The sequence below is a fragment of the Brienomyrus brachyistius genome, chromosome 14 (genome assembly GCF_023856365.1).
Source record: "Brienomyrus brachyistius isolate T26 chromosome 14, BBRACH_0.4, whole genome shotgun sequence".
In the NCBI taxonomy this organism is placed as follows: Eukaryota; Metazoa; Chordata; class Actinopteri; order Osteoglossiformes; family Mormyridae; genus Brienomyrus; species Brienomyrus brachyistius.
Window position 1 is genome coordinate 8,823,695 of NC_064546.1, and position 121,896 is coordinate 8,945,590.

At 43.0% G+C, this 121,896-nt stretch overlaps 1 protein-coding gene and 1 long non-coding RNA gene across 12 annotated transcripts; both read right to left on the reverse strand.

Annotated features, from left to right (window-relative positions):
* Positions 1–21,796: 21,796 nt before the first annotated feature.
* Positions 21,797–98,504, reverse strand: frmd6 (FERM domain containing 6). 6 transcript variants are annotated; one of them, XM_048974943.1, is made up of 17 exons: positions 98,177–98,504; positions 61,238–61,483; positions 60,877–60,978; positions 59,803–59,854; positions 57,664–57,910; positions 57,476–57,566; positions 55,990–56,069; positions 55,830–55,906; positions 55,254–55,440; positions 28,916–29,071; positions 28,502–28,567; positions 28,280–28,348; positions 27,550–27,724; positions 25,555–25,863; positions 24,632–24,751; positions 24,313–24,434; positions 21,797–24,125 (listed from the first exon to the last, which is right to left on the reverse strand). In XM_048974943.1, exons 5-17 carry the CDS (start codon positions 57,760–57,762, stop codon positions 23,844–23,846), a joined length of 1,833 nt encoding a protein of 610 aa, XP_048830900.1. In that variant the 5' UTR covers positions 57,763–57,910; positions 59,803–59,854; positions 60,877–60,978; positions 61,238–61,483; positions 98,177–98,504; the 3' UTR covers positions 21,797–23,843. The 6 variants fall into 6 exon arrangements, with proteins under 6 accessions (XP_048830900.1, XP_048830902.1, XP_048830901.1 ...); XM_048974945.1 differs by lacking the exon at positions 61,238–61,483; XM_048974944.1 differs by lacking the exons at positions 60,877–60,978; positions 61,238–61,483.
* A 13,950-nt stretch (positions 98,505–112,454) lies between these two features.
* Positions 112,455–120,777, reverse strand: LOC125707687 (uncharacterized). Of its 6 annotated transcripts, XR_007382333.1 has the most exons (9): positions 120,230–120,777; positions 119,912–120,061; positions 119,567–119,610; positions 117,284–117,347; positions 117,063–117,154; positions 116,103–116,329; positions 115,390–115,452; positions 115,238–115,297; positions 112,455–112,727 (listed from the first exon to the last, which is right to left on the reverse strand). It is a non-coding gene; the product is annotated as an uncharacterized LOC125707687 (long non-coding RNA). The 6 variants fall into 6 exon arrangements; XR_007382335.1 differs by lacking the exon at positions 119,912–120,061 and having other exon boundaries at positions 116,268–116,329; positions 120,106–120,777; XR_007382337.1 differs by lacking the exon at positions 119,912–120,061 and having other exon boundaries at positions 112,455–112,740; positions 116,268–116,329; positions 120,106–120,777.
* Positions 120,778–121,896: the final 1,119 nt, after the last annotated feature.

Here is a 121,896-nt window from a genome sequence, read left to right on the forward strand (position 1 = left end):
GGATGGATGGATGGATGGATGAACAATGACCAACTGGATAGATGGACAGATGGATGGATGCTGCAGGGATACTGACTATTGAAAGCTTGCTATGACTTGAACCTTGGCAGTTACTTTTCTGTGAAATAAGATGTTTGTTGTAATTGTTCTGGCAAACTGCTGTATACTTATAGTAAACCACTTTATTCTCCTATTCTCCTATTCTTTCCCTTTCCCAGTTGGGTCATACATTTGACCTCAGGCTAATTCATACACCAAGCAACAGTTGCCAACTGATCAAATTATAGTACTAAAAACATCCCAACAGTCTAATGGATAATTTGTAATGGATAATTTGTACCACATCAAACCAAAAAATAAGCTCCCAAATACAAGCAGCTAATCAACAATCCATAAATAATAGAGGAAATGATGGACCATTGCTTTATCCCACTTAAGCATCAACTGCCAAAGTGTCACGCCCAGCTTGTCTGATCCTCGTGTGTGCCACGCCCCCTGATTATCCACGTGTGCTTCCCTAATCTTACCCAGCTGTACCTCGTTATTGCACCATGTCTTCTGTCTATTTCAGTCCATGTCTTGCCTTGGTTTTCGTCTGTCATTGATGTTAGTTGTTCTTCGAGTTGTTGTTCTGTCCTGCCCGTCCCAATCCTCTAATAAATCCCCAGTTTTCCTCGACTTGCAGCTCCTTGCCTGCTTCCTGCTCGCTTGCCTGCCCGTGCGCCTTACCCGTGAAACCAGACGAAATCTGACAGAACGACGGACCCAGTAAAGAGGAGAAAGCGGAGAGGAACCCCAGAGGTGCCGACGATCCACCTGGGAGCCTGCTCTCTCGCCGAGGTTTGGCTCCCGACAGATTGAGGAGAAACCCCTCCTGCTCCGGGAACCGGTGCGCTTCACCGCGGAGCTACCGCCGCCCCTCGAGCGGTATTTTTACTGGTCAGTGCGACTGGCGAACAAGGGGGCCAGCGCGGTGAGAGACTCCATCCCGTGGGTGCCCCAGACTCTTAAAGGGGCCACGCCCATCTTGCCCTGCGCGGGTTCTGCTAGTCCCGCCGCCTGCGGCCACTACGTCCGAGGCGCTGCCTCCTGCAGCCGCTGCGCCCCAGCTGGAGGTCCCGGCCACGCCTGCAGCCATCGCCGATCAATTCTTCACCCTCCAGGGACTTTACTGGAGGCTGATGGAGGAACCGGCCACACAGGGCTCCCCGGAGGGGGACCAGCTGGCCGCGCAGTTGTGGAGTGACTTTGCCGCATTCTCTCCCGCCTCTTCTCGGGGCAACTTAGAGAGATTAGCGGAGGACCTAAGGAGGCTTCTCCTATTATGGAGAGCCCCGGCTCCTGCTACACCGCCTGAGCTGGAGGTCCCGGCACCCGCACCCGAGCAGCCGCCTCCACCTGCGGCACCTGTGCCCGAGCAGCCGCCTCCTCTGCCTGCAGCTCCTGCGCCCGAGCAGCCGCCTCCTCTGCCTGCAGCTCCTGCGCCCGAGCAGCCGCCTCCTCTGCCTGCATGTCCGCGGCCCGAGCAGCCATCTCTGCCTGCAGCTGCGCCCGAGGCGCTCCCTCTGCCTGCGCCTGCAGCTGCACCCGAGGCGCTCCCTCAGCCTGCGCCTATGACTGTAACCCCTGTGACTGTTATCCCTCCAGCTCCTGTGCCTCCTGCCCCAGTCCCCGAGGAGGTCCCAAACAATCCGACCATTGCTCCTCCCTCCTTGGAGGTGGAGGAGCTTGAATGGGACCTCTCGGGGACCCTTCTGGTGACTCCGCTTCCCTCGCTCCGGCGAGCTCGACCCCGGCCAAAGCCCCATATGTCTGTGTCCCGGAAGGGGAGAGGACACAGACGCAGGGCTGGGGTCCCACCCGCCCTGCCCCCTGGCTCGCCCTCGCTCGCCTTGGCTGGGGCTCGGGGGGCACCTGCGGGTCCTAGAGCTCCAGTCCAGCCGTCACCTTCGTGTCCCCCTCCGAAGCCTCGTCACCCTACCTCACTCCGCCTCCGACTCGTCGTCGGTCGCCTGCGGGTTCCCCTGCTGCGGCTCCGTCACCTGCGGGTCCCCCCACTCCAGCACGTCGGGGGACGTCGCCTTGGCCAGCTGTGGCCTTGCTGTCGCTTGCTGCGGCTCCCCTTCCCTCCTTGCCTTTGCCGATGTCCCCTCCGGCTGCCTCAGTGCCTTCCCTGGTGCCCCCTCCGACTTCCTCCTCGTCCCCTCCATCTGTCCCTCGCCCTGCCTCCTCAGCCCCTCAGAGGTCCCCTCCTGCTCCGGCCTCCCGGTCGCCCGCTGGGGCTCCCTCGGGCTCCCCTTTATTCCCCCTCCTTCTCTCCCTGGTCTCCTGTCTCTGTCCCTCCTCCCTTTGTTCCTTGTCCCTTTGTTCCTCCCATCTCTGCCCCTCATTCCCCAGTGTCTCCTCCGTTCACTCCTGGCCCTTTCGTCCCGCCTGTTCCCTCCGTGTCCCCTTTCCTCATCTGTCTTTCTGCCTTCCCTGTCCTATGTCAGGTCCTATCGTGGCTTTTGCCCCTGTGCCAGTTTTGTCTTTCTGTTCTGTTCCCTGTGCCTCATTGATGGTTTTTCTTCTTGTTTTCCAGGTCCCGTATCCCTTGTCTCGTCCGTCGCCTCCCCTGAGGTGTGCCCGGAGAGCGCGCCTTTGGGGGGGGGGGGGGGTTCTGTCACGCCCGGCTCATCCAATCCTCGTGTGTGCCACACCCCCTGATTATCCACGTGTGCTACCCCAGTCGTACCCAGCTGTACCTCGTTATTTCGCCATGTCTTCTGTCTATTTCCATGTCCATGTCTTGCCTTGGTTTTCGTCCGTCATTGATGTTAGTTGGTCTTCGAACTGTTGTTCTGTCCTGCCCATCATACTTCATGGTTTACCTGGGGTGCCCAACTCCAGTCCTGGAGGGCCAGAGCCCTGCATATTTTTGGGTTTCCCCTCATTTAACACACCTGATTCAACTCCTTGTGCTAATTACCACACAGCTCTTGAGCTGCATCATATATGGTGGACCAGCGAAAGAACTAAGCTACACAGGGCTCCGGCCCTCCAGGACCGGAATTGGGCACCCCTGGTTCACACCATTACATGATCATCGTATAGAACTCATGGCCATGATTTACATGTAAAAAAAAAAAAAAAAAAAAGATTCAACGTTGGATGCTTTTGTGACAAAGCTGTAGAGTCAGTCTGCCCCAAGCCAGATAACACAGTTTAGGATTGTGCTGAATAAATTCAGATTCTCAGTTGCTTTTACCCTTTTTTTAATTATAGTGTATAAGTTTTGTGGATTTTGTTATTACAATCATTTTGTTGTTGTTAATATTTTTTGGGAGATGTTCTGTTTTGAGGGGGGATGCTTTCTCCAGTTAAATGTCTAAAACACATTTGTGCGTGAACTTTTCCAAGCATACACAAAACTATGCAGAAACATAAGCAGAACAAATGAAAATTTCAATGGCACAAACATGGAACAATATCAGTATGTCTGATCTCCAGAGATAACTTAGTGTAACAGAGGTAAAAGAACATATGAATATTCACCAAAATCACAGTAAAAATGTTCATTTAAAATGTAGTATAGTGTTTATAAATGCACTACCTTTTTGAACTTTTTTTATTTTCATTTTGTTTTACATGAATAGGAGAGCTAAGCAGCTAAAGTAAATTAGTTTAATAAAGAGTTAAGATACTGTCATGTCCGGGGCAGGCAGGACTTCAGGGGAAGGACGAGGCAGGTAGGCAAGAATGCGGGATACGAGGGTTTATTAGGAGACACAGGGCAGACAGCGATGAACATTAATGACGGATGTGGGGATACTAACTTGGATGCAGACTAAATACACAAGACAAGCCTAAATAACAGGAAACAGGTGATCACAATCGGGGAAGTACAAGTGGATGATCGGGGGCGTAGCACACACAAGGACTGGACGCGCAGGTCATAACAGATATGAAGTAGTCAACATACATTGAGAATTTTTATTGTAATGCGTATAACTGTTCGGTATTGAATTCCCTTGGTTGTAAGTTATATAAATGAGTGTGTTTCATCAAAAGAAATTATTGCTGCAGACAGTTTGCCAGTTTAGTTCACTCACTGATATAGTACAGTCAAAGCATATAGCATCACTTAAAACACATTTTTCTTGGTTTATTGGGACTTACACGGAGCCGAGTACCTGTAATGCTGATTGTATGTGTATTTTATGTGAATTATTTTACATAATGTTCATGGATCTATTTTTTATGTAGTTCGTGTCCATCCATCCATCATCTCCCGCTTAATGCGGAGTCGGGTCGCGGGGGCAGCAGCCTCAGCAGGGAGACCCAGACTTCCCTCTCCCCGGCCACTTCGTCCAGCTCCTCTGGGGGGATCCCGAGGCGTTCCCAGGCCAGCCGAGAGACATAGTCTCTCCAGCGTGTCCTGGGTCTTCCCCGGGGTCTCCTCCCAGTGGGACATGCCCGGAATACCTCCCCAGGGAGGCGTCCCGGAGGCATCCTGATCAGATGCCCGAGCCACCTCATCTGGCTCCTCTCGATGCGGAGGAGCAGCGGCTCTACTCCCGAATGACTGAGCTCCTCACCCTATCTCTAAGGGAGAGCCCAGCCACCCTGCGGAGGAAACTCATTTCGGCCGCTTGTACCCGCGATCTCGTTCTTTCGGTCACTACCCAAAGCTCATGACCATAGGTGAGGGTAGGAACGTAGATCGACTGGTAAATCGAGAGCTTCGCCTTTTGGCTCAGCTCTCTCTTCACCATGACAGATCGATGCAGAGCCCGCATGACTGCTGACGCCGCACCGATCCGCCTGTCGATCTCCCGCTCCATCGTTCCCCCACTCGTGAACAAGATCCCGAGATACTTAAACTCCTCCACTTGGGGGAGGACCCCATCCCCAACCCGGAGAGAGCATTCTACCCTTTTCCGGCTGAGAACCATGGTCTCGGATTTGGAGGTGCTGATTCTCATCCCAGCCGCTTCGCACTCGGCTGCGAACTGCTCCAGTGAGAGCTGAAGGTCACGGCTCGATGAGGCCAACAGAACCACATCATCCGCAAAAAGCAGAGACCTAATCCTGAGGTCACCGAACCGGACACCCTCAACGCCCTGGCTGCGCCTAGAAATTCTGTCCATAAAAACTATGAACAGAATCGGTGACAAAGGGCAGCCCTGACGGAGTCCAACCCTCAGTCCGACTTATTGCCGCCCATGCGGACCAAACTCTGGCACCGGTCATACAGGGACCGAACCGCCCATAAAAGGGAGCCCGGTACCCCATACTCCCGGAGCACTCCCCACAGGACCCCCCGAGGGACACGGTCGAATGCCTTCTCCAAGTCCACAAAACACATATAGACTGGTCAGGCAAACTCCCATGAACCCTCCAGAACCCTGCTGAGAGTATAGAGCTGGTCCACTGTTCCACGGCCAGGGCGAAAACCACACTGCTCCTCCTGAATCCGAGGTTCGACAATCCGGCAGACCCTCCTTTCCAGGACCCCCGAATAGACCTTGCCAGGGAGGCTGAGGAGTGTGATCCCCCTGTAGTTGGAGCACACCCTCCGGTCCCCCATCTTAAAGAGGGGGACCACCACCCCGGTCTGCCAATCCAGAGGCACTGCCCCCGATGTCCACGCGATGCTGCAGATGCGTGTCAGCCAGGACAGCCCCGCAGCATCCAGAGCCTTGAGGAACTCTGGGCGAATCTCGTCCACCCCCGGGGCCCGGCCACCGAGGAGCTTTTTGACCACCTCAGCGACCTCCACCCCCGAGATAGGCGAGTCCACCCCCAAGTCCCCACACTCTGCTTCCATATCGGAAGGCGTGTCGGTGGGATTGAGGAGGTCTTCGAAGTACTCCCTCCACCGACCCAAAACGTCCCGAGCTGAGGTCAGCAGCGCACCATCCCCACCATAAATAGTGTTGATGCTGCACCGCTTTCCCGCACGGAGCCGCCGGATGGTGGACCAGAATCTCCTCGAAGCCATCCGGAAGTCGTTCTCCATGGCCTCACCAAACTCCTCCCACACCCGAGTTTTTGCCTCAGCAACCGCCAAAGCCGCATTCCGCTTGGCCTGCCGGTAGCCGTCGGCTGCGTCTGGAGTCCCACAGGCCAGAAAGGCCCGATAAGACTCCTTCTTCAGCTTGACGGCATCCCTTACCACCGGTGTCCACCAGCGGGTTCGGGGATTGCCGCCGCGACAGGCACCGACCACCTTACGGCCGCAGCTCCGGTCAGCCGCCTCCACAATGGAGGCACGGAACATGGCCCATTCGGACTCAATGTCCCCCGCCTCCCCCGGGATATGGGAGAAGTTCTGCTGGAGGTAGGAGTTGAAACTCTCCCTGACAGGGGATTCCGCCAGACGTTCCCAGCAGACCCTCACTATACGTTTGGGCCTGCCAGGCCTGGCCGGCTTCCTCCCCCACCAGCGGAGCCAACCCACCACCAGGTAGTGATCGATTGACAGCTCCGCCCCTCTCTTCACCCGAGTGTCCAAAACATGCGGCCGCAAGTCCGACGACACGACTACAAGGTCGATCATCGAACTGCGGCCTAGGGTGTCCTGGTGCCAAGTGCACATATGGACACCCTTATGCCTGAACATGGTGTTCATTATGGACAGTCCGTGACAAGCACAGAAGTCCAATAACAAAACACCGCTCGGGTTTAGATCGGGGGGGCCGTTCCTCCCAATCACGCCCCTCCAGGTCTCACTGTCGCTGCCCATGTGAGCATTGAAGTCCCCCAGCAGAACAAGGGAGTCCCCAGGAGGAGCGCTCTCCAACACCCCTTCCAAGGACTCCAAAAAGGGTGGGTATTCTGAACTGCTGTTTGGCGCATAAGCGCAAAGGCGCAAACCCGAAGGCGGAGGGAGGCTACCCTCTCGTCCACTGCGGTAAACCCCAATGTACAGGCACCCAGCCTGGGGGCAATAAGTATGCCCACGCCCGCTCGGCGCCTCTCCCCGCGGGCAACTCCAGAGTGGAAAAGGGTCCAACCCCCCTCAAGGAGACTGGTTCCAGAGCCCAAGCCGTGCGTCGAGGTGAGTCCGACTATATCTAGCCGGAACTTCACAACCTCGCGCACCAGCTCAGGCTCTTTCCCCATCAGAGAGGTGACATTCCATGTCCCTAGAGCTAGCTTCTGCAGCCGAGGATCGGACCGCCAGGGTCCCCACCTTTGGCTGCCACCCAGATCACCTCGCACCCGACCCCTATGGCCCCTCCCATGGGTGGTGAGCCCATTGGAGGGGGGACCCACGTGCCTTGTTCGGGCTGCGCCCGACCAGGCCCCATGGGTGTAGGCCTGGCCACCAGGCGCTCGCCATCGAGCCCCACCCCCGGGCCTGGCTCCAGGGGGGGGCCCCGGTGACCCGCGTCCGGGCAAGGGAAAACGTGGTTCCAAAATTTTTTTCATCATAAGGGGTTTTTGAGCCGCGCTTCGTCTGGTTCCTCACCCAGGACCTGTTTGCCTTGGGTGACCCTACCAGGGGCATAAAGCCCCAGACAACATAGCTCCTGGGATCATTGTAACATGCAATCCCCTCCACCACGATAAGGTGTCGGCTCCAGGAGGGGTGTAGTTCGTGTTTAGTATCTTAAATCTGTGAGTGGTGTTTATGTAAAGATGTGGTGTTTATGGTTAAGTTAAAGTAGGGAGGGACTGTTAAGCAGAGAGTCTTTACTGTGTGTATCATATATGACTGTATGATATTATATATTTTACATATATATTACGGGTCCTAATACGATGCCAACCCTTTTAATTCTCCTTTTTATGCTTAAAAGTTCATAATAATGCTAAAATATGTATTCAAACAAACTTTAGTCATGAATTGAAAAAAAAAAAAAACATAACGCAGGCGACAGTTTCCCCTGTACTAACCTGTAAACAGATGAATAAAACGAAGATGACACAGGCTGCTGCTTTTCTGTTCTTTATCCAGAGTGCGTCTGAGGGCAGAGCAGGCTCCACCCCTTACACCATTCAGAAGCCACTGCACACCTATGTCACGTGCTTCAGTTCCGGCTGTGATATTTTTACAGCAATAATAGCTAATTTAAGAATAAACAATAGCTTGTTTCAACCCTGTTTTTATTATTTATTTATTTACTCTTTTTTTTAAGCGCGCCACATATAATAATAAATGCTTTAGCCAGTTAGTAGTATATTATATTGACATTTATAGATAATATGATTTGAAATATATATATATTTTATGTGTGTTTGTATAATGCATATCCTTTTTATATATTATGTGTTTATATATTTTGATGTTGTAACTGTATAGTGTAATACACTGCAGTGGTTTTTGTTTTACTGTTTATATCGAGGCATGAAAATTCACACAGAGAAAATCATGTAGAGAAAAAGCAGTAAAGGAACAGATTGTTTTACGAAGGTCATATTAGCTAATGCAGCAATTACCTCATCAGTACTACTAGCTTGCCCAACATCTCATTCAGAAAACAAGGGCATAATATGAAGCTGGTCTACTCTTTGTTGTTATAGTAGCCTCCACTGGAAAAGTTCTCCATTAGATGATGTAAAATTACTTGTTGAATTGCTGCCATTCAAGTTGAGTATTGATGTTGGGTGATCAGGCCCTTTTCACTTCACAATCACGTCACTTTGTAGTTGAACAGGGCACCTCAAGCAAGACAGAAATTTGGCAGACTAACCTGTTGGAAAGATGGTATTCTGTGGTGGTCTGACCACCCATTCTGCTCCCAATGTTTATTGCTCAGCACAGCTTTGTTTAAAATGAAAAGGGTGTCAACTTCGGTGTAATGTTTTTGACCGGGGGTGAGATGGAGCTGCCTCATGATCCACACCTATGCATGTCACAGGGTTGGAGACTTCAACCTTCCCCCCTATAAGCTCAATTCATCTGCCTGCTCCCTTCTCTTTTCTTTCTCTCTAACATTCAACAAATGCTCTCCAGCCCACAAAGGAGGAAACACCATGGACCTGGTCTTCAGCCGTCCTTCTCTAGCTTCTGCCATTATCACTACCCCTCATCACATCTCTAATCATCACTTTGTATCCTTTACCATCACCTACCTATCTTGTCTAAACTCACATATGAATTTTTCTCCCCGAATCAAAAAAAAACATCTATTCTGTCTCCCCTTCATATATTGCATCCTGCACTCTACCATACCTTCCGGACCATGAATCATTTATGCACCACTGTAGTCAACAACCATCACTCTGCTCTGCTCACTTCCTCATTCATGGACTGCCTTTGCCCAGTATTCTCCAAATCCAGGAAGACAACTTGCCTTGCTCCTTGGCTATTGGATGTGTTGTGTATCAATTGAAGAGAATTAAGAGCAGCTGAGAGGCAGTAGAAGAAATCACTACTCAACACAGATCTGTCTTCACCGCCCGTAACCTTGGGGTAACCATGGACAATCATCTGTCCTTTTCCTTTCACATTGCTAATTTTTCCCGCTCATGTTGATTTCTCCTCTTCAACATTAAAAAGGTTCATCCATTTCTTTCCACACAGGCCACTCAATCTTCGGAAACGGCTGGACCTCTGCAGACAGGCAAAAGCCAGAGGAAGAGAAAGAAGCGGAGAGAGGGGAGTTTAGCAGAGGCGCCGACGATCTTCCTAGGGGCTGTCTCCCTTGTCGCTTCTGACTCCGTTGGAGATCGGGAGGAACCCCTCCCGCTCCTCAACTCGGCGGTGTTCGAGCCAGCGAGGGTAGAGCCCGCACGGAACACGGCGAGTGCTACTCAAACGCTCGCCGAACGGTTCTTCACCTTCAAGGGACATTACTAGAGGGTGATGGAAGAACCGGCCACACGGGACTCCCCAGAAGCGCTGCACGCCACGTAGCTCCAGCGAGACTTTGCCGCGTTCACTCCCACCTCTCCTCAAGGCGACGTGGAGAGGTTAGCAGAGGGCTGGAGGAGGCTGCTCCAGTTACAGAGAACGGCGCCCCCTGCTGGTCCCAAGTTGGCAGCTGCTGCACTGCCCGAGGCGCCACCTCTGCCTGATGCTCTGCCCGTCCCTGAGGCACTTGCTCCGCCTGCAGTGCTGCCCGAGCTGGAGGTCCCGGCTACGCCCACTGTACCTGCTGCACCGCCTGAGCTGGAGTTCCCGGCTATGCCCGCGGTGCCTGCAGCACCGCCCGAGCAGCCGCCTCCGCCTGCAGCACCACCCAAGCAGCCACCTCCGCCTGCTGCAGCCTTGCCCGAGGCCCCTCTGCGTCCGCCGCCTGCTGCAGCCATTTTTCCCGAGGCCCCTCTGCCTCCTCCACCTGCAGCTGCTTCGCCCGAAGCTCCTCTGCCTCCACCAGATGCCCCTAAGCCTCAGCCTGCGGCTCTGTCCGCGCCTGTGACTGCTGCCCATGTGGCTCCTGTTCCGGTCCCTGACACCACTCCAGTCCCCCCAGCTCCAGTACCCGAGGAGGTCCTGGGCAAACTGACTATTGCTCCTTCCTCCTTGGAGGAGGAGGAGCTCGAATGGGACCCCTCAGGGACCTCCCTGGTGACTCCTCTTCCCTCGCCCCAGCGAGGTTGACCCCGGCCTGATCCCCATATGTCTGTGTCTCGGAAGGGGAGAGGACACAGGCGCAGGGTTAAGGTCCCGCCCGTCCTGCTCCCTGGCTCGCCCTCGCTGGCTTTGTCAAGGGGTCGGGGGGCGCCTGCGGGTCGTAGGGCTCCGGGTTGGCGGTCGCCTGCAGGTCCCCCTCTGACGCCTCATCACCCTGCCTCAGTCCCGCCTCCGACGTCTCGTCAGTCGCCTGCGGGTTCCCCCACTGTGGCTCCTCCGTCGCCTGTGGGTCCCCCCACTCCAGCGTGTCGGGGGATGTCACTTTGGCCAGCTGTGGCCATCCTCCCTCCTTGCCTTCACCGGTGTCTCCTTCAGCTCCCACGTTGCCTCCCCTGGTGCCCCCTCCGACTTCCTCCTCGTCCCCTTCGCCTGTCCCTTGCCCTGCCTCCTCAGCCCCTCCGAGGTCCCCTCCTGCTCTGCCTCCCGGTCGCTTGTGGCCCCTCTGGCTGCTGCCTGTCGCCCACTGTGGCTCCCGTGGACTCCCCTTTGTCCCCCGACCTTTCCCATCTGGCTTCCTCTGTTTCCTCTGCTCCGCTGTTGCTCCTGCCCCTGCTCCTCGTCCTTCTGTGCCTCCCATGTTCACTCCTGGCCCCTTCATTCCGCCTATTCCCTCAGTGTCTCCTTTCCTCATCTGTATGTCTGTGGGGTCCTGTCCTGGCTTCTGCTCTTGTGTTTGTTCTGTGTTTCGGTTCTGTTCCCTGTACCCTGGTAATGGTCTTGTTCTTGTCTTCCAGGACCCCTTTTCCCTGGTCTCGTCTTGTCCGTCACCTCCCCTTTGGGGGGAGGGGGGGGGGGTTCTGTCACGCCCGGCTCGTCCGATCCTCGTGTGCCACGCCCCTCATCATCCACATCTGCTTCTACGATGGTCTCCAGCTTTTTCCTGTTATTTTTGACTTATCTTTTGTATTTAGTCCGTGTCTGAGTCCATCTTCCCCAGACTTGTCATTAATGGTAGTTAGTGTTAGACTTCCCATTCCCTTATTGAACCCTCGTTTTCCCGTAATACTGCCTACCTGCCTCATCCTTCCCCGCTTCCTGCTTGCCTGTCCAACCCATACCTAACACTTACAACAACAACAACAACAACAACAAATTTATTTTTGTATAGCACATTATCACAACATTACATTGTCTCAAAGTGCTATACAGCATCCACACCCAAAGACCCCAGTGAGCAAGCGAAAGGGGACACTGGCAAGGAAAAACTCCCAAGAAGGAAGAAACCTTGGGAGGGACCAGACTCAAAGGGGGAGCCCATCCTCCAGGGGCCGGCAGGGATAGTCAAATAAGAGTCAAGTCACATTGTCCCAATCATAAGATTTGGGAAATAACTGGAAAGCAGGGAAGATGACAAGCCAATGCCAAGTCTTCTTCCAATCGCCAGGCAACTAAAGGTAAGGCAGTGGTGTCAGACATGAAAGATGACACAGGCAGATGGGCAAGCTGGATGCAGGGACGTCACTGGTGGTGGCAACGTCACATGTAGTAGGGTATGCTGGACATCTTGATAGATTGAGGTCTCCAGGCATCACCCCCCAGGAGGAGTAGGGGAAATAAAATGTACAATTAGTCAAAGTAGAGGAGGCTATCGGCAGTGCTAAAAGCTAGATGAGTGCAATATGAAGTCCAATGTACAAGCTCTGGCAGATATGGCTATGGCAGCATCAGTAGGAGGGAGTGGCAAGTGGGAATGCAGGCATAGGGAGTCCCTGAAATGTCAGCACTCCAGCTCCACAAGGGATTGCGAAGCTAGAGTGACAGCACTTACAGTCCAGTTAATCCAAAGCCAATGGCACTGATCCCCACCCAGCTCTACACTTCACACTACAGGTCTGACTGGGAGTGAAGAGTTAGCTAGAGCTAGAATTAGTGTCCCTATACGCTAAACTAAAGGTATTTTGGTGCAAGGCCATTGAGTGCTTTATAAGTTAATAGCAGTATTTTATAGTCAATTCGGGATTTAACTGGCAGCCAATGTAGAGAGGATAAGACTGGTGTAATATGATCAAATTTTTTTGTGTTTGTTAGAACTCTGGCTGCAGCATTCTTTACCATCTGCAGTTTATGCAAGGATCCAGACGGGCAACCCGATAGGAGGGCATTACAGTAATCCAGTCTGGAGCTTACGAAGGCATGTATTAGTTTTTCTGCATCATTAAATGAGAGCATCTTACGAAGCTTGGCTATGTTCCGTAGATGACAAAACGCAGTTCTAGTAATACTTTTTATGTGAGCATCAAAGCATAGATCTGAATCAACAAGAACGCCAAGATTTCTAACCACCGTGTTAGGTTGTGTAGGAAGCCTACCAACATTGAGGTGGTGAAACTTATTTCTTGCAGCCTTGGGACCAATTACCAGAACTTCTGTTTTTTCTGTTTTTAATATAAGGAAATTTTTTGCCATCCAGCACCAGATATCTAATAGACAGTCTTCTAATTGAGATAGCAGTGATGTATCATCAGTGTTAACAGATATGTATATATCAAAAAAATATAATGTTAGGAAGGCTGACTTTAAGTGTATGAGACTAAAACTAGAAACTGTGAACTGGATGGAGTTAAATAACAAAACTGTTGAAGAGGCCTGGGAATTTTTTAAAAGCACATTATTGCAAGTGCAAGAGGACTTCATACCTGTTTCCAGCAAGAATAAATCTAGGAAATTGCAACCTAGGTGGTTTACTAGGGAAATAAAGCATAAAGTAAGGAGGAAAAGGGCTTTGTTCCAGCAATGGAAAATAACTGATGATGACAGAATTAAGCAGGAATATCTAAGTCTACAGGCTGAGTTAAAAAATGATATTAGACGAGCTAAAAGAAATGTCGAAAGGATGGTTGCATTGGAAGCTAAGGATGACGTTAAAAGTTTCTTCCAGTATTTTAACTCTAAAAGAGCTCTAAAACCTGAAATTACTAATCTGCAGGATAGTAAGGGTCTTATAATAGTAAACGACATTGATATAGCAAATGAGTTCAATGATAGTTTTGCACGGGTATTCAATGTTGAGGACCTTAGTAATTTACCAGTTATTACCTATACAGCATTGTCTATAGCTAATATATATATAACTGAAGCAGATGTTTTGCAAAGCCTAGCTAAGCTCAAAATAAATAAATCACAGGGCCCTGATGGCATCTTACCTATAGTGTTAAAAGAGATGAGGGATATTATTTGCCGACCCTTAACTTTACTGTTTCAAAAATCCTTATCTGAAGGTGTGGTACCTTCTGATTGGAAGCACGCCTTCATAACGCCTATTTTCAAAAGAGGGGATAGAAGTAAATTGTCTAACTATAGGCCAATCAGTCTAACTTGTATAACTGGTAAAGTTATGGAGGCTATAATCAAAGAGAAAATGGTAGATTACCTGGACTCCAATAACATTTTGCGGGATAGCCAGCATGGATTTAGGAGAGGTAGATCCTGTTTAACAAATCTGTTGGAGTTTTTTGTAGCAGATACTGAATTAGTGGCTCAGCAGCTACAGCGGGATCTTGATTTAATTAGTGACTGGGCCGATACCTGGCAGATGAAATTTAACGTCGATAAATGTAAGGTACTCCATCTAGGGAGCAGAAATATAAAGTACAGGTATTTCATGGGTGTCACTGAAATAAAGGTAGCTGATCATGAGAAAGACCTTGGTGTGTATGTTGATGCTTCCATGTCCCATTCTCACCAGTGTGGGGAAGCAATAAAAAGGGCCAATAGGATGTTGGGGTATATCTCCAGGTGTGTGGAGTTTAAGTCAAGGGAGGTAATGCTAAGATTATACAATTCCTTGGTGAGACCTCACCTAGAATATTGTGTGCAGGTTTGGTCACCATATCTTAAAAAGGACATTGTGGCCTTAGAAAAGGTGCAGCGTAGGGCCACAAAAATGATTCCTGGTCTTAGAGGAATGCCATACGAGGAACGGTTACTTGAGCTAAATCTGTTCAGTCTCAAGCAAAGGAGATTGAGGGGGGACATGATCCAGGTATATAAGATTCTAACAGGTTTGGATGCTGTTCAACCAAATAGTTACTTCAGCATTAGTTTAAATACACGAACTCGTGGCCATAGGTGGAAATTAGCGGGAGAACATTTCAAGCTGGATTTAAGGAAGCACTTCTTTACGCAGCGTGTAGTCAGAGTATGGAATAGCCTTCCTGATAATATAGTGCAAGCTGAATCCTTGGGTTCCTTTAAATCAGAGCTAGATAAGATTTTAACGACTCTGAGCTATTAGTTTAGTTCTCCCCAAGCGAGCTTGATGGGCCGAATGGCCTCCTCTCGTTTGTATAGTTCTTATGTTCTTATGTTCTTATGTACAACTGTGAATTATCTGCATAACAATGAAACCCAATACCATGATTTCTAATAATTTACAGGAGAAAATTAAGCTCAAAAGTTCTGAGTGTGTAATAGGAATGAATGATTCAAAGGTCTCATTATTGGTAAACATAAGAGTAGCAGGAGGCTGGCAGCCGTAAGTACGTAAGGGTGTGCACTGGATAGTCTGTCTAATCTTAGTTATTTTACCATTAAAAAATGTAAGAAAGTCATCACTCTTAAGAGCTTGCGGGTTTAATGAGGAATTCTGTGTTAACCTAGCCACGGATTCAAATAGGAATTTAGGATTGGTTTTATTCATGTCTATTAATCTGGAGAGATACACAGACCGAGCAGTCACTAGTGCTTGTCTGTATTTAGAGAGGCTCACTTTCCAGGCAGATTTGAAACTTCTAGTTTAGTTGAGCGCCATTTTCACTCTAGCTTGCGTGATGCCTGTTTGAGTTCACGTGTATTATCAGAGTACCAGGGGGCAGATTTGTTATTGCTATGCTTTATCCTCTTAAATGGAGCTACAAGATTTAGAGTGCTGCGAAGGGATTTTTCCATGTTTGAAGTTGCCTGTTCAAGTTCATCTACACACGATGCTTCAGATTTAAGGCTGAAGGACTGTGGAAGTTGTTCCATAAATGTTGTTGTAGTTAGTGCATTAATAGAACATCTGATTCTATACTTTGGAGTGGTGGTCAACGGGAGGCTATACTGGATTTCAAATGTTAACAAGTAATGATCTGAGAGCAGAGGACTCTGTGGCATAATAGACACATGTTCCACCAGGATGCCATGACTAATGATCAAATCAAGGGTATGGTTACAGACATGAGTAGGCCCGACTACATTCTGACATACACCTACAGAGTCAAGAATAGCTGCAAACGCTATTTTTAAAGGATCACTATCCTTCTCCTTATGAATGTTAAAATCACCCACAATAACGGCTTTGTCAGTACTGACCACCAGGTTTGTTAAAAAATCAGTAAATTCCTTAAGAAAATCACTGTACGGCCCAGGCGGTCTATACACAATAACAATGGTGATTTGGGGTGAAGAACTACAAAGAGATGAGCCAGCAAGGCTAAGAACAAGAGTTTCAAATGTGGTGAAACTCACACCACATTTCTCAGACACTCCTAAGTTGAACTGAAAAATTGCAGCAACACCACCACCTTTGCGATTTGGTCGAGGGTTATGCTTATAACTGTATTCCGCTGGAGTAGATTCATTTAGTGCCATGAATTCATCCGGTTTAAGCCAGGTCTCAGTTAGGCATATGGCACCAAGACTAAAATAAGTAATTATTTCATTTATTAATAGTGCTTTAGGAGCCAGTGATTTTATATTCAGAAGTCCAAGTTTAAGTTTAAATATTGCATCAAAACTGTTTTCTAGTGATGGATTCATTGTGATTTTAATTAAGTTATTATGGCACACTCCACGGTGGAATAGTCCTCCATGATTAAAGACGTGGGGAACAGACACAGTCTCAATGAAATGAACCCTAGGTGACAAATCTAAGTGACTAGCAGGCGGTCGGTTATGCCGGTTTGCCTGCCGCCTGGACTTGGCTCTAGTTAGTCAGCGATTTGCCTGGAGACTATGAGCTATGCTTTTAGACAGGAGGTCGGCACCAGCCCGCGAGGGGTGAATACCATCCCTCTTCAAAAGCCCAGGCCTACCGCAGAACATCCGCCAGTTGTCTATATAACCCACACCATTTATCGGGCACCATTCCGACACCCAGCGATGTAGTGATGATAATCTGCTGTACATTTCATCGCCATGCCTAGCAGGGATGGGGCCAGAGCACGTTACTGACACACACATCTTCTTCGCAAGGTTGCATACCTCTTTAAAATTTGCCTTAGTGATCTCTGATTGCCTCAATCGGACATCATTAGTGCCGACGTGGATAACAATCTGAGAGTATTTACTTTTACCTTTAGCCAGCACTTTTAAATTTGCCGCGATGTCGGTCACTCTGGCACCAGGGAGACAATTTACTATGGTCGCTGGAGTCGCTACTCTCACATTTCTTAGAATAGAATCGCCAATTACTAGAGCACTTTCAACAGGTGTCTCAGTGGGAGTTTCACTGAGTGGGGAGAACCTGTTGGAAACGCGAATAGGCGAATGGCGCCGGTGTGAGTTTGGTTTGGATTTACGGCTATGCCGCCGGGTCGTCACCCACTCGCCTTGCTGCGAAGGCTCTGCTGCCGGAGCAGGGGAAGACTTACTGGCTATCGCGGACATATCCGAAGCCGCTAACACTGAGTCGATAAAACTCTCATTCTCCTGAATGTTATGTAACGTCCGGATACGTCCCTTTAACACTACAATCTTCTCCGTCAGCCTAGCGACTAACTGACACTTCTCACATGTATAAATACCGCTAATGACTGGAGAAGAATAGCTAAACATATTGCACTCGGAACACGGAACAGGAGACATTGCATTGTACTTGCGTGAAACGGGAAAACTGAGGCTCTAAAGCTGGAAGCACCTTTTTGATTGAATGGAGATCAGTGCTTGCGAAGGTGATTAATCCGTCAGGGTTTGGAAATTATCAGAGGATTATTAAGCTTGCAAAGATTTTTTCCAATGACTTAATTCTAATTATTATTTAGGTGATATAGTTTCAAGGTTTGCACCCTAGCAACAAGTTTTGCTCTCGCAGGAAACAGCAGAGAGACCATATGAAGAATTATGAGTATGAAAGTATGTTAGAGCCTTTGGTCAATGATCTTATCACTTTGGAGAAACATGGGGTATTTGTTGACAGGCTTAGAAAATCTGTAAAGTGAGTGGTGCTGATTATCTTGTATAGCTGGTTTCGTAGACAGTTTTTCAAATGGTTATGTTTGCAGGTTTTGCACTGATCAGAAGTCAAAGTTTCAGACAACAGATGTAGGCAGTGGAGCATTTTCTTTGAGAACAGAAGAGATTCACAGAGAGTGAATCTCTTAAAACTCTAGAGGAGAATTCATTAGGCAGCAATTTTGGTGTCAAGCAGAGGTGTGTCTTGTCTGAAAAGCTTTCTTATTTTAATGAGAAAATAATCACTTCTGGTTTCCCACTAGATATTGCTCATGATTTATTTGAAGGAATGGTACCTCTGTCTCTCTATTTTAACTTCAAAAAAGTATTTTACTTTGGACTTTTTGAATGAAGTTATTCAAAAGTTTTCCTTGAAATGGACAGATAAAGCAAATTGCCCTCATTCAATACCGCCAACCTATGCTGCAAGGAAGACCATCGGTGGAAATTCACATGAGAACTGGAGTTTGATATTATTTTTACCCATTTCTTATTGGAGAAAAAGTGCTGAACCAGCTTGGAGGCTCCTCACTGATTTAAAAGCATTGTGGACCGTGTAACACCTTTTCATACAGAGAAATCAATTGGCTATTTGAACTTCAAAATCTCTGAACACAGAACAAGATCTAGAGAACTTTTTCCATACCATGATCTTCTGCCCAAACACCATTATCTTGAACATTATCCAGAACATATAATTCAGTTTGGACCCCTAGTATATCCTTGGACTTTGCAATTCCAGACAAAGCATGGCTTCTTAATGGAAAGGCCATCAAGTCCTGAATTGAATATAAAATACTGCTATTAACTTATAAAGCACTCAATGGCCTTGCACCAGAATACCTTAGTGATCTGCTGACCACATACAACCCTCCACGCTTGGAGAAAAAGCTACGGCAGGCTGCAGAGCTCCTCAGCTGTGGAATGGTCTTCCACTGGATGTGCGGGTTTCAGGCTCACTCTCAATATTCAAGTCTAGACTAAAAACACATCTATTTAGTTTAGCATATAGGGACACTAGTTCTAGCTCTAGCTAACTCTTCACTCCCAGTCAGACCTGTAGTGTGAGGTGTAGAGCTGGGTGGGGATCGGTGCCATTGGCTTTGGATTAACTGGACTGTCAGTGCTGTCACTCTAGCTTCGCAATCCCTTGTGGAGCTGGAGTGCTGACATTTCAGGGACTCCCTATGCCTGCATTCCCACTTGCCACTCCCTCCTACTGATGCTGCCATAGCCATATCTGCCGGAGCTTGTACATTGGACTTCATATTGCACTCATCTAGCTTTTAGCACTGCCGATAGCCTCCTCTACTTTGACTAATTGTACATTTTATTTCCCCTACTCCTCCTGGGGGGTGATGCCTGGAGACCTCAATCTATCAAGATGTCCAGCATACCCTATTACATGTGACGTCGCCACCACCAGTGACGTCCCTGCATCCAGCTCGCCCATCTGTCTGTGTCATCTTTCATGTCTGACACCACTGCCTTACCTTTAGTTGCCTGGCGATTGGAAGAAGACTCGGCATTGGCTTGTCATCTTCCCTGCTTTCCAGTTATTTCCCAAATCTTATGATTGGGACAATGTGACTTGACTCTTATTTGACTATCCCTGCCGGCCCCTGGAGGATGGGCTCCCCCTTTGAGTCTGGTCCCTCCAAAAGTTTCTTCCTTCTTGGGAGTTTTTCCTTGCCAGCATCGCCTTTGGCTTGCTCATTGGGGGCTTTGGGTGCGGATGCTGTAAAGCTCTTTGAGACAATGTAATGTTGTGATAATGCGCTATACAAAAATTAATTTGTTGATGTTGTAGTGTTGCGTACATGTGGATTGATGCTGACGTGACAAGGTATAAAGGCTTCTCAGTAAACGCTAATGCCAACTGTCTGTGCTGCAACTCAACGCGGTATTGACGGGATATTTTTTCCTTATGCAAAGACGGCAGATGCTGTTTTTTTTTGTCCTGTAAGTGTGAGGGGACAGATCAAGGTCACTCTGAGTCTGAAGGAGACCCATCCCATCCGTCCCTGGTGCTAACTGCGCGCCTGATCCTAGCTGATCTGTCTCTGGCACCATTCGACCTCTGCAACTGATCCAGAATGCAGCTGCCTGACTTGTTTTCAACCCTCCCAATTTCTCCTACACCACACCATTGTTACACTCCCTCAACTGGCTTCCTGTAGCTGTCCGCATCAGATTCAAAATACTGATGCTTGCCAAAAATGGACCAGCACCCTCCTACCTAAAAGTACTTATCTCACCCCGCACTGCACCACGCTCTCTCTGATCCTCTTGCATTGCTCGACTGGTCCCACCATCTTTCAAGGTGCAAGGAAGACATGCATCTAGACTTTTCTCTGTTTTGGCACCTACGTGGTGGAATGAAGTACCCCAAGATCAGAATGTATTCACTGATGAGATTTCTAAGCACTTATGTAAAATAGGGCATCTGCCAGATGCTGTAAATATAAAATGTATTTGCCAGGGTCTGCACCCGTCTATCCAAGTCTTTCATGTTCTTCTCCTCGTCTGGCCAGCAGGTGTCGCTGGCCATCCTGTCCTCCCCATTGTCAGGCTTTTGTGTTTCCCCAGCTCCCTAGACGGTCACATAGCTCAATGAGCTGTGCATGCAGCTGCCTATAATCCCCTCTGCCATGTGTTCAAAATCAATTCTGATTTTGTATTTTGTATATATCCCTAGTGTTTCATTTATCAGTTTCTAGTTCCTGTTTATTGTTTGTTTTGGTTTTTGCTTTGTGTCTTAGTTGTGATTAACCAGTCTTTGTTATTCCTCAGTTTTAGATTCTGGTTCCTTGTGTTTCTGTGAATTTCTTTGGTTCCCTGTATGATCTCCCAGTTCTTTGAGTTAATTATTAGTTTCACCTGTTGCCTGTTCTTGTGCCGGTCCTTGTGTGTTTCCTGATTGCTCATTGTCCTGCACCCTCCCTTGTCTCATGTCTCACTCCTGCTGCAATTTCTGTATTTAAGTTCCTGCCTTGGTTCAGTTGCTTAATGGGTCATTGTTTGTCATGTGTATTTCATTAGGTGTATTTGCGGTGTATTCAGAGTCCCAGTTACCCTGTGTTGTGTTATTTGTACTTCGCCTGTCTGCCTGCTACTTGTTGCCCTGACCTTTGGTAGTTAGTCTTTGTTTTTCCCTATTTGCTTTTTGACTGCTCGTGGTCCATTGTTTTGTAGTGTTCCCCATGTTATCAGTTTCTTTTAATAAACCTCGTTCATCCTGTGAGCTGAAAGTGGATAGTCCACATTCCTTTTCCCCACCTGCATGATGCCCCACCCTCATGATAGAAACCCTCAAGTCCGTGATAGTATTTAATGTTGGTAATGTCTTACTGTAAGGTTTCAATTAAACTTTACCATACTAATGTATGTACATGAAAATCACGCTATATATGGTGTTCATGGATTGTTTGTGTGCCCGGAGTACACCTTCGAGCATGTCATTATTACCATCTAATATATCACATACCTTGGCACACACTGTTTTTACAAAAGGGCACTACATGATTCACATGGGAATGATCATAATGTTTTCATTATCAGTGTATAACTTCCACACTAACTGCACACAGCAAGCAAGTCTTGTGCTTGTGTCAACTGTATCATCATGGGCACAGCCACCCCATACAGCCCAGCGTGGAGAACAGACTTATTGATAGATTTTGGTCAGCATGGATAACGGACGCATTCATGGACTTCGTCTTCATTCTTAATCACAACTTATACCTACCTTTGTAAACATGTCCACTCTTTTCTGTTTTCAGTAATATTAGTACCCCCAGAGGTTTTTTTTCTCTTTACTTGAGAGTTTTTGGTTCCTCTCCTCTGTTGTGTTCTGACTTTCTTAAATTTTTTTCCTTTCTTTTCCCCATTCTGTATAGATGTTTTATGTATCACAACACATCCATTGTGCTTCCTGTAATCAGTCCAGGCTCATTTTTCATTGAATAAACAGTATGGAAGATGGTCAGGTGGATAGATGTTGATTTTCCTTCTAAATATATATGATAAACATTTTATTAATTCACTTTTTAAACTATAAAAAATAAAAAAAAGACATTAGGCAAATAATATTTATTTGTCGTCCAACAGGGGAAACATGACAGTTCACATGTAAAAAAAGACATTTTATTGCTTTATTTTTATCCTTGTTTGCATACATTTACTTACTGGAAATGTGGAATTGTGCAGATATCAGGTTATGGTATATAAAGCTGAACATTTATTAGGTCTATTGCATACAGGGAGTAAAGTTATATTCTAAACATATACAGTAATGCTACATCCACAATAATCTCATTAAGTCAAAAATTCCAGATGTTTGACATCTGATTTGTATTTATGCATTCTTTGGTATGTTACTACAGGATGCTATATTCTTTTTATTATTATTAAATATCCAGCCTTACAAAGAAAACAGTAATGTAAATGCCAAGTGGAACAATGGGCAGTGCTGAGAGCCAAGTCATGATAATTCAGTTTTAAAAATATTTATTTTTATAAAATGTAAAATAAAAGCATCAGAATAAAACGGGCAAATTGCAATATGACACATCTTAATACTGTCGTCTATATTGTAATACTGGCAAATAAAAAAATGACAAGTTTATAACAATACAATATGATTCGATGAAAAAATATTGTATTCAATAATAAAGTTGTATTTAAAAGATAAACAAGTAACAACTTCCAATTATAATATTTATTGCATAAACATATTCTGTAATTTACAATAAACACAAAGTTCAACAAGAATCTTAAATGTTTTACCAGCATTATCTGTCTTGTTGATATATGCATTTGGTTTTGTTCATGGCTCTGTTTTTGGCATCTGATTTAAAAGTATCATGCAACATGTAAGAACATATACTCCACAAGGGACAAAACCTACTGAACTACTTTGTTTGTACGGTGCAAGAAAAGCAGCTAATCCTGCAATTTTTTGGATATGAACCAAGTACAGATTCATAACATATTAAGTATTATAATATAATTATTAAATTGCCTGCCCTTTCATGGTCATTGCACTCATTGAAATAGTAGTGGTAATTAAATTATTTTCAATAAAAAATTATTGGAATAATTTCTGTTAATTATTTTCACTTAAATAGGTTGTGATTGTCAAGGCAAGTATTTTTTAAAAGGCACAAATTGCTTTTGAGTAAGTTCATTCTTACAGGGTTTCTATTACTGCAAAAAAAAAAAAAAAGCGTTTCAGTAAAACTAGGCCTATGCAAAGCTGTCAAATTACACTGCAATGATAGGAGAGAATATTAGCCAATCAAATGACTGAAAAAGCTACTGGAAAAGCTACAGTTACGGAAAAAGCTGGAAACCATTCATCAAATCATCGAAATGTACATAAAACACATTTTCATTAGCCTGTGCAATTTGAAGAGTATAAAATTGCGCTTGTGCATGCTGCATAGTTTTAGAGGTTTCATAGGGATTTAGTATGCCTTCAAATTTTTTAAGGTTCTAGTTAAAATGTTCTGAAGTTTATTTTCACAAAGCAGATTCAGAAAAGTCTGTCTTTGGTTTTTAGCTCACCCAGTTCACCCAGGTCTTGGTTAATAAATGACTCTCCTTTTTCATTGCATATGTGAAAATGGTTGTGGCATCCATTGTTGATCATATGGGGATAAGCAAGAAGTTTCATGCTTGTGCTGCTACTGCTAAAAGCAGACAAGAGTGCTGTTTGTTTTTAGCAGCCCTTGCAGAGCTGCACATTAGATACTATCTAAGGCAGGAAATGCTTTTGGCCACTGTCACTGTTAATAGTTCTATCAGGAATCTAGTTATAAGACGGTATAATAGTGTTTATAGTAACATAAGCCATGAAGGAAATTTCCATATTTTTTAACTGATAATGGCATTTCAACAGCAGCAGTGTCAAAATATCATTTATGTTGTGTTCTCATCAGGTACATGAACCAAAAACCTGGCTTAAGACTCATTGACACACGTTGGAAATTAGGCACAAACCTAATATTCACTTGGTTTGGTTTAATTTTTTTGTTAGCGTATGGCCTGCTTTATCCCTCTATCACTCTGCATGCTCCACATTCTTGCATCCTTTTCTGCATCTGGTGAGCCAGCTCAGTCATTATACTACAAACTCTGGCACTTCATCACAGGTGAGATCCAAGGAGAAGTACTTGCTGGTCCTTTTGATCGGAATGGCGGGGTCATCACGTGCACCAGGACCCTGCTCTGCAAGCCCGTGGAATCCAACATCAGAAAGGTCCTGGTCACAACCAAATGTGTAACTCTGTGCCGTGTCCTGGCATGATTCTGCCCACTGCTGGCAGCCCTTGTGATACAGCCGCACATCATCCAACGACTGACTGTGGCGGTCAGTTGATGACTGTGATTTTCTACCCACTGTCTAAAAACACAATACGATGCGGAGAAGAAAATCAGAGTAGGCACACTGAGAAGGCATACTACACACTTTTCTTATTTTTCTCCCTAAGAGAAAATATTACGCAGTTTAAAAAACTACCATAAGGATATGGACTGCATGAATATCAGTTACAACTTAATATGTGATATGGTTAATACAAAAAACTCACTTTCTCAGTAGGATTATAAATTTGGCTCACCAGAGGAAGGGACTCAATGCTCTGCCCGTGTAACTTGACTACTGTCTCTGAGGAGCTAGATGTAGAAGAATTAATATCCTTCACGATGAGACCTGGTATAAAAAGGACAAAATTTGAGTTCTGTGGCTTAATTCAACAAACTTGACGTGTCCTTCACTATAAATTAAGCAAAAGATTAAATAGATTAGTGTACAAAATCCTTCTGGTGTGGTCACTATTTAGTATCCATTCTGTTCTCAAGAATTACTAAATAATAACGCTAAATATGTCTACACAGATCTACACACACCTGAATAACCAGGCAATAGCATGTCCTCTGTGATGTGTATGACCATATCTTGGGTGAGCTTCAGAGATAATTCATGGAGTCCTTCATAATCCATGGGGTCATCAACCAGCATTTCAATTTCTTAATTTGGAATAAGAGAAAAATAAATAAAAAACAGTTTGGTATATCTGAAATCCACCTAATGACCAAATATCCAGTAAAGGGCTACGATGAGCCTGGTGTCTATCCAAGCGATCCACTGCACACATTCACACACATAACAAGCAATTTAGAGACCATATTCATTTTAACTGGAAGTTTTTGGGAGAAAGCTGTCACCCAGAGGAAACCCACATGGCCATGAAGAGAACATGCAGTATCCATACACAAAGGACCAGGGGCAGAAATCAATCCCGCACAACCATAGACAGAATATGCAGTGTCCATTCACAGAAGACCAGGAGCAAGAATCAAACCCACATGACACCACCCTATATGAAGAGCACCACATTGTCAAATCTCTTTTGTGAAAATGCAGGAAAAGATATCAATAATATTAATAAAATTATTAATAATAATAATAAATGGAAAATAAATGAGTAATACTTGAAGCTGTCATGTAAAATGCATTTTAATTATCTACACTGACATGTAATGGTTGAAAAGAAGAATTAAAGACGCTTTGCATTATGAAGGTATCTACAGTATAGTGCATTGTAGATGAGAGCTTCATAAAGCATTCATTATTATAGCCATGTTCATTATACGTTATGCCTTTTTGTAAGTATGTATAGCCATGTTCCTGATAGTAATATGAATGTGTTCATAGATTCTTATAGACACAGCATTCATAAAACGTGTTTCCAAAAACTCTTGAAATAAATATAAAGCATCAGCAGATGTGGCTGCATATCCGTTAGTGTGTTTTGGATGTAATAGCTCACCATCATCATCGAGGGCCTGCTCTTTACCCCCACTGTCTATCCCGGAGGTGTGCGAGCTCTCATGGCTGTTGATGGAGCTCCCGCAGGTCTGCAGTGGGTGGCGCAGAGGCTGCCCAAGCTTGCGGAAACTGTCTGTGTCAATGCCTGACGTGTGCGAGCTGCCTTGGCTAACCATGGAATGGCGGGAAAGGCACATGTGCCGTGACATGCTTCCAGTGCTGCTGCCGCTGGCCTGGGAGCGCTTGTCTAGCTGGTCCATGTCCAGCTCTAGGGCATCGCTGATGTATGACTCACGGTACTGCTTCTTTTCTGCCAGAAGAGTCACACACTTATTCCTACATTAAATATACAGCTGAGGAAGCCATTAGTTTATACACATGTGATGAACACCAAGTTATTCAATAGATGTCATCTCATCATATATGGACTATTACCAGTGGCAGATTAAAATTCTGTACTTCACTACACAGTACATGTACTCTCCAAAACTCCTACATAAGGGGAACACTCAGTGGTACACTTTGGTCTAGAGTGGGCTCTATTTTCCATCAGCATAAATTGCGACGCAAAATGGTTTTTCTAGTTTTGTACTGGCAAATTTCTTATTTTCACGTCGTGAAAATTGTGCCTGCTTTACGCTCGTAGATGTGGTGTTTTTACAACAAAAACCATGTCTAAAGTCAGTGCTGCATTATTAATCGGTATTGAAGAGGTGCATTTTAGAAACATGCGGGTGCACGATGTTCATTACAAATACAGGTATGCCCTCGAGGTGCACTAATGGTTTTTCGTTATTTTATTTTATTTAATTTATATTCATTTTATTATAGAGTACACCTGGTCCATTCAATGAAATACCAAAAGAAAAAAAACATATATACTTAAAGAATACACGTATTATTAAAAAATCTTTTGAATTCTTTATCAGAATGAAACGTGCTGTAATTCAAAGGACATCCGGATTTTTGAAAATGCATTTCAGATGAGTCAGGTGGAACATTATAATACAGCTCTCAGAAGGTCGCAACATTCTTTGTGGCATGTTGTATGTTGCATAACATTGTCATGCGTGATAATAAATGAGGACACATTATGCATTAGGCATGATGCTGAACTCCATGTGCTGATGCCAGAATTGGAGAGTATGCCAGCAGCAGCACAGGGATCAGCTGACAGAAGAGCTGAATTGTATGTGACCTGGAAAGGAATCTAAATTGAGATTTAGAAAAATAACAGTCCTATTGTATTTTATTTGAACATTTTTAAACATTGTAGGTTGTGTTTTGTTTGAACAAAGAATACACTTTAATTTATATTTTGCGAACTGCAGATCCCAAATTAAAACTAAAAAACACACAAGCATATTTAAGTCCCCGTTCCCAGCCACTGTGCTTGTTTAGCAGTGAGCTTCTGTGTGCCCAATCTTCTGACATTATTATACTGCTTTCTGCACTGTGCAAATGATCTGGAGATGCCAGGACATGAGGGCACACTTGCTTCACCTTGAAAAGCTAGGGTGCAACAGTGGTGCTCCTGTAGATGATGTGCTTGTGCCTTTTCACCTCGCATATGAGCACGTACATTTCCTCAGCTGAAAAGCACGCGCCATTCTGATTGGTTTGTTGCTTTTTATGCCCAAAACACGCTTCTGAATATTTAAGAGCGTTAGGACAATCTTTTTCTACATGTCAATGTTGGTTGTGGTTCTACGCTTTACAATTTGCATTAGATTGTGAAAACAGAGCCCAGTATGTTTACTGCCCATAACTCCCACATAAGAAGTTCACTCAGGAAGAGAAATGGCTTAAAAATGATGACATATTGCCAACAAAAGTTTTATATTCTACACCCCTTTATCTCCATCAAAAATGAATTAATGTTAAACATGTTGGACCCTAAAAGCTGTTAAGTAGCTTTTGTTTGCCTTTGATTATTTTCCCCCCACAGGCCACAACACATTCATGACCACTGAGTAACAAACACAGGGCTCTTTACCTTCATTCTCCTCCAGTCGTCGAACTTGCTTTAGAATGGGCTGCAGGTTCATATACAAACGGTGACTGTTACTCAAGAGCTGCAGAAGGTGTCGCGACCTCATGGAGCAGCCAGTATAATAGATCAGTTTTCGAGCTGATGGTAGCCCATCTGGGAGTATCTCAAACTTCTTTCCCTGTCATAGGGAATTGCATAATAAAGACAGATCTATATACAGTACATTCACAGATGCTCAAGTCACCAAGATCTCATAAATTGCTAATTAATGTGTACATTAACTTTAATGGAAAAACAAAATGTAGTTATTTAAAAATGTTGGCCGCAAGATAATTCTTTTAATATTCCACAATAAAGTTTGTATTGATTTTTCATTACTAGCCTTCCTGTTCAGCTATTTTTTATTTTATTTATCCAGTACTTCTAGAAATTGTACAGGTTGGTTAGGGACTGTCCAGGGAATTCAATGCTGCCATTCCAGTACGCCCCTTTTTCTAGTTATATTACTTAAATTCAGACAATAATATTTCTGCAACTTATTGTAGCATCATTCTGAGAGTATATGTATTGTGTGTGATACAAATTATTAAAGCAGTATATCCTGTTCCTGTTCATCATTTTTTGCAAGCATGACATTATGAAAACTGAATTTCTTATGTATTTTTGAATATATACAGCAGTTTCTCTTAACTTCAGGTACAATAAAAAATATATGAATGAGATTTAAACTCACCACAAACACCAGTTTCCCCACATTTGTCCAAGGGAAATCATACAAAAGTTGTCTCACAGCTCCCACATTCTGATTTTAGAATTTAAATTAGATTTAAAATTATTACATTTATTTCAAACACATGACACAAACAAATCACACTAGGGAAAAAATGCAAGATGCAACTCTGGCATAATCACAGAGAAAATTATAAGTTGCGTGTTAATGTAGCTGGCAAGGGACCTGGAAGATTTGAATTCCTCGCAAGGTCAATCCAAGAGTCATGGAGGCGTCAGCTTCTTTTTTATCCTGTTTAAAGATAGAATACAATTAAACTGACATTAAAAAGAACCATTTTGCAGTTTTAAATCCTACTGGATTCAAATCACTACTCTTGGAAGTAACTGTCACAAAACATAAGGCACTCAAGATTTGCCTTCAAAATCACTAAAACTGCTGATGTGCAAATGTAATCTACATTCGAGCTGGCCACTGTATGGCCACTAACATATTAACTACATAATGAACCAAAACGCACAGACTACTTGCGGTAGGAATATTTAAATATCAGTATGTTCATGTAATATGGAGCAGGATAAGTGGGTAGAATATGAACTGACAGATCGATGTGCAGGCATCTTCAAACCCTTCTCTCACTTTGTAGAGTCTGTAGTAGTGCACAGTGACATCATCCAGCTGAGCTGATTCTTTAATGTACTTCAGATGGGCTTCAGAGGCAGTGAGGGCAAACTGATCCTTGTGCATGTTGGGGATGTGCCTCAGGATGTAATCACTTCCTCTCTTTGCAATCACCTGGAAAAAAGTGTATGAAATAAGTCAAAGTTCACTTTCTAATTCTTGCAGCAGTCAGGACAACAAGAGTACTCACTGAGAGTTGTAACCCACACAGAACGTCTAATTAATTTATCACACAAAGAATGGGTTACATCCTCAGTAATTTTGGTAACAATGAAAATGTTAAACATGGATTTTTTAATTAACCGTATGAATCAAACTTTAATCCACAGAAATGCTACATCAGAACTTTGATTTTGAAAGCTAAAGCACGGTGAGGAAGCCTACAACATCTATATGGTATTTAATAACAAATCAATATACATTACTTAAGTTTTCTAAACCTGGGGTCCAAAGCAGCAGCAATTAGGATTGTCTTTGGAGAGTGATTCTCGGTCATTCTTCAGAAAGGACTGCACAATCAAGTTCAGGGTATGATGTACACATCGCACAGATGTCCATCCATGCTTTTCTATCAAAATCTTCACTGCTGCTATGACATTTGCACCACTGTCACGGACAACAGCTTTTGCTTTCAGTGGTGTAATGTCAAATTTGGAAATAACATCATCAAGCCACTCTGCAACATTTGCAACCATGTGTCTCCCATCAAGGGGCATTGTCGTCAGGTTATGGGACTCCATTTCCCAATCCTCTCCAAGAAAGTGACACGTCACCCCCAAATACACCCCTGAATACACCCCTATTCGTCCAAATATCAGGTTTCAGTTTCAACTTGCATTTGTCTTCATATTTCATACATCATTTTCATGAAGTAGGTTCTTGAAGAAAGTGTGTACCTGGGACTTGAAAATGGAAATTATCTTCTGAAAGCCTTCATCCTTCACCATTTACAGTGGGCACACTTGTCTGAGACAATCATGTTCAAAATTACAATTACATTTACAGTATTTGGCAGACGCCCTTAGCCAGAGCGACTTACATAAGTGCTTTGAGATTCTGCGATGAATTTCCAATGCTAGCTCAATAAGGACCCAGGCTATGAATACCATCTGTCTGAAAACTCCATTGAGAAAGTGCAGAATTTTTATTAATTTTTTTTAAACACATACACCAGAAAAAAGAGCAGAGTAAGAATACAGAAGTACTACGTCAGGTATTTCTGAAAAAGGAATGTTTTGAGTCGTCGCTTGAAGACATTCAAGGATTCAGCTGTTCGGACATCTAGGGGGAGTTCATTCCACCAATTAGGTGCCAGGACAGAGAAGAGCCGAGATGTGTGTCTTCCTTGTGCCTTGAGGCGAGGTGGGACCAGTCAAGCAGTGCTGGAGGATCGGAGAGATCGTGGTGCAGTGCGGGGTGTGATGAGGTCCTTTAGGTAGGATGGTGCCAGACAATTTTTGGCTTTGTATGCGAGCATCAGTGTTTTGAATCTGATGCGGGCAGCTACAGGAAGCCAGTGGAGGGAGCGCAGCAAAGGAGTGGTGTGGGAGAACTTGGGAAGGTTGAAAACAAGACGAGCAGCAGCATTCTGAATCAGTTGGAGGGGACGGATGGCGCTCAGTGGTAAACCCGCTAGAAGCGAGTTGCAGTAGTCAAGGCGTGAGATGACGAGGGACTGAACGAGTATCTGGGTAGCCTGAGTGGAAAGAAATGGACGTATCCTCCTGATATTAAAGAGGAGAAACCGACAAGAGAGAGAAAGACTGGCGATATGTGAGGAAAATGACAACCGATCATCTATGGTAACTCCAAGGTTTCTAGCAGAAACCGAAGGAGGGATCAGGGAGTTGTCAAAAGAGATCGCAAGGTCCTGGAGGGGGGATGAGTCAGCCGGGATGTAAAGCAGCTCAGTTTTACTAGTGTTGAGTTTTAGCTGGTGAGTGGTCATCCAAGATGAGATGTCTGCCAAGCATGCAGAGATCTTAGTGGAGACATGAGTGTCTGAGGGAGGGAAGGAGAGGATGAGTTGAGTGTCATCGGCATAGCAGTGGTAGGAGAAGCCATGTGAGGATATATCCTCGCCAAGAGATTTAGTATAGAGGGAGAATAGGAGAGGGCCAAGAACCGAGCCCTGAGGGACACCGGTGGAAAGACAATGTGGAGTAGATGTGGATCCATTCCATGTCACTTGGTATGTTCGGCCTTCTAGGTAGGAAGCCAGCCAGCGCCAGGCCAAGCCACTAATGCCAAGACTCCTAAGGATGGATAGGAGAGTCTTGTGGTTGACCGTGTCAAATGCTGCTGATAAGTCAAGAAGGATGAGGACAGATGACAGTTTGGCTGATCTGGCAGCATGTAGCTTCTCAGTGACTGCTAAGAGGGCAGTCTCTGTAGAGTGAGCTGCTTTAAAGTCAGACTGATTAGGATCCTGGAGGTTGTTCTGAGAGAGATAGAGAGAAAGCTGGTTGTAGACTGTACGTTCGAAGATTTTTGAAAGGAAGGAAAGAAGCGATACTGGTCGGTAGTTGCAAGTGTCTGAGGGATTTAGAGTGGGTTTATTTTAAGATGGGAATGACCCTGGCTATTTTGAATGCTGTTGGTACATGACCGGAGGTTATGGAGCCATTAATGATAGTCGTGATGAAGGGGAGAAGGTCTAGAGAGATTGTCTGAAGCAATGCAGAAGGGATTGGATCAAGTGGGCAGGTGGTAGGGTTGGAAGATGAGATGACTTTCATGATCTCATCTGCTGTAAGACCGGAAAACTGGGCCAGTGAGGGGGGAGGGAAATCCTTTGTGTGTAGTGTAGTGGATGAGGGAGAGAATGTCTGACAGATTCTGTCAATCTTCTTGGCAAAGAAATTGGCAAAATCTTCAGCAGTCAGGAAGGAAGGAACAGGTGGAGGCAGAGGGTTGAGTAGAGACGAAAAGATGTTATGGAGTTTGCGAGGATCTCGTGAGGATAATTCTAGTTTGTCTTTGTAAAAGGCAGTTTTAGCTGCAGTCACGTCCATAGAGAAGTTGGATAGCAGAGTACAGTAGGAAGACAGATCTGCGTCAAGCTTAGATTTCTTCCACGTCCTCTCTGCTACCCGCAATTGTCTTCGGTTGGTGCATAATGCAGCTGAAAGCCAAGGAGTAGGCAGAGTTTTCCTGGGTTTGGAAGACAGCGGGCAGAGGTTGTCCAAGGATGTGTAAAGTGAGGAGATGAGAGTATCAGTTGTAGACTCCAGTGCCAAGGAGGAAAAGGAGTCAAGGTCAGGAAGGTAAGACAGGGTGCAGGAAGCAACAGAAGAAGGGGAGACAGAGTGGAGGTTTGGTCGAGTGGGCAGGAAACGTTGAAAACCGGGATTGGGCAAGACGGGTAGGGCAATGGTAAAGGATACAAAGTGGTGATCAGAAATGTGTAGAGGAGTAGAAGTGATGTCAGTAGCCGGAGAGGGGCGGCTGAAAACCAGGTCAAGGACGTTACCTCCTTTGTGTGTAGGAGAGGAGCTGTTGGATGTTAGAGAGAAGGAATCGAGAAAAGGGAGGAGACCAGAAGAAGGGAGCTTGTCATGGGGGAGGTTGAAGTCACCAAAGAGAATGAGAGAGGAGCTGTCAGTGGGGAAGAGACTGAGGAGAGTATCTAGCTCCTCTAGAAAGCAGCCTAGGGGGCCAGGAGGGCGGTAGACAACAATGATCAGTATATCGAGTGGAGAGGTAACAGCAACTCCATGGAATTCAAAGGATGAAATGTTGAGATGGGGCAGAGAGGGGGGCATGTAGCACCAGTTCCGAGTTACCAATAGACCTGTGCCACCGCCCCTGCCAGTCTGGCGAGGAGAGTGAGAGAAAGCATAAGCAGAGGAGAGAGCTGCCAGGGTAGCCGAGTTCTCAGGCGATATCCAGGTCTCCGTCAGAGCCAGAAAGTCAAGAGAGTGGTGTGAAGCAAGGGCGGAAATGAAATCAGCATTCTTTACAGCAGACTGGCAATTCCAGAGGCCACCCAACACGCTTCGCTGGGACTGGGGTGTTATGGGAGGGTAGACAAGATTACTGAGAGTGCGGCGTCTGGATGTTGGATGAGATCTTCTAGATCTAAAAGATAAGTGGACTGGTATACGTCTAAGGCACATGTCTGCAGTGATGGTGTGAGAGATTGTGAAATAGAGGATAGGATAGAGTAGGAAAGAAAGGATTAGAAGCAGTAGTAACAACTAGACCGTTTGCCTTTATCCGCCACAGGCACGCGTGTCTGTGGCGGTGTCACCTTCAATTTAACTCAGTAAGACGTAAAGAGCAAAACTTGGGGTCTGAGTACAAGCATTTATCCAGCATCTCTGGAGCAATTGGAGGGTAAAGGACTTTACTCAAGGGCACATCAGCCTGCCAACGCTGGGATTTGAACCAACAACCTTCTAGTGACTGGCACAGCATCCTAACCTGCTGAGCCACACACACAAAAACACATACACACACAAAAAAATGCTGTCTGTAAATTATTTTTATATTTTTAAAATATTAATGTACTTTGATGATTATGTAATTATTATAATGTTCTTTCACTCCACCTGAGTTCATCTCGGTAATGGAACCGTCTTTTTGAATGTACGTCTTTATTGTAACATGAAACATCCTCATTCAAATTGCACTACCATTTAAAACAGCACTTAATCCATTATTATTTCATTTGTCACGTGCTATATTCGTTAATCTGTGTTTGTGGGATGTTGTGCATACATTTTCACCAGCACATATCACCAATCCCCATGGTTATTGCAGCCAAGCTTGTGCATGAGGACTAACATCAGCCATAGCGATGGAGTCTTACGCTTAGCTTAGGAGTTCTCCCTTTGCCTTAATAAAAGTTGGTCTGAGCCACTTTGTGAATAGCATTTAGGAGAATACTTTTATTTACAAACTTTTAGTCTGACATAGGAGTGCTTCTAGTGATAAGACAAAACGTTTTGTGAAAATGGGCCCAGGTCAATGTCAAAACGTCTGTTTGAAGTACCTGATAAGTATTTGATAAACCAGTGATTACTCATACAATATCTTGAGCTTAAAGGTATTTTACTGTATATATTTTTAAATAATGCCCTCTAAAATTGGTATTTTCCATTAGGACTTATTAAAAAACAATGCATATACTGCCATATTGACAGCAATTTATCTTGTCAATGTCAAAATGTCTGTTAGAAAGCTCAATACCATGTGATAGGCTAGCTATGACTCTTACCATACCTTTAGTTTGAAGACATTGTGCTGTATAGATTTTAAGAGTGTCATCTGAATGCCCAACTTTAACCATTAAATCAATGCATGTTCTGCCATATTACAATTGTAATAACTGCACACGATGAAATAAAAAAAAACATGTAACAATCTGCCAATAATAAAATAAGAATGGTGAGTGCATAACGTAATAATGTATTGCGTATAATGTTATTATCCATCTAATCCATACTCATCTCATACTCACAAACTTGCACTATTTCTTGATGCACTAAATAGATGACCTGGAAATTTGAAAGTTAATAAGTGTTTTTGCCTGAATGCTGTGAGTCATAAGAACATAAGAACTATACAAATGAGAGTCCTTCGAGTGAAATGTAGATGTACTTATTCATTTATCATAAATCTGATATGCTGCAGTGATATGAGCTGAACAGAACTCTTACATCTTTAGGCAGAACCTTAGTCCTGCCTAAGGTACAGACTGAACATGAAACATTTGGTTATTACGCTGCTCTAAAATTGAATCAGAAGACTGAAAGCTTTCAAATCTAGACTGAAAACGTTTTTTTTTTATGAGACTTTCAGCTCAGCTTAACACTGTTAGCTATACTGCATTGCCATCCTGTAATGGCACCTAATCATCCCAATTTTTCTGTAATTTTCTTTATTATTTTCATGTTTTAATTTCTTCTCTTTTAAATTTATTGTTTTAATCATGATTTCGATTTCTGTTCTCTTTTGTCTTTTTAATTTGAATTTTCTTTGTAGTGGGGGCACAGTGGTGCAGTGGTTAAATCTGTTGCCTCACAATTCTGGGAAAAGAGTTTGAGTTTCTGCCTTGGCTCCACAAGTTGTGGAGTTTGCGTGTTCTCTCTGTGTCATTGTGGGGTTTCCTCAAGGTACTTCAGTTTTTCCCCACAGTACGAAACACTGATTCTTGAGGTAAGGGACAAAACATGTCTCACATAGAAAAGTCTTCTTTATGTAAAAATTGAAAAAAATATATATTAATAATAGAAACTGCAAAACTAAAATCTGTAACACTTGTGCATACTTATGAAATGATATAATATATTACAAAATGAATTTATCGTAATTTGTTAAAATACAGACTCTGTACTAAGAAAGTACATGCAATTTGACCTGTCCTAAGCAGGACATTACAATGTTTAACTTCCCCAAAAAATGTTTAAAAAGTGCTACAAATGGATAAATATTAATGTCAAAAAAACTGAAGTATTAAATAGAATATGAAATGTCATATCTGAGAAGGGGCGGCATGGTGGTGCAGTGGTTAGCACTGTTGCCTCACACCTCTGGGACCCAGGTTCGAGTCTTCGCCTGGGTCACATGTGTGTGGAGTTTGCATGTTCTCCTCATATCATCGTGGGGTTTCCTCTGGGCACTCCGGTTTGCCCCCACAGTCCAAAAACATGTTGAGGCTAATTGCAGTTGCTAAAATTGCCCGTAGGTGTGCATGTGTGTGTGAATGGTGTGCGAGTGTGCCCTGCGATGGGCTGGCCCCCGTCCTGGGTTGTTCCCTGCCTCGTGCCCATTGCTTCAGGGATAGACTCCGGACCCCCCGCGACCCAGTAGGATAAGCGGTTTGGAAAATGGATGGATTTCCATGGCCAAGCAGCTGCATCCAAGCCTTACATCACCAAGTGCAATGCAAAACGTTGGATGCAGTGGCCCCCAGTGCCAATGAAAGGAACACTTTGGACAATTTCATGCTCCCAACTCTGTGGGAACACTTTGGGAATGGCCCCTTCTTATTCCAACATGACTGCACACCAGTGGACAAAGAAAGCTCCATAAGATGAGTGAGTCTGGTGTGGAGAAACTTGACTGACCTGCACGGTCAACCTGACAGAACACCTTTGGAGTGAATTAGTGTGGAGCCAGGCCTTCACATCCAACAGCAGTACCTGACCTCTCAAATACTCTCCTGGAAGAATGGTCAAAAATTCCCATAAACACACTTCTAAACTTTATATTAAAGCCTAATATAAATGGGAAAACATGTCATAGAAATAGAAACAGGGACCATCAAAGAAAGAGAAGAAAGAAATTAAACAGTGATCCAGACAACAGAAGGGAAACCCTTTGAGAAGACAGAGATGGAAGAAGAGGGTTCAAGAGAAGAAAGTGAGGCAAATGGGAGACCTGGGAGAGAGGGAGCAGAGGCATCAGAGAAGGTATTGGAGGAATGCTCAGAGAAAGTCTAGAAAATGCAGGGTTATGCAGAATGCAGTGCAGCAAAAGGACACACCCTCAGATAGTCCACTAGACGAGAGTATTGAGGAGCCAACCAAGAGCAGACGAGCTCTTACAAGTGAGAGAGAAAAGAAACTAGAAAGAGGAATTCGAGGGAAATAAGGGATATAAAAGAAAAAAATAAGAAGCTAACAAAACAGAGAAACAGGTTGAGAAAGCAAAAATGGTGTAAAAAGAGGGCTAAAACAACTGATAAATCAAATAACAAACAAAAAGAAAATAGAAATAAAGCACAAATAGACTCTCCACAGCCAGAAACTGAGAAAATGTTGTCAGGAAGCCATCTTAAATATCCCAACCTCAAGCAAACTCTTCTCTTCCACAACATTCTCTGCCAGGAACTTCAGATGAAAAAACAAGCTTCACACAAACCATTAACATCAAAGTCATTATACGGAAGGATCCTAAAAAAATATAGACTGCTTCATAAGATTCCCCAAGTTTGGTTTGACATATAAAATTATGAGTGAAAAGAAAACAGACCACTAAGAAAAAGGCAACATTTCTTCAAGGTATCAGCAAGACAGTTCAAGAGTTCTTTATAAACTCCTCTCACATCACTACAAATAAAAATGACACCATCACAAGAAACAAGATAAAACATCAACGAATGATTCTGACAGACTCCATACTGAACTTCCGCCTTTAGTTTATCTGTAGCAACCCAGAAATAAAGCTCAGTTACTCCTCCTTTTGCGCTATGCAGCCCTTCTATGTCACAGCACCAAGCATCTGATAGGAAGACATGTCTGTGCCAATATCACAAAAATGCATCCTTAATGCTGCAGGTTCTCAGGTCAGCAGATGTCGTAAAGTCAAACAAACTAGAGGACAGCTTTGAGTTGGTTTGTTGCTGTCCAGCCAGTAAGGCCTGCCTTCTTCATGAAACATGAAACTAAACATCCACAGTGGGCCTCTCTCTGACCTACTGCACTCATATCAGGAGAAGCTTCGATACGAGATCACAACATGTGTGCTTGGATCACAATCAAATAAAAGCACACAGAAATGTCATTGAGACCTGCAATGAGTTATTGTGCATGTTGACTTCTCTGAATCCTGGAAGTGCAAGTATGCCTTTGAAAATCAAGCCTGTTATTTCGGCCAGAATTTGCCATAGCTGAATCTGCATACTGGAATGTACTACACTAAAGGTGAAAAAGCAGCATTTTGCAGTTTCCGAGTCCAAGAGGCAAGATGCATCAGCAATCTGGACATACATGGATCCAGTACTGAATGCTATTCGGATAAAATATCCATCAGCTACCACTGTGCACTTCTGGTCTGATGGTCCCAGTAAGCAGTATAAGAACAAAAAGAACTTCTTTCTCCTTTCTGAGGTACCATCCACACTTGGCTTCACCAGGACCACATGGAATTATTTCCCGACTACCAATGGCAAGGGTGCCCCCGATGGAATTGGAGCAACAGTAAAATGAACAACAGACAAATTGGTTCTGCATGGAAATGACATGGCAAATGGAAAAGAGTTCTTTGAAAAGATCTCAAACTGTTTGCGTGGTGTGTAGCTGTATCACATTGAGGAAAAAGACAGAAATATAACACACTTCTCATACAACAACTCAAACAGGTTCTATCCACAAGAAAAATACACCAAGTCATCCCATATCAAAATAGTGTCTCCCACAGATAGCTGTCATATTTTTGCAGTGAGCCAATGAATTGCCAGTGCTTTACCCCAGTAACTTTCATTTTAAATGCCTGTGCAGATGAAAAACAGACTGAAACAAGGGCCAAGAAGAAAGGTCCTTTGGCCATGTTGATGGACGAGATAGAAAAGGATATGGGGGAAGAAGAAAACTTAATGGAGTGGGAAATAGAGGAGCAGCCAGTGAAAGGTCCTGAAGGCACCATGGTTGAAATATCTATTGACAGCATTGAGGAGGGAGATTGGCTAGCTGTAGTATATGACAGTGACAGTTGACAGTGAGCACCAAGATGTGAGAGTAGAGTTCATGCACCCTTGTGGCCCAACAGCTAACGATCACCCCAAATGTGGGAGGAGGGATGTGTGTTTCTGTCCAATCACGTATATTCTTCTGAAACTAACAGGGAAGGCATCTCCAATGCAGATAAGCCATACAAGAGAGATCTACAGTGTAGCCCCTGATGTAATGGACTTCATAGAGCATGAGCATGTCCAACGCATGCTGCTGAAATCTTAATGCAGGTCACATGAAAATGAAAAATGTTAACTGACATAAAGATCTTTAGTGCATTTTGAAACAAGCTACAGTGATGAGTAGAGATCCGTTGTGATTTCGGTTTGTTCTGTTATATGTGACCCTCTAAAACAGGGTCATTAGTTGTTTATTATACGTAAATCCTAGTTTTCTCATTTAAACCTTGAGGTCCTGTTTCTGGATGTTCTTTGACTATCCACTCTTTTCCATTACTTGATGGTTCCATGTCAAAGTTTAGTAACATGTGTGTCATATCAACACTTCATGAATTTCATTCTCTGTCATCAGCTGTTTAACACTGTCAGCTGTTTGTCAACACCATTAGGTGAAGGTTTTTGTGTTGTTATGACAAAATGTATTACCTTTTGTTAAATTTACTGTGTTTGGATATTAAAACACCACACGAACTACACACAATGAGGTATTTAATAACATTGATTATATATGCTTTTTACTAAAAATTAACATACAAATTTGAGGAACTTTGAAATTTCCTTTTTTCAGAACAAATTTCAAAATAATTCATTTTACAACTTAACTCTGATACAAAACATCAGAAATATATACTTAAGGACACAACTAGTGTTTTAACTGATAAAGTCAAAATAGAATGATTTTTTGTGTGTCTGACGGAGCTGACATTTAGTTATTGAGTAATTAAAGGTCAGTTTCCATGTTTTTATAAAAAACCTGTTCCCTTTGGTGGTTGAGACCTTTGCCTATAAATATATCTAGTTGAGATTAATGTAGTATGTGGTAAAAAAAAAAAAAGTGTAGGTCTAAAACAGGTTTTGTCTCTTTACCTCAAGAATCAATGGAAAACATACTGGAGTTACCAAATTGTGCACGTGCGAGTGTGCCCAGTGACTGGCACCCTGGGTTGTTCCCTGCCATGCACCCATAGCCCCCAATATAGGCTGGGGCCCCCCATGACCCTAAAAAGGACAAGTGGTTACAGAAGATAGATGGATTCTTTGTATTCTGTATTTTTCTCATTTGTAAAGGACTGTGAATGACAGCAGTGTACAAAAGGGGCAATATAAATAATTATCTTAACTATTACACATTACATTACACCAAGTAGGTGGTCACTTGTATTTTTTATATATATTTTAATGTCTATGCTTCAAAATGCTCTAAAATGTGCACAAGTGTTTGAATTTTGAATTAAATAAGAATATTAAAATTTACTTAACCTTTTGGTTAGTAAAATGAGTGGTATAATGGTACACTGGTTAACACTGTTACCTCACATCTCTGGGGCCAAGGTTCATGGCTCCATGTGTGTGTAGTTTGCATGTTCTCCCTGTGCTGTTATGGTTACCTCCATGTACTTCAATTTCTCACAACAGTTCAAAAACATGCCAGGGTTAACCCTTAAATCTTTACAAGGGGTGCCAATAGTTGTGGAGAGTGCTGTGTGTTTAAATAGTCTAAATGAATATGTGAAATTTTGTTAATCATGCATGTGGCAACTGTGTAATGTTTTGCATGCAATGCATGCATTATGTTAGCATGTAACTGTGAGTGTCATGTAAATTGTTGGCTTTTCTGTTTGTGTTGCTGCTAGTGTTGCACCAATAGTGACTGTTAAAGAGAGCAGCTGTCATTTTAAAAGAGCTGTATCTTTTATTAAAATGACTCAACCACTCGCCACAGTATGTTCTTTCATGCTATTTATGTGCGTCTGCTTAATCAAAAATAACTCTAGGGTTGTATAGTTTATAATATTTACTATCTGTCCTTTCACCCCTAAATAATACATTTGTTTACTTGAATGCTTTCTGATTAATACACTTATTGTAATGCGATTGCCTGTGGTTAGTTTTTAACAGTGAGATGGTTAACATGTTTTTGCCATTTTTTTTCTTTATAAAGATAAGATTTGGTATTCCAAAAAAAGTACTGGAAAAAAGTGCTGAAAAAGTACGGGGTCATCTTATAAATCAGGGTTGTCTAACATTCGGGCCAAAATGGTAATAGAGCGAAACAGTACTGTACAACTGTCTAGTAAACTGATTAAAATAGAAGAGAATAAATACATAAATACCAGATATGTAAATGGTAACTAAATGACCACAAATCAAAGTACAGGAGAATGATTTTGGGATGAGAAATGAACATTATTATTGGCTCAGAGGAATATGCACATGTTGGTTATTACTAAGTGCAAGATTGAGATGACCATATTACCTAACCAGTACTAAGGTTTTACCAAATAAATTAACTACCGTACAGCTCCTAGTATTCATACACTTCATTTGAGCTTCAGGCTTTGCAGTCACATTTTATTTAACAAATATCCCATCCATTTTCTGTAACTGTTTGTCCTGTTCATAATTGTTGTGGGTTCAGAGCCTGTGGACACAAGGCAAGGAACAATCCAGAATGGGATGCCAACCCATCACAAGGCACACTCTCACATGCATCAACTCCAATTAAAAAAGGGTAAAAAAAAATCTACCTTTCAGTGAAGTAGCTTCATCTGACACTGAAAAAATCCAGCCATCCATCCATCCATTTTCCAAACCACTTATTCTACTGGTTTGTGGGGGATCAGGAGCTTATTCCGGAAGCAATGGGCATGAGACAGGGAACAACCCAGGATGGGGGGCCAGCCCATCGCAGGGCACACTCAAACACCATTCACACACATGCACTCCTACGGGCAATTTAGCAGTCCAATTAGCCTCAGCATGTTTTAGGACTGTGGGGGGAAACCAGAGTACCCGGAGAAAACCCCACGACGACATGGGGAGAACATGCAAACTCCACACACGTGACCCAGGCCGAGACTCCAACCTGGGTCCCAGAGGTGTGAGGCAACAGTGCTAACCACTGCACCACTATGCCGCCCTCATCACCTAACCACTCTTTTTTTATTTGGACAGGTGCTTCGGATAATTGTCCTGCTGGAAGATCCAGTGACGGTCCAGTTTTAGTTTCCTGGCACAGGCAGAAAAATTTTGATTTCAAATATCCTGGCATTTCATGGAGCCCAAAATGCCATGTACCATAACAAGGTTTCCAGGGTTTTTGGAGGAAAAACAGCCTCACAACATCACAGAACCTCCACCATATTTTAGTAGGGATAAAGTTCTTTTTACTACAGCCATCCTTCTTTTTACACCAAACCCACCCTGAATGTTTATTGCCAAAAAGCTCCATTTTTGTTTCATCAGACCATTGAATTTTGGTTCCAGTCAAAGTTTTAATAATCTTTCACAAACTCCAGGTGTTTACGTTTGTGGTTAACTGATAAAAAAGCTTTTTTTCTGGCATACCATCCAAATAATACATTAGAATGAATGTGGTGTCTGATGGTTTTTTCGGAGACGTGTTAACCCCAAGATTTAACTTTGTCTTGTAATTCATCACCAATGATCCTTGGGGATTTTTTGCCTCTCTTACAATCTTCCTTACTGTATGTGGAGGAAAAATAAACTTGGGCCCTCATCCAGGCATGGTTTATAACAGTTCCAGTTGTTGTCCACATTTTTATTTCCCTAACAGTAGAAATGAATTTTCAGGCGAGTAGCTATTTTTCATACCCATTCCCTGACTTATGAAGGTCAACACACTTCTCCTTCGTTAGTTTTGTGCTCTCTTTTCTTTGCCATGTTGAAGGATGACTAAGGGAATTTGGGATCTATGTCACCTCATGTTTGTACCCCAGTTAATCAGGAAGTCATGGATGACAGCTTGAAGGTTTCTTTTCACTCCAATCAACTCAAAGATGTACAATTTACAGGGGAAACATGCTTCCGTTACATTGTGTCCACTATAATTCCCAGGGGTGCCAATAATTGTGGCACATGCATTTTTGCTAAAAATAATTATTACTTGTTGAAGAATTTGATTTTATTTGAATAAATTTATTTCAAAGAAAGGTTGAATTATTCAATTTTTTTTGGTGTGAGATGAAGCTACTTCACTGAAATTTTTTCTAACCCTTTTTACAATTTTTTACAAGGGGTGCCTATAATTGTGGAGGGAGCTGTACATGTGGTGTGATGCAAAACATACTGGTAACTGAATAATTAGTCCTGCTGACCAACTCTGTATTGTCAAATTATGTCAGCCAGTTACAGACAGTGAGTGGGGTCACTTCTCACACAACATTGTATTACTAAAACAATGTTGATTAAGTTTGAAGTATGGGATCACCTTTTAACCAGAAGGCAGGATCATTTCTATCATCTACTGTTGTGTGTGTTTGTGTGTTATGACATTTAAATTCTAGTCCTAAAACATAAGATCACCCCTAATTTTTAGATGTAAAAAACAGTATTTTATATTTGGGCCAAAACAATAACAACAGAATCTATAAAATCATAGTAAGGAGAAAGCACATCTACAGCTTCCTTTGCTGAGAGAGTTTTCACCCTCATCATGTTCTTATTTAGTTTAACAAGGACAAGAAATGTTCATTTTGAACAATAAAAAAATGAAAAATTAACAGTTTTATTTAAAATATATTTACGTGGGATTAGCTACAATCAACAACAATATTTACAATTTAAGAAAAACCCTAATCCCAATCACGACATCCTTAACTCCCACCGAGCCCTAACTTATCCTATAAGTAACTAAGCAAAATAGAAGACTTTTCACATTTTTACAAATTTTTATCACATTCACAGACTTTATAATATTGAGGTTATTCAAATGGCAACCTGAAAAATGTCCTCAAAGTAAGGAGGTTTCAGGTTTTAGCACACTTTGGAGACATTTTATTCCTCAAACGTTATCTATACCAACCCACACACAATTTTGTGTGTGTGTGTATGTATGTGTGGGCATAAGGGTCCAAGTACATGGTACAGCTATTTTTCCAGAGACCATGGAGCACTATGTGTGATAAACTTTGCCAAACTAAAATATTATTACAAGCCTACCTTACACACTCTTTAAAACTCTCCAAAAACAACACAATTCAATTCTTCCACAATACATTTCGCCAGTTGGTTACTCCTATGGATGAAATTTGCCAAACAAGGAGGCTAGTGACCAAGAATCAATACAAATTTTATTATAGAATATTCAGAAAATCATTTTGAGATCAACAGTTTTAGAATCACATACCTATACAATGTTCCTGGGAAGTCTGCAAAAGGATGCAAAGAATACGTTTTGATGTCAGATGGCTGTGTTCACAAGACAGTGGTTACAGACTGCGCTGTCGTTGTTCCTATTTTCTGGTGTAGATTTTCATCCATATAATGTTTTTGTGAAGTGGTAATACGACCCACCAAAGATCAAATACAGTAAATAGAGTAAATAATAATCCATCCATCCATCCATTTTCCAAACTGCTTATCCTTCTGGGTCGCTGGGGGTCCAGAGCCAATCCTAGACCCTACAGGCACAATAAATAATAATAGACTGAGTAAATAAAAGATAATAGATTAAATAATAGATTGATTGAACTTGTTCAGAACGATAAGCACTTAATCTTCTCATCCTTCTCATCTATTCCCTGTCACTGTCTATACCGATACAATGTACCTGCAATGTTTGAAAAAGATCTGTGAAATATTTTTTGAGATATCGCACTAACAGGATCAAATTCGAGTCTCTGTGCTTGTGATCATTAGGTTGTTGGTTGAAGCATGGTTTTGGCACTTATGTGGGTCCTTGAATAAGGCCCTTAACACATGGTCTCTAGGGACGACAAAAGGCAGCTGTTGGGGGAGGGATAAGGAGAATATATTGATAAAGTATTAAGTTATTTAATGTCAAAAACTACAAGAAAATCTAATATGTATGTTACCCCAGACTCTGCAAAGTTTGAAAAAGATCTGTCAAACAGTTTACACACGAATGTGTGTGCGACAGCGGCAGATGGGTGGTAAAACCATATGTATTCCCCAAAGTTCGGGAATACAGTAAGCTAAAATGCCAATACGTATGGTGTACAATGTTAGTAATATATTAGTAACATGGGCTGAAAGTTTATAACACATCACTGATTTTAAAAAAAGAAGCAATTAACTGCATAGTTTAAAAAAGCTTATACACCTATTATGTCCCTTGATGTACTGTGTATTTGTTTTCCGTGTGTCTGTTCATTTTTTTGTTTGTGCTCAGGTATTCCTGATACTGGTATGCAGATTCAGTCGCTCTTAGTAGATCAGAGAATTAAAGACTGGTTGGGGAAGCGTCTCTCTCTCTTTCTGTCTGGCTTGTTGGGTGCTGGGAGTCATTCTTGAGCTGCATTTGGTTACTGAGAAAAGATCTTCAGCACTGAGTTGACAATTACCAATCAGTGATTTAATCAGTTTCTGTGTACCATTTGAAGCATTTAGCCTGTGTACCATTTGAAGTCATTTGTGTGTTTTCCCACTATAAATAAAATTCCCTTTTGTAAAGGTTAAAACTGCTCTCAGTACCCCTTTTTTGTTATGAATCCTGAGCCAGTTCATGACATGATAGTAAAACCTACACATATATAAAATTAAGCGTAGAATTGCTACCAATTAGTCAAGTGTTCTGGTCACTCTTTTCACCAAGATGGAATTGTGCAGAACTGATGAATAATCAGATGAGCCTGGAAATTTGCCACAAACACTTAGGATTCGGTTTAGGATTACACACAACCTGAATGCTAATGCTGCACTGCAGTTTCCTGTTTCAGTATACTTGTTAACTTTCAGCAGGAACCTTGATTATAACGTACATTTTATGGCCCTGAGGTTATTTGGGAAACCAGCCACCTTTCCCTTTATTCCTCTCCTGTGGTCTTGTGCATCAGGATAATAAAGGCGGTAATGGGAGCAACATTTTGAGACAGACTGCACCAAAGTTGAAACAACACTACGTAGTTATAGAACACAAAAGATGAAGTTTCAGACATTTGATCCCAATTGATAACTTTGTGAACTCTATTCGATATTAAAACTCTATTTATTTATTGGATTACTGATATTATTAACACTTCACCAAAACATTATATGAATGAAAATCTACACACCTGACAGACTTAAGACAAATTCCCCCAAAATTAAAATAGCAGCCACAAGTCGCAGCAGAGGGTGGAAAGGGAGGATTAAAAATGCCATCTTATGAACACAACAATCTGTAATTAAAAAGTATCTTTTTCAAACTTTCCAGGAACGATATACAGGTCAGAATCTCACACTGTGGGGTGTGAGATTATTTTAGAATATTCAGAAAATTCAGAAAAGTTTTTTGTCCCCAGTCACCCAACTCAGCAAATTTTATTGCTAACAGTCCAGGAGCTGGTCTGTGAAATTCATTCTGCAGCAAAATATATTGGCAGGAATTGAATTAAAGATGATCCTTGAGGACTTCTTTTGAGAGGTGTATGGTAGGCTTGGGTGGTATTACGGTAATATTTTTATTACAGCGGAGTATTTTTGTTTAGCAAAATTTGTGGACAAATCCCCCTCCATATGGTTAGGAAGACATGCAGATAGGGGAGTGAGGGTAACAGGGCCATCCAGGGAATACATCATGGTCGTTTTTGTCAGCTTTTTTGCCATTTGTATACATGCTCATATCAACTGACAATACAAGTTTCTTTTTGACTAATAATAATAATAATGAAGGTTTAATAATAATAATAATAAAATCACGTTTTGATTGCTTTCCCTTCCTGGAGCCGAGACCTTATCGTGGTGGAGGGGTTTGTGTGTTCCAATGATCCCAGGAGCTAAGTTGACTGGGGCTTTATGCCCCTGGCAGGGTTACCCAAGACAAACAGGTCCTGGGTGAGGAACCAGACAAAGTGCGGCTGAAAAAGACCCCTTACTACAAGTAAAAACACGGATCTACATTTTCCCTTGCCCGGACTCAGGTCACCAGCCCCCCCCCCCCCCCCCAGAGCCAGGCCTGGGGGTGGGGCTCAATGGCGAATGCCTGGTAGCCAGGCGTGCACCCATGGGGTAGTCGGGCTCACCTCGACACACGGCTTGGGCTCTGGAACCAGTCTCCTTGAAGGGAGTTGGACCCTCTTCCACTCTGGAGTTGCTCATGGGGAGAGGCGCTGAACAGGCGTGGGCATACTTATTGCCCCTTGGCTGGGCACCTGTACATTGGGGTTTACCGCGGTGGACGAAAGGGTAGCCTCCCTTCGCCTTCGGGTGGGGGGACGGGTCTTGACTGTTGTTTGCACTTATGCACCAAACAGCAGTTCAGAATACCCACAATTTTTGAAGTCCTTGGAAGGGGTGTTGGAGAGAGCTCCTCCTGGGGACTCTCTTGTTTTGCTGGGGGACTTCAATGATCACGTGGGCAATGACAGTGAGACCTGAAGGGGTGTGATTGGGAGGAATGGCCCCCCGATCTGAACCCGAGTGGTGTTTTGTTATTGGACTTCTGTGCTCGTCACGGATTATTCATAATGAACACCATGTTCAAGCATAAGGGTGTCCATATGTGCACTTAGCACCAGGACACCCTAGGCCGCAGTTCAATGACTTTGTGGTTGTGTCATCGGACTTGCAGCTGCATGTATTGGACACTTGGGTGAGGAGAGGGGCAGACCTGTCAACTGATCACCACCTGGTGATGGGTTGGCTCCGCTGGTAGGGGAGGAAACCGGTCAGACCTGGCAGACCCAAGTGTATAGTGCGGGTCTGTTGGGAACGCCTGGCGGAATCCCCTGTCAGGAGGAGCTTCAACTCCAACCTCCAGCAGAACTTCGCCCATGTGCTGGGGGATTATGCAATTGATTTGCATTGAGTCCGAATGGGCCATGTTCCGTGCTTCCATTGTTGAGGCGGCTGACCGGAGCTGTGGCTGTAAGGTGGCCGGTGCCTGTGGAAATCCCCGAACCCGCTCTTGGACACCGGGGGTGAGGGATGCTGTCAAGCTGAAGAAGGACTCCTATTGGGCCTTTTTGACCTGTGGGACACCGGAGGCAGCCAATAGGTACTGGCAGTCCAAGTGGAACGTGGCTTCGGCAGTTGCTGAGCCAAAAACTGGGGTATGGGAGGAGTTTGTCGAGGCCATGGAAAACAACTTCGAGGAGATTCTGGGCCACCATCCAGTGGGAAAACGGTCTAGCATCAACACTGTTTATAGTGGGAATGGTGCGCTGCTGACCTCAGCTCGGACGTTGTGAGGAAGCAGAGTCTGGGGACTTAGGGGTGGACTCACCGATCTCTGGGTCAGAGGTCACTGAGGTGGTTAAAAAGCTCCTCTGTGGCCGGGCCCCGTGGGTGGATGAGATCCGCCCAGAGCTCCTCAAGGCTCTGGATGTTGTGGGGCTGTCTTGGTTGACACGCATCTGTGGCATTGCGTGGACATCGGGGGTGGTGCCTCTGGATTGGATGACTGGGGTGGTGTTCCAACTATAGGGGGATCACACTACTCTGCCTCCCTGGTAAGATCTATTCGGGGGTGCTGGAGAGGAGGGTCCGTCGGATAGTCAAACCTCGAACAGCAGTGTGGTTTTTGCCCTGGCCGTGGAACAGTGGACCAGCTCTATACTCTCGGCAGGGTCCTGGAGGGTGCGTGGGAGTTTGCCTAACCAGTCTACATGTATCTTGTGGACTTGGAGAAGGCATTCGACCGCGTCCCTTGGGGAGTCCTGTGGGGAGTGCTCCGGGAGTATGGGGTGCCGGGCTGCCTTATAAGGGCTGTTCGGTCTCTGTACGACCGGTGCCAGAGCTTGGTCGACAGTAGGTCGGACTCGTTCCCGGTGAGGATTGGACTCCGCCAGGGCTGCCCTTTGTCACAGATTCTGTTCATAACTTTTATGGACAGAATTTCTAGGCACACTCAGGGAGTTTAGGGTGTCCCGTTTGGTGGCCTTAGGTCTCTGCTTTTTGCAGACGATGTGGTTCTGTTGGCCTCATCGGACCGTGACCTTCGGCTCTCACTGGAGCAATTCGCAGCCGAATGTGAGGTGGCTGGGATGAAAATCAGCACCTCCAAATCTGAGACCATGGTCCTCAGCCGGAAAATGGTGGAGTGCTCTTTCCGGGTTGGGGATGGGGTCCTTCCCCAAGTGGAGGAGTTTAAGTATCTTGGGGGGGAAGGATGGAGCGGGAGATCGACAGGCGGATCAGTGCAGCATCAGCAGTGATACAGGTGCTGCATCAGTCTGTCATGGTGAAGAAGGAGCTGAGCCAAAAGGCAAAGCTCTCGATTTACCAGTCGATCTACGTTCCTACCCTCACTTATGGTCATGAGCTATGGGTAGTGACCGAAAGAACAAGATCGCGAGTGCAAGCGGCTGAAATGAGTTTTCTCCGCATGGTGGCTGGGCTCTCCTTTAGAGATAGGGTGAGGAGCTCAGTCATTCGGGAGGGACTCAGAGTAGAGCCGCTGATTGAGAAGAGCCAGATGAGGTGGCTCGGGCATCTGATCAGGATGCCTCTTGGATGTCTCCCTGGTAAGGTGTTCCGGACATGTCCCACTGAGAAGAGACCCCAGGGAAGACCCAGGACACGCTGGAGAGACTGTCTCTCGGCTGGCCTGGGAATGCCTCGGGATCCCCCCAGAGGAGCTGGATGAAGTGGTCGGGGAGAGGGAAGTCTGGGCCTCCCTGCTGAGACTGCTGCCCCCACGACCCAACCTCGGATCCAGCAGAAGATTATGGATGGATGGATGGATGGATGGACTGATTGTTTGCTAGTGTTTACTTGTCAAAAGTGTGTGATCTGGTACATTTTACTGTCAAAAACAATCTAGGTAGCAGTAACATTTGATCTCAGAGAAAAATCAGAATGGGTCTGTTTCTGTACGAAATTACATGGTAGTTACTTTTTTTTGTTAGTCTATGGTTTTTTGTACAGATTATTAGATTCACAAAATATTCTGCACATAGGATTAAATTCATACTATGGAAATTTATTTAAAAGTGAGTGAACGGAGTGACAAATTTAATTTACTATTGAGAGACAGCTTTTGAAAGACTGAACAGGCTTAAGTCTGTTACTAGTTTGGTTAAGAAGGTATTTCATGAATAAATATAGGCGAGGATGGAATAAGTAGTTGATGACACACAAGATAGTTGTGCAACTAGGAATTGCAAATTATTTCCTGCCCTACGTTTCAAACATTGATTTAGAGCTAAATACAGGAAAAGTAGCAATTAGTGGGGTGTGACAGAGGGGCCAGCTGCTTGAATGTCCAAAAACTGTTGAAATATTTCCAAAACAAAGACACACAACCACTTCCAGTGACATTTATAAAATTTCAGGCCCTATTCCAACAGCTCCAGCACTGTAGAGAGAACTCAGGAGGGTTGGTTGAGGCCCTACCTGAAGGATCACATCTTCACTATGACAGAAGCTACACATGTACACAATTATCTGATATCTTATTTATTAATTTAAAATCGCTGTTATAATTCATGGTGGGCAGAACAGTAGTTCAATGGGAGGCACTGCTGCACACGTTCAGGGTTGGAGGGTCCAAATAAATCCTGACCCCACTCGAAAATAAACAAATAAGCATTCACAGGGAGGGTGTGTGATGGCTGCCCCCACATTTTGAAGGGAGGTATCATTCATAGAAATTTGTCATTTTAAGTTTGAGCTCATTTAATTCAAGTTGGTAAGTTTGTTTATTAGTATTTCTTCAATTGACACATTTAACCACTGTTTACTAGATGAGGCGTGCACATTTAGTTAACTGTGGAACAATATGTTAAGTGCCTATTTAAGTTTAATTGTTTTATTTCTTTTTGAGTTACTGTGTGGGGATTGCTGGGGGATTCCTCGCTGCTCCAGGAAAAAGAGGTGACCAACAGCTCGGATAAATGCAGGTAATTGGACAACTTAAACTTTTTACTGTTTAGATATATTTTTTGGATTTAATTTAATTCGATTTGGTTTTGTTTTGGTTGAAATATTAGTCGACTGTCCTGTTTTGATTATTTGTGGTACTTGTTATTGTGCCTACCCTTTTTGAGTCTTGTGGTCAGGCCAACCAGTATATATACAATAGCTCTCATGGTGTCTTGTTTAGGAGAAGGTCAGTTTGTTTGGTTTAAGTTGTATGGTTAGTTGTGTTTTTGATAAGTTGACCTTTTTTATGGGCCCATGTTTATTCTTTTGTTAAACTGCTTTCTTTTTGTAATTAAAAAAAGTTTTTTTTTCCCAATCCACCTGTGTTCCTCGTGCCTTCCATGTTGGTCCCTCACAGGGTGCCTGTACTTTGCTTTCTCAATCGAAAAAAAAATATGAATATTTTAATATTAAACTGTTAAATTGCAGACATGCAGCATTTTACTTGACTTGACAGGAACTGAATAAAGTATCATTTTACCAAATACCAAGTTGCCAGCAATTGAATATCAGAAAAATATCAAAGTCAGCTTGCCTACACTGTTGCATGGACACTTGATAATGGATGTGGACGGTACAACCATTTATACACCTTAAAGAGAAAAACCTATTTGTCTTGTGCAATGTGTCCATAACATGTTTCTCCTAGGTTTTTGATAAGCCATTAATCAACACTACCAAGAAGAATATTCTGTAACTGAACATCAAAACCAGAATCAGGTAAAAAATGCAGTGCATTGTGCAAAGGAAAACTGTCTGGCATCAAATCACTAAAAATGCAGGAAAAAATATCTAAGTTTGAAAGGAAAATAAGTAGAGCTAGAACATAAGTGGAGACAAATGGAATAAAACAGAATATGCAGAATAAACAGAACAAGTGATCATCAGCCTATACCAATAAGTGATACGATACCTGTTTTTTCAGTTCTTCTGATTTAATTTTTTTTTACATAATGACATCTAGGTGAAGTACACGAGGAAATGCTTCTCAACATATGGTGTGTTCATTGAATATCAAGTATCAAGCATCACTCCTAGGCTTGGCTCCAGGGATGGGTGCCAGTAACCTTGTTCTGGAAAGGGCCGTTCTTGGTACTGCCAAAAGTATCGGGACACCCCTCCAAATCATTGAATTCAGGTGTTCGAATCGCTTCCATAGCCACAGGTGTATAAAATCAAACACAAAGGCATGCAGACTGCTTCTACAAACATTTGTGAAAGAATGGGTCATTCTCAGGAGCTCAGTGAATTCAAGTGTAGTACTGTGATAGAATGCTACCTGTGCATTTGTAAAATTTCCTCATTACTAAATATTCCACAGTCAACTGGTAGTAGTATTATAACAAAATGGAACCAATTTGAACAACAACAACTCAGCCATGTAGTGGTAGGAAAACGTATGCTGAGACAGAGTGTGAAGAAATCGCCAACTGTCTGCAGAGTCAATGATTACAGACCTCCAAACTTTGTGTGGACTTCAGATTAGCTGAAGAACACTGCGTAGAGAACTTCACAGAATGGATTTCCATGGCGGGGGCGGTATGGTGGTTCAGTGGTTAGCACTGTTGCCTCACACCTCTGGGACCCAGGTTCGAGTCTCCGCCTGGGTTACATGTGTGCGGAGTTCGCATGTTCTCCCCATGTCGTCGTGGGGTTTGGGCTGGCCCCCCATCCTGGGTTGTTCCCTGCCTCGTGCCCATTGCTTCAGGGATAGACTCCGGACCCCCCGCGACCCAGTAGGATAAGCGGTTTGGAAAATGGATGGATGGATGGATTTCCATGGCCAAGCAGCTGCATCCAAGCCTTACATCACCAAGTGCAATGCAAAATGTTGGATGCAGTGGCCTCATAGTTCCAATGAAAGGAACACTTTGGACAATTTCATGCTCCCAACTCTGTGGGAACACTTTAGGAATGGCCCCTTCCTATTCCAACATGACTGCACACCAGTGCACAAAGAAAGCTCCATAAGTTGAGTGAGTCTGGTGTGGAGAAACTTGACTGACCTGCACAGAGCCCTGACCTCAACCTGACAGAACACTTTTGGAGTGAATTAGTGTGGAGCCGGGCCTTCACATCCAACAGCAGTACCTGACCTCTCAAATACTCTCCTGGAAGAATGGTCAAAAATTCCCATAAACACACTTCTAAACTTTATATTAAAGCCTAATATAAATGGGAAAACATGTCATAGAAATAGAAACAGGGACCATCAAAGAAAGAGAAGAAAGAAATTAAACAGTGATCCAGACAACAGAAGGGAAACCCTTTGAGAAGACAGAGATGGAAGAAGAGGGTTCAAGAGAAGAAAGTGAGGCAAATGGGAGACCTGGGAGAGAGGGAGCAGAGGCATCAGAGAAGGTATTGGAGGAATGCTCAGAGAAAGTCTAGAAAATGCAGGGTTATGCAGAATTCAGTGCAGCAAAAGGACACACCCCCAGATAGTCCACTAGACGAGAGTATTGAGGAGCCAACCAAGAGCAGACGAGCTCTTACAAGTGAGAGAGAAAAGAAACTTGAAAGAGGCATTCGAGGGAAATAAGTGATATAAAAGAAAAAAATAAGAAGCTAACAAAACAGAGAAACAGGTTGAGAAAGCAAAAATGGTGTAAAAAGAGGGCTAAAACAACTGATAAATCAAATAACAAACAAAAAGAAAATAGAAATAAAGCACAAATAGACTCTCCACAGACAGAAACTGAGAAAATGTTGTCAGGAAGCCATCTTAAATATCCCAACCTCAAGCAAACTCTTCTCTTCCACAACATTCTCTGCCAGGAACTTCAGATGAAAAAACAAGCTTCACACAAACTATTAACATCAAAGTCATTATACGGAAGGATCCTAAAAAAAATATAGACTGCTTCATAAGATTCCCCAGTTTGGTTTGACATATAAAATTATGAGTGAAAACAAAACAGACCCCTAAGAAAAAGGCAACATTTCTTCAAGGTATCAGCAAGACAGTTCAAGAGTTCTTTATAAACTCCTCTCACATCACTACAAATAAAAATGACACCATCACAAGAAACAAGATAAAACATCAATGAATGATTCTGACAGACTCCATACTGAACTTCCGCCTTTAGTTTATCTGTAGCAACCCAGAAATAAAGCTCAGTTACTCCTCCTTTTGTGCTATGCAGCCCTTCTATGTCACAGCACCAAGCATCTGATAGGAAGACATGTCTGCAAATTTAAACTTTATACCTAAACTTTATATTAAAGCCTATGTATTAAGAATGAGATGTCATTAAAGTTCATGTGTGTGTAAAGGCAGGTGTCCCAATACTTTTGGCAATATAGTGTATATTTCATGGGGGGTGGGGGGGTCTTTGATCATAGGTTGTCAAGTCTCTCCTCCCAGGCATTTTCACCAAAGGAGGCCCTACCAGAATCTCCAGCTCTAGATGATATAACTCTGCGGATCCCTATTTTTATTTTTTAAAACGAAGGACCAGGGGGTGTGTTCCATCTACTTGGGTATCACTTACACTTTTCAGCCTCCTTAAGAAAGCCTATGCCCGTGTAGACTCCACCTAATGGTTAAACATAGGTTTCAGGAAGAATAATGCGGACTCTGGCCTGACCATGGCTCCCAGCATGGAAATTTGCTAAAATAAGCTACATTAACTTAGAAGACATGAATATGATATATGACAGTGTACTCCAGCACATACAGTGGGAAGTGCAGCAGGAATATGGGGAAATTTGAGTTGTTACTATGTTCAGTTTGGTTCCTGTATAGACATAACAGGCACAGCGTCTGCCTCCTTGGCACAAAATCTTACTTTGTGAGTGCCGACAGTAAGGATGTTTCTCGTCTCCACCCTGTTTGTGATTTTCATGGGTAGGATATCAAGGTGCAGCTGTGGCTGAAAGGGTGTTTCGCATGTTAGATTAGAGGTGACATTCCTATTGTGTGCATGTAAATTCTGGCATGATGGTATGAGAACCAGGGCCAGGGCCAAATCTAAGGCCAATGTGCTCTCTTGAATAAGACTGAATTGCTCTGTTTCATTGAGAGTCTGTCCTAAGTGAAGGAGTTCAGGTACCTTGGGATCCATTCAGTGGCTGCGTTTCTGGGGGGACTGAGCAGGTTTATGGGAATGAAGCAAAAGCTAAATTAACAGACAAAGCTCACAGTTTAGAAACTCTATGTTCACCCATGCTCATGGCAATGGTCGAAAGAACAAAGCCATGAGTTTTCGCAGCCAAAAAGAGGTTTCTTGGTTCAGGTTCATGTTCTGTGACAGAGTGACAAGTTTAGCGATCTGAAGGGACCTCAAAACATATCCACTGCATCTGAAGAGTTAGCTGAGGTGGTTCAGGTGTCTCATTATGATGTCACCTGGTCAGCTCCCAAGGGAGCAGGTCCCACTAGGCAAAGACACTGGACAGATATCCTAGCTGTCGTGAGAACATCTGGTGACGCCCCAGAAGGAATGAGATCCTGTGGCCAAGGAAAAGCCAGGACTGGTCTGAACTGCCCAGCTGGCTGTCACTACCATCATGGTATAAAGATAAAACAACATTGTGTTTGCCTTTGACAAAGGGGTCTTTTTTATTTTATGTTCATATTTTAACTTATAAAACTGCTTTAATAATTTAAACTTTGCTGTTCAACACTTTATAGCAGGCCTTTGCCCCATAACCTGTTACACAATGTTGTTAATACTACTAATGTCAAAATAATTTCAAGTAAGCATACTGTCAAATTATGAGAGTGATTAGATGGAATTCAGTGGGACTCTATTTCAAGAGATAACAAACTTAGAAAAGACAAAGTAAGCTTCATATGATTTTGTTTGGGTACTGTGGTTTTGCACTTACCCATGGTGGAAAATAGACTTCAGGTTCAAAGTATTTTCCAAAGTGCTTGTTACGCTTGAAGTTTCCCAGATCTGCTTGTAGTGCAAAAGCCGCCAAAAGGAAGTAGGCTTCTTCCCTCTGGATACATTGGGACAAAAGTACCTGCTTCCTAAGGTGCCAGTAGTAATAGTACCTAGCTGACCGGTCACTGCAACAGAAAAAAAACTAATTGTTGATATAAAAATAACATGCAAAATTTATTCCAGATTAAAAGAATAACTGTTAATTGTGAGAGACATGTGTATTACATTGTATTATTAAAAATGTAATAAAATCTGTTATTTTGACATTGTGGGGACCATTTTTCAGGTCCCCAAAAAGATCTGTGAATGCAATCAAAAAACCAATAACTGTAAAGTCTCATATTTTGTTTGGTTACTTGTCGGTAAGGTTACGGTTAGGGTTGGGTAGGGCTTAAAGTTATTATGTTGGGATTAAAGTATTCCCCAGAGAAATAAATGGAGTCTCCACAAAGATATAATTACAAATCTGTGTGTGTGTGTGCGTGTGCACATATGTATATAAAACTTTATTTACCTAATCAATCTTCCATTTTCAACATAATATTGTGCCCTGAAGTGTATGATCATTGGTGGTCCAAACTGGTCAATTCCCTGTGGAAAACAACATATTTTTGTTACAACTAATAAAATATCCTGAATGTATAATCATTTGATGCTTTTTTAATTCTCCTTACCTTACTCGCCTCCTTCTTCCATTCTTTTGGGCAGTACTTGGACAGCTTTTGGTTCAGTTCCATGTAAATGTGTTCATTATCTGAAAGGAGAAATAATAATAGTTTAACAAAATAAAAATCTCACTCCACACGAAACAACAAAATAATGTTTTACGTTTCAGTGGTATAATTTGCAGAGACAATTCCACCACCCGAATCCCAGTGGTGCTAATGGTAGTTTTTTTTTGTTCACCAAATTTTTAAAATAAATTAAAAAGAAATTTGTTTTATTTTGTTTGATAATTCACATATTTAATGTGTTGTATACCTTCATTTGTAGTAGTCAAGAGACCAATTACTCATGAAACATGCAAGCATGCATATGCTCGTAACACTTTCACTGTGACATCAGCAAGATAACAACACCCAATCTGACTCTTAACAGCAGCTTATCTGGAATCACACATTAATCTGATTCCCTGATCAACAGCAGAGAGACAGATAAGCAGAAGTGTTTATCTACAGACCATGCTTCCTATTATAATCTTATTATTATAGTTCACATCATTCAGACAAAAAGAACAAGAATATCTTTAAAAATGAAGCACGAGTTACTGACAAGCACATAATGGTTTCTTGAACATTTTTGCAAATAGGTTATTTTATAACCAGTTTTCATTATAAACCATTCTACAAAAGAATGTGCCTGCCCAAATCAATAACAGAAACTTAATATGGTTGTCATAGGTAACACACCAATACAGAAAATAAACCCAAACTTACTGTGTGCTTCATTAATTTAAGTTTATTATGAGAGTTCTAACCAAAGTGAAGTAAAACTGAGAAAACAAGGTCAGCCAGTCTCTGGGCCCAACAGTGAAATCACTCTGCCTACCCAGGAACTTGAACCATTGACCTTATGAAAACCTGTACAGTGTCCTACCCACCTGAGTCACATACCACACCTACATTGCAGCATGTTTCAGCTATGAAACCTTCATCAACTTATGCTCATCTTTCCTGTCATTCCATTTAGCATACATATTAACATACTAACATTACAGAAGAATTGATGTGTCATGATATAATCAAGTTTCAAGGCCCAAAGACTAACTTTGGTTTAAAGCTTCTAAACAGATATTTTAATAATAGATACTTTATTGATCCCTGTGGGGAAATTGTCTTTATACCTCCCTCAACTTGCTCTTTGCAGAGTAAGTTGTTTGCAAATGCCACCTGTAGGGAGCTGGGGGCCAAGGGCCTTGCTCAAGGACCTGCAGATGTGCTGAGGCTGGGTTTGAACTGGTGACCTTCTGATTACAGGCACACAGGTTTAGCCCACTCAGCCATACGTTGCCCCCATTTTTCAAATTTTCCACAAGCCAGGCAATTACATCTGTAGTTTCCAAATGGAATCCATTCTTCATTTTAGGCATTCCATTTCAGCAATCATAAATCACAAGGAAAAAAATTATATTGGACATCAAGATAAAAATTTGGACCTTACTCTGAATGACACTGAGTCCAAACAGATGACAGTCCTTCAGTCGGAGTAGGTCACAGACCTGGACAAGGAGCTCTTGACATAATGTTTTTACCTGTAAAGTGACAGGCAAAAGAGCAAAAGTAATAATGAGTTAATTAGTAGTCTTTTACCAATTTCTGTAAACCTTTTTGTTGAGTTTGGGGACTCACACTAACAATAATGTTGAGGGTGTCATCATTTGGAAGGAAAACACAGACACAGCGGCGGTCCTGCATAGCTTTGTTATTGTGGAAGTTCAGTTTGTTCATCTTTTTCTGAACAGGACAATCTCTGTGAGGGGCACAAGGCCCTGGGAGCCTCCTGAGCTGCTCCAATGCAGAGCGGCGTCAGTCCGTCAGGGAGGGGACACACGAACCAGGGTAAACAGGGGACATCCAGAACATCTGGGTTCTACAGCTGAGGAGAGGAGGGTATATGTGAATTGTGGGTGGGGGATCAATTCAGTTACAAATCATAGCGTGTTAAAAATCGATTTTTAATAATCATCCATCCATCCATTTTCCAAACTGCTTATCCTACTGGGTTGCAGGGGGGTCCGGAGCCTATCCCGGAAGCAATGGGCACGAGGCAGGGAACAACCCAGGATCATCGCAGGGCACACTCACACACCATTCACACACACCTGCACACCTACGGGCAATTTAGCAACTCCAATTAGCCTGTGGGGGGAAACCGGAGTACCCGGAGGAAACCCCATGACAACATGGGCAGAACATGCAAACTCCACACACATTTAACCCAGGCGGAAACTCGAACCCAGGTCCCAGAGGTGTGAGGCAACAGTGCTAACCACTGCACCATCATGCCGCCCCTACTAGGAAACCAAAATGTTCCCAAACTACTGATTTAAGGGACTTGAGAGGGTATTTGACTCACAGTCATAACTAGCATAATGGTTTCCGTGTTGAACATTTACTTGTGAATTTAGGTCTCATCCATGTTCAGAAATGCATTCATTTGTTTCAAATATCAATTTATCATGGAACTGGGAGTTCACTGCCAATTCCCACCTCTAATGCAGTCGTTAGATTACTTACTTGAAATTTAACAGAAGTAGTAATTCTGTAAATCCATAAAGCTCCTACATCACATCTGTCAATGTTACTTCATGCAAACCTTTTCCTCACTGTAGACTGAAGGCACTTCAGAAAGCAAGAGTTAAACCCTTGTAATAGCTTTTTAACAGGGATTTTAAAAGCAATACTGTGCAATGGTACAAAAAGTACATGTTTTATGGGCACCTTATGTACTACTGAGAACATGATGAAAAATTTAAGTATTCATGGGATCTATTACTATGCAGAATTTTTATGCATATGACAAAACAGGCCAAGAGGAACCAGTTTTGCAACCACTAAATTGTATTTCAGACTAAAGACTACTTTATGCATTCAAATATCCCTTGATTCTATTGAGATTTGTTCACTCTACATTTGCATATGAAAACTACCCATACATAAATTGTGTGTTAATTTAAATTAAATTCATTGATCACCCATTTAAGACTAAAAGTTACAGATAGGTCTGTAAAGACCTTCTTGCATTATTGTTTGGCCTTTCAAAATGGCAAGAAGCATGCTTTTTCCTCCCAGTTGTATGGTCTGGCTTAAATATGTGGCTGAGTAGCCTCAGTTTGCACAAAGAATTACAATCCTGGGCTACTTCACAGATTATTTCTTCAATATGGACATGAAACTTTTTAACACTTATTAAAATAATTTGAAATAAAACTTCAAGGAATACATATATTGTCCAGGTGACAACTCTAAGGCCATCAAATTACTCCAACAAGCCATCTGCTCCAAGCTAACTACTGCAGCATAATCATAATCAGTGTAAAACCAAAGAAGTTCATAAAACAGATTACTCATTAGTTAATGTTAGCTGTGCAACAAACAAAATAAATTTTAAATGCTTATTCTCCCTTACACAACTTATAAAAGACAGCAGGCAGGTATTGGCATCATAAAAGTTTCAGTGAGAGGTCTATAAACACGGGGTTAAAGAAACAATGTAATTGTTAAAAACTGAGAGAGATGACCCATGTAGTCCTGTATGTCATCTTTACACATAACTAAATGCTAGCGAAATGGATAGAGGTACATCACTGTCTCTGTATAACATAAGGGCTTAGAAAAACAGCTCACTTGTTCACCACCTCTCACCCCATTGTGATGCAACAGAGATCAGCCACAATCATTTTCTTCTATTCAACCAGAGCTGTAGCAGTTTAAGCCATAACTCTGTCAACATGGCAGTCCCTGAATTACATGCATGATTACACTTACTTTGGGTGCAGTTGTTTGTATAAGGGCTTCATAGGGGAATATTTGACAAAAACTGAAAAAGAGCAAAGGGAATCACAGAGAAAGAATAAGATAGAATGAAAAGACATACACCTTCTCTTTCACTGCAATAAAGGTGCCTTTATTTTCACTATAGTACATTATTCTATATTTTCAGAGGATTTTGAGATAACATCTTTTCAAAATTTCAGACCAACAAAAACTGCTGATCCCCTACAAAGAGGTAATTGTCGACAACATGGTATGTTAAAACCTGACTAACACCACGCAGCAAATGAAGCATCTTCCAGTGGCAAAGGGAAAGAAGCAATGGGAAAGGAGAGGGACAGAAAGAGTGGGAAAAATGAAACCTTGGCCAGGAAAAAAGTGCAGCAGTCAGGAGAATTCCAAACCAACATCTGCTTCACATTGCAACAACGAAGGCTTTTGATTTGTGAGAAAGCCATATTTGCCATCTAAATGTCTCCTAGACTTGCCAGGTGGCGTAGTGGAATTTCTGACCACTGAGAAACACATGCTACCCCTAATTCTGATACTGTAATCCTTGGAGTAATATAGTAGTAAATGACTACAAGGTCATTCACTACTATATTACAATGAATAAAGCATACACAAGATAAATGGTTTGAATCTGCAAAAACGTATATCTCGTACATCTCCAATAACATTAGATTTCAGACAAATATTTAAGGCACAATGGTAACACGTACAAGAATGTAAAAGTCAAATATATGTAATTAATTGCTTTTTAAAAAATAAAGAATATGCCTTTATTTTGCTAAAAATGTTTCTAAAGCTAGCTTGTGCAATACTTCAAGAACTCCTTTTTCACAATAAGTGCTCACACAGCTGGTGTTCATGATTCACTACCGTCATCTAAATACACATTTTCAATTATTTCAGAATGTCATTAGTTTTATTTTATAACGTTTTAACATTAGTTTTATGCAGAGTAGATACTGCTCAGCTAAGGTTGCTCATTCAGTATTTTTTACACATCATTTTACACATTACTAATTTTTGTAGATTAAGGGTGAGCAGTAAGACGCCACACACCTGATCAGATAGTACAGTATGAGAGTGTTCTTGTCCTTGTCTTGACTGTGAGCTGGCACGGAGTGGGGAAGTAGCACAGGAGCCGGGGAAATCGGGTGAACACTAGGTTTAATTTGGGAAAACACACTTGGAAACATAAAACAAGGTACTGATCGAACTGGAGAAACATGCTCTGACACAGACTGAAATACACAACAGCAATCAACATGACTCGAAACAGCTGGTAACATGGGGATTCCACACGGGGTAGATGAGGGGGCGTGGCACACAAGGATCGGCACAATCAGGACGACAGTCCTGCCTTGCCCGATCCCCATGTTGCCTCCCTCTAACAACCACACCTACTGCTGGTTTGTCTTACCTCTTGTTTCACCCCTCATGTGATTCACTCCACCTGATTCTTGATACGATCTCTCATTACTCCTGTATTTAAGTGCCTCACTGTCTTGTGAACCCCGGTTCCATCAGAGTCGTGTCATCCTTCCTCCTGTTCGCTAGCTATTTCCTTTGATCTCCAGCAATCCCATTTGTTTCTAGTTCCGTTTGTTCCTTATTAATAAAACTTCCTTTGTTCCCCCAATGCCCATTCCTGTGTCTTCAGTTTCGTCTACCCAAGACAGAAGGGCATTAGTTGCAGTGTGGACTATAAAAATGAGCACTGAAAATACAAATGTACTATAAATGCAAATATAGTGCAGAAACTAGCAATCATGGCAAAGGAAGCTAAATGCTACGGTATACCTCTTAAGAAATGAAAATTCTACACATTCTTGCTGTGAGCAGCTTTCACACATCCAGGGCTGTATGCCTTTGCTTTGCTTTGTCTAGGCTGCCTCTGAAACCCACCTTGAAACTATGACACTCCAGATAAGTGGTAAGAAGATGGAACCATGAGCTTCTGCATACTTGTGAAGTATCTGTGGCAAGTATTGTCTGTCTATTCCTCCTCCTGTCTGTCCATCCATCCTTCCTCTGCTTTTTGTAAGGGTTGCGAGAAGGCCTGAAGTTTATCCCAGGCAGCACAGGACATAAGGCTAGAGTATACCCTCAATGGGATTCGAGTCCATCACTGGACAGCAGCACGCACACACACACAAACACACCATATACTTCTGAAAACTGTTTTAGTGTTGCAGTGTGGATGATTGTAAATGGAGCTAAAACCACCCTAATTGTTCCCTACTCATCATGTGGCCCTTCCCTGATTTGACCCTGCTAGTTACCATCTCATTGTCTGATTTGTCTCCTGGTCACCCTATATGGAAGTAAGCAGTAGCAATGGGTGATAACACAAATTTTCATTTTGATCCGATTTGATACAAAACCAAGGTTGGTATTGCAGATACCAATCCCTATTCTGATATTCAGTGCATGTCCTAAGCCTGACAATAAAATTTGCCAACAAGGTGTGGGAGAGGGGCTGAAAGTCCTCTGACCAGTAGACAGCTAAATAGCTTGTTATACAGTGTGACTCTTGCAAATTGGCAGAAAAAAGAAATTTATTGATCAATGTTTTTGTTTTTGGTGCATGCAATACTGTCATTAGCTAAATAAATAAGCCTGAGTTGGCCCATAAATACATTCATAGTTTTTAATATTATCATAACCTGCTCATACGATCCTCTCGTGTGCCACGCCCTCTCATTAACCCCGTGTGGAATCCCTACGTTCACCAGCTGTTCCGCGTTTCCTGCCTTCAGTCCTGTGTATTCAGACCACGTTCAAGTCTGTTTCCCCAGTCTGGTCATTAATGTTACATGTCTTCTAGAGTGTGTTATCCTGTTAATAAACCTCCTTTGTCCGCATCCACGGCTCCCCTCGCCTGCTTCCGTGCTGATCGTGACAGAATGACCGGACTCACAGAAAAGACACCTTGCTTGACTGAGTGCCGAGGTGATTTATTGGCTGGAGCAGCTGGACGTAAGGGGTGATCCCGCGCTGCAAGCCATAGCGCTTTGGATGAGGAACACCCTTGAGGAGATGTCCTCAGTTCAGCACATTCGGCGGCTGAGAAACGGAGTGGCTAATATGAAGCAGGTGGCTGATAACAGTGGCTGACCATATGGTTTGTTTACTGAGCTACTGGAAGAGCCCCAGACTCAGCCACCAGCAGCAGCGAGCAGGAAGAAAAAGAGGCGGAAGAGCCAAAAACGGGAGGACACTCTGGAGATCTTCTTAGGGGCCATCTTAGTCTCTACTGCCTGCCCTGCTGTGTGTCGGGAGGACTCCCTCCAGGGGTTTAATCCAGCGGTTTTTGCTTCAGACGTCACCGCCACTGCTTCACAGCAGCCGCCTGCCATTTTGCTGCCAGGATCAGCAGCTTGCCCCTTTCCCGGGATGCGCCTGACCCTAAAGAGGCCAAGTCCATTTTTGACTCTATCCCACGGGTTCTCAAGTTCTTGAACTGGGCAGCGCCCGCTACCAAGACACAAGCCCCAGCAGCGCCCCCCGTGGTTCCTGTGCCTCCTGCAGCTTCGCCCCCCACCCCCCCCCACTGTTCCTGTGCCTGACCTGCCTGTGCTGCCGACGCCTGATGTGCCTGACCTGCCGGTCCCAAAGGTCCTTAAAGGGGCCATACCTGCTGCTGAGGTGCTGACCCCTGCAACACCCCCTGAGGACATGCCTCCACCCACTGCACCGCCCGAGGACCCGGCTATGCCTCCGCCCGCTGCATCGGCAGAGGCTCCTGCTACACCTCCTCCTCCTGCTCCGCCCGAGGTCCCTATGCCGTCTGTTTCTTGCTCCGCTCATCCTTACTACGCCTCCGCCTCCTGCTCCGATCCCCCAAGTCTCCTGCTATGCCTCCGCCTCCTGCTCCGCTCCAAGTCCCTGCGCTGCCTCCATTTCCTGCTCCACCTGTCCCTGCTGTGCCCATGGTCCCGGCGCGGGCACTGCCCATCCCAGTACCTGACCCTACTCCCGTGGCCCCTGTCCCCGAGGAGGTTCCTGACCGCTGGACCATCACTCTTCCTCCCTTAGTGGAGAAGGAGGAGGAGCTCGAATGGGACCCCTCAAGGATCTCCCTGATATCCCCAGTGACTCCCCCTGTGACTCATCCTCCACAGCAGGGGAGATCCTAACCAGGCCCCCGCCCTTCAGTCTCCTGGAAGGGGAAAGGGCACCGACGCCAGGGTCATGTCCCGCCCACCCTGCCCCCTGGCTCACCATTGCTTGCCTTGGCTGAGGCTCGGGGGGTGCCTGTGGTTTCTTTGAATTTGACATATGTGGTACAGAAAAAGCCATGGAGGGACCACAGACAGGTTTTTTTTTTCTTTTTGTGCACACAATGTACATTTAACTCACACGTTTACCCAAAATCGCTTATAGTACTGAGAAGGACAACTATTTATCTAGAAGGACTTCCTGTGATTAGCTTTGCATTGATAGCATAATCTTCTATCGATTGAGCTACAAGGAGCACTGTTAACACTGTGCTCAATTATTTTATGTGCCCACAATATACTAAATCAAGCTCATACCACCTGAAACTGAGACAAATTACACCCCATACTGGTTCAGCATTTTACTTTTCAATACGGGGCAATCTCTCAACATAGAGGACAGTTACAATCTCTAATCCTCATATTTCACAATATTTACAAATCAACGTATTTTTAACTCAATTTAATAAACAAACACACACACACACAGCAGCTGTCATTATTGCTTGATTAAACTCGATTATTAAAAGTCATTGATTAAAATTGGCCTTTTCAATTAATCAGCAATATGGTGGAAGGAAGAGAATGCATCAGATGAGGGTCCAAATGAAGAACAAAAGCCTCAGGTGTAGAAGCAGTTCATGTTAAAAGCAAATGAAAATATGGTAATTTGTCAGTATTTATAATAATAAATAATAATATATTTTATTTAAAGGTGCCTTTCAAGGCACTCAAGGACACCTTACAAACACAATATACATTGTTGCAGTACAAAAAATTTGCATCTAATAAAACAAAACAAAAAATGAATAAAAATAAAATTAAAAAATGAAATTAAAAAATTATTTAAAAGCTGCCACAGCAGCAGAATCATGAGTGTACAAGTCTAAAAAGATGTGTTTTAAGATTTAAATACAGAAATCCTGTCGATATTACAGATATCAGGAGGTAGAGAATTCCACAGACTGGCAACAACCTGACTAGAAAAATCCCATAGTGATATGGGTCTAAATCCCACAGTGGTCAGGTGAGCATGGGGCACAACCAAAGAGACAGAGTGGAAAGATGTGAGTGTGCGAAAAGGAGTGTGAATATGTAAGAGATCAACAAGATATGAAGGAGCAAGATTGTGAAGGACTTTGAAAGTGAATGGTAGAATTTTGTAATCAATACCATATTTAATGGTAAGCCAATGAAGTTGCTGAAGAACAGGACTGATATGTGCCATGATAGGAGTCCTGGTAATAATACGAGCGGCTGCATTCTGTACTAACTGGAGCTTATGAAGGAGCTTGAGAGGTAAACCAAATAGAATGGAATTATAGTAATCAATACATGATTAGAATCAGCACCTCCAAATCCAAGACCATGGTCCTCAGCTGTACATAAAAGGCTGGAATGCTATCTTTGGGTCGGGGAGAGGGTCCTCCCCCGAGTGGAGGAGTTTAAGTATCTTGGGGTCTTGTTCACGCGTGAAGGAAGGATGGAATGGGAGATCGACAGGAGGATCGGCACGGCATCAGCAGTGATGCGGGCACAGCATCGGTTTGTCATAGTGAAGAAAGAGCTGAGCCAAAAGGCAAACCTATCGATTTACCAGTAGATCTACGTTCCTACCCTCACCTAGAGTCATGAGCTATGGGTAGTGACCTAAAGAAAGATATCATGAATACAAGTGGCCGAAATGAGTTTCCTCCCCAGGGTGGCAGGGCTCTCACTTAGAGATAGGGTGAGGAACTCGGTCATTTGGAAGGGACTCGGGAGTAGAGCCGCTGCTCCTCTGCATCGAGAGGAGCCAGATGAGGTGGCTCAGGCATCTGCTTAGGATGCCTCCTGGACGCCTCCCTGGTGAGGTGTTCCGGGCATGTCCCACTGGGAGGAGGCCCCGGGTAAGACCCAGGACATGCTGGAGAGACTATGCCTCTTGGAACGCCTCGGGATTCCCCCGGAGGAGCTGGATAAAGTGGCCGGTGTATTAGGATGAATTCACGGACGATTACGTCGACCACGTGGTATGGAGTTAATCCTTTTACGGTAATATTGATTAAGGGGATTGATTCTGATCGGGTGGGGACTGACCGTCCTGAATTCAGGATTAATCGTCCATGATTCACCCCAAGTGAACTGCACGAACATGTTGTCCTCTACCGATCTCCATACAATGAAATCTATTTCGCCGTAAAGAACTTCGGCTCATAAAAGAAACCAGGATGCTTATCTGAGCCATTAGATCGGCATACAGAATGCTTATCTTGGTTTCGGGAGACAGAGGGGGGTCATTATCTAGCACCCTATGTTGTCTATAGGGGGGAGAGGGAGACGTTGCGCAGACACCCGGCGCCAGGACGCCTATTGTATTTTATTATCACAAGCAGCAACACTCGGACAAAAGGGGGAATTGGATAACACCTTGCCCTGGGGGGAAGGGGTGAGTCTGGCCAGCTCGCCCCCTGCCCACAGGTAGCACCCAATTTAGTATAAAGTACGGGGAAAACTCAGTACTGACTGGAGCTCAGCCGTGGGATAGAGCGCGCATCGCCCGGCATTTCTCGGAACTCACGTGTTGGTCTCCTGCCTGGACTGAAAAGGGCTCCCCAGTCCGTGTGTGAAGGTGGGTGATGAGGGCACGTCTGAGTGTAAATAGTTTAGCAGCTGCTTTTGCGTTCGATTGATTAAGGGGATTAATTATTACCGCTTGTGATAATAGTTCGCCTTACCTATATTTTTATTGTTGCTTCCTATATATATATATATTCGTATGATTTATACTATTCTATATCTCTGGTGGTATAAGGTTGTCTTGCATTGTTTTAAATTAATATTGATTTTAATGCGAGGTTGTCTTGTATCACTTTTATTAAAGTGTTTTTTTTTTGAGTGAACCTAAGCATGCCTGTTTGTTCCTTCGAGAGCCCTATATCCCTCTCTCATCCATTTTAAGACAGCCGGGGAGAGGAAAGTCTAGGTTTCCCTGCTTAGACTACTGCCCTTGCGACCCGACCTCGGATAAGTGGTGGATGATGGATTAATGGATGAATGGAATACGTGATGTGACCAGGGCGTGTACAAGAATGGCGAAGCAAAGCAGAACTTATAAATCACCACAGCATGAGTGCAATGCAAATACATCTTCAAAGAAGACATTCGGCAGTTCATTCATGTTTGATGAACTCACCCATTAATGTGAGGAATATGCAATTTAGCCTCTTGGACTAGCCTAACCCACTTGCTTTTCCTCAATGTCATCTCTATGGAATACACATTTCCATATAGTAGAAGACAACTTCATGATCAGGTCTTCTTCACTTTTCTCCACCTTTCATTGCACCAGTGATATTAGACAAAAAATGTATTGGTTATACATTGAATTTTCCAATGCAGATATAAGGTAAAATGAAATAGCTAAAATCCAGACCAATATTTTGTTTTTCAACCAATCAGTTGAGTATAAAGAATCACATTCACATGTCAGTTGAAAGGAAATCTTGGCCTGGATTTGTACTTTCTGAACCTGAACTTTCCACCTCTGCAAGTAAAGTACAAAACCTGCGTGAAGTTGGCTCCCCATGTTTCAGATTTCAACCAAACTGGTCGTATGTACTATGACTGTGCCGGATTGTGCCGTTAAATTTTAAGTCTACGTACAGCTTTGTCGCTGAGTCATCAAACGCTCCACCTTCTGTTAACATGAGAAGCATGAGCCTGAGCACTATATGGCGATCTTCTAAAGGCATAAACTAAGAGGTATAACTCAGAAAAATAACAGTACAGACAATTTTTAAATGGCACAAACTATTGAGACCATTTCGGAGGAAAATGGGGGGCTAACTTAACGGTGGAGTCACGTGACCATGTAAATAAGCAATATCTCTGCACTTGAACATCACAACGGATGGTTTTAATGGAACAAACTGGCACAAATGCTGCACAAACAATTGCGATTGGTTTGGTCAAATCAGATGCAAATGGGAGGGGGGGGGGGGGCAACCTTACAAACATTAATATCTCAGAAACTAAAGCAGCACAAAGGACAGTTTTAATAGCACAAACCAGAACAAACACAGCACACAGGATTGCGATCGGTTTGGTGGAAATCAGACGCAAGGGGGGCTAACGTCATGCTGCCATCACGTGACCATGTAAACAAACATTTATATCTCAGAAACTAAAGCAGCACAAACAATAGTTTTAATGGCACAAACCAGCACAAACACAGCATATACGACTGCGATTGGTCTGGTAGAAATCAGATGCAAATGGGGTGCCAACTTCACGCTGATGACGTCACCATGTAAACAAACATATCTCAGAAACTAAAGCAGCACAAACAAAAATTTTAATGGCACAAAATGTCATAATATTTTTTTTAAGTATGGTGTGAATTTTCTGGCAAAAGTGCTTTAGATCAGCCACCATGAACCGGTTTCATTCCATTAACATTTCAGTGGACTTGTTCTTATCAACTACTCTCTCTCCGGTGTTGGTCTAATTTATTGGGAAGCCAAGAATGTTCTCAAACCACCAATTATGATGGACTGTAAGCAGTATTACTCAGAACCAACTCACAGCCAGAAGCAGTATAATGTTTTCCTTGTGGAGCATCTACTTCTGAATTTATGTCCCCCTTGTCAAATATATTTATTAGTTTCATTTTTGTGTATCAAAGAAAAATAATGTATCGAATTGTACATAATGACTTGTACTGTTGCAGTCCTATTTCAACTCTTTATTTCTTATAATTATTGCAATATGCATTGAAAAAAACATCAAATATCACAATGTGAATTCCAACCCTCCCCAATATTGTGCAGCCCTATAGTGAATTAAGTATATTTACTATGGTATAGACCCCCAATAATCATTTAAGACAACATTTAATGTGATTTACATACCTAAACTGATATATCATCTAGGCAGATTCCAGCAGGACAATCAGTCATTAGCATAGTTTTACCCACCCCTTCCCAATACTCTGCATTCCTGGTTGTCAATATATGACCAACAGTGAACAAATTATTCACACACAATCTAAATATGTATATGTTTGTATGTGAAGAACAGTCACAGACACTACATGTACATTTTAAAATACAAAAACATGCATTATGAAAATGTCTATATATACAGATTGTAAAAACATCACATTTATTCATTTGCCCAGAAAAGCTTTAGTTTAGAATACTGGACCCTGATGATTACAATGCTATCCATGGTTTATGCTAAGCTGGGTGGACAAAGATGTCTATTCCAAATAGCTTGTTCTATCTCATCCAACAGATGTTCACTCGGACTATGATCTGGTGACTGGGCAGGGCACAGTCATGTTTGTGGAAGAATTCCTGGACAACTCTAGCCCTGTCACATGGGATATTACAAATACATCTGCAGATGCATACAGTGCTTCCCTGAAGAGATGCACCAGTGTTACACTTTTATCAAGGAACCCAAAGTGTAGAGACGCACCAAACTATAACCACAACTCTACACCAGCAGGTCAGCACCACCAGCCTGCCATTCTAAAACATGTGACAATATATGCCGGGGCTCATATGGAATTCTGCATACTCCTTTCCTCCCTTCAGCTGGGAACAGCAGGAGCCAGAAATATTTTTCCTATCTTCAGTGTCCAATGTTTATTGTACCTAACACTCGGGGGCAAATGTAGGTATGTTAGAGAGCGCAGCATAGACAGCACCTTGCCAAGTTAACAGTGCATCCTGTCATTTAATATCAGACGTAGCTTCCTCTTTGGAAATTGTTACTTGTTAAGCATTATTTTTATTTCACAACAAATGATTGGCACATTTTTGTCCACCAGCTCCATTTCAACCAATGTTCCAAGCATTTACAAAAAAAAAAAACCAGTATGTCATATTAAAGTCAATATACTACAATTCTCATATATGTTTGACCTATATTTAAGGTGATGGTGGGTATCCCCAGCAGCTATGGATAATGTCTCCGGTTAACAACCCAACGACTGCAGCTCAGCAAAACTACAACTGCTTGCACATAAAACAAAATTGTTGTTTGTTCAGTGTGTTTCTTCTCATTCCAATACTTGAAAATTATTAGTTAGCTCATTTAAACATAGCTTTCTTATTTATGTTTATGGGCGAGCCTATTTTTTACAGGTTAAAATGAATGAATTATTTAACTTCAACTTTTAACTTGTTTCATGTGATTGATTACATCAAACATTTTAAGTTGTTTCAGCATTACCAACATTTTATTTATTTTAGTGTGTCATGGACAGAGCAGAGAAATTCTGCACATCTGTGATCTGAAATTTGGTGTTGCATATAACTTGCACATTAATAGAATACGAAAGCCTTTTTCTGTAAATGTGCTCAGTTGTGGATTGAGGGGAGATCATTCCTTCCAGATATTTTCCCTATGTACATAAATGTGCTACCTGGATTACATCTGCTTTTCAGAGGTGGATAAATTTCAGTACAAACCAGTTCATTTTCCTCCACAGTTGTCATTCATACAATGGGTTATGTAATCTCTCTCTCTTTGCGCATCTCCTCCCATATTTTTGTGTAAATCTCCCACTTTTCCCTTGACCCTCACATGAATATATTTGAATGAGTAGGAAACGTGTAACTTGTTCCACTGCACTCCTCTGGCACGCAGATTGCAATTTTAGGTATGTGTGGTCTGTTCGCACATACCCTACTATGTTTTCAGGCACATGTTGCAACAAAATTGTGCACGAAACGGGCAAACATGTTAGTGCATCTGCCCCTTGGTGCTAACATTGTGGCCGTGTCTGCAGTGCATTCAAGAAGCATTCACATCTCTTCACTGCTTTCACATTTTATGTTGCAGTCTAAAAACATCCATCCATTTTCCAAACCGCTTATCCTACTGGGTCACGGGTGGTCCGGAGCCTATCCCGGAAGCAATGGGCATGAGGCAGGGAACAACCCAGGATGGGGGGCCAGCCCATCGCAGGGCACACTCACACGCCATTCACTCTCACATACACTCCTACGGGCAATTTAGTAACTCCAATTAGCCTCAGCATGTTTTTGGACCGTGGGGGGAAACCGGAGTACCCGGAGGAAACCCCACGACGACATGGGGAGAACATGCAAACTCCACACACATGTGACCCAGGCGGAGACTCAAACCCGGGTCCCAGAGGTGTGAGGCAACAATGCTAACCACTGCACCACCATGCCACCCCTAGTCTAAAAACATTTCAATTTAAATTAATTTTTCTCTCATCATTCTATATTCAGTACCCCATAATGACAAACTGAAGACATGATTTTAGAAATGTTGGCAAATACATTAAATATAAATGCTGAAACATCACATTGACATAAGTATTCGGACACTTTGCTATGACATTTGAAAATTAGCTCAGGCACACCCCATCTCTATTAATCATCTTTGAGATGTTTCTACATGTTGTTTGGAGTCTGCATGTGGTTAATTGAGACGGGTTATGACTTGGACATATGCTTAAATTATTGGGGGTTGTAACCCCCCCCATATTCAAAAAAACCCCTTGGACCCACCTAAATGGGTGGAGACCTCAACCTGCGTAATGTTCAACTCCAAAGTTGCGTCCTTGGACTTTGAAAGAAACGCACATGCATGTATAAGGTTCCACAATTGACAATGTATATCAGAGTAAAACACACGCCTGTAGAGATCTGAGACAAGACTGTGACTTCAAAGGCACAGATCTTGGAAAGCCTACAAAAAATCTGCTACACTGAAGGTTCCCAAGAGCACAGTGCCACCATCATTTTTGTAAATGGAAGAAGTTTGGAACAACAAGACCTCTACAAAAGCTGACAAAAGCTCTGGGGTGCTTTTTAGTGGCAGGGGCTGGGAGATTAGTCAGGGTCGAGGGAAAACAGAACGGAGCAAAATACAAAGATATCCTTAACAGAAACCTGCTTCAGAGCACTCTGGACCTCTGGGGCTCAAGGTTAACCTTCCAACAGGACAATGACACTAAGCACAAAACAAAAACTATGCGGAAGTGGCTTAGGCACAACATTGTGAATGTTCTTGTTTGGCCCACCCAGAACCTGAACCTGGACCTGGACCTGAACCCAAGTGAACATCTCTGGAAACCCCAAAAACAGCTGTCCAGCAGTCCTCATCCAACCTGACAGAGCCAGAGAAGATCTGCAAAGAAGAATGGCAGAAACACCCCAAACCCAGGTGTGCAATGCTGGTCACATCATATCGAAGAAAGCTCAAGGCCGTAATTGCTGCCAAATGTGCTTCTGCTCACTATACCTTGACTGAGTAAAGTAAAGGGTCTGAGTACTGGGAATATGATGTTTCTGTTTTTTATTTGAAGAAAATTTATATAGTAAAAATCTCTGAAAAAACGGCTTTCACTTTTCATTATGGGGCATTTCAGGTGACTACCTCTTGAAGCTCATCGAGAGAATGCCAAGAGTGTGCAAAGCAGTAATCAGAGCAAAGGGTGGCTATTTTGAAGAAACTAGAACATAAAACATGTTTTCAGTTATTTCACCTTTTTTTGTTAAGTACATAACTCCACATGTGTCCATTCATAGTTTTGATGCCTTCAGTGAGAATCTACCAATGTAAATGGTCATGAAAATAATTGAAACACAATGAATGAGAAGGTGTGTCCAAACTTTTGGCCTGTACTGTATATGTATATATGTATATATATGTATATATGTATATATATATATATATATATATATATATATATATATATATACATACACACACACACATACACACACACACACACACGCACACACACATTTTAAGGCTGTCACAATATAACATTTTAACTACATTGTTATAATGGCCAAAAGGATTCAGAATAACAATATTGTGGTATCCGCAGACATTTTGAAAACTACAATAACACTACCAGTCAAATTCATCTTTAAATTTATTTTTTATTTTGTCTTTATTGGAGTGTAGTGAGAAGAGCGGTTATACTACACAGTGAAAAGACAACTAGGGCTAAGGCTCCCTTTGCGCTTATTGTTGAACACTTTCTGCAGACTGGGGTGTCTAACATCTCATCTTTTTTACAAAATCCTATAGTGACACCATTAATATCTTTTAATGACATCAGGTTCATTTTATGGACTGCTTGCAATAAATCTCCACCAGCCCTGAATGTGATATTCAGCAAGATATTCTCATTTTGCATTATTTGTGTTCTTTGTCTGTTTAATAAAAGTTTTGTATTGCACCTTGAGATTTATTTTCTAAAAGGCATTTATGGGTCTTGTTAGGTGCCCCAGGCATAGCAGGATGAGTATGTGTGTCTCTAACCCCTGTCACTATTATTCTGCAGCAAAGTCTTATGCCAAGAGGACAAACAAGTAGAGAAAATGTATATTATTTTTCCAATTTTTCTTCTGATCCCACTGATTTGAAATGATATAAATATGGCTGGACATAAACTCAAACCATGCCAACCTTCATAATTTAGTTCAGAGGGAACCAAAGCTATAAATACAGCAAAAGTATCATGTCCCTAGATTTCTGCAATTTAAAATATAAAGTAATATTTAACAAATCGAATATTTAGGTAATAGTCCTGAATGAAAAACTGAAAATTGATGACCGGATTTAAATTGACAAGCAGAATCATTAACACCAGGGGCTCCATTTTCTACCGTCACAAAGCATGATGCAAAGTGATTTTGCTAGTTTTGTACCAGCCCATTGCTCATTTTCACTTCATGTGAAAGAGCTGCCCGAGGTGTCCCAGACTTCGCTACCAGCGGCAGGAAGGAAGAAGAAAAAGCAAAAAAGCCGAAGACGGGAAGATGTGCCTGAGGTCTTCTTAGGGGGCGTCTCAGTCTCCGCTGCCTGTTCCGCTGCCTGCTCTGCTGCGTGTCGGGAGGAATCCCTCCCGATTCTGAATCCGGTGATGTACAGGCCAAACATCATCACCATCGCCTAGCCTGAGCAGATACATTGAAGCTTCTCCGCCTGCTCCTTCACTGCCAGTGCTTGCCTCTTGCCCATTTTTTGAGATGGAGCTTAAAAAGGGCTAGGTCCATTAGGGATGCCATCCCACGAGTTCCTAAGTTCCTTAAATGGGCAGCGCCTGGGGTGCAAACCCTAGCCGCAACCCCCCTGGTCCCTGTACCGGCGGTTCCTGCAGCTTCAACCCCCGTGGTTCCTGTGCCTGAAGCTTAGCCCCCCATGATACCTAAGGCCCCAGCCCTGCCACCCATGGTCCCTGCGGTCCCAGCTCTGCCGCCCGAGATCCCTAAAGCCCCAGTCTGCCACCCAAGGTCCCTGCAGCCGCAGCGCTGCCACCTGAGGTCCCTGTACCTCCTGCTTCGTCGCCTGAGGTCCCTGCAGCACCCCCAGTGGTCCCCGACTCACTGGCTCCAGCACTGCCCCTAGTGGTCCCTGACCCAGTGGCTCCAAATCAGCCTCCAAAGGTTCCTGTGCGGAACTGGATGCTCTGTTCCCCGAGGTCCCTGCTTCGCCCCCCGTGACTCCTGTGGCTCCTGCAGTTCCTATTGTGTTCCCTGTGGTTCCTGTGCCTCCTGCTCTATCCCCTGTGGTTCCTGTGTCTCCTGCTTCATTCCTCGAGGTCCCCGATCCGGCGGCTCCAGCCCTGACCCCAGAGGTTCCTGCTCCACTCCTCATGGTTCCTGCACAGCTCCCCGTGGTTCCTGCTTCCTTCCCCATGGTTCCAGTACCTGCTTTGCCTCCCGTGGTTCCTGTTCTGTCCCCAGTGGCTCCAGTTCCTACTTCATTCCCCGTGGTTCCAGTGCCGGTGATCCCAGTCCCGGCACCTCCTGCAGCACCCTCGGATGTTCTTGGCCCGATGGCTCCTGCTCTAGCGACTGAGGTCCTCGAGCCCAAGGTCCCTGCTCTGGCGTCTGAAGAGCCAGCACCCAAGGCCCCTGCTCTCATCCCTGAGGCTCCTGCTCCAATGCCTGAGGTCCCTGCTTTGGCACCTGAGGAGCCTCAGGGGTGAGAGCAGGGGCCTTAGCGACTGGCTTTGGCGCTCCAATGCCTGAGGTGCCAGCGCCAGAGGTCCCAGTCCCGGCGGTCAATGCACCACCCAGGGAGGTACCATCCCGGCGGCTGACGCACCCGAGGCCCTAGCCCCGGCATGCTGCCCTGTGAGTGCCCAGTTCCGGCAGATGACGCGCCCTCTTCTGAAGTTCCCGTCCTGACGGCCAAGGCACCGCCTCCAGAGGTTTCAACTCTGGCCCCAGCGGTTCCCGCGGCGGAGGTCCAAGCCCCAGTGGCTCCAGTTCGGGCAGCTCATGCTCTGCCTTCCCTGGTCCATGACCCCCCCGGTCTCAGTCCCCCTATCCTATAACCCCCTGGCTGCAGCCCACTTGGTTCCTGAGCTCTCGGCCCCAATACCCTCGGCCCCTGACCCCTTGGCCCCAGTGTCCCCGGTCCCTGACCCACAGGTTCCAGTCCCCCTGAAAGTCCCTAATGGCCTGACCACTGCTCCTCTCTCCTTGTTGGAGCCGGAGGAGGGGCTGGAGTGGGACCCCTCGAGGATTACCCTGACTGCCCCAGTGGATCCCTCCAAGGGGTCACCCCAAACAACGCCCCCTTCTCGAGGCGGATCTGGGCCGGGTTCCCGCCTCTCAGTCTCCCGGAAAGTGAGGGGACACCGACATGGGGGTCGACTCCTTGGCTCGCCTTCAGTCCCCCAGGCTCCAGTTCAGTGGTTGCCCCCAGCTTCACCCATGGCACCTTGTCGGCCAGTCATGGCCCGGCCTTCGGCCCCACCTTACGCCCGCCGAGAGTCCCTTCAGTTCCCCATTGCCCCTTTCCCTCCTTTCCCTGTTCCCTCCTAGTGCCTTTGTACCCCCTGTGTTTACTCCTTCACTCCCCTTAGGCATGCCCAGACTGCACGCCTTTGGGGGTGGGGGGTCCTGTCCTGCCCCAATTGTCCGCTCCGTCCGTGTGCCACACCCCCTCGTTAACCCCGTGTGGATACCCTGTGTTCACCAGCTGTTTCCTGTTGCCATCCTTAGTCCAATGTATTTAGTCCACGTTTCAGTTTGTTTCCCCAGTCCGGTCATTGTACTGTTTTGGCTTGCTTCATGTATGATTAAACCCCGTATTCCCTGACTTGCCATCTCAGGTCGTGCTTCTGAATAAAGCGTGTTCATCGACCACGTAATTCAAATAAAGATTTTCTAAATGGCTTTACTGTTCTTCTTACTCATTTCTCAGTAGTCTCTCCCAATATTATAATCCTTGGTGACTTTAACATTCATATGGACAATGACAATAACCTCTCCTCAAGAGATTTCACATCTTGTCTGGATAGTTTTGTATTTCAACAACACATTAAATTCCCAAATGCAAAGGCCATATCTTAGACCTGGTTTGCTGTTCTGGTGTCACCCCCTCTGACTGAAAAGCCAATCTGTTCCCGGACTCTGATTGTCTGTTTATTTCCTTCAATATAGATCTAATACTTTCCAAGATTACTACTAATCGTAATATTGCATTTATTAGTAAAATTAGTAATATTAATCCTGACATCTTTTCATCTGCTGTAAATTACCTCCCTTGTACCCATAGCATATCTACCCCTGGAACTGGTCTCATACTACACTGCCAACCTCCATAACCTACTTCATACATTTGCTCCAATTAAACATCGATCAGTCTCATTCTCCCACTCAGCACCATGGTTCACTCCCACCTTGCGCCATCTCAAAGCTAAAGGACTCCACTTCAAGAAAACTGGACTCACCATACACAAAGAAATGTACAATAATCATATTCTGTTTTATAAGAACTGCATTGCCAAATCCACATACTACTCTGGTTTAATATTCCCTTCCCATATGTATTCTGCTGATTTTTGCAACTTTCTCATGTCTTTTTTTACATCCAAAATTTCTGATATCCACCAGCAAATTAACTTTAATGGAGCTGTAGCTCCTGAAGCAGACTCCCTGCTCCCTTTTGCGTCTCTCTGTCAGTCATTTGCAAGCTTTACTCTCCCTTCCATAAATGACATATCTGTAATTATTCAAAAATCTAAATAGTCCACCTGTCAACTCGACCCTCTACCCACTACTCTAGTTAAAACCTGTCTTCCCTTCCTGTCCCCCCTCATTACCACCATAATCCACTCTTCCCTTAACACTGTAATTGTCTCTCCATCACTTAAAACTGCTGCCGTTACTCCAATTCTTAAAAGACCAGGCGCAGATCCCTATAACTTCGATAACCTTTGTCTTATATCAAACCTTCCTTGTATTTAAAAAATTCTTGAGAAAGTTGTTGTCTCCCAGCTTCACATATACCTCAGTAACCATAACCTCTATTCAAAATTCCAATCTGTTTTTCGCCCGCTCCATAGTACAGGAACAGCATTTGACACTATTTCTCACAATACTCTTCTGGATAGATTATCATCCATTGGCATCAATCATACTTCCCTTGCTTGGTTCACGTCATATCTCTCTGGCCGCACTCAGTTTATCCAACTCAAATCTTATTCCTGTAGTTCATTTCCTGTTTCAGTCGGTGTTCCCCAGGGTTCAGTATTGAGCCCCCATTTATTCATTATTTACATGTTAACTCTCTGCCACATATTTAGGAAATTTAATATCAGTTTTCACTGTTACACTGATGACACCCAACTCTATATCTCCTCCAAACTTAGCTGCTCATTTCCACCCTCTTCCCTCTCAGACTGTCTAATGGAGATAAAATCATGGTTCTTCTCCAACTTTCTCAAACTCAATAGCAATAAAAGTGAAGTTCTACTCATTGGTACAACTTCCACTCTAACTAAATCCCACAGTTTCTCCAACATTGATAATTTCGCTATCTATGCCTCCACCCAGGTTAAGAGTCTGGGCGTCATCCTGGATAGTACTCTTTCATTTCAGTCACACATTAATCATTTCACCGGTCCGCATATTTCCATCTGCGCAACATAAACGGACTCCGTCCCTTTCTCACTCCCCATGCTGCTGCCATCCTTGTCCATAGCCTTGTCACTTCTAGGACTGATTACTGCAAATCTCTTCTTTTTAGTCTCCCCAACAAGTCCCTCCATAAACTCCAGTTCCTTCAGAATGCTGCAGCTCGAGTCGAACTCGCACCCCCTCCAGGGAACATATCACCCCAGTCTTTCACTGGTTGCCCACAGAAACTAGAATAGCATTCAAAATTCTGCTTCTCACTTTCAAATGCATTTACAATCTTGCCCCTCCCTATCTATGTGGCCTGCTTCACATTGCCACTCCCTCATGCTCTCTCAGATTTTCATCTGCCACCCATCTTAATGTTCCTTCTACTCGCCTCAAGACCATGGGAAACAGAGCTTTCAGTCGCTCTGCTCCCCGACTCTGGAAATCACTTTCGCCCTTATCAGAAATATTGACTCTTTTCCACTATTTAAGTCAAAACTCGAAACCCATCTGTTTAAATTGGTTTACTCGCTTTAATCCAATTGTTGTCAAATTTTGTACATAACTCCTTTTTTTAATTATTTGTTTTTATTGTCTTTTATGTGCTATGTAAGGTGACCTTGGGTTTTAGAAAGAAGGCCACAAATAATAATAATAATAATAATAATAATAATAAATGTTATTAACCCTCTGGGGTCTAGGGGCATGGTCACACATTTCATTCAATATCATAAACTTAATTCATGGCAAATAAATTATTTCTTATATATTTGTTTTGGCATTAAATTCATCTTAATCTTAATGTACTTTGTAAATGTGTCAGATTTATGTGAAGTTTGTAATTTGACATCAAAGCATAGACATTGCAAAATGCAGTTTGGAACACTTGCAGAAACATTATAAAAGTACATAGTAAGCAATGGTGGAAGTTTGTTTTGATCCCAGACACCTGATCACCAAAGTCTTGGCTACATGAAGATGACTAAATAGTGTAGTTGCAACATTCAGTTGGATAAATGAATAGGAAGAGCAAAGTCCAGGCGGCAGGCAAACCGGCATAACCGACCGCCTGCTAGTTGCTTAGAGTCGTCACCTAGGGTTCATTTTATTGAGACTGTGTCTGTCCCCCTCATCTTTAATCATGGAAGACTATTCCACCGTATTGTGTGTCATAATAACTTAATAAAAATCATAATGAATCCATTACTAGAAAACAGTTGATGCAAAGCTCAAACTTAAACTTGGACTTCTCAATGTAAGATCACTGGCTCCTAAGGCACTATTAATAAATGAAATAATTACTGATTTTTATTCTTGGTGCCCTATGCCTTACTGAGACCTGGCTTAAACCAGATGAATTCATGGCACTAAATGAATCTACTCCAGCGAAATACAGTCATAAGCATAACCTTCGACCAAATCACAAAGGTGGTGGTGTTGCTGCAATTTTTCAGTCCAACTTAGAAGTGTCTGAGAAATGTGGTTTGAGTTTCAGCACATTTGAAACTCTCGTTTCTTAGCCTTGCTGGCTCATCTCTTTCTAGTTCTTCACCCCAAATTACCATTGTTATTGTGTATAGACCACCTGGACCGTACAGTAATTTTCTTAAGGAGTTTGCTGATTTTTTAACAAACCTGGTGGTCAGTACTGACAAAGCAGTTATTGTGGGAGATTTTAACATTCATATGGAGAAAGATAGTGATCCTTTAAAAATAGCATTTGCAGCTATTCTTGACTCTGTATGTCAGAATGTAGACGGGCCTAGTCATGCCTATAACCATACCCTTGATTTGATTATTAGTCATGGAATCCTGATGGAACATGTATCTATTATGCCACCGAGTCCTCCGCTCTCAGATCATTACTTGTTAACATTTGAAATTCAGTATAGCCTCACGTTGATCACAGCTCCAAAGTATAGAATCAGACATTCTATTACCGCACTAACTACAACAATATTTATGAAACAACTGCCACAGTCCTTCAGCCTTACATCTGAAGCATCGTGTGTAGATGAACTAGAGCAGGCAACTTCAAACATGGAAAAATCCCTTCGCAGCACTCAGATCATGTAGCTCCACTTAAAAGGATAAAGCATAGAGATAACAAACCTGCCCACTGGTACTCTGATCATAGACGTGAACTCAAACAGGCATCATGCAAACTAGAGCGCAAATGGCGCTCAACTAAAAACTAGAAGTTTTCAAATCTGCCTGGAAAGAGAGCCTCTCTAAATACATACAAGCACTAGTGACTGCTAGGTCTGTGTATCTCTCCAGATTAATAGACAAAACCAATCCTAAATTCTTATTGGAATCCATGGCTAGGATAACACAGAATTCTGCATTAAACTCGCAGGTCCCGCAAGCTCTTAAGAGTGATGACTTAATTAAATTTTTTAATGGTAAAATAACTAAGATTATACAGAACATCCAGTGCACGTCCTTAGCTACTTACGGCTGCCAGCCTCCTGCTAGTCTTATGCTTACCAATAATGAGACCTTTGAATCTTTCATTCCTATAAAACACTCAGAACTTTTGAGCTTAGTTTCCTCCTGTAAATCCTCTACCCAGACCCAATTCCTACAAAATTCAAAGAAATTGCACCGCAGATTAGCACTAACCCTAACCCTAACCCTAACCCTGTTAAATGTGTTAAACTCATCTCTGTCACGATCACGGCGGAGGTATGCAGCGATCGTGCGGGTAAGGCGAGCAAGCAGCAGGCAGACATGTCGAGATCGGGGTAACACGGGGTTTAATCAGGGACGAGGGAAGAAAGGACATCAGGCAGGAACAACTCGTACAAGATCCACGACTAACCGTACAACAACAGTTAGCACAACAATGACAGACAAGGGGAACAGGTCAGACCAGGACTTCAATACACATGGACTAATCAAAGGAAATGGACAAAGCTGGAGACGATCAGGGTAATACACGTGGGAAATCAGGGGGCGTGGCACACACGAGGAGCGGACGAGCCAGGCATGACAATCTCTTAGGCTTGGGTATGTTCCAAAAGCTTTTAAAATGGCTGTTATTAGACCCGTCCTAAAGAAACCAAATCTTGAACCTAGTGTTTTAGGAAACTATAGACCTATCTCAAATCTTCCTTTCATTTCAAAGATCATGGAAAAGGTTGTAGTTCGTCAGTTGTCTTCCTTCCTACAAAAAAATAATACCAATGAATTGTATCAGTCTGGCTTTAGACCAAACCATAGCACAGAAACTGCTCTAGGCAAAGTAATGAATGATTTACTTGTGGCTTCTGACCGTGGCTGTATATCTCTGTTGGTATTGCTAGATTTAACTGCAGCATTCGATACTTGGACCATAATATCCTCTTGGACTGGTTAGAAGGTGTAGTTGGCATTACGGGGACAGCACTTTCTTGGTTCTGCTCATATTTAACTGATCGCTATCAGTATGCTCATGTGAACAATGAATCGTCCAAGGCCACCAAAGTTAAATATGGTGTCCCACAGCGATCAGTCCTGGGCCCGCTACTGTTTACCCTATACATGCTACCTCTTGCTAACATTATTAGAAATCATGGTGTTGGGTTTCATTGTTATGCAGATGATACACAGTTGTACATATCTGTTAACCCTGATGATACATCACTACTATGTTGGTTAGAAGACAGTCTATTAGATATCTGGTGCTGGATGGCAAAAAAATTCCTTATGTTAAACACAGAAAAAACAGAAGTTCTGGTAATTGGTCCCAAGGCTGCAAGAAATAAGTTTCACCACCTCAACAATGGTAGCCTTCCTACACAACCTAACACGATGGTTAGAAATCTTGGCGTTCTTGTTGATGCAGATCTATGTTTTGATGCTCACATAAGAAGTATTACTAGAACTGCGTTTCATCATCTACGGAACACAGCCAAACTTCGTAAGATGCTCTCACTTCATGATGCAGAAAAATTAATACATGCATTTGTAAGTTCCAGACTGGATTACTGTAATGCCCTCCTATCTGGTTGCCCGTCTGGATCCTTACATAAACTTCAGTTGGTACAGAATGCAGCAGCCAGAGTTCTAAACAAACACTAAAAAATTTGATTGTATTACACCGGTCTTATCCTCCCTTCATTAGCTACCAGTTAAGTCTCAGATTGACTATATAATACTGCTATTAACCTATAAAGCACTGAATGGCCTTGCACCAGAATACCTTAGTGATCTGCTGACCACATACAATCCTCCACACTTGCTTTGTTCTCAAGGCATGGGATATCTGTTAGTACCTAGGGTAGAAAGAGCTACGGCAGGCTGCAGAGCTTTCTCCTACCTGCATTCCCACTTGCCTCTCCCTCCTACTTATGCTGCCATAGCCATATCTGCCAGAGCTTGCACCTTGCACTTCATATTGCACTCACCTAGCTGTTAACACTGCCTATAGTCTCCCATACTTTGACTAATTGTACATTTTATTTCCCCTACTCCTCCTGGGGGGTGCTGCCTGGAGACCTCAATCTATCAGAGAGAGTCGGCACCGGCTTGTCATCACCTCCCTTCTCCCTTGTTATTTCTCAAATCTTATGATTTGGACAGTGCGACTTGGCATTTAGCTATCTCTCCTATTTGACTCTCCCTGCCGGCCCCTGGAGGATGGGCTCCCCCTTTGAGCCTTGTCCCTCCCAAGGTGTCTTCATTCTTGGGAGTTTTTCCTTGCCATGGCCGATATAATGTTGTGATAATGTGCTATACAAAAATAAATTTGTTTGTTTGTTTGTTAGGGTTTTCAAACTCATGTCACTATTTCTGGCTCCTTTCATTGAATATGCAGCAACTTTCATGTGTATGCACGAGCCATTGACACCTGGCCACATCCCTCCCACCTTTAATGGCGTTGATAGGGATGTATCTGGATTTCGTTTCACCGTTGCGGTGTTCATCAGATTACCATGCAAATGCGATTTGAATACTCGGAAATGTGGCTATTTAGAATGCAAATAGCAATCTTCAGGTGAGGACGGTATTACACACTTCCGATTGTTTTACCTGCAAAGTAAGGTGACATGACAGACTACCTTAAACCCAACAAGTTACCCCAATAAACCAGTAACTCCGCTTTGTAGTACAGGCCCCAGGTTAACTGTCTCGCTTAGTTAAGTTTTGTCTCAAAGAACTTCCGACGTGTGGGAACAGATTCCTAAAAAATCATTCTGTCAGACCAAATTCCGCACTCTCACTACATGTCATGTAATCAATACACTGTAATAAAGCCTATAAAACTCACGTCTCAGCATTCCAATTCCAAAATAAATCAAATAAAAGCACACCCATATTGCAAAGATCAAACATGAAAAGTAATGACTAAAAAAAAAATCTGTTAAAATAATATGAACAGGAAGATATTTTTATGTTTTTTTTAGTCACAGTCTACTTTGAAAGTTTATTAGTAAAAAGCAAAGACAAGGTACAGTTATTTGTGCAGAACATTTCATATGGATGCAATTCAAAGTATTTTACGGAGATCAAATAATACAGAATAACATTATGCAGTAACAATGATACATGAACTCAACCCAGAAGGTTCCCCGTCAGCTATGGGGATCAAACCAAGAACTCTGCAATTCTTTACCAAGCCAACTTTCTGGCTTTATTTATAGCCACAGCATTGCCCTTTTTAGCGATTACATCATTGTATTTTTCATACAGCTCCATCAGCAGCATTTGTTCTTCGGTGGAAAAAAACACTGCTCGTTTTATACGCTTCCCGACTCATTTGATGGTTTATCCATTCATTTGGACTTCTTAAATATCTCTTGTGTGTGCACTAAGTGAGACTATGCAAGTCTGTCTTGTATGAGCCTTGATTGTTTAAAACTGAACTGCGTTAGTGGAACGACATGAGTCTTGTGGGCTCATGGGGAGATGGTGCTAGTTTGAGTCTGGCTTTCTTTAGCTATTTTCATGTAATGAAAAGGTGTCTATAGAAAATATTGCATTGTTTAAGTAATTAATAGTACATTATTGTTGTGTGTGAGACATCATCCGTGCACTCATCAGTAGACTCCACCTCCTTAAATGATATTCACAGTTGGTCTCTGTGTTCTTTATGAGCTCCAACACCTCAGAGTTTACAAATTAAATCGTGGTGGAAACCAGCATTGAGGAGCAATACTGCCACCTACTTTGTTTAAGTGGGAATCATATTGTCACTGGGTTAATTACATTATTTTCATGTGTATTATGAACAAGATATTGATCTTTCATTTTTTAAATATCACAGTTATAATCAATATTGACAGTCCTATATAATGCCACCCCTAATAATAATAATAATAATAATAATAATAATAATACACAGATCTGTAAACATGAAGATACCACAGAAAAAGTTTTTGTTTCACTCATTTCTCAATTTATGGGTGTGCATCTGTGAATTTTTTAAGTATTAACATTATATTGTCAAAAGCATTGGGACACCCCTCCAAATCATTGATTTGAGGTGTTCCAATCACTTCTATAGACACAGATGTATAAAATCAAAACACCTAGCCATTTAGACTGCTTCAACAAACATTTTCCAAAGAATGGGTCACTCTCAGGAGCTCAGTGAACACAAACATAGTACTGTGGTATTGAGCAATAAGTCCATTTGTGAAATTTCCTCACTGCAAAATATTCCACGGTCATCTGTTAGTGGTATTATAGCAAAGTGGAAGCAATTGGGAACAACAGCAACTCAGCTATGAAATGGTTGGCCACGTAAAATCACAGAGCGGGAACAACACATGCTAAGGCGCACAGTGTGCATAAGTCAGCAACTGTCTGCAGAGTCAATAGCTAAAGACCTCCAAACTTCATGTGGCCTTCAAATTAGATCAAGAACAGTGCGTAGAGAACTTCATGGAATGGGGTTCCATGGCCTAGCATCTGTAGCCAATGCTTACATTACCAAGTGTAATGCAAAGAGTCGGATGCAGTGGTTTAAAGCACACCGCCTCTGGACTCTAGAGTGATGAATCACGCTTCTCCATCCAGCAATCATATGGACGAGTCTGGGTTTGGCGGTTTCGAGGAGAACAGTACTTGTCTGACTGCATTGTGTCAAGTGTAAAGTTTGGTGGAGGGAGATTATGTTAGCCCTTTAGTTCCAGTGAAAGGAACTCTTGCTGCAGCATTCAAAGCCATTTTGGACAATTTCATGCTCTCAACTTTGTGGGAGCAGTTTGGGGACGGCCCCTTCCTGTTACAACATGACTGCGTACCAGTGCACAAAGCATGGTCCATAAGGACATGGATGAGTGAGTCTGGTGTGGAGGAACTTGACTAGCCTGCACAGAGCCTTTACCTCAATCCGATAAGGATGAATTATAGCAGAGACTGTGAACCAAGCCTTCAATCCACGATCGGTGCCTGAGCTCATAAACGTTCTTCTGGAAGAATTGCCATACACACTCCTAAACCTTGTAGACAGCCTTCCCAAAAGAGCTGAAGCTGCAAAGGGTGGACCATATGAAAGCCTTTGTATTAAGAATGGGATGTCCCTAAACTTTCGGCAGTATAGTGTGTGTGTGCACGTCCATCCATCCATTTTCCAAACCGCTTATCCTACTGGGTCGCGGGGGGTCCGGAGCCTATCCCGGAAGCAATGGGCACGAGGCAGGGAACAACCCAGAATGGTGGGCCAGCCCATCACAGGGCACACTCACACACCATTCACTCACACATGCATTCCTACGGGCAATTTAGCAACTCCAATTAGCCTCAGCATGTTTTTGGACTGTGGGGGGAAACCGGAGTACCCGGAGGAAACCCCACGACGACATGGGGAGAACATGCAAACTCCACACACATGTGACCCAGGTGGAGACTCGAACCCGGGTCGCAGAGGTGTGAAGCAACAGTGCTAGCCACTGCACCACCATGCCGCCCCTGTGCATTATTATATCATATATAATATATAGATATAGATATAGATAGAGTGAGCAAACTACGTCCTGCTTCTTCTCTGTTTCTCATTCATGAAGGGTTTCTTCCTTCCTTCCTTTTTGGGACTTCAGTCCTGCTTCTAGACACACACACACACACACACATTACTTTATTGAATTGGATATAACAAATAACTTTTTTAAACCTGGGAACTTATTTTTTTCCATTTTAGAAGTTGGTACATTGTAAAGTATAAAGTATATATGTCCATTTTCAGTGAGAAGTAAGAAGACCTACAGTGAGAAGCATAGAAACTGAGAAAGTGAAGTAAAGTTTGTTATTTTAGGGGCATCTATGTTTTTGGATCAAAAGCTGAAAACAGGGCTTAAGTAGGGTCTGTCAGGTTTATTTTAGGCATTGTCTTTCATCCTAAACCACCTGGAACAATGTTAGTAGTTTTGCTTTGTCCAGAGGTGCACTGGGACAAATGGATGACACATAGGTTTCTAATTGCTGAAGGGTTCCATGTGAATATAATTGTGGACACATGAGAGAGCTCTGAATTTGAAGCACTGCTGATAGCCAATGGAGTCTGCCCTTTTAAAGTGGTTTTGAGGAGAAACGGTACAAACTAAGGTGATGTATGGAAGAGAGCTTCCGTAATGAAAGAGGAAGTCAAAAAGAAACTAATGGGATAGGTTGCAGCCCAATAGAAACAAGTAACTGTAAAGTGTTGACCTAATTTTGAAAAAAAAGAAAAGAAATATAACTCAGTAACTACAGCTTGGAAGAGATCAGTTTATATTCCAACACCGAAGAAACAGGCTCTGACAGTGTGCAAATTAGAATATTAGAATTTCTCTCATATCACATGCCTCCTAATTACCCTCTGGGGATCAATAAAGCACCACTTCATTAAATGCAGATTATAACCCTATAGAGAAAGAAAACTGTACAAGCTTGTCTGAGGAAGATCAGAGGAAGACATTATGTGGTTTACTGATCACAATAAAGGTTTCCATTACAACAAACATGCCAAACTTTAGGATGTTCTAAGCAGAATTGGTATATCAAAGCATCCTATAGTCCTTATGAATTAATTCTACACTGGACAACAAGCCACAGTCTAGATGGAAAATGATTAAGCTGAGTGGTTTTATACACATACTGAAAAAACTGGGCTGCAATAAGACAATGTGGATTCATGACTAGTGAAAAAACAGAGTCTTAGATATCCTTTAGAAACAACTACTATAAATGAAGAATTTTCAGAAACATCTAGAAAGTTACAAGTTAAAAAGATGGGACTATTGCTGCATGTGAAGAAATCAAAGATTATGACTGCAGGATTGGTGTTGGTAGTGAAAACACGAAATACAAAAAGCTTTGTCCTTTGAACATCCATCCACCCATCCATCTTCTACGGCTTTTCCGGGTCAGGTCACGGGGGCAGCAGTCTAAGCAGGGCCACTTCATCCAGCTCCTCCAGGGGAATCCCGAGACATTCCCAGGCCAGCCGAGAGACATAGTCTCTCCAGCGTATTCTGGGTATTCCCCGGGCCTCCTCCCAGTGGGACATGCCTGAAACACCTCACCAGGGAGGCGTTCAGGAGGTATCCTGACCAGATGCCCCAACTACCTCATTTGGCTCCTTTTGATGCGGAGCAGCAGCGGCTCTACTCTGAGTCCTCACCCTAAGAGAGCTCAGCCTCCCTGCGGAGGAAACTCATTTTGGCCGCTTGTATTTGCAACGTCAATCTTTCTGTCATAACCCACAGCTCATGACCATAGGGAGGGTAGGAAAGTAGATTGACTGGTAAATCGAGAGCTTTGCTCAGCTCCTTCTTCACCATGACAGACCGATGCAGCATACGCATCACTACTAATGCTGCACCAATCCGCCTGTCAATCTCCCACTCCATCTGTCCCTCACTCGTGAACAAGACCCCGAGATACTTAAACTCCTCAACTTGAGGAAGGACTCCTTCCCTGACCCAGAGAGAGCATTCCACTCTTTTCGGCTGAGGACCATGGTCTCAGACTTGGAGGTGCTGATTTTCATCCCAACCGTTTCCGTTTCACAATTGGCTGCGAACTGCTCGAGTGAGAGCCGAAGGTCATGGTCTGGTGAAACCAACAGAACCAGATGATCTGCAAAAACAGAGACCTAATCCTGTGGTCACCAAACCGGACACCCTCTACGCCTGGCTGCGCGTAGAAATTCTGTCTATAAAAAGTATGAACAGGATCGGTGACAATGGGCAGCTCTGGTGGAGTCCAACCCTCACGAGTCCGACTTACTGCCGACAACGTGGACCAAGATCTGATACCGGTCATATAGGGACCGAACAGTCCGGCACCCCATACTCCCAGAGCACTCCCCACAGGACTCCCCAAGGGACACGGTCAAATGCCTTCTCCAAGTTCACAAAGCACATGTAGACTGGTTGGGAAAACTCACACGCACCCTCCAGGACCATACTAAGAGTATAGAGCTGGTCCACTGTTCAATGGCCAGGATGAAAACCACATTGCTCCTCCTGAATCCGAGGTTCGTCAATCCCATGGACTATCCTCTCCAAGACCCCTGAATAGACCTTACCAGGGAGGCTGAGGAGTGTTATCCCCCTATAGTTGGAACACAACAGTCTGCCAATCCAGAGGCACTCCCCCCAATGTCCACACGATGTTGCAGATGCGTATCAACCAGGACAGGCCTGCAACATCCAGAGACTTGAGAAACTCCGGACAAATCTCATCCACCCCCGGGGCCTGGCCACTGAGGAGCTTTTTAACCACCTCAGAGACCTCTGCCCCAGAGATAGGGGAGTCAACCCTCAAGTCCCCAGACTTCCTCAGTGGAAGGCATGTGGGTGGGATTGAGGAGGTCTTCGAAGTAATCATTCCACTGACCCACAACGACCCAAGCTGAGGTCAGCAGCGCCCCATCGCCTCCATAAACAGTATTTATGCTGTACCGTTTTCCTACCATGAGCTGCCAAATGGACCAGAATCTCCTCAAAGACGTCCGGAAATCATTCTCCATGACTTCGCCACACTCCTCCCACACCCGAGTTTTTGCCTCAGTGACAGCCAAAGTACTGAACAACCGCCTGTGTGCCTGGGTCTTCAACTTCCTCACAGGCAGACCACAGGTGGTGAGAGTAGGTGGCTGTGTCTCCAACACCATCAAACTCAACACAGGGGCTCCTCAGGGATGCATGCTCAATCCTTTCCTCTACACACTCTACACTAGAGACCACACACAGCTCCAACTCCATTATCAAGTTCGCTGATGACAAAGTAGTGCTGGGTCTCATCACCAACGACGATGAGACAGCCTACAAGGAGGAGGTGGATAACCTGACATTGTGGTGCCAGGAGAACAGCTTCAAATATCTAGGCATATGCATGACTGAGGATCTGACATGAACAGAACACATCCAAGCCCAGTCCAGCAAGGCAAGGCCAGGCAGCGTCTTTACCACCTAAGACAGTTGAAGAAGTGTTGGATTTCTTCAGCGATTCTTAGGACTTTTTACTCCGGTGCTGTGGAAAAAGTCCTGAGCCAGAACATCACATCCTGGTATGGAAACAACTGTATACAGGACATTTAGGGACTACAGAGAGTGATTTGGGCAGCAGAACGCTGCACCAGATCTTCTCTACCGTTTCTGCGGGACATTTATACCAGGAGATACCAGAGCAGAGCAACCAGGATCATTAGAGACTTCTCTTCCCAGAAACTGTCTGTTTCAGCTGCCGAAATCAGGCAGCCGCTTTAGGAATATTATGGCAAAAACAGAGAGACTCAGAAAGAGCTTCTATCCTTATGCCATAAGACTCCTTATCAGGACATGCCACCACTACATCCTTAATATACACAATTGTGTATCTATCTATAAAAACCCATGTAAACTTTTCCTGTCACCAACCTGCTGTTTTTAACAATCTGTAACTACACTTCCATCCACCTTTGCTGCTCATATTTATACTTTATGTTAGCTGCACTTTAAATACATAGTTCTGTCATTATATGCACATGTACAGTTTTAACCTTAAGATTATTTTCTATATTAGAACTTCTGTATTTCTATTTTTAATTTATTGTAAGATTTTTAACTTGTTGACTTATGCTTAATTCTATTTTTGATTTGTACAGTCTAAGGGTCGCTCAGAGTACATTTCACTACATGTTGTACTTGTATAACCATGTATGTGACAAATAAAATATCTTGTATCTATCTTGTATTTGTCATATACATGGTTATACAAGTACAACATGCAGTGAAATGTACCCTGAATGACCCCTAGACTGTGCAAATCAAATCAAAAACAGAATTAAAAATAAGTTAAAAAGTTAAATATCTTACAATAAACAAAAAGTTACAATAACTAAAAATGTATACATAAGAGGAATACAGAAGTACTCATATAGGAAATAAACTTAAGGTTAAAAAACTGTACATGTGCATGTGATGACAGAGCTTTATATTTAAAGTGCAGGTGACATAAGTATAAATATATAAGCAGCTAAGGTGGATAGAAATGTAGTTACAGGTAAAAAAAAAAAAAAAAAAAAAACAGCAGATTAGTGACAGTTGGGAAGGGTTTACATGGGTTGTGTATATTGAGGGTGTAGTGGTGGCATGTCCTGATTAAGGAGTCTTGTATCTTGAAACCCATAGCCAAACTCCACAACCCGGGTCATAAAATTGAATTGAATTTCTTGACTAAAAGGCTTCAGTCAGTGAGAATGGGTGATCTAAAGTCTTCCACAGTTTCACTGAATACTGGTGCTCCACATGGTTGCTGTCTTGTCCTGCCAATTCTGTCTGCTTGATCCTCCTGTTTCCTCCTGGGCGTGGCCTTAAACAAGACACACCTGTTGCTCATTTGTCTTATCTCTCATTCCTGCCCTCTTGGTAACCATTCATAGCTGCTTCTTGTTTGTCCTTTTGTTAGTCAAGTACTTAACTGCTTCCCAGTTCTATGCTCCCCAGTTCTGTCATTACAATCTTGACAGAATGTGACAAATGGCATGCTCAGCCCTATCCTCTCCACCATTTACACCTATAACTGCATTCCCTCACATCCTAATTCCATAATAAAAAATCGGCAGATGATACAACAATTAGCCAAATCACTAAAGATAATGTGTCAGCCTACGAATTTGAACAATGGCCAAATTCAAATTTATCAGGGATGACATTACAAAGAACCTAACATGGACTGCTCACATTGTAAAAAAAAAGATGAAAAAGATGTGAAAAAGAAGAAACTCAGGGTACTAGATTTTTGAGTTTTGAGGGCAACAAATTTAAGTTTTGAAGAACCACCAACTATTTTTTGATCAGATTTGTTTCATATCTATAAAAGTTTTGAACATTTTTGTTTTACATTGTGCCAACATTTTTTGTTCAGATTTATCTTTCATATGTGTAGAAACATTAAAATTAGATTTTAATATGCTAAGAATTCACCCATTGCAGTACCTTGGGACTCACAGATGTATTGAGGCTGGGCTAGGCCTGTCGCGATAAACGATAAATCAATTAATTGCACAGTAATTAAAGTGACGATCATTTTTCCGGCTGCGATAATTTTCATTTGCATGCTTGTTTGTTTTCCTTGTGTTTCTCTCTATCAAATGGGAATATCGGCTTTTCTTAGCAAACCGGCTCATTTGGCTCAGCTCACCAAGAAGAGCAGGCTCTTTTGGCTCTTAAATGCCTCTTTTTAAAAAACCAGCCCCTCTCTTCGTTTAACCTGATGCTGATTAGCATGACCTGATTTGAGCTTGTTAAAAAATAAGACGCCATCTCGTGGGAGGGCTTTTTCAGAAGACAACGTGTTCCGGCCACTGTCATCCTTAATGTTTAGGCAGCTCAAAAACCCGGACAATTCTATAAACATTAACAAAAACGGCTCTTGAACAGGAGCCGGCTCCCCTCGTTCACTAAAAAGAGTCGGATCAAAGAGAGCGAATGACACATCACTAGTAATGAGGCGTGAATTCTCGTGTCAGTGGACTCTTTGCACGTCAGCTTCCACGTTCATGGAAATGCGGCTTGCTCATTTCCGGTCTGTGAAAAATGACATGCCGTTTACAGGACTTGCCCAAACTTATGACCAACAACGTACATCACTTTTGTAAATCCTTCTCCAAAGTACCAACAAGTAAATTAGAGAAGAGCTTTAAGATGTTTGCCTTGTCTAACATCCACGGATATGAAGAGGAGTCTTATTCGTTGAACTTTGTAGCTGGCGTTAGACTGAGACATGAAGAAGAAAAAATTGGTTATGATGATCATCCGATTGATAATTATAATCTCGCCCAGGCAGACGTGTTCACTATAAGCGATAAAGTAAAATGTGGCAATAAATTATATGAATATGATTATATACAATAATTTATATTTCTTGCTCGGAATTTGCCAGAGTAAAGTAACTACAGATTTGTATATGGCCTATTGAGGCATCTGCTTTTATTTATATGGAGTCTTTTGTTGTTAGTTAGTACTTTTTGTTTACAAAGGTCCTAACCGGCAGTTTTGCCTGTTTTCCCTGTCTGAGCCTAATGTTTAATATTTTAAGGGTGATTTTGTTTACAGAGACTTCATAATCCATTTTATTGTTTTTGGTTGTTTTGTTTATTTATTTTGGATATTAAAAATGTCTTCCTGTCCCAGTGTTAAATGTTCTTTAGACATTAAAGTTTATTGATCGTTGAAAGGGTGTACTTGCATTAATATGCCATTATTATTACATCAGTTGAAAATGGTCTCATAACGGCGATATTATTGTTTATCGCAATAATTCCTGGGACAATTAATCGTCCAGCAATATTTATCGTGACAGGCCTAGGCTGGGCAGAAACTGGCAACCTTTGGATTACAGGAAAAGAGGTTTAGCCCACCAGACTGAGACTTTGGCAAAGCTCTAAACTGTTATACAACTACAAACAGTGCTTTTGTGTTAGCACTTCATTCAGTTTATGTTCCATAATCCTAACCGTGTGGCTCAGTGGGTTAAGCTTCTGTTCACAAGATTCCTAGTTCAAATCCATTCTCAGCATATCTGTGGGTCCTGAGCTAGGCACCACAGTAGGTCTACTGAAGCTTGCTCTTGTGGAGAATAATGTGGAAGAGGTGGAAAAAAGAACTCTCACAGGGATCCTTAAAAAGTGTCAGCTGTAATTTATTAGTATCATGTAAAAAATAAACATGCTAATTGAACTGCTTTGTTGTTTATCGTGCTTAATAATAACTAGTTGGTACAGATTTTGCTGTTTAAATTCTTAGTGCTCAAATTTTAAAAGTTTTTACGCATATGAAAAATAAATATGAACAAAAGACAATACTTTACCACAACTTTTGTTTGGAATTCTTAATATGTGAAACAAAAAAATTTAAGGTTTTCTAGATATGAAAAAGAAATTATCTGAACAAAAAATAATTAGTTGGCACAATAGCTGGTTTTCTTCAAAACTTAAAAGTTTGAGCCCACAAACCTCAAAAATCTAGTGCAGTCGTCTTGAAATTTTAAGTTGTCTTAACTTTTTCTTTTTTACAGCACACACTTCTGCTCTCAAAGCCTGGCAATACTTGTATTTCTTAACGAAACTAAAGCCCACACCATATACTGGCAAAATTCTACAAAGCAGTAAGAGAGAGCACCCTGACCAACCGCATCACCCCCTGGCATGGCAAACACATAGCCGGCAACAAGGCCATACACTGGGTGATAAAAACATCTGAATACATCATCGCACAGCACTCCTAGACAGCAGTGACATAGGCAGAAGAAGAGGTCTGAAGAGAGCGCAGCAGATTGCCATGGATATCATGCACCCCAGTCACAATGTCTTTGTCCTACTGCTACCTGGGACAAGCTATAGAAGCATGCACCGCCAGACCACCAGACTGGCAAACGCCTTCTTCCCCCAAGCTGTGTGTATGCTGAACTCTCACACGACTCAAGTAATATGAACACTTCCAACTGAACCACTGTACGCCTTGCATGAAACATGTATATACACTGCTCAAAAAAATTAAAGAAACACTTTGAAAACACATCAGATATGAATGGGGAAAAAAATCATGCTGGATATCTATACTGATGTAGACTGCGTAACGTGTTAGGAAGACATAGTTTGATGGAAATGAAATGATCAACCTACAGAGGGCTGAATTCAAAGACACCCCGAAAATCAAAGTGAAAAATGATGCGGCAGGCTAGTCCATTTTGCCGAAATTTCGTAACTCAGAATCATACTCAGTAGTTTGTATGGCCCCCACGTGGTTGTATGTATGCCTGACAATGTCGGGGCATGGTCCTAATGATACCATAGATGGTGTCCTGGGGGATCTCCTCTCAGATCTGGACCAGGGAAATCACTGAGCTTCTGGACAGTCTGAGGTGCAACCTGGTGGCATCGGATGGATGAAACATAATATCCCAGAGGTGTTCTATTGAGTTTAGGTCAGGCGAGCGTGGGGAGCAGTGAATGGTATTCCTTCATCCTCCAGGAACTGCCTACATGCTCTTGCCACATGAGGCCAGGCATTGTCGTGCACCAGGAGGAACCCAGGACCCACTGCACCAGCATTGGGTCTGACAATGGGTTCAAGGATATCTAATGGCAGTTAAGGTGCCATTGTCTAGCCTGTAGAGGTCTGTGCGTCCCTCCATGGATATGCCTCCCCAGACTATTACTGACCTACCACCAAAATGATCATGCTGAACAATGCTGCAGGCAGCATAACATTCTCCATGGCTTCTCCAGACCCTTTCACATCTGTCACATGTGCTCAGGGTGAACCTGCTCTCATCTGTGAAAAGCACAGGGTGCCAGTGGCAGACCTGTAAATTCTGGTATTCTATGGCAAATGCCAATCGAGCTCCATGGTGCTGGGCAGTGAGCACAGGGCCCATTATAGAGGACGTTGGGCCCTCAAGCCACCCTCATGAAGTCCGTTTCTGACCAAACAATGAGAAACATTCATACCAGTGGCCTGCTGGAGGTCATTTTGTAGGGCTCCAGCAGTGTTCATCCTGTTCCTCCTTGCAAAAAGGAGCAGATACCAGTCCTGCTGATGGGTTAAGGACCTTCTACGGCCCTGTCCAGCTCTCCTTGAGTATCTGTCTGCCTCATGGAATCTCCTCCATGCCCTTGAGACTGTGCTGGGAGACACAGCAAACCTTCTGGCAATGGCACGTATTGATTTTCCATCCCAGAGGAGTTGGACTATCTGTGCAACCTCTGTAGGGTCCAGGTATAGCCTCATGCTACCAGTAGTGACACTGACCATCGGCAAATGCAAAACTAGTGAAAAACCATCAGAAAAGATGAGGAGGGAAAAATGCCAGTGGCCTCCATCTGTTAAACCATTTCTGTTTTGGGGGTCATCTCATTGTTGCCCCTGTAGTTCACCTGTTGATAATTTCATTAACACCAAAGCAGCTGAAACTGATTAACAACCCCTTCAACTACTTAACTGACCAAACCAATATCCCAGAAGTTTAATAGATTTGATGCTATACTCTGATTAGAAAATGTTTCTTGATTTTTTTTGAGCAGTGTATATCATGTATATAATGTAAATGTATTATTTTTTTTAAATATATATATGTGCGTGTGGGTGTATGTATTATGCTACTTATTATGTGTGATGCTTGCATGAGGAGTGTCCATACTACCTCATTTCGTTGACACGTGCAATGAGAATAAAAGTTGACTTTGACTATACAATTCACATAATTAAGTGTGTTATCTACGTTACCCTTCCCTTTGCTCTCACCTGGCACCGTTGCTTCCATTTTGGTGTAGTTTATCTCACAAATTTGATCAGGTCCAGATCTTCACCCTTGCAACTTGTCTGCAAAATTTGGAATGGATCTTCGCAAATACTTTTTGAGTTATCATGGTGACAAGACTATGTTTCTGAATCACTGTACAGCGCTGCTTCAATTTTGTGGTCATCTTTCATGAGATATGAGCAGTTCTAATTCATCAGCCAAACAATGTGCCTGCAAAGGTGAAGTCAGGTCTGTGAAATATTTTTTTTAATTATTGCATTAATTAGAAAGCATCTGTGGTGGACTGGTCCCAAAACTATATATATTCCCTGTCCAGGAACTATAATGAACACCTCTGAGAATCTTGGTGACCTGGAGAGAAAATAGAAAGCTAAGGAGGAATGCCAGAAATCAACACGGACCTGAAGGTACCTAATAAAGACAACACTGAATAAATTAATATACAGTCATGTTCCTACAGGCTATCATAAACTTTATCCGAAAATAATTGATAGATTATATTTCAAGGTAACAATGTGGCATGGAGGGTCAATGGCTCGGTCTGTAGCTCTGTTGCCTTTCATATACAGGGATGGGGGTTGAAATACCACCCTTGTTTTGTATGTAGATTTTGAATGTTCTTCCTGCACTGTTTTCCTCTGGATATGCTCATTTCCTCCCATAGTCCAAAGAAAAGGTTTAACTCATGACACAAAATTGCCTATAATATCTGTGAGTACCCTGTGATGGACCAGCATCCTACCCAGGGTGTGCCAGTATGTTATGCCTTTGTAGACCCCAGGCCCCATAGGACCTTGACTGGGATTATAGAAACAGAGGTTGTGAAATCTCAAGAGCAATGTGGCAATGAGTAACTGTTCCTTTACAATCACAGTGAACCTAATTTTGTTCCGAAACATTTGCATCGGACTATTTCTGCACACAATTATTTAAACAAAACATAAATATTTGTTGTTTTTTATCAAAACCTTATCTGGAAAAAACTAACAAATTCTGAAAACCAAAAAAAACCGATTGTAACAAGGTTAGAAGAAAAGAAAAACTTGCTACAGGTATCTGTGTAAACAACATAACATATCTTCTGAGAAATAAAGGGTTCAAGGGACCTATATCACCTCTAACTAGGGTAACAAAAAACATTGTCCTTGAACACAGGCAATGTAAGAGTAAAGGTTTTGTTTCATGATGCTCACAACACACATTTTTCAGTAAAATAAAAATAAGAAAGTGAGCTACAACAGAGAACCATGTGCAAAGTAACCACATTTACTGCTTTTGAAATATGACTATAAAACACTATGCAGTACGTAAAAAGGTAGAATAACTATTTACACTACTGTACAGCTGTAGAAAATAATTATAGACACAACTATAGGTGAAAATGCACATATTGTATAGAAATTTCTTCCTAAATTCAAAATATATATGACCCTTACTCAACTAACAGGCACCGCAAAGAGAATTAATTCCCAGTGTTGACTTCTGAAGTCATTTGTATTGTGTCCATATTCATGGACTGAAAGGAGCTGTGACAAAAAGGGAAGGAAAAGACCAAAGATACAGTCCAAGATTGTATAGGCAGCAGTTACAAAATGGGTGGATGGAAAATGGGTGGATGGACGGATGGATATAGCTCTGTACAAAATTAGTTTCACATGTTCATACACAACATGAAAATTACGCAAAGGAATTTTTCAAGTTAAATCATAGTTTTCTACTGTAAAAGTAGTTTTCTAGGATTTTACAAGTTCATGGGAAAGCATTCACAGAAATAAGGTCTATCCTATTCCAAGATCATAGTGCTAAATAAATCCGTAGCTAAATACAGGAGAGGTATCCAGCTTGGATAAAATACTGCAGGCCGCTCAAATTAGAGCCAGGACAGTTTCTGATTACCGTCCGGAATATCCCTTGCTACACACAGCCTTGTTTTTTCCACTAAAACTGTTTACGAAGATTACGCCTATAGCAATAATTTTGAAGATATTGTTGGTATGTTGAAACATGATAATTAATGACTCCACAAGCTATTTGTCAAAAAATACATCCTTCAAAGCGAGTTAAAAGAGTAATGTATATATATCCGTCAACTCATTCCCATCGATTTTTTTGGGGGATGGAAAATACGTTTTCTACTTGCGGCCACTGAAAAAGAACAGTAATACCAATATCTGAAATCTACTTAACTTCTTAGGTACATGATCATACACACAGCACACACTATACACAGTACAGCAAAACACAAAGATTTTACAATAACATCGACAAAAGTATATCATTCGACTAACACGAAAATACCAAAGGCCGCTAAAAGTTCACGGTATCCAAGACTTGTTTTGTAACCATTTACAAAACGTCAAATTAGAATGTATATGTAATTTTTTAATATACTACTCTTAAGACTACAGAAAACAGCACGGATACTATGGCTACAAGTAAAAAGAAAATCCATCCATGCGAAAAAGCGAGACATGATGGCAGGAATGTACATTTTTCTACGTATATAAATATAAAACTTACCTCGAATGGTCAGAGACTCCTTGACGCAAATTCTATTTAATTCCACAAATAAAAATCGTAGCTTTCACTTCAAAATGCAAAGCATTAACACTTTAAAAATAAATGGCAGAAAACATTCCAGCGCACCCCACTTCCTATGGAACTAGCGTGAGCTGAGCCTTAAAAGGAGCGCTACATGTGGGATCAAGCAGAGGAAGACTTCATGGAATGAGGAAGGGGGTGGGGGAACCGTTTCAAAACATTTCTCCAGAGCATGTTTGACCATTATCATTTGCTCATAACCAAACAGTTAGTGATATAAATCCTTCTGGTGCTTCAGGCTTCTGCCACAGGATAAATACTTTAGGAAACCCTCAGATAGGACCAGAATGATCGCATTTACCACCCCTTCATGAAAGTAATTTAACACCGTCCATTTGTGCCTATCAGTGTTCTCCTTTACAATCACTGTGCCAGAGCATATTTTGTAGTTTAGAAGCTTACTGGGAAAGAGCTTTCCAGTGTCGTATTGATTTTTCTTATTGATACAATATTGAAATTCAATTTTTACCATTATTAATTTATAGGGAATTAAATTTCAAAGAGTCAGAATAATTACAAAAATTTGGCCTAACATATAGAACATATGCCAAAATTTAAAACATTTTTTGATGCGCAATGTACAGCAAACCAATCTTCCGTTTTTCACATTAGACCCTTCTTGAATATTTTAGTGGATGTAGGGTAAAATTTCTTAAAATGAAAATAACTACATGCAGAGTGTCATACCCAGCTGCCAGAGATGCCCCAGAATAAGCCACAAGTAGCAGAGAGGGGAAAAAAGCGGAAAAGCCGAAGTCGGGAGGACTTACCAGAGGTCCTCTTGAGGTCCGTTTTGTGTCCGCTACCTCTCATGCCACAAGTTGGGAGGAACCCATCATAATCCTCAACCCAGCAGTATTCTCCTCCCCGGGATTCCCCAACAATCTGCAGTGGACGCCCAAAGATCATCAGCCCACCGCTTCACTACCAGCACCGGCAGCTTGCCCCTTTCTGGAAATGTGCCTGGCCTTTAAAGGGGCCAGGCCTATTAGGGATACCATCCCGTGGGACCCAATTTCCTTAAACGGGCGATGCCTGATGCCGAGACGCAAACCCCAGCTGCGCGCCACCAAGGTTCCTGCACTGGCCATTCCTGCTCCACCGACCGAGGTTCCTGACCCTCCGGCTCCAGTCCCCCTGGTTCCTGACCCTGCTTCCATGCCCCCAGCTCACATGGCCCCAGTCCTGGTCCCCAAGGAGATCCAGTTGGTGTTCCCCCTGCATTTCTTTTTTTGGTACCTCTGTGTTTTTCTGCTTCCTGTGGTTTGTCAGTTGTTGTCTTGGTTATTGCCCTTGTGCCTGTTCTGTGTGTCGGTCCTGTTCCCAGTGCCACGTTGATGTTCTTGTTTTTGTCTTCCCAGGTACTGTGGAGTCCCCAGTTTCGTCCTTCCAGTCTCGTCCTCCTCCTGTGTGTCACGCTCCCTCGTTAACCATGTGTGGAGTCCCCATGTTACCAGTTGTTTCTAGTCCGGTCTGATTAAGTTTCTGTATTTAAGTCCACGTCAAAGTATGTTTCCCTAGTCCTGTCATTGAAGTTTCGTGACGTGTTGTGACCTGTTTTGCCTCTCCGTTTCCCGATTAAATCCCTCATTCCCCGATCTTTCGATTTCTTCTTCTGTTTCCCAGGTCTGTGCCCCACACTGTGTGAAACAGAGCCATCCAAGATATATTATTCTGGACCCGTTCTTCATTATTAATATATTCCTGCATACAAATGAACTCAGTCAGGGATATCTGAAATCATATGAAAACACAGGACAGTTCTTTCATATTATTAAAAAACAATGGTAGACTGGAGTTGATTCAAAAGTTACAATAGTCTTTGAACTGCATATACATATGCAGAGATCTTATATCTGACACTAGAATACGAAAATTATAAACGTAAAGAGATCTTCAGGTATACACCCTGTCATAGTCCCCAAAGTTGACCTCTTGGTGGTGCTATAACAGTGCATATTTTGCCACTACATATTCTGGTCAGGGTCACATGGGCCCTGGAGACTATCACAGACAGCATTGGGCATAAAGCAGGAGTAGAAAAACACTATGGACATATTAATTACATATGATTAACTACATTTTAGCTGGAGTATCTGTCTGGCGGGTGATTGTTGCATTATATATATCACAGTTTGTGCATAGTGGCATTTTACCCGGGAATGTTGAAGATGTCATACGTATGTTGCTCAGATGCAGAAAGTTGGATGTTTCTTTTCAATGTTAAAGAAAGGTCTATATAAACAAAATTTTTAACAAGTGCACAGTATCATATAAAGCTATATTTTGTTATGGAAAGATGGGCTGAGTCATTTTTTTTCATAACATTTGATGGAAATATTTGCCAAAACAGTTGATCATGAAGTCTAAATACACACAACGAGGCACAATAATGCTTTCATAAGTTAATTTTCTTAATGTGTGTATTTTCCATTTTGTGTTACAGTAGGGTGCTGAACATGTACAAACTCAAAGAAACAGTTTTTTGGATATACACTCAAATAATGGGACTAGCACGTCAGGTTCACCAGTCGGTTATCCCTTTTACACAGGCTCAGTGGATATACAATGCCTACGCGTAGGTGATACAAATTTAATTTTGTCCTTAGGACCAAAAGTAGCTAGCCTGATTTATCATTAATGAAGTCTTCCATATATGACAAACCACAAAATACCACTGCCTGATCATGCCTTTTGAATAATCAATATCAATATGTTTACCTTAGACCAAAGAACCAAAGTAGCTTCTTTCCTTGGATAACTGCCAAAGATGGCGATAGGCTATATTTAAAAGTCTGTAAACCTCGTGATGAAGGTTCTTAAAATGGTAGAAAAATACACAAAATTACATATTTTAAATGCATAAAATACAACCTCTCAAAGTATTTTGTGACAAATTACAACTGATGTTTTTCTGTCCACTGTACGTACTATCTATATGGCTCATTATTGCCTCACATGACCTGGGTTGCGGGTTAAAACTCCACCTATTGTCAAGTTCTGGCCTTCGTGTGTACCTTGCCTCTCCTGTTTACTCCCTGGCGTGGCCGTACCAAGCCCCAACCAAAAGGTAATGGGGTTGCCTTACCTTTTGTTCCTGCCCCTCTGAGTAATTGGCCCAGGTATGTTCTGTTTTCCACTTGTCTCCTTTGTATTTAAGTGCCTCGTAGTGGTATAGTCCTTAAATCTGTCATTGTTTATCATTCACATCCCTGTTTGTTTCCCTGCTATCAAGTAAACACCCTAAGAAGAGGTATTGCACCATAAGCTGCATTCTGGGTCATGCTTTTCCCCGCCGACATTTAAACACTTTACATGATTGTTTAAATAATCGTTTAAATTATTATTTAACTTACAATTTGCTATTTAATTTTACTTTTTTGTAGACAGTATGAACTCAAGATTTTTCAAAATTTCATTTGTTAATAAACTTACACTCCTGCATTTCAGGTTTGCAACACATTCAGTTAGTATAAGAGTAATTTAGACTAGTAATCAGGTAAAAAAAATAATGATGTGATTTCATATAGGTGATGTCAACAGGTAGTTGTAATCATGATTTGGTACAAAGGCAGTGTCCATGAAAGGATGGGTGTACATAAATAACAATTTATTCTATTACAATTTCCACCCTGTTAGGTTCACATTTCAGCCTGTTTCATTTAGTCACTTCAACACTCAAAGTGGTCTCAAATGAACTGTAGCCTTTTTTGAGAGGTGAGAAAGTACGTACTCACAAAATGGAAGATGACTTCAGGGATACACAGTAAATGAAGATCATGGTAAAAAAATAACTATAATTTCACTTCATTTGTATGTGTGATTAAAGGTAGATTAGGCTAATTTACACTCACCGGCCACTTTATTAGGCACACCTGTCCAACTGCTCGTTGACGCAAATTACTGATCAGCCAATCACATGGTGGCAACTCAATGCATTTAGGCATGTTGACATGGTCAAGACAAACTGCTGCAGTTCGAACCGAGCTTCAGAATGGGGAAGAAAGGTGATTTAAGTGACTTTGAACGTGGCATGGTTGTTGGTGCTAGACAGGCTGGTCTGAGTATTGCAGAAACTGCTGATCTTCTGGGATTGTCACGCACAACCATCTCTAGGGTTTACAGAGAATGGTCCGAAAAAGGGAAAACATCCAGTGAGCGGCAGTTATGTTGGCAAAAATGCCTTGTTGATGCCAGAGATCAGAGGAGAATGGCCAGAGTGGTTCGAGCTGATAGAAAGGCAACTGTAACTCAAATACCCACTTGCTACAACCAAGGTATGCAGAAGAGCATCTCCGAACGCACAACACGTCGAACCTTGAGGCAGGTGGGCTACAGCAGCAGAAGACCACGCCGGGTGCCACTCCTGTCAGCAAAGAACAGGAAACTGAGGCTACAATTCGCACAGGCTCAAAGAAATTGCACAATAGAAGATTGGAAAAATGTTGCCTGGTCTGATAAGTCTCAATTTCTGCTGCGACATTCGGATGGTAGGATCATAATTTGGCGTCAACAACATGAAAGTGTGGATCCATCCTGCCTTGTATCAACGGTTCAGGCTGGTGGTGGTGGTGTAATGGTGTGGGGGACATTTTCTTGGCACACTTTGGGCTCCTTAATACTAATTGATCATCGTTGCAATGCCACAGCCTACCTGAGTATTGTTGCTGACCATGTCCATCCCTTTATGACCACAGTGTACCCATCTTCTGATGGCACCATGTCATAAAGCTCGAATCATCCCAGACTGGTTTCTTGAACATGACAATGAGTTCACTGTACTCAAATGGCCTCCACAGTCACCAGATCTCAATCCAATAGAGCACTTTTGGGATGTGGTGGAACACGAGATTCACATCATGGATATGCAGCTGACAAATCTGCAGCAACTGTGTGATGCTATCATGTCAATATGGACCAATATCTCTGAGGAATGTTACCAGTACCTTATTGAATCTATGCCACAAAGGATTAAGGCAGTTCTGAAGGCAAAAGGGGGTCCAACCCGGTACTAGCAAGGTGTAAAGTGACCGGTGAGTATATGTATGCCATTAAACTGAACACGGAAAGTGTCCTGTAATGCTTCATTTTCTGACTTCATCCACAAAAATCATGTTACAATTCCCAGTAAACACTATCTATAAACAGTTCATTTACAGCTTATCTTTCCTGCTGTATTTGCTAAGGCCTGTACACGTATCAGATTATAAACAGTTTATTATCACTTACATTACTAGCCAGCAGATATTACAACATTGATACAGTGATGTAAAGTATTTTGGGTTTGCAGCAGTTTGCCCACTGTATTTACAACCATGGACATACATGCGGTTTGCTAAATGGCTATAAATGTGCCTCTTGGTAAATATAGCGGTGCACACTGGCAGGACATCCACTTGCTTATACTACTTTGGCAAACTTGGTAACGGGCTCCCACTGAATGGCATATGGAATGGCTGATACCCGAAATTTCAATTAAAGAGGCGAAATGAATGCAGTCTGGCCGTGTACGCGAAATATTGGTGACTGACAATTCTATCATCCATTCGCCCTGCAGGATTTCTTCCAAGCTGTTGTCAGTAATGATTCTGAGGTGGTTCCTACTTGCCAGAGCTGACTGCGATCTCAGAGAAAGAGCCAAAATCACTGAGCATAACAAAAAATGAATCGCTGAAAGCCATTTTGTTATGCTACTTCTCATTGTAAATATTGTAAAAAAACGACATGCTTACATTGAGTGCAACCTTCTGCAAACTTCTGCTTGGCTTGATGCTACATCCACCCCTAGCGGATACTTTATCAATTCCGAACGTTCTGCTGCGATTACCATAGCAATTACAACAGAATTAGAACCGACATCCATCCATCCATTTTCCAAACCGCTTATCCTACTGGGTCGCGGGGGGTCCAGAGCCTATCCCAGAAGCAATGGGCACAAGGCAGGGAACAACCCAGGATGGGGGGCCAGCCCATCGCAGGGCACACTCACTCACCACTGCACCACCATGCCGCCCCCCTAGAATGGACAAGTTCAACAAAATATCAAAGATACTAATGTGGCTGTTTTTGATAGCGGAAAAAACTAGTTACCCAACGTTTACATTAAAGAATAAATAACATAATTGGCTAATATACCACCCTTATTATTAATTTAATTATAGAAAAGTACAAATGGAAAGTATATATGATTTTCAGTAAGACCTTGGAACATTCGCGAGCTTAAGTTCCAAAATCCGTCGCAAATGAGGAGGATTCGCAGATGTTTGGTAGATGGTAATATGTGCTTATTTCTATAGTTTAAAAATAGCTTAAATAAAGGGCAGCCCTTTCAGTGTTTATAGCAAATGCGGCTCAAATGGAAACCTGGGACGTATTTGCTATGTACGTAAACATTAGCACCTTTCAAGAAAGTTTTAATTTTTGTGCATTGAATTTGCGTTAATGTGTACTCAAGGCTGCTCCTGGCCAAATTGGGGCCCTAAGCAGAATTTTATTTTAAGCCCTCCCCCCATTACAAAATGACTGTATCACGAAATGCGATTTAGGTTTACAACCTTTATTAGTAGGAACAAATCAAATTAACAGCCTCTTTCAATAATGGAACAAGCCTTTTACAGATGCACACTTCTGCAAGAGATAGTGGCATTTTACCTGTCATGACCTGCTCTTACGAACCTCCTGTGTGCCATGCCCCCTCATCAGCCTCCTGTGAATTCCTGATTGTTCTTAGCTGTTCTGTGTTTCCATCCCTGAGCTTTGTGTATTTAATCCATGTGCTAGTCCATTTCCCCAGATCCATCATTGATGTTTGTATCATGTGGTTCCCCGTTTGTCCTTAATAAAAGCCCATATTCAACAACAACAACTAATTTATTTTTATATAGCGCATTATCGCATTACATCATCTCAAAGTGCTTTACAGCATCCCCACCCAAAGCCCCCATTGAGTAAGCCAAAGGCGAGAGTGGGAAGGAAAAACTCCCAAGAAGGAAGAAACCTTGGGAGGGACCAGACTCAAAGGGGTTGCCCATCATCCAGGGGCCGGCAGGGATAGTCAAATAAGGGAGATGGTTAAGTGCCAAGTCACGCTGTCCAAGTCATAAGATTTGAGAAATATCTGGAGAGCAGGGAGGTGATGAAAGCCAGTGCCGAGTCTTCTTCCAAATGCCAGGACAACTAGAGGTAAGGCAGCGGGTCATACATGGAATATGACACAGGCAGAATGATGAGCTGGATGTAGGGACATCACTAGTAGTGGCGACGTCACATGTAACAGGGTGTGCCTAACATCTCGATCGATTGAGGTCTCCAGGCAGCACCCCCCAGGAGGAGTAGGGGAAATAAAGTGTACAATTAATCAAAGTAGGGGAGACTATAGGCAGTGCTAACAGCTAGGTGAGTGCAATATGAAGTGCAATGTGCAAGCTCCGGCAGATATGGCTATGGCAGCATAAGTAGGAGGGAGAGGCAAGTGGGAATGCAGGCATGGAGAGTCCCTGAAATGTCAGCATTCCAATTCCACAAGGGATCGTGAAGCCAGAGTGACAGCACTGACAGTCCAGTTTATCCAAAGCCAATGGCACCGATCCCCACCCAGCTCTACACCTCACACTATAGGTCTGCCTGGGAGTGAGGAGTTAGCTAGAGCTAGAACTAGTGTCCCTATACGCTAAACTAAACAGGTGTGTTTTTAGTCTAGACTTGAATATTGAGAGTGAGCATGAAACCCGCACATCCAGCAGTAGACCATTCCACAGCTGAGGTACTCTATAGGAGAAAGCTCTGCAGCCTGCCATAGCTCTTTCTACCCTAGGCACTAACAGTTATCCCATGGCTTGAGAATGAAGCAAGCGTGGAGGGTTGTATGTGGTCAGCAGATCACTAAGGTATTCTGGTGCAAGGCCATTCAGTGCTTTATAGGTTAATAGCAATATTTTATAGTCAATTCGAGACTTAACTGGCAGCCAATGAATATTCCTGATTGTCCGTTAACTGCTCCTGATTTCCCTATCCCTGCCTGTTATTCCGACCACGGATAACAACAGAATGACAGATCTCCCCGAAGATTCACCACGGCAGATGGAGGATGATCGCATCGGTCTGCTGCATGAGGTGATCTATTGGCTAAATCTACCCATGGTCCAGGAGTACCCCATACCCCATAGCCCGGGATTTGGCCAGCTGGAGCGGGACCCTTCTACAGAGAATGTCTCCGCCCGGGAACCGTAGCAGAGGTATGTGAAAACCTCTGGCAGTTGGTAGAGAGGGTAACTGAGAAATGGCTCCAACTGTTGACATTCTGTAGCGAGCGGGGCTTAGAGCCGCTGGTTCCCTCCGATGCGACCCCACCTCTGCTGACGATGCCAAGCCGGGGAACAAAGAAGTGGAGGTAAGAGCAGAGGCAGAAGGAAGAACCGTGATGTTCCAGTCCCACCAGCGCCTGCTGTTCCTGTTCTGCTCATCGTGCCTGACCTGTCTATTCTGCCCGTCGTGCCTGACAGAGGCTCCAGTCCCGGCGGGTGACGAGACTTGTGCCACGTCCGAGGTCCCAGCGCTGTCTCTGCCCGCTGCTCCACCCCAGGTCCTGGTGCCACCTCCGCCCGAGGCTCCTGCGCCACCTCCGCCTGCTACATCCAAGGTCCCAACTCCGCCCGCACCTGATGCTCCACCCCTGGCTCTGCCTAAGGTTCCTCTGCCTCCTACTCCGCTCAAGGTTTCTCTGCCTCCACCTCCTGCTCTGCCCGCTCTTAATGGGCTGGCTTCACCCATAAAGGCTCCAGCTCTGGTCCCCCCGGCTATCAGATCACTGTTCCTCCTCCCTTGGTGGAAGGAGAGGATGAGCTCGAGTGGGACCCCTCAGAGACCTCCTACATGGTCCCTATGGTCTCCTCCAGGAGGAGGACTCCTCCATCATCTCCCCAGGAGGGTCAATCCCGGCCAGGTCCCCACCTGTCGGTGTCCCAGAAGGGGAGAGGACACCTACGCAGAGGTCGGGGCCCGCACGTCCTGCCCCCTGGCTTGCCCTCAGTTTCCTTGGATGTGGCTGCAGGGGCACCTGCGGGTCCTCCGGCTCCTGCTCAGCGGGTGCCTGAGGGTCCCCCTTTGTGGACTCGTTGCCCGCCTTTAGCCCCGCCTCCAACGCCTCGTCGGTCGCCTGCGGGTTCCCCCATTTAGACTTGTTGGTTGAGTGTGGGTCCCCCCACTTAGACTTGTCGGTTGCCTATGGGTCCCCCCACTGTGGCTCATCAGTGGACAGCACCTTCACCTGCTGTGGCTGCGCCATCACCTGTTGTGGCTTCCCCTCCCTCCTTGCCTTCGCCGAAGTCCCCTATGATTTCCTCCTCACCTCCTCTGGTGCCCCCTCCGCCTTTCTCCTCGCCTCCTCCGTCTGTCCCTCCGGCTTCCTCCTGGCTCCCTCCGAGGTCCCCTCCTGCTCCGGCCTCACAGTTGCCTGCTGCCCCTGCGGCTGCTGCCTTTCGCCCACTGGGGTTCCCTCGGGCTCCCCATTCTCTACCGTCCTCTGTCTCTCTGCCTTCTTCTTTCATCCCTCCTGTCTCTGATCCTTGTCGTCCTGTGCCTCCGTGTGTTCACTCCTGGTCCCTTTGTTCCTCCTGTAGGTGTTTCCCCTGTCTGTCCAGTTATTCTGTCCCTGTGTGTGCTTGCCTTCCCAGTTGTGTGTCAGTTGTTGTCTTAGTCCCTTGCTCTGTTTTAGTTCTGCTTGTCAGTCCTGTTCCCTGTGCCCCGGTTTTGATCTTGCCTTGTTTTTCAGGTCCTGTCTTCCCAGTTTTGTCTCGTCCTTTGCCTCCGCTGAGATGTGCCTGGAGTACGCGCCTTTGGAAGGGGTTCTGTCATGCCCTGCTCGTATGATCCTCCTGTGTGTCACGCCCACTCATCAACCTCGCGTGAATTCCTTAATAAAACCCCATAGCTGATGACGCTCTGCAGCGAGTGGGGCTCAGAGCCGCTGGTTCCCTCTGGTGCGACCCCACCTCTGCTGACAATCCCAAGCCAGAGAAAAAATAAGAGGAGGAAAGAGCAGAGGCAGAAGGAAGTATCGCGATCTTTCTCTGGGCCGTCTCTCTCAATGCTCCTTTCCAAGCCATAGATTGGGAGGAACCCCTCTCTATCCGGAACCTGGCAGTGTGCGACCTCGGATGCAATTCCGTGGGTCCCATGGCAGCAGAGACACCAACTCTGGCTCCCATACCTGACCCGCTTCATATTCTGGTCCCGCCAGTGCCTGATGTTCCTGTCCCGCCGGTGCCTGCTGTTCCTGTTCTGCCCGTCATGCTGGACCTGCCTGTTCTGCCGATCGTGCCTGACCTGCCGCCCACAGAGGCTCCGGTCCCAGCGGCTGACACACCACCCACAAAGGCTCATGCTACATCTGAGGTCCCGGCGCCATCTCCGTCCGCTGCTCCACCCGAGGTCCCGGAAACGCCTCCGTATGCTGCTCCGCCCATGGACCTGTCTAGTGTCTGCCCGCTGCTCCGGCACCTTAGCCTGCTGTGGCTGAGCCATCCCCCGCCGCGGCATCCCCTCCCTCTTTGCCTTCTCCAGGGTCCCCTCCAACTTCCTCCTCGCCTCCCCTGTCTCATGATTCGCAGGGTAGCAGTTGGGGTGTTTATGCCACAACATATCCACCTTCAAGTGAAGCACGAGCCTCCTCTTGTTTTGACATTTTCTTTCTTTTATTCATATTAGAGGTTTAATCAACATGGGGTTTGAGGCCATCTCTTCATCTGTATGGATCCAACTGCCTATTGGCGCATTTGACCACTCAGATGCAGCACGTAGTCAGATGCTGCGTGCTGTCAATCATTGCGGTAACGCATGCGGTATCAGATTACCCATTTTTGTCTCCTGCCTTGGGCTGACTTGGTGCTCTTCATGCATCTCATGGCAGTGATGCGCATCCTTTGCGCATTTGCAGAGAATGCATCCTCTTGTGGAAAATAGGGCCCCCCATGGATCGTGGGGCCCTATGCACAGCGTGTGTTCTGCGTGTAGGGAGGGGCGGCACTACGTGTACTTACTATCACGGGAAACATACTTAAACGCAGACTTAAATACACACAACTAATGACAGCAACTTGAAACAGTGCTAGTCACATGGGGATTCCACACGAGATAGATGAGGGGGCGTGGCACATGGGAGGATCGGATGAGCAGGTCATGATAGTTCCAAAGGGAATAAACATTGCTAATGGGATTCGCGTCTTGTAAAGGTACAGTACAGTACATACATAAAAAGGAACACAGATGTGTGAAAACATCGTGGACACAAATAAGTTCGTGAATCATGAAGCGTGAATGTACAAGGGCTTACTGTAGTTGTTTTCAGGGTTGCCAACTCACACCCACGCAAGCAATCTGATAGCAAATCTATAATACTCTATTATAAACCTAAAATTAGCTACATCTAAAGCATTGGGGTAGTTTACAAACCTTACAGACTACAGTATTTATAAATTCATAAAACTGTTATATGCATGTAAATGAATGTGCAGACTTTCCTCGAATTGAAAATCTCACGTTGGCCAGCTGACCAAAGTAGGCAACTCTGTGTATTTTCTGTGATTACCTTAAAACATTAAATCAAAATTGTAAACATATTCCATTTTACCCAGTGTCATGCCCGGCTCGTACGATCCTCGTGTGAGCCACGCTCCCTGATTATCCACGTGTGCTTCCCTGATTGTACCCAGCTGTACCCTGTTGTCTCGCCTATTTCAGTCCATGTCTTGCCTTAGTTCTTTGTCCGTCATTGATGTTAGTCGATGTCAGATGTTTTCTATAGTCTCCGTTTCCCTAATAAATCCCCCATTTTCCCTTATTTTGCCTGTTTCCTGCTCGCTTGCCTGCCCGTGCGCTCGCCCATTTAACCAGCGACCGTGACACCCAGCAAGTAAAAATAAATACATAAGCAAATAAACAAACAATATAAATAAACAACATACTCTAGACATTTTGTGCAGCACATTTACCTCACAGGGTTTGCCTCTGCTCTATATACAGAGTGCTCCACAATTATTGGCACCCCTTGAAAAGATTTGTAAAAAGAGTAAGAAAAAATCCACCTTTTGGTGAAGCAGCTTCATGCCACACTGAAAATCCAACCTTTCATTGACATAAATTTATTCCACGTAAAAAAAAAAAAAAAATCCTTCATCAAGAAATCATTGTCTTTAACAAACACTCATGTGCCACGATTATTGGTACCCCTGGAAAATATAGTGAACACAATGTAACTGAAGCATCTTTCCCCTGTAAATTGTACATCTTTGAGTTGAGTGGTGTGAATAGGAAACTTCAAGCTGTAATCCATGACTTCCTGGTTAACAGGGACATGACCATGAGGAGACACTGAGCCAAAATTCCCTTAGTTATCCATCAACATGGGAAAGAGAATATACAAACTAAATGAGGGACAAGTGTTTTGACCTTCATGAGTCAGGGAATGGGTATTAAAAAATAGCTGCTCGCCTTAAAATGCCCATTTCTACTGTTAGGGCAATAATAAAAAAAGTGAGCAACAACTGGAACTGTTACAAACCTGCCTAGAAGAGGACACAAATTTAAATCCCCAAGGATGACTGTTGGTGAATTACCAAGTAAAGACCAAGTAAAATCTTGGTGTTACCATGTCTCTGAAAAAACCATCAGGCCCCCTTCATGCTAGCAGATTATTTGGAAGGTATGCCAGAAAAAGCTTTTTTTTGTCAGTTAACCACAAATGTAAATACCTAGAGTTTGCAAAACACTACTAGAACTTTGACTGGAGCCACATTCAATGGTTTGATGAAACAAAAATGGAGCTTTTTGGCAATAAACACAAGGTGGGTTTGGCATGAAAAGAAGGATGGCTATAATGAAATGAATCTCATCCCAAATGCAAAATATGGTGGCGGTCCTGTGATGTTATGGGGCTGTTTTTCCTCCAAAGGCCCTGGACTCCTCATTAGGGTACATGGCACTATGGACTTCATGAAATACCAGGACTGTCACGATCGGGGCAAGCAGAACGGCGATCGTGCGGGCTGGCTGGCAAGGATCAGGCAGAACAGGCAAAGATCAGGGCAAAACAGGGGTTTATTTGGGGACCGAGGACTAGGAGCAGGGAACAGGACACTGACGCACAGCAACATCAATGACGGACAGGGCAAACAGGTAAGACCAGGACTTAAATAGGACGGGACTAATCAAAGTAAGTGGACAAAGCTGGAGACGATCAGGGAAGTACACGTGGGTAATCAGGGGGCGTGGCACACACGAGGAGCGGACGAGCCGGGCATGACAAGGACATTTTGAATCAAAATTTGACTGCCTCTGCCAGGAAACAAAACTGAGCCTCCATTGGATCTTCTAGCTGGACAGTGATCCTAAGCACATGTCCAAATCAACACAAAAATGGTTAGCTGACCACAGAATAAAGCTTCTGCCATGGTCATCTCTGCCATGGCTGAACTGAAGAGAAAAGTGCACAAGAAAGGGCCTTGGACCCTGGGTGATTCTGTAAAGAGGAATGGACTCAAATGCCGTGCTTGGTATTCTCCAACCTTATAAAATGTTATAGGAGAAGACTCAGTGCTGTTATACTGGCAAAGGGAGGTTGTACAAAGTATTAAAAGCAGGGGTGCCAATAATGATGGCACATGTGTTTTTGTTAAAGATAATTATTTCTTGATGAAGGATTTTTTTTCTTGGAATACATTTATGTTAATGACAGGCTGGATTTTTCTCAATTTTTCAGTGCGACATGAAGCTGCTTCATCAAAAGGTGTATTTTTTTCTAACCCTCTTTACAAAGCTTTACAAGGGGTGCCAATAATTGTGGAGGGCGCTGTATGTGGAATTTGCCCGTTCTCCCAGTATTGTGTAGCTTTACTCTTGCAGTCCAAACATATGCAGTTAGGCTATTTGATGTCTCTAAAGTATCCATAATATATGATTCTTTGTGGTTTTGGTTACCCTGCAGTGGTTGAACTTTGCTCCTTATTCACAGCTCCTTATTCGGAATCGTTCGATCTATTTTAAATGCCGTGCAGCAAAATGCAATGATGCCATTACACCTGTGGGGGACCATTTAGCGACGCTTACTTTGAGAACTTCATTCGACTTTCAATTCATATTAATTTAACACGCTTTGGCTGCCTTGTTACCACTTTGAGGAAAATACATATCTGGGCAGTTTCAGTAATAGTATGTGTGTACTTTATTAGAAAAAGAGAAAAGCAAAGGATAGGCGTAACTCCTCAAGATGGGCTTCATTGTTCAGGATTGGCTTCACTCTTCAGAATAAGCTTCATTGATCAAGATACACTTCAGTCTTCAGGATGAGCTTCATTTTTCAGGATTTGCTTCATTCTTCAGGATTGGCTTCATTGTACAGGGGTAGTTTCAGCACCACCCTTTTCTCCACCAGTGCTTCCATTATGAACAGCCTGACCTTCCTTGGTTGTTGTAGACCCTTTGTGAGGATACTAGGAATCAGAACAAGCACAAGACAAAATACAATATATCTAGAATAGTACAGACTATAGAAAAAAAATTATATGAAACTAAAGCCTCAAAAGATTCTGAATTCTGGAAGGCCAGGGCTTAGACATCAGGTTCAGGCTGGAAGCAACAAGACTAAGCCCCATGATTCACAGACAAGCTCTTTACATAGCCAACCAACTTGCAGGACCCTACTTGTTGGGTTGAGGAAATACACTATATTGCCAAAAGTTTTGGGACACCTACCTTTACACACACATGAACTTTAATGACATCCCATTAACAACACATAGGATTTAATATGGAGTTGGTCCACCCTTTGCAGTTGTAACAGCTTCAACTCTTCTTCGGAGGTTGTCCACAAAGGTTTGAAGTGTGTTTATGGGAATTTTTGACCATTCTTCCACATCTCCACTGCTCTAGATTCCAGTGGTGGTGTGCTTTACAGCGCCGCATCCGGTCCTTTGCATTGTACTTGGTTATGTAAGGCATGGAAGCAGCTGCTCAGCTAAAGAAACCTCTACACTCTGCTCTTGAGCTATTCTGAAGGCCGCTATTTCAACATAGCTATTGAAAGTTGGCAACTTCTACACACTGTGCACCTCAGCATGTGTTGTCCCTACTCTATTTTACGTGGTCTACCACTTCGTGGCTGAGTTGCTGTTGTTCCCAATTGCTTCCACTTTGTTATAGTAATACTAACAGTTGACTGTGGAAAATTTAAAGTAGTAATGAGGAATTTCATGAATGGACTCATTGCAGAAGTGGTATCCTATTATAGTACCACACTTACTACTTTACTGAGCTCCTGAGAGCAACCCATTCTTTTTCAAATGTTTGTAGAAGCATTCTGCATGCCTAGGTGCTTGATTTTATACACCTGTGGCTATGGAAAAGTTTGGAACACCTGAATTCATTGATTTGAAAGTGTCCCTATACTTTTCGCAATATAGTGTATTTGCAATGACCATAACCACACAACTTCCCACATATTCCATACTGGATGTGAGATGGATGGATGTTGGTCTTGTGTCAAATATGGATGGATGATGGCCTTGGGTATGTTATGTCTTTACTGAACAAGTACATCTGAAACTACATACTGAGTGTAATTCTTATGCCACAATTGCACACTAGGGGACAAGTGCATGGGGTAGACAGGGCATACAGCAGTGCAAAAGAGAGACAAAACAGTACAATATGAAAGAATTAAACAATAAATATGCAATAAGTATGGGGTGAATTGGGGAAGGATGTGCAAATAGCTACAGAGAGTGGGTGGAGGGTTATACCATCCATCCATTTTCCAAAACAGCTTGTCTTAATCAGGATTGCGGGAGTTCCAGGGCCTATCCTGGAAGCCACGGGCACAAGGCAGGGAATAACCTAGGATAAAGCGCCAACCCAAAGCAGAGCATACTCACACACCATTCGCTCACACACGCACACCTATGTGTGGAGGGTTATGCCTAAAGATAAACCAGATATAACTAATTTTCCTAAAGCATATTAAGGAACTAAACTATATTATACCATTTACGAGACATGCATATGCAATGTAGTAAACTGCAGCTATTCCAGACCGTAAAAGTAGAAGGATAACTAAATAAAAATAGCTGGGAAGTCAGTCCTACAGAAAAGCACGAGACGAGACCACACTGGGGAGCGGGAACGAGACGTGCCGGGCTCGGCTGGGAAGACGGGTCAGGATCGGGTCTGGAGAAGGAAAGGGAGGCAGGTAAGGAGTGAACACAAGGTAAACTGCGCAGGCAGGGAATAAGAGGGAGAGGATAGACAAGATAACGCTCAGCAAGGCTAGAAAACATCTGCTCAATACTTCGCGCTGTGCTGGTGTGACTTATCTGCATTTGTACTTCCGTTCATTACCCTTAACCTCGCACACCCGGTGGTTCCCGCTTGTGTGGGTATGACAGAAGGTTATAATAAAATATTTTAAGGGCAGGATATTTTTAATTGGTGGTGTTAATGATCTTAATGATCTGGGGGTAGCACATTCTCCTTTGCCTTTCAGTCTTTGCTATAAAGCCTTGGAGGCACCTACTTGAGTAGAGCCACTGGAACAGTTTAAGGCATGGGTGATGAGTGTTCCTGATGATACTTAATGCCCTGGACCTACATCACTGGATGTTGATACTCTGCAGGATGGGCAGTTTTATCCTTGTGGTATATTTTTACTCCGTTGGTCTCTGTGATCCTTGGTGCAGCGGCCACAGTTGATAGAGTTGCTGCTTAGCTCTCTGCACCAGGGTGGGCATGTGGATTGTCCAGAAAACGTGTAATCTGGGGTACCATTAGGTGCTGACCCTCTCTATCAGTCCCAAATATCTTGAGGAATGTGTACTTCTGATGCTGCTTTGTCTTAGAGATGTTCAGGTCTAAACTGTTAGCCTGGCACCACAGAAACAGCAACTCTGCATCGTGCAGCTATGCCATCTCATCCCCATTGGAGATCAGACCTACCACAAACATGTCATCTGCAAATTTCACCATGATGCTGGAGCTGTGTGTGGCTGTACAGTCCTGTGTGTACAGGGAGTAAAGCAGAGGGCTCAGGACAACGTTAAGGGGTTCTGGTGTTAAGAATAAGGGTGTTAGAAGTGCAACTACTCAACTACTCAAGGGAGGAGCTCAGTCCCAGGTCCTTGAGCTTCGTGACCAGTGTGGGGGGTTCGTCACTGTAATAAAAAAAAAAGTAAAAATTGGTCAAATGAGTGGCAGCAATGAGTCAAATTGGTCAAATGAGTGGCAAACAAAAACTGTAAACTTAAAGTAAAATCTCCTAATTCAAATGAAGAGCAAAAACAGCACTACTGACAGTTTTGCTGAGAAAAACTTATTTTAAAGATTTTTGTAACTTGTTTTTATTGTTAAAGATTTTTTTAAAAATTATGATCAAATACCTTCAATAGCATGAACACAAGCTCAAGATTGTAAAATAACAGACTTCAGAAGACAAAAATCTACAAACATTTGATTCAGTTTTCAGAATTACAGTACAAATTTTAAGTAACATTTCATTTGCACTAGGTACAGATTATTTTTTAAACTTACACAAGATGTATCATTACTGCAAACATACTGAAGAAATACAAAATAAATTGATACATCTACAAGAGACTGTTCCAATTAAAGTGGGATTGAAAATTATTAAAAATAAAGATACCACTGTTGACTGATACACTTAATGTATTTTGATGCATATTTGCAATATTATCCAATTATTCACAACCAGTTCTTCAGGAGCTCCCCCAGGGAAAAATTGAAAAACTAAAACTGGCATTTCTCCATCTTGTCTGTTACGGTTACCATGAGGTCATGATTTCACCTTTGAAATGGGTAGAGAAAGTACCAAATTGGGCTGTTGACCTGCTGTTACATATTTTCTTCATTTTTTAAGTTTGTATTTTCCAATTTAGTTTTATATAATTCTGTACATTTTTCTTCTGACCCCAGGGGCTTCATATTGTTCTAAACAGATACATGGACAAACTTTAGACTGTCTTGAGTCAGAATTGCTAGGGATCAGCTTGCATCCTCAGTGCATCTTGGGGGCTGGGAGGAAAAAAAACACATTTAGATTCAAAAGTGAAATTTACTCTCTTCCGTCGTTGGTGGCGGTAGTATCGTACAGTACAAATATACTTTAATTAGATCATCTTTAATTTTAGTTTACTTTTTGGTGGTGGTGGGGGGGAGAGATTCAAATTTTCACTTGGGACATGAAATTGGTCCAGTATTGAATTAGAACACCTGCAGAATTCAAAAGTCATATACAATGGACATGTATACATGGGCATAGAAAACCTCTGTAGTCAAAATATTAAGTGTCTGGCAAAATGGAGAAGATCCCTACAGAGATACGCCTGTGACTGCTTACCCCTAATTGTAAAGAAACTTCATAAAACAATTGCTTGTACAGTCAGTGTGTTCCAATTTCTGACATAGCACCTCATTCAGCGCACACTAGTAGATCGCATGGGGGCTGTATTCTGATCACTTGACAACAGGCACTAAAATCGACTAGTAGGCACCATCAGAAACTGGTAGAAGACAGTACAAAGAATCATTTAATATACAGTTTAGCGCTCTAACAATACTGGACTAATTTTATGTCCCAAGTGAAAGTGTGGTCCCAAAAAGATTTCAAAACAAGTTGAAAAATACCAGGCTCTTTTAATGCTGCATATATTAAATCACAAGGGAAGATGTAGAAGATTCGGGGAGCAGCGTGTGGCTCTGCAGGCTAAGCCTGTGTGCCTGTAATAAGAAGGTCGCAGGTACAAACCCAGCCTCAGCCTGTGGGTCCTTGAGCAAGGCCCTTAACCCCCAGCTCCCTGGGCACCGCTACGGGTGGCAGCCCTTCGCAGACAACTTCCTCTATGAAAAAAGAGGAAGTTGTGGGAGGCGTAAAGACATTTTCCCTACGGGGATCAATAAAGTATCGATTAATTGATTTTTAACTACTGTTTCTAATTTCTTATACTGTATATGGCAGTTTATACTTACTAGAAATGGACTTCTCTCTGCTGGGTACCTGTTCTATCCTGTAAACTTTGAACCAATGTTTGATCTAAAAAAGTAAACAAGGTTATCAACAGTTCAGAGTTGAAACAGAACAATTTCTCTTTTTCTAACATATGTATCTCTTCCACCAGATTTCCATTTTGACACCCTAACCCTAAATTACAACTAGCTAATTTAGTATAACTAATTGCAGTTCTACTAGCGAGATATCTAGCAAGCTAACTACACAGAGTAATGACAAAAAATAAGTACGCTGATTATACTGTTTTACGTACTCGTTTTCTAACCGTGGGAGTTTATAGGCACTGAGCTTTTATAAAAGGGAGAAATGACTAGGGGACTTGACTTTGCATATTATCTGCAATTGAGCAGTCCCGTTTGTATTTTGAGTGTATATCTAAATAACAGTTTGAGTTTAACAGTTTAAAATAGTGTTATGGCACCTCATTGCGCCTGCATTTACACTTCATGGTAAACTGTGTGCTAGATTACTTCCTTCAAATAAAAAATGCCTCAGTCCCATTTGCCTGAACAAAATACAGCATAGTCCTGAGCACTTGCTATATATTTACACTGAGAAACTTTAAAATAAAAATAAAAAACTTTATGCATCTGTACAGCAGACGTCTCCAACATTCCCTGGTAAAATGGCCACTATGCACAAATTGTGACTTATTATGCATGCATCTTTATACAACCCATTGCCTATACATGTCTCAGGTCGAGACATTATGCAGCAGAGGCCACAACCTAGCTCAGCTGTCATCATATCTAGATGAATGAACAATGAGCGGCTTCAAACAGAAATTAAAAAGCGAAAAATAAAATTCCAGGGCAAGAAACATTATTTCCAGGACATTTGGCCATTTCTATCAGTTCCCAGGTCATTTTAATGACTGGAAAATAACTGGAAAACAATTGATATAATTTTTAACATTGAATTGCTGTAAATGTAACAGTAAAAATGTTAAATAACATTCCTTTCCAGTACTGTGAATACAAATAATTAATGTAAAACTTTGTATTTTTTGAAAGAATTGTCTTTGTGCCACAAATAAAAAAAAAATTCAGATTTAAGCTGGTAAAAAAACAGATCACTGGAAGAATACTAAAAAGTATTTGGGATTTAAGAAATTCCATGATAAAAATACCAATTAAAGCTTGTAAAATTAATAGAATGCAACTGCTGTATCACAAAAAAATGCAGCAGTTTTAAAATATATCACTGTAATATCATGGTAATGAAATGCTTTTTAATATAAAATATACGGACAAATTAAGTAGGTTTTTACATATATAATGACAGCAAGTTTTTAAAAGATAGCAAAATTCTTCTGTACATCCATCCACCCATTTTCCAAACCGCTTATCCAACTGGGTTGCGGGGGGTCTGGAGCCTATTTTGGAAGCTATGGGCATGAGGCAGGGAACAATCCAGGATGGGGGGCCAGCCCATCGCAGGGCACACACACGCCATGCACTCCTACAGGCAATTTAGCAAGGCCAATTAGCCTCAGCATGTCTTTGGACTGTGGGGGGAAAATCAGAGTACCCGGAGGAAACCTCACGACGACATGGGGAGAACATGCAAACTCCACATACATGTGACCCAGGCGGAGACTTGAACCTGGGACCCAGAGGTGTGAGGCAACAGTGCTAATCACGACACCTACATGCCGCCCCTCTTGTTTACATAAACCTACAAATGCTGAGCTACTAGTAAAATACAATGCATTTTGTTGTATTGGTAGCACACTGATTAAAAAAATTACACGTTTTTGGGGAAATTAATGACACATTACACAGATATTCAGTTGTCTGGTTTATTAACTTTCAAAAACATTAAAACTGACATTAACCGTCTTGAAATGCGTTACATTTTCACATTTAAATAAAGTACTCACATAAAAATGCTCACATAAACGAGCTCAAAAACACCAAGCACAGAAACATGCTTAAATAAACTGGCAAAAGCCTTGTGCAGAACAAAAGAAGTATAATCACTTTTGTTACTTGCAATGTTCAGAGATCGCATTGTGAGTGCAACTTATGCTACTCCCTCCAGTTAAAGTCAGCTATTTTTGAAATAAGAGACAGAACATTTGAATTCACAGCTTGTTCCTTTCTCCACCTTGAAGTCTTTCTGGGTTAATTTGGTGATTTACATATCTTTTTAAGGATGTAAATGCACAATCACAAAAATGGCACTTGAATGCTACAAACTTGACATCTCAAAATGTTGAATGAACATTACATTGAACTTACTTCAGACAAGACGGTCAATATGGTATCTCATGGAATCCCAGTATCTGAGGGGGAAATAAAATCGAAATTAGACACCAAATGCAGAAATCACCATTTTGTAAAGCATGATTAGCAACTATGAATATATATTTCGTAACGGGATAATGGTAGGCACTTTATATAAATAAAGTTATTTAAGAATGTTAGATGTTTATGTTATTACAAATGATATGCTAGTATTTCACGTTCGGTAATGAAAACATGTTTAACATTAGTTATGTCGGCAATAGTCTTAATATTAATTATCCGCAAAATAAAACGCAACCAACCGTTAATACTAAGGAATAAACTAAATCTTACACTGACCAGTTTTCCCCGGTCCTCATCAGCCCTGTGAGTTTAGCTGTGCTTTTATTTGGCGAATTATCTAATCCATTCAAATCTAAAACTTCGATGAATTCCAACGGTCTCTTCATTTGCAATCTGTGCATGCGCGAAATGCGCCTGGTGGCAACACTGTCAAACAAAGGATACACTTTAAAAAGTCTAAATATACGTACTTTAATGTTTCCAAGTCATTCTCTGACTTAGTAGCACTTTCTTGTATCAATTCTCAGATTATCCCATCAGTTCTGAACTGCAAACTTTTTTTCTTTAAACAGAAAGATAGAGCCTTCCACTGACCTCTGCGTATGCGCACAAGTTTGAAACCAGTTCCGACCGGAAGCGTCCGGTCCATCACAGTATAGACCTTTTGTGAACGTAGAAGTTATAAATCACAACAAGTCCAATATAAACGCTTGATTGTTCATGTTAAGATAAACACGCGGTACACTGAGCTATGACAACTTTTATCTACTTGCCGACTCGGAATCAAGCATTTGATGAGTAATTATTTAATAATATAATGTAACGAACACAAACTAGCGTAAGAGGCTGTAAACGGAGAATAGAGCACCACCAGACCACAGTTACAATTACAAAGATAATTTTATTCAGTACAATTCATGCAGCAACCCATCGGGTCGGATCTGGATTCACAAAGAGTTCGGTCCCGCTATATCCCCGTAGCACACCACCCCTTTTCAAACGTGTGTTAACCCACGCTACCACACAACATCCCCATTAGGGTACGGCACACCAATAGCACTGCAATACAAGGTAATCCCCACACTTCGGGCACAGACAAGCGTTACGGGACCCGAACCGCCCCTATAGTCCTGTCCCGACCCTAAGCGGTTACGCTGTTCCTTTACACACACACACACACACACACACACGCACACGCACACGCACACACGCAAGGATCAGGACCCTTTCCCGGGGAAGGAATGATCGCACCGGTCCGTCACCTAGAACAGTGTTTCCCAACCTTTTTTGAATTGTGTACCCCCTGAGAGATTTTCTCATACCACAAGTACCCCCTTTGTCAAATGTGTTGATGATTCAATAGTTTATGTCTTTTTTTGCTCTTTTCATTGATAAAAGCTGGGTTTGTTATTCATTAAGCAACACATCCCAGATAGATTTTCTTTCTATACCAGGGCACAGCTAATGGAATGGCTGATAATATTTACCCATCATCAGGGAAATTAAATATAAAAATTTTTTCCACGTACCCCCTGTAATGTGCTCGCGTACCACTAGGGGTACGCGTACCCCCGGTTGGGAATCACTGACCTAGAACGTCCCACGGTAAGGGAACTTTCCCCCCCCCCAATCCGTCCCTATGAGGGTGCCGCTACTCCCATCTATCAACCACCCCGTCTAAGCAGTGGTCATAGCCTCCTATCCCCACCGTCCTGACTGTCCTCGCCCTACCGCACCGGGAACTGGCCCTACCGCACCGGGAACTGGCCCTACCGCACCGGGAACTGGCCCTACCGCCCACTCTCTGGCTTCACAGCTGGCATTCCTAAACGGCATGCGAGCAGCAGCACCCCCCGACCCAACGCGCACGGCGCATACCAGACCATGCGGCACCCACTCCCTCTCTTAACCCCAGATCCCTCACAACCCAGATGTAGCCACTTAATTAACTATTACCTTCCACGCCCATCCTTCACCCTCCACACATCGTCATTACAATAATTACACTAAATACCAATTCGGTGACTCGTACATTACCTATACTATCTAATTTTTTTTTGTAATGTCTGTAACCTTAACTCTGCACAAACCATTTGATATATATAGAACAGCACAGTACAATTGTGGTGGATATATGTTTAAGAATGAAATGTGCAACGGGTTTTAGAACGGTTAACCAATGTATATTTTATATACACTGAATGCAAAATTAAAGTTAATGAAAAAAAATTCACAAAAAAAAGTGACGTTGCGCTTTAATA

Excerpts from the sequence above, each read along its gene's own strand:
- frmd6 (XM_048974942.1), bottom strand. The coding sequence starts at position 57,762 with ATGAACAAACTGAACTTCCACAATAACAAAGCTATGCAGGACCGCCGC. Across the intron at positions 27,725-28,279 it reads TGGGGAAACTGGTGTTTGTG|GGAAAGAAGTTTGAGATACT; the intron begins GTGAGTTTAAAT and ends TCCCTATGACAG. Across the intron at positions 24,752-25,554 it reads GCAGGCCCTCGATGATGATG|AAATTGAAATGCTGGTTGAT; the intron begins GTGAGCTATTAC and ends TTCCAAATTAAG.